Source organism: Diceros bicornis, chromosome 18 (assembly GCF_020826845.1).
Source record: "Diceros bicornis minor isolate mBicDic1 chromosome 18, mDicBic1.mat.cur, whole genome shotgun sequence".
In the NCBI taxonomy this organism is placed as follows: domain Eukaryota; kingdom Metazoa; phylum Chordata; class Mammalia; order Perissodactyla; family Rhinocerotidae; genus Diceros; species Diceros bicornis.
In genome coordinates this window covers 24,956,258-25,095,246 of record NC_080757.1, presented here as the reverse complement: position 1 = coordinate 25,095,246, position 138,989 = coordinate 24,956,258, and the positions used below count along the sequence as shown (strand labels likewise).

The 138,989-nt window shown below is 45.4% G+C and overlaps 1 protein-coding gene across 6 annotated transcripts; it reads right to left on the bottom strand.

The window, feature by feature from the left end:
- Nucleotides 1–27,470: 27,470 nt before the first annotated feature.
- On the bottom strand, nt 27,471–78,946 carry HNF1B (HNF1 homeobox B). Of its 6 annotated transcripts, none has more exons than XM_058560431.1 (9): nt 78,503–78,946; nt 73,693–73,892; nt 68,756–69,020; nt 67,057–67,292; nt 48,163–48,323; nt 42,952–43,087; nt 39,066–39,260; nt 36,532–36,650; nt 27,471–28,426 (listed from the first exon to the last, which is right to left on the bottom strand). In XM_058560431.1, the coding sequence occupies exons 1-9, from the start codon at nt 78,844–78,846 to the stop codon at nt 28,406–28,408; spliced, it is 1,677 nt and encodes a 558-aa protein (XP_058416414.1). In that variant the 5' UTR covers nt 78,847–78,946; the 3' UTR covers nt 27,471–28,405. The 6 variants fall into 6 exon arrangements, with proteins under 6 accessions (XP_058416414.1, XP_058416415.1, XP_058416416.1 ...); XM_058560432.1 differs by having other exon boundaries at nt 42,952–43,084; XM_058560433.1 differs by having other exon boundaries at nt 68,756–68,942.
- Between the last annotated feature and the right edge of the window lie 60,043 nt (nt 78,947–138,989).

The following is a 138,989-nucleotide window of genomic DNA, read 5'->3' as shown; positions in this document are numbered from 1 at the left end:
GTTGTCTGATATAGTGCAGGAAGATGAGAGGATGGCGCAAAGAGACCAGGCAGGGTTCCACTCTGCTGTACACAGGGCCACTAGGAGTCAGAATTAACTGCACTGGCACTAACAACAACAACATATATATACAGTCATGTGCCACATAACATTTTAGTCAACTGAATATACAATGGTGGTCTCATAAAATTAGTGCCACATAGCCTAGGTGTGTGGTAGGTGACACCGTCTATGTTTGTGTGAATACACCCTGTGTGTTCACACAAGGACGAAATTACCTAACTATGCATTTCTCAGAATTTATCCCTGTCCTTAGGCGACCCATGGCTATATATATATATATATATATATATATATTTTTTTTTTTTTTCTTAGCTCTGTCCACTGAGAGAGCCCAGAAGCAATGACACCCCAGGAGCCATGAGCACACCTAGCACCTAGAATTTGGTTTCTAAATTCTGTTTGCTACTAAAAGGAACCAGGGCTCCTTGAAGAATTGGGCGATTCCAGAGCTAGAGCTGGGAAAGAACAAGATGAACCTTGGACATCATATTAAGCTAGCAAATTAGGAAGTACTCAAAGAATGGTGGGACACGTCAAAATGACAAAGAGCCATACCGAAAGGACTCCTACTAGCCAAATCTAGGACAATTAAGCATAAAAACAAATAATGATAGGGGCCAGCCCTGTGACGTAGTGGTTAAGTCCGGCGTGCTCTGCTTCAACGGCCCAGCTTCATGGGTTCGCATCCCCGGCGCAGACCTACACCACTTGTCAGCCAGGCTGTGGTGGCAACCCACATACAAAATAGAGGCAGACTGGCACAGATGTTAGCTCAGGGCTAATCTTCATCAAGCAAAAAAGAAAAAAATGAGGAAGATTGGCAACAGATGTTAGCTCAGGGCAAATCTTCCTCAGCAAGAAGAATAAAAAAAAAATAAGTAAAAAATAAATTAAAATAAATAATGATAGTAATATATTATACCCCATTGAATAAAATAAGAATACATAGGCATATACATAAATAAAAGAGTAAATAAATGTTGGAGAAGGGAAAATGAGTCCTTACAGTAGAATGTCAACTAATAAATGTAGAAGGAATGGTGGAATTAGAGAATCACTACTATTTGGCAACCATCGTAGAAATAAGTGAGTCATTAATAGATGGTAACACTAGTGGGTGAAATTTGGATGAGAAACAGGATATTTACATAGTCACAAAATACGTTCTCACAAGATATTTATTAATTACAAGAGAAAAGTAGTAAATTTATAGTGGAGAAATCTGGCAGACACCACGTTAACAAAATGATCAAAATAAATGATAAAGCAAATGCGGTAAAATATCAATATTTAGGAAATCTTGGCAAGGGGTGTAAAGGCATTTTTGTACTATTTTTAAGACTTTTCTATAAGTCTGAAATTATATCAAAATAAAAAGTTAAAAAGAAAAGTTAATTAAAGCACTTCTGAGGAGTTTGCTGAGCTATAAGACAAAGGCTGTAATCAATGTATATCTAATTAATTCTACTTGCCACCTTAGCAGAACAGCTTATAGAAAGCCATTGTTGGGGAGTAGGGGGTGGCAGGAGGGCAAAACCTTATTAGATATTTCCTTGAACAAAATTAAAAAAAAAATTTGTTTTTGAAAAGATGTAAACCTGTTGGAAAAGAGTTTTTGATAGCAATTTTTTAAAACTTCCTATTATGTATCAGAGACAAGTCTTATGTTTCTAGTTGTGAAAAAAACAATTGGTTAATGTACACCTGAAATTTACACAATGTTATAAACCACTGTGACCTCAATAAAATAATTAAAAATTGTTGCCATAAAGCAAAAAACAAAAAACAATTGGGTGAAGATTTCAATCCCAGGAGACCTAAAAATCAAAGAAATGAAAAAATAAAGAAATGGAATAATTTCTGTTCTCTTCCTAGAGAAATAGAAATTTCTGATTATGATGGCAGTTATGAAGTTTTAATGTTACTGATGCATAGACATACTCCAAAACTATTTTTTTTCTATCACATAGAAATAAGTATAAGATTATTGAAAAGAATTGTTCTAGGTAATGAGGTGATAATACTACTACTGTGACAACTTGCCAAATACTATTCTAAAATATTGTTCATATATTAATCCTTTTAACCTCACTGCAACCCTGTGTAGTAGATACTATTAGTAGACTCAGTTTACAATTGAGAAAACCAAGGTTCTCAAACTGTCTTGATTAACTGGGCTCTTAGTGTCTCAGTAATTTTTTCACAGCAACTCAGGCCAAAAGGAATACCTAGTAATTCCATTTATTAAGTTATTAGATCCAGATAACTTAACATATATTTATTATTTCACAATTTAGTAGCCATTAAAAAATACATATAAACCGAGAGAGAAATGGTATTCTTATTTCATTTTTAGATAATCACAATTGCTTGCTAATGGGATGTAGGAGCCTGTTGGGTGTTGCAAAACTTCTCAAACCTTCTCAAAATCTCAGATTAGACACTGCCACGCTCATTTCCTGTTCCACACTGATGTTCATGCGATACTTCTTTTTCGTCCCAGCAACCGCAGAAAACCCAGCTTCACAAAGATGTGACATCATCAAAAGGATAACAGTCTAATGTTGAAACCGTGATCTACCTCATACTAGAAGTTCATATATGATTTCCAACAGATGTGGATCACTGTGTTGCCCTTGAAAATTTAAAATATTCTATGTTGCCCATGGGCTTGCTGCTCTGGCATCCTCTGGTGCCCCGGGGCACAGTTTAAGAACTGTGGATCTAACCCAGAATTATCATTCAGTTTGCGGGACAAAATTCTTGGGGAAAAATCAAAATTAGATTGTCATATTGGATGTCACTTAATAATTAGCGTGAATGTTAACAAATTGTATAAAGAGTTAATGTTTTTAAAATCTTGCTCTCCACATATCTTTTAAATGCGTGTCTTTTAATTTGTTTTGTCTAATTGCTTCGGGATAGACTTCTATTTTGCAGATAACAAAACAGAGACAGAATCATCTGGAATGAACAATAAAATGTTAACATCATATAGGTCAAAGGTAAATGCTTGCATTTAAGGAGTGGGAAGCAAGGACAGTACATGATAAATGTTTCAGGTGATAATATGTGCAATAAAAATATTTTATTCCACCAAGTGCGTAGGGTGAACTCAAGGAACTTTGTAAGTTTAATTGAACCTCTCTTTTAAGCAAATTTATTACTTGAAATTTAGAATGTTCTAAACCAGTATACAAGGGGGCTTAATTGTTTTACAAAATAATATTTGAGATTCCTTGGTGCATTTAAAGTATGATGAGTATGATGTGGTTCACTGAAATTAAGATGTATGCCTAACTTTTTTGAACACATTATCTTATAAAATATCTCTTTGTTGTTTACATTACATTTGAGTTTTCTGTCTTTTAGGAGGATAGGAAGCAAGACATTCATCTCCTAATTGTATCCAAAGGAAAAAGGAGGCACAGGGAGAAGCAGTGAGTTTATTTATTTAGCATTGCACAGTGAGAAGTTACAAGGCATCACCTACTCATCTGGGTTATAAAAAATCATGCATGGCATGTTAAGTATCCAACAGCCATAGTTCTTTTCACATAATAAAGTGATATATAACAATCGGTAAATAAAATTAAAAGTGCCCATTTGTTATGATATTGTATTAGAGTTAGTGTATGTGATTTTTGCCCAAGAATTTAAGTCTCAGTTCTATTGACTGTACTGACATAGTCAAGATAGTGCCAGCATATGGTATCCCATGAATGATGTGATTGAAATAGACTTACTGGCAGATGGAAGGAAATGCTTACTCATGTTTTACTCCTATAGCCATGATAAACGGTTTACTTTGATTAGTGTAACTTCAGCTTATATTAATAGCATGAGGAATCAAGAAGGTTTCCCTTGACTTTGACATCATCATTTTGATGGCAGATTGATCCAGCAAAGCTGGGGTTCCCAGAGCATTGAGTAAAACACCCCTGAGGCATCTTTGCAAAGTTATTCTGTAGCCCAGACTGAAATACTGTGATCATATCTTCCTTGGGGCCTCTGTTGTTTTAATTATGGAGAAATTACAGAGCATTGCCTTCCATAGCCAGTTAGCTGCACAATGCCCCCTTTCTTTTCACTGTTCAGGCTAACTGAGTACCTGGGATTCCTTAAGGTAGAAATAAAGGCATTTCCCTAGGTCCTTGGGAAAAGCAGAGAAATCTAAGATAATCCTGATGGAGAAGTGGTCTTTTTATAGATCTGAATACTAGATCTATTGATGTCGTTCAGGACGCCTTCAAGACTGTGAGGCATAGTTCACTATCCAAAGTTTCATTTAAATATCATGATGAATTGGCTGCAAAAAGAGGATGGGGAGGAATGTGAAAGGGTTCGTATAACAAAGAACCATAAATCATCTCTGGTACAGTGGGCCCCCTACCACTCAGCCTGTGGGCTTGTCAGAGGAGCTGCAGGGAGAAAGATGAGAGGGAATAGGGTCTTCCAGCTGTGGGGCTGCAGCATCCCCCAAACCAGGAAAGCCATTTACCCGCAACCAAATCCTTCCTGAGGTATCATTCACTTATTCATTTAGGAAATATCTATCAAGTGAGTGCCTCCTATGTGCAAGGCACTATTCTAGATCTCCTGGGGTGGGAAGGGGAAGGGAGGGGGGAAGTAGTACCAAGGTGAGTAAGATATACTACCCGCCTTACTATTTATTAGCGTGTTTATGACAAGGACTCTGCTCACTTCTTCAGCCTAAGCACAATTAGGGTGTACCTCACTTTATGAAAGAGATGTATTTCTGAGCCTTTCTGGCATTAAAGTGAATATCCCTCAAGTGAATCTTCTCTACGTTCTCCATGAAGCTGTCCCTCTTACTCGCGGTTGGAATTAGTTTCCTCCTTCCCTGCATTCCTGTCGCCCTCTCTTTGTGTATATACGTATCTTCCTCATAGGCCTGTCTGAGGCAACTGTCATAGAGTGGAATGTGGAAAGATCATGGACTCTGGGTCCAAACAGTCTCAAATTAGAATTCCAGCTCCACTACTTATTAACCATGTGTGATCTGGGTTTGTTTCTTAACCTCTCTAAGCCTCAGTTTCCTCCTCTGTAAAGTGGGGATAAAAATAGTTCCTATTTATTAGAAGATTAGATGAGATAAGGTAAGTCAGCGTTTAGAAAAATGCCTGGGATATAGTTAGCATTCAGGAATTGTTAATCATTACTATTAGGTGCTTTACAGATGGTTATTTTACAGGTGAGGAAACTGAAGCTCATAAAGATTAAATAGCTTAGGTACATTATAACTGGGAGGAAGTATGGCACTGCAGTTAAGAACTCTGCAGTCATGTATGCCTCATTCATGTTCCTTTTCCGTCACTTATTATTGTTATTATTATTATTTTTGCAGGGGAAGATTCACCCTAAGCTAACATCTGTTGCCAATCTTCCTCCTTTTTTCTTCTCCCCCCCCCGCCGCCAAAGCCCCAGTACATAGTTGTGTATAGTTGTAAGTTCTTCTGGTTCTTCTGTGTGAGCCGCCACCACAGCATGGCCATTGACAGATGAGTGGTGTGGTTCTGCGCCCAGGAACCGAACCCGGGCCAATGAAGTGGCGTGCACCGAACCTTAACTGTTAGGCCATCAGGGCTGGCTCTTTCATTTATTATTTATATAACCCGGAACAAATAATTTAATTTCTCTTATCCTGCATTTCTTTATTTGTAAAACGAAGATGATAATTGCTGATAATATCTACCTCACCTTATTATGAGGATTAGATGAGATGATGTGTGTAAAGTGCTTGGCACATAGAATGCACTCAGAAAACAGGAGCCAGTGTTATTACCCAAAGTCACCCAGTCGAAAAGTGGCAGGGCCTAGATTTAAATGCGATGAGTCTGACGCCCAATGAGTTTCTAATAAACTCACCACCAGTTCACTTGCTATCTGAGCTAGAATTCTAAAGAATTAGCAGGTGCAGTCTTGGAAGGCTTTTTTCAAGCACAATAAAATTAATTGGTTTATTTTCCTCTTTTGATGATTGCTTTATGTTTTTTCACAAATATGTACTCATACACCCATAATCTTGAACTAGCCTTTCCCCTCTCAACCAACAGAATATATATCTATTTCCCAACCTCGTAGAGGAAAAGCCAACATCTCTAAGGAACATACTGCTGCCTTCACCCACATTGCCTTTGAAAGAAATCATCTCAGAGGAAGCATTACAGGGACTTTCTTGTGATGGGGAGTAGGATTAAAACTCAAGTTTGTAGAATGAAACCCAAGTGAAAAGGAAAAGCAAGAGCTTGCCTTCGTCCTCCCAGCGAGCCCTGCCTGGGAATACTGCCCTTCCCCACTCCCAGGAGGGGAGAGAGCCCAGCCGTAGGGTCAAGGAGTGGTGACCAGGTTAGCAACAAGGGCAATGGAGGGAGGAGACAAAAGAACAGAAAGTGGAAGCGGCTGGCTGAATGCCTGAGCTTGTCTCTTTGCTGAAAGAGAATGGCGGGACAACGATTCAAACTGAGAGAGAGGAGGGTAGAGGGGGAAGAGGACAGCTAATGGATGGGGTGGCCCAGCAGGGGTCAGAGGTCATGAGGGCACTCAGTGAACTAATTGGCCACTCTGTGCATATTCACTTTCTGCTTCTAGCCTACAGCTGGGACTTGAGAGAAAGCCAGGGGATTGAAGCTGGCTTTATTTACTTATGCCCTGAGATTTGAGGCCAACTGGTGAAAAGCAACTGCAACTGAAAAGTGAGACAAGAATCCTTTTTCCTTTTCCAAGAACAGCTGACCAGGGACAGCCTTCTGCAAAGGAAAATGCTCAAGATTCTACTTCATTCATTCATGCATGCATTTCTTCTTCTTCTTCTTCTCCTTCTTCTCCTTCTTCTCCTTCTTCTCCTTCTTCTCCTTCTTCTCCTTCTCCTTCTCCTTCTCCTTCTCCTTCTCCTTCTCCTTCCCCTTCCCCTTCCCCTTCCCCTTCCCCTTCCCCTTCTTCTTCTTCTTCTTCTTATCATCATCATCATCATCCTCCTCTCCATATGTTAATTGGATGCCCCAGGAAATGTTAAGCTAGGCACACTGCAGATGGGAAAGGATTATAGACACCTTTAGCTTGGAACATAGATTATCAGAGTTAGGCCTGGGCTTTAGGGATCATCTAGTCCAGCTCTTTTGTTTCATACTTAAGGAACTGAGGAAAGCAATTTGGTCAAACTCACAGAGAAAATAGCAGAAGAGGGAGCAGAGCTCAGGTTTTCTCACTCCCAGTTCAGAGATTTTTCCATTACACTCTTCCCAGAACGTATTAACTTTGAAAACGTGTGCAGACTGGTGCGGTTAGCAGCTCAGTCTCCGGGTCAGACAGCGTGAGCTAGAATGCTGACTCCTAGCTCTGGGACCTTAAGATAGTTACTTAATCTTTCAAAGCGTCAATTTGTTTGTCTGTAGAAAAACAGAGTTGTTATGTGGATTAAATGAGGTAAATGCATGTAAAGTGAGCATATGCTTCAATAAATAGCTATTAGTATTACTATTGTATTACTTCAGAGCCCAGGATAGACTGTGCTTATGATGATAAACATGTAACACAATGAATACCTACTCTGTCTTCCCCTGTAATCTCCATGGGCAACCCATTCCAAGATGAAAATCTACATCCCCCTCTTAGTTAAGACACCTGTGAGGAAAGGAGGGAAATTTTGGAATTTCCTGTCTGAAATTCTGACTGAACTTTCGACACACAGAGCTGTCCAAATTTGGAATGAGCTGACTTGCAATGAGTCAACACGTGTAAAGGGCTTAGAACAGTGCTGGGCACATAGTTAGCACTCAGTAAAGGTTAGTTGTTGTTGTTGATATTCTTATTGTTATTATTACAGGGAAGGAGGGAGCTCTTTGTCACTGCAGAGGTTCAAGCAGAAGACCGGCTTACCCTTTGTCAGGAATGTTGTAAGGGAGCTTCATGGATCAGATGGAGGTTGACCAAGATGAGGTCTGCATTCTGAGACTTTTGTTTTTAACTTTTGTGTTGTTTAATAGAACCCTTTTGCCTAGCTCTTCCCGGAGGTCTGATGACCATCAACGGTATCTGGTACCATTGCACATGGACTCTGGAGCAGATAAAAAGGGGAAAATGCGAATGAGACATAGACCATCTATGAACATTGGCTGTCCAACCCCACAATGGGGCTTTACGTTATGGACACCATAGGGTCACAGAGTGGAGACTATGAACTTCTACCCAGAATTTAATTTTGAAGCTCCGTTTTGTCACGTGTTCCTCCCACCTCATTCATTCATTCATGTATTATCGAAGTATAATTTACAGACAACAGAATGACAGATTTTAAGCGTTCAGTTCAATGAGTTTTGATAATTGTATACTCACATAACCTCAACTCAAAATAAGGTATAGAATAGTTCCACACATCCGAAAGTTCCCTCTTGCTCCTTTTCCATTCAATCCCCAAATCCTCCTCTTCTCTCCCCCTAGGCAATTCTGACTTCTATCACCCTAGATTCATTTTGCCTGTAGTTGGATTCCACACATTTTTGTATCTGGCTCCTTTAGTTAAACATGTTTTTGAGATTCGTTCATGTTGTTCCTGTATCAGTAGTTCATTCCCTTTTGTTGAATACTACTCCATTGTATGCATATACCACAACTTATCTATTTTCCTGTGATGGAGATTTGATTTATTTCCAGTTTTTGGCTGTTATGAATAGGCTGTTATGATTATTCTTATATATTTTCCTGAGCCCCAGTGCATTTATATTTTAATTGTAAAATATATACAGAACAGTTCAGAGAATATTACAGATGCTTATGTACCCACGACCCATATTTAATAAAAGTTAACATTTTGCCATATTCAGTTTTTTTAAAAGAAAGTTTACAGATTTAATTGAAACCTATTCTGTATCCCTCCCCATCCCTATTCCCCTCTTGTAACTCAGAAGTAACCACTTTTCTGAAGTTGATTTGAATCCATTCTGAGTTTTCACATGGTTAATAATATGTATAGATGGATGGATCTGTTTTCATCTAATATGCTGGACACTTGGCAGGCCCTTTCCATATGGAAAGCCATGTCTTTTACTTCTCAGAAATTTTTCTTGGATTATTTATCTGAGGATTTCCTCTCTTCTGTTTTCTCTGCTCTCTCTTTCTGGAACTCCTGTGATTCAGATGTTGGACCTCCTGGATTAGTCCTCTCATTTTATTTTTTTCTGCTATGCTTTTTCTCTTTGTATTTTAATTCAACTTTCTTGGAATTTTCTCCCAAATCATTTGTTAAATTTTTCATAGATGTTATCACATATGTTTTTAATTTCTATTTTTTTGATTCTCTGAATGTTCCTTTTATAGTTTCCTGCTCTTGTTTTACGGAAGTAATATCTACTCTTACCTCTCTAGGGATAATAATTATAGTCTTTTTTATTTGTTTAGATTTTTTTGTTTGTGTATTTGTTTTCAGTTTCCTTTTCCTGCATAGCATCTGTTTTCTCCAGGTTACTTTTCCCTGTTTATTTGTTTTGGTCTCTCTCGTTCATGTTAGAGGTCTTCCTTAGGAGTCTGGTTATCCTTGGATGCTCACTAATATTTAAATATGGGGCACTGAAAAGCTGATTGAAAGCTCTGAGCTTGAGAGTAGACCTTGTCAATTTTGGGGCTTACTGTAGGGTTACCTGGCTGGGCCATTTCCTTGGGGGAACCCCTGATGTCAGAAGTGTTAAGCTTTTTCTCTTGGACTAATCAGAATCTCGAGAGAAGCATTTCCCAATCTCCTTCCTGGAGGGTATAGGCTTCCTTCACTTCATCAGCATTTGGTACATAAACATCCACCTAAGCCTCTTCTTCTCCATATAATAACCAGCTCTCAGCTTCATCTGTTGTTTTCTTTTCTAGAGATTCTTTATTTTATTCTCTTCAAAGTTCTGGCTGCATGAAGCAAGGAAGGGAATCTGGGAACCTATTGGCTTTTTAAAGATTTCCATCCAATCTTGATATTTTTCACTCCATGTTCATCTTTATTGCCTGAGATATCTGGTAGACCGACATGGGTTACTTCCCAGCTCTCTCCACTTCTAGATTGGGATTCAGCTTTCTTAGGTTTACTGAGTCAGTTCTCTCTCATTTGTTTGCACTCTAGCTTCCAAAATTTTGTTACTGTAGTCTCCTTTTGCATTCTCTTTATCCTTGTGAGTTTATGCCTTTTGTAAAAAACATCTTTACTGTCGTTTTAGTGTGGTTTTTGGAAGAAATGGCAGTATGCTCAATCTGCCTTCTTTACCTGGAAGTCTCTCTTATTATGATTTTAAGTTGCATTTCTCAAAATACTGGTGAGGCCAAGTACCTTTGCATCTATTTTTTGCTGATTGGGTTTCCTTTTCTGTAACTTGCTTGTTCATATTCTTTGCACATTTTCCCCTTAGGTTGTTGGTCATTTTATTATTGATTTGTTAGAATTCCTTATATAATCTGGAACTTACCCTTTGTTAGTAGTATTCATTGTAAAGATTGTCTCCTACTCTGTGGCTTGACTTTTACCTTCGTTTGTAGTGTTTTTTTTTTTCAATTTCAATATAATCAATATATTTAATAATTAATATATTAAATCTCCATTTTAACATATTCAAATTTATTCTTTATAGTATTGTGTTTTGGGGGTCTTACCTAAGAAATCCTGCCCTACTCCAAGGGCACAAAACTATTCTCCAATATTTTCTTCTAAGGGCTTTAAAAATTTGCTTTTTCACATCAAAGCCTTTAAGCTACTCTTTATATATAGTGTGAGGTAGGAATCTAATTTTATTTTATTTTTCCATACTGATAATCAGTTGTTCTAGCACCATTTATTGAATTGTCCACCCTTTTCCCACTGATCTGTGATGCCATTCCTGTAATATACCAAGTTCTCACATGCATAGGTCTATTTCTGAGCTCTTTATTCCATTCCATTGGAGCTATTAATCTCTCTCTGTGTCAAAATCACACCATTTAACTTACTATAACCTTATTAAAAGTTTTCACATGTAGTAAAGCAAATGCCTCCTCTTTATTCTTCCTCAAAATAGTCTTAACTATTCTTGGCTCTTTTCTATCATATTTTGAGATTAGCTTGTAAGTTTCCTATCTAGATACAGCTAAGTTGAGATTTTTATTGGAATTGCATTGAATTCATAGATTAATTTGGGATTTAAAAAATTATATTGGGTATTTCCATCCATTAACATGGTATATTGCTCTATTTATTTAGGCCTTCTCTCTGTCAATAAAGTTATAATTTTCTCCATTTGAATTAACACTTTTTTTATTAACTCTATTACTAATACTTTTTAGTTTTTGTGGATATGATGACAAGAATTCTTAAAGATTTCATTTTTGAATTAGTTTTTGCAGATGTATAGAAATGCTTTTGATTTTTTTGGTATGCTGATCTTGAATTCAGCAACTTTGCACAACTCTTTTAATAGTTCTGATAATTTGTCTACAAATTCTCTTGAATTCTCTATGTAGACAATCATGTTGTCAACAAATAGGAGCAATTTTATTTTTTCCTTTCCAATCCTTACACCTTTTATTTATTTTCTTGCCTTATTGCATTGGCTGGGATAACCAGTAAAATACTGAATGAAAGTGGTGAAAGCTGATAGCTGTTGGTTAAAGGAATATGCCACCTTAACTGATACGTCATCAGAGCTGTTGGCTCTAGAGCTATGCTATGCCTGCTAGATCTGCACCAGCAAAATGTATAAATGCTTTTGGTATTTGAGAATAGGTATTTTTATTCTCATTTAATAAATGAAGAAACAGAAACTCAAAGAAGTAAGTAACTTTCTTAAGACCACACGGTTCATAAGTGGGAGGTTCAAAGCAAAATCTTCAGCTTCACAGTCAAATGCCATTTCCATGATTCCAGACTTCCTTCCGGCTATCTATCTGTGCTAATGCGTTACCTTTCTCAGGTAACATATTGCATTTTAAAAGAGATATTCTAGAACAAACAATACCTTTACCCAATTAAATGACTCTGATAGTGGAGTTTTAGGCAGTACTCTGTTTTACCTAAACAGAAGGCCCTGCCTATTTATAATTTTCTTAAAGATTCAAAGATTCTTAGAGTTGAAGGGCTTCTTATCTTATCCAACCCCCTATTTAACGTAGTTATCCCTATACTACATCCCTCAGAGATCATCCTCCAGCCTTTACTAACTGCAAGGCGTGGGTTCACTTCTTGCCCAACAGTTGAATAATTCTTACATGGATCCACAATCTGCCCACTGGTCCAGAGAGCAGTGTGTTTTCTCTTCCACATAACACCTCTTCATGTATTTGTTCTCCTTAGGTCTTCCCTTTGAGACTACTCATCTCTAGGACATTTGCTATTGTCCAAATGAGACAGTTTCCAGACTTTTCACTATCCTGGTTATTCTCCTCTCAATGCTTTCTAGTTGGTCAATGTCCTTCTTGAAAAGTGATGTCCAGATTTTAAGGTGGGGTCTGATTGCAGACAAAGAGGGACTCTTATGTTGCGTGATGTGGACACAGTTACTTCCATTGATTCAGTCTAGATTTTTGTCTTTTTAGCAACTATGACACATTGCTGACTTATGTTAAGTTTAGGGTTAGCTAAACCCATATATTTTTCATTTAGACTACATTACTGAAAATGTATTATTTGTATGTTAAAAAAGAGAAGAAAAAAAGCCTTAAAGGCAGGAATTTATATGTATCCTCACTAAATTTAATCATTTATGTTCCTACTTCATAATTAGCCATCTATAAATGTGATAAAGCATGCCTTCTGCAGTGAGGTCTGGACTGGGGGAATGCAAGGAGAGGTTGTCTTGCATTGCCTAATCCTTCAGGCCAGAAACCATGGTGGCATATTTGGCCTTTTTTTCCCTTCCATCCCCCATACCCTTTCCTGCAGTACTCTGGAGCTCTGAAGGTCAGGGTGAGGTCTGTGGGGAGGCAACAGGACAGAAATCCACTCTGTTACGGAGACTAATGGGGTGGCATCTGCAGCCTGGAGGCTGCCTGCAGGTTACCAGCAAACCCCTGCTTGGTCAGGAGTAGGTGAAGTCATCTGGGGCTGCTGTCCCCGTCCCTGTCCACACATTTCAGAGCATTGGTACTTTGAGAGTTTTACCATAAAGTCAAAATTCAATTTCTTGCGTGAAACCAGAAATCTCATGCTTTCTTAAAACCTTTTTAAGAGATGATGGAAGAACCACAGGAAGGGAAGGGACAAAAGGAGTCAGCGTGCTCTGCTCAGCTTTATACCCCTGGTTTAGTGGGGTTACTATCCACCCTTGTATCTGACCAGCACATATCAACTTCAGGGCATGTCTTTGAGAGTGAAATTCTAGCTACCAAAATCTCCCTTGCCCCCGTCCTGCTCACCAATCCATACTTGCAAATCAATAAATCTCCCCCACCCCAGCACATCTTCCTCATCTTCACCAAATACTTGTAATTTTGCCTGGATAGTATTTACAAAGACAGCATTATGTGAATCTAGCATTGACAATGCAGTAACAAAAATTGCAAACATTAATATGGCACTTACTATGTGTCACCCATTTTCTAAGCACTTTATATATATTAACTCATTTTGTCTTAACAACAGTCCTTTGTGGTACTATCCTTGTTTTATAGATGAGGAAACTGAGGCACAGAGATTAATGCTTGCCCAAGGTCACACAGCTAAAAGTGGCAGGGTGGGATTGGACCCCAGGCAGTCCACCTCCAGTGTCTGGGCTCTGAACCACCATGGATGCTGCCTCTCTAAACTGCAAAGGGGGCTGCAGTGGATATCATAAGTATGGAATCTGCAGCCCCAGACCTGGGTTTCTGCCCAAGAGCTATGCTTCACCAAATGATTTCCTCTTATTATAATCACCAGGAACATTACTCTCTTAGGGCAGGATCTTCCAGTAGGGTTTAGCCCCTTTACAGATGAAGAAACATAGGGTCAGAGTGTTAGATATGTTCTCTAGGTCGTGTAGGGAGTAAGTGACAGAATTAGGAATGTGAACCCAGCTCTGGGGGACTTTAGTGTCCACACACCTCCCCCTACCCTACACTGCATCTATCGTGGGGCCACATCTTCAGAAAGAGACTGGATACTCTCAACACCCTCTTTGGCATGGGATGGAGGATGTGTGGGGGCTATTCTTCAGGAAAAAATCATCATCATCATAATTATTACCAAAAAAGTCTTGTTAAACTGAGTGCTGGATGCTACAATCTTGGATCACTTTTTAAGCCTCAAAGAGGGTCCCTAAAAGTATGAGTGTTTCATCCTTGACCTGGCATTAGTAAGCTGAAGGGTAAGTAAGGCCTAAGTAAGTAAGTTAGTCCTAAGACAGAGTCTCCATCTTGTGAGCTGACTGGTTGAATTAATTTACTGCTTCTCATACACTATTCTCTGCTCTTACTTTTAGATCAAGCATAAAAATTTGTTTTCAGAATATGAGTCAAGGGCATAGTTCCTAGAGAACCGTGTGGTGGCATCTGGGATCACTGGATCTTGTACATTCCTGTGCACACATGTGCAGGTGGGCACTCAGACACCCAGCACAGACAAACACACTCACCACACCAGCACATTCGTGATGAGCAGTCCTTGGAAACAAGGATAACCTTCGGGGAAGCAGCAAGTGCATGGGGTTGTGATCTCTATTTTCTAGTGCATTGACATGGCCAGTTATGCCCTGCTGGGGTAGGGTGGAGCCTGCCCTCTCTGAACTGAGTCCCGGCTGGGGCAGTCCTTCCAGAGACTGCTCCACACATCCCCTGGTCTTGGACTGGCAGGAATGCCCCCTCACAGCCCTGTGCAGGGTCCTGTGCTTTAGGTCGGCCCCCTGGCCAGCAGTCTTCCAGCAACGATGCTAGGGATGCTTTCTTAGGTCAAAAGGGAAAGCATTGTTGCTGCTCTGTGGCCAGGCAAACAAGCAGCTGGCTTTGAAGTCCCAGGGGGGGTTTGCTCAGGCTGGAGTTGGGAGTCTGAAGGAGAGGACTGCAAGGCTCCCCGAGCCTGGCGGTGTTTGTTAAGGCCTCCCGCCCGCCCAGGCCTGGTGTGTTTGATGTCTTGGGAGAAGCAGGAGGAGGGAGGCATGCTCCGAGGGACATCTTTCAACTCCTGCTGAGCCTGCAGTCCCGCCTAGGAGCAGAATGCAGACCAGGCCTGAGTCCAGAATAGCAGGTGACAGGCCTGTGATGGAAGGAAACACTAGTTCCCTTCCTTCAAGGTTGTCTACAGGGGTGTGGTCCAGGGCAAATTGCAGAGGGTGTTGCTTCCCTTGGGAGCTGTTTTTATTCAGGTGGCATCAGGTAAGAATGAACGTCAAGGGAAGACTTGAAAGGAGAAAGAGGTGTCCAAAGGCAGCCTTTAGGAGCCACTACGGCTTGAGGTTCCCCCTCGCAGAGTCTCCTCCTTCCCTCTCACCCTCCACCAATTGCCTCCCTGGCTCCCTGCACCACGCCCACCCCTTCTCTCCTCCACCACCACAGCAGCGCTCTGGGCAATCCGCCTTTCCCCAGGGACAGCTCTGCTGTGTTCCTGTTTTAGAATCTATAGGTATGAGCAGAGACACTGCCCACCCACCCCTCCCCCAAACAATAAAATGCACTGGGTAAGGAACCCTGGGGTAGGGGAGAAACTTCTAGAGAGCAGAAAGCTGGGTAAGACAATGCTCCCACTAGGCTGGCTCTCTGGGCTTGCCTCAGGATTTTGCTACCTTCCAAAGCATGTTTATGACCTTTTAGGCCTGGGCCATGAGACAAGAAATAAAGCATTAGTCTTAACTAGTTCAATGTCCCATACAATATTAGCCATGAACAGCTCCACTTCTCTCTCCCTCTCTCCCCCTCCTCAACTCCCCTATCTGCTACAACCAAATGTGCACATTTCTACTAGATTCTCACCTCCACCCCCAGCACTGCTCTCCAGTCTGCCCCTACCTGCCTACTCCCCCTACCCCTGACATATTGCGATTGAGAAAGAGCTTGTTTACGATAAGACCTTGAAATCTGGAGTTATAAATTCTGCCAGGCCGGCCACCCTATCTCCACGCTAATGCTTTTGGTGCCACCGAAAGGAGGCTCACCTGGTGGTGACCCATCCCCCCATCTCCCCGGAGTTCCCTGCTCCTCTTCTGCAAACACAGGACAATGAGCAAATGGGAGTTACCTGTCTCAACAGGTGTTAGCCTGGCCTCACTTTCCTGCAGGGTGATTGGGAGGTCACCCTCCGGCCCACCCACCCTCGGCATTCCTGTGATTGTGAAAGCCCACCTTCGAATGTGGCCCTCCCTTTGGTTCCCCATGACTTTAGCTGTGGGAGGCCGAGCCCACATCAATGGCTTTAGAAGTCCTTATTTTAGCTACTGGGTCCACGAGCTAGAGAGCAAGCAGCATCTGCATTGTCCAGGAGGGACTTGATGTTGCCTCTTGATTTTGTTCACGTGTCTGTAGTGGTACTTATACCACATTGCAATGGGCATTATCCATGTTAGCCTTCCCTACTAAGCCACGAGCCCCTTGAAGGAAGAGACTGCTTCTTATTCATCATTGAATCTCTATGCCCTGCACACTGCACAGAACATAAATATTTGGTAAATGACTTAGGTGAATGTTGTCATAGTCATCACCAGCAAATATTTATTAAGAGTGTCTTATGTGTAGTGACTCCGCTAAGCAGCAGGGGGTACAAAGATGAATTAGATGCCATTCCCACTTTTAGGGGCTTACGCTGAAGTCAGGAAGACACAGAGAAGCTTCACTTGCCAGGACGTCAGAGGAAGGAGCTAGAGGGACCCAGGGAATCTGCTTTGGCAACCAAAATTTGCCAGAAAGTAAACTTACTGCAGATGCCCCCGGACCCAGGACCCATTCCATGTCGATCTCCCTATATTCCAGCCTGGAGCTTTTAAGTCATCAACAATCTGCACATCTAATTTTTCCCTACATGATTTCAGTGTCCTTGTCTCAAAAATGTGAATAAAAGTTAAAAAGTAGTGTCTCGGGCCCGCCCCGTGGCTTAGCGGTTAAGTGCGTGCCCTCCGCTACTGGCGGCCCCGGTTCGGATCCCGGGTGTGCACCAACGCACCGCTTCTCCCGCCATGCTGAGGCCGCGTCCCACATACAGCAACTAGAAGGATGTGCAGCTATGACATACAACTATCTACTAGGGCTTTGGGGAAAAAAAGGAGGAGGATTGGCAATAGATGTTAGCTCAGAGCCGGTCTTCCCCAGCAAAAAGAGGAGGATTAGGATGGATGTTAGCTCAGGGCTGATCTTCCTCACAAAAAAAAAAAAAAAAAAAGTAGCGTCTCTACTTGGAAAGAATTTCTCAACCTTTTAGCCCTGGGAACAAAGGCAGTGAAACCTGCCCCCACTGGGTCCCTACTGGGGCTGCACTTGCTAGCTGTGCCCACGCTGTTTGGTTTGGGATCCCGAGGATTTGAGGCCAGAGCCGCCACCACCCTCAGGCAGAAGGAAGGAGGAGATGGAGGCGTCTGTCTGGAGTTCGGTTCGTCCCAACACACCTTAACTGAGAGCCTCATTTGTGCTGAGTGCTGTGCTGGTCGCTGGGAGTAGAGAAAATAATAAGGGGGTGTCACTCCTCCTCTCGGACAGGGGACTTGATCTCTGAGAGCCTGAGAGAAGAAGGACAGCAAATTGATCTCTTGGGGTCCAAGGGTCAGCCCAGATGATGTGAGGGGCCGCTGCTGTACCAATGCCCCTGTCTCATCGAGGGGACCATCACTGCATGGCAGATGTGTCGACAGTGGGAGCACTGTCCATGAGTGGCATTTTCTGTGTGGCTCTTTTAAGCCAGTGCTTCTGACCCTTTTCTACTGAAGTACCATTAGAGGCAGAGAAGAGTGAATTCATACTTCTCAAGGAGCCTGAGATTTTAGATCACTGCAAATAGGAGATTTCTTTGAAGCCCCATATTTTGTCTTAAAAATGTATGTAAATTTTGTATTTTCTACCGTGATCTATCAATTTGCTTTTATATAAAAATGCAGTTAAAATTACTTATCTATGAATAAAACTGATGCTCCAGGAAGATGAGCTATTTTTCTTGTGGCTTCTTGGACCCCCCGGCTCACTGCCCTATACCCCAGTTTGAGAAGCATGCATTTTAGGGCATCAGACCCGTACGCACACACCACATTCAGGGGTACCACCCCAAAGTGGGCCTCTAACACGCTTGCATGGCCCACGCCCTTGATCCCAAAACATTCCTCTAGGTCTGTCCTCTGCTGTGCTGGCCACACACTCCTCCAGTCTGACCCCATGGGATCATCCCTTCACCTCTGGGTTTATCTTGGTCCCTCTAGCAGGATTTGGAGATCAGGTGGCCAGTAACACTATTCCCCAAATGTCTAGGGCCAGTGGCTCTAAAACCTTTTTGCAGTCTCCTTCACAGGGGACGGACAGGGCAAGGGAGCAGTAAGCATGAGACCCTGAGGGGGGTTGAAAACAGCTACTAAAGTAGATACTTAATGAACTAATTATTTAAAGGGTCCTCAGCTAGGGATTGTCCTTGCAACTGCCTCGGTAGGCTTTAGCACCATACCCTACTTGCTTTCCCTGACATAACTGGTCCATCTGTACAAGGAAACCAGGAATCAGGGCTGCCTGCTTGTCTGATGAAGTAGCAGTTAGGTGTCTGAAGTCTAGCAGGTTTGTTATGGATTCACTATATCAGTGGTTCTCAAATTTTAAAAGAAATGCAACCCATTCATTTATTTATTCATGCATTTGCTTATTCATTCAACAAATGTTTATAGAGAACCAACCATGCACCAGGAAATGTATGAGGAACTGGAGACACAGTGGTGAGCAAGAGCGACATGGTCTGCGCCCCATTAGAACTTGCAGGTGGGAAACAGAATTAAACAAATGGTCTCCAGGGAAACAAATAGAATAAGCTCAGATGGGGCAAGCCCAAGTCTTCCTGCCACTGAGTGCTCCTGCCCTTGGATGTTTTGCCCAATAGCGCAAGCACACAGCTGGTAGGTCCTCAACTAAGTCTGAGGTAATGGTGAATTGCCTGCAACTCCTTATATGAAGGTAAAAAACATAAAATGAAATTCCCCTGCAAGTTCCCCTACCTGCCCAACTGCCCCAGAGACAACGCACCAGATCCTAAGTGTGCAAACACACTTGAGAGTGAGGAGACTCATGGTTTCACTTAGTCCTCACATTAGAGCTGTAACATTAAGTGGCATGGTTCTCCCTCACTACACAGGTACGTAAGCTGAGGCCATAGAGACGTGAAGCAGCCTGTTGAAGCTCCCCAGGCCAGGACGACCTGAGATGGGGTTTACAAAGGAGAGGGGGAGGATCAGGGCCCAGGGCGTGACTCTTGATTCTACTGAACAGTGCTGGGCTGGAGGCCTCCGGTAACTTGCCAGACAGACCCCCATGGTTCTGGAGACTCTGGCCACAGCCCCTTATCTGTCCTCCCCATGACATGTGCAGATCTGATGGCCCTAGTGCTAAAACCTCTGGACTCTAGAACTGAGGTAAGAGCTGGTGGGACAATGGAAATGTGGGCTTTGGAATGTATCCAAACAACCCACAGCCCTGTCCCCTCCTCCCCAAAGACTGGCCAATGACCCCTAAACCAGTGACCAGATTATTCCTAAGAAACCTAGCATGGCTTTGGCAACTGCCTGACAAAGGATTGTCACTCTTTTCCACCCTTCACTTGTGGAGTGTCTTCATTTAAGCCTGTACTGTCATTTAAAGGAAAATTCATCTGAATTTGAAGTGTTAGGTTGAAAAGCTAATCATATTCAGAGTCACCTTCCTATGACATTAAGGCCTCCAGGAGAGTCACTGAGAAGTCTGTGAGGTCTGCTAATTCCATTGCAAGTGAGGAATGTGTTTATTCTTCTAAGGGGCAAAGATCCCCCACTCAAAGTGACGCTGCCACCTTGTGTAACCAGGAACACGGGTTGTTGCTGATGTAAACAAAAGGCCAGGGCAGACCTGCCAGGAGCTCGGTCTCCTTTTCCCAGAGGTGTTTCTTATGAACGGTTGTGCCCAGTGAAGCAATTTCCTGCCTTGTAAACTTCTGCCCAGCAAACCACATCTCCTATCTATCGCTGCCTGGCTCTGGGTCATAAAACAATTCCCCAGAGACCAATCAGAGCCTGATCAGGAGTCCTTGAGTAACAGGAAAATTACCCTCCACCTGCAGACGTAATGACACTTTGCAAGCTAGTGGCTTGGCAGTTTCGGAACGTAAACATCACATGCCTTACCCCATGCCTTACCTCTGCTCATCTGAGATGTGGGGCCCACACATTTGATTCTCAGGCCCTGGGTCACTCCTTGGAGGCACTGGCTGGCTAGTGACCCATTACCTTGACCCGAGGACCCTGCAGCCTGGAGAACATATTTCACTATGTCAGATCATGATTTGCAGGGCCAGGGCAAGAGAAGTTCAGCCAGGGGTCTCAGGCATGCAGAAGACAGAAGAAGATTTGGGCTGAAACAACATGGGGGAACTCATTGAGTTGGACGTTCACTTTGCATTTTGTGGTCCTTCAACCTGGAATGTCTCCCCCACTCCCCCATCTGCGTGGTGAAATGTCATTCATTCTTTATGTCACAGTTTAAGTGTCTTCCAAGGAACCTTCTCTGATTTCCACCCAAACAGAATTTCCTCCATTGTCCTACCACTCACCTTTCTAACACCCACACACTGCTTTGCAATCACTCGCTAATTTGTCTGTCTCCCCAGCCAGGCTGGAAACTCCTGCAGGGCATCTTGGAATTTCCAGCAGTGAGTGCAGTGCCTGGCTCAAAGTCAGTGCGCAAAAGAGGTGTGTTGAATGAATGAGTGAAAGGACACCTGTTATATGTCTCTCCACCACACTTAGATGCTTTGATTTTGAAAATGTACAAAGAATATAGTCAAAGAATGAAGACCTGGGTTAGGCTGGTAAAGAGAGGCATAACCTAGGTTTCTGTCCTTGAGAAGTTTGTAGTCTGGTCATCTTTCTGTGGGTGGTAGGAATATTTGCAGATGGGGTATAGAGATTGGACACATGGGTAGATAGAAGTGGTTTGTTGTTGTTGTTGGTTTTCCTTTTTGAGTGACCGCTCAGAGCCAAAATGGGTTCCAAGCTGGTCTAACTAACCCTAGTACTACGCTAGCCATAAGGCATTATCTCGGACCTCCGTTTTTATCTCTTTCCTTTCTCCTTATCCCATTTGTAAAAGTGATAACAATAACTTGCTCCTTCTTTTGAAGCTTAAGGGGTCCTAGAGAGTAGTGGTGATAGAGGTGGTGGTGGATGTGCTTTTGGGCAATTTTCCAGACATAGAACTAGGAAACTCCATGACATACATACATACATTCATTCATTCATTCAAAAAATATGTACTGAGTGCCGACTATGTGCCGGGTACCAGATGCTGGGGAAGAACCATGAACAAAACTCGAAGTCCCTGCTCTCACAGAACTCACATTCCAGTTGGCGAAGACATTCAGTGATGGTGGCATGGGGCCCATCACATTGTCTCATGTTGTAGCCCCGGAGGGACTGATGCTAATAACTAACATTTAGTGACACTTTCTTATGTACCAGGCAAAGGGCATTATGCACCTTGTATCTCATTTAATCCCTAAGATAACCCCGTATTCAGATAAGGAAACAGAGAGGTTAAGTAGCCTTCCCAAGATCACACAGCCAGTAAGAGGTAGAGCCAGAATTTGAACCCAGATTTGCCTGACTCCCTCAGTCTGAGCTCTTAACCACAACTCTGCACCGCTGCAGTAAATATTTACTAGAAGAACAAAGGGGTAGATGAATGGTTAACCCTAACTACTGTGGCAGCCTGTTGTTTCGCTTCCATAATACAAACATGAGCAACATGTTTAAGTTTTTCATTTACTTATTGATTCAAGCTTCTCCAAAGTGTGGCTCTTGTCGAAAGCAGATTTCACAAAGATTAAGAAACAAGCATCTTTCTTGTTACCATCCATGTTTCCTGGGCAAGGCAACCTATTTTACAAAAATAATAATGAATTATAACTTAAAGTTGTACAAAAGAAACTTTCACCATAAGTTCTCTTTTCTGTGGTCAAGTCTCTGTATTAGGCTGTATAATCACCCCCAAAGGTATCTGATCATAGTCCCCAGAACCTGTAAATGTTCCCTTAAAAGGAAAAAGCATCTTTGCAGATGTGATTAAGGAAGATGATCCTACATAATCCAGATGGCCCTAAATGCAATCACATGTATCCTTCGGAGGAGGAAGAAGAGGGAGATTTGACACAGGAGAGAAGGCAATGCAATGACGGAGGCAGGGCCTGGAGTGATACGGCCACAAGCCAGGGAACCTGCAGCCACCAGAAGCTGGAAAAGCCAAAGAACAGATTCTCTCCTATCACCTCCGAGGGAGGGCAGCCCTGTTGACACCTCGGTTTTGGCCCAGTGATACTGATTTTGGACTTCCGGCCTCCAGAACTGTGAGAGAGTGTATTTCTGGCATTTTAAGCCGCCAAGTTTGTGGTAATTAGTTACAGCAGCCACAGGAAACTAATACAGTCTCCTAAGAGAAGGAGGCAGCAGGAGGAATAAGTCTTCACCACTGTAGGTGATTCAGAAGTCTACGCGTATGTATCTTTTTAGTCAGGATGCCCAAAAGAAATCCTGCCTTGGAAAGCAAGAATATAGTGACCCCCCCTACAATAATGAATCCACCTCCTTCCTTGCCCCCACACCCTTTCTCGGCTTCGTGTTTCTTTCTAGAACCTATCAATACCTGACATAGTGTATATTTATCTGGTTGTTGTTGGCTCTCTCCCAGTTGAACATAACCTCCATGGGAATTGACATTTTTAAACTGCTTTTCTCCCCCTGCCTAGAAGAGTATGTAGCACATAGTAAGCACTCAATAAACGTTTGTTGGATGAATGATTGAATGTCATGTTACTGCCACCTGGACAGCCCTGATATCACATCAGGGATATGATAATAGAAGACATTGCAGCATGACATACTACCAAGATGCTTCCTAAGTGTATTTAAATAATATCTGAGGGCCAGCCCCAGTGGTCTAGTGGTTAAGTTCAGCGTGCTCTGCTTCGGCGGCCTGGGTTCCATTCTGGGTGCAGACCTACATCGCTCTGTTAGTGGCCATGCTGTGCTGGCGGCCCACACACTAAAAAATAGAGGAAGATTGGCATGGATGTTAGCTCATGGCAAATCTTCCTCAACAACAACAACAACAACAAAAAAGTCTGAGCTAGAATCTTTGCTTAGGTAATACTCTTTTTCATTTTCTACATCAATTTCTATTTCCTACTTTGTTCAGGCCTCAAACCTTGGAATCATCTTTGATGCCTCTCTTTCTCACACTGCACATCTAGACCATCAGGAAATCCTGATGCCTTCAAATCCTCTACCTTTAAAACAACATCCACAATCGGCCTCTCATTACCTCCACCGCCGCCCCCTGGTCTCAGGCTTGGAAGATGGCAATGGCTTCCTGATGGTCTCTATGCTGTCACTCTTGTCCCCTTCCTACAACTCAGCAGCCAGAGGGATCCTTTTAAAATACGTCAGATCTTGTCCCTGCTCTGCTCAAAACTGATGGCTCCCAGCTCCCTCAGAATAAGAGCCGAAGCCCTTAGCACAGCTTACAGCCATCCTTACAAGTGGCAATGGGCCCTATGTCATTTGTCATCGTGTCCCAGCACTCTGCTCACCTCCCTGACCCACCACTCTCCGTCTCACTCAGCTCTAGTTACTCTCGCCTCCCTGCTTTTCTGTTCTGCCTCAGGGCCTTTGTACTGGCTGTTCCCTCAGCCTGGAATGCTCTCCTCCCCGATGTCCATGTGGCTCACTCTCTCAGCAACCTCAGGGCTTTTGGATGTCACTTTCTTAGTGAGCCTTCCTTGGCTACCCTATTTAAAATGACTACCCTACTCCCTTTACCCCCTTCCCTGCTATATTTTGCATAGGTATTTTTATCGTCTGACATATGTGCGCGCACACACACACACAGATGCACACCTTCACACATTTACTGCCTGTCTACCCCCAAGAATGTAAACTTCATAAGGGCAAGGATTTTTATCTATTTGGTTCACTGATGTGTCCTCACTGTCTAGCATAATGGTGCCTAGCACACAGTAGGTGTCAGTAAATATCTCTTGAATAAATAGATAAGAAACATTATATTGGACTAGATAATGTTTCCAAAAGCAAAGGGATACACAGAAGGTCTTATAATAGCTCAGGAAAACAGGCATGATTTCCTTATACTGGGATTTGTTTGTCTTTAAAGAATTTAGCTTTATCTTTTTATCCCTTTCATAATTGGGAATAATTTAATATAATTGGCCTATTAAGGATGTCTGGACAATAGGGCACAGGAAGGAAACCTGCCTTTTGGGAATGTAACAGTATGTGCCTGATGAGAAAATTAAATATGTGGAAACTACAGAGAAATATCTTGCATTTGTGCTGTGGGATCTGTTGGCATAATAACATAATAACATATACAGACTGCGTGAAACCTGCTTAGATGACTCTTGCTTTTGATGTTGTCCCCTTTTGTCTGCTCTGCTCATTCTCCCTGAGACAGTGTTTCCTCTCTACAAGAGCACATAGCACTTTACACACACCCAGGAAAAGAATGGTCATCCAGGTGTGTGTGAAGTCCTGCATACTCCAAATACTCATTTATAAAATACAGTCATGTTATAAATCTTGGGTGACAATCTAGTATTTCCCTAGCTGGAATGACCTCTGCACCAGAGAGAGAGACAGAGAGAGAGAGAGAGAGAGAGATAAGGAAGAGAGAGGAGGGAGAGAAGGAGGGGATTTATAGGCACTTGGTTGCTGATTGCAATTTTTCATAAATATTCAGCCTGTTTGATGTGATTGGGACATGTTTGAAGTATTAGAACATGGGTAGGTCATATGCCACCGCATGGTCCATCATTGGCAATCTCTTGTTTTCCAGAGCAGATTTCGAAGGCCTGTCTTTGAATTAATTCCCAATTCAGAGGGGACACATCAGCCCAGATTCTCCTTGGGAAGAAGTTGGCTCCTGCCTCTTCCTGACCCCCCTCCCTTCCCTGGTCCCTGCACTCCTCCTCCATGACCCCCTCCCACCCACCTTTAGGAGCAGTAAGCCAGTTTAGTCCCAGCCTCCTGGCTCTCTGTGGCCCTCGCACTCATCACAAGATCGCCACATTTTACCTCCTTTCCCTAAGGAGACAAGGACTCCCCAGTCAAGCCTTTCCTCTCTCCTCACACCTCCCCTTCCTGACTCATCCTTGGCTCACTGCTGGGTTTGCCATACATCACAGAAGTGAACAAAATTATTTTACCAATTACTGGCAGTTTTCTTTACCGAGCATCAAATTTGTGATGAGGTCATGTGGAAATATCTACCGAGTGCAGAAGACTAATGAGACGGCACCCTGCGAGGAGAGAGTACTAACACACAGCACTCACTATGTACTGGGCACACTTCTAAGTATTAACTCATTTGCTCCTCAAACAACTGTATACAGTAGGTATACCCTATTATCACCACCCCGTTTTATGTAGGAGGACAATGAGGATAGGGTTAGGTGGTGGAGTTGGAGATCCTAATCAAGGCATTCTGGCTCCAAAAAGAATATCAAAGACCTGCCTCCAACTGTGGACCAAGAGCTCAGATTCCCAGGCTGTCCGCATTGTGTTCTTATCCACCTGAATCCAGCAGCTAACACTCCAGTTATCTCTGCCCTGGGGGGAATAATCCACTGTTTGGCATGGAAAAGTTCAATATGTTTTAAGGCAGGTTTTCATTACTGATTTCATTTCTTATCCATGAAGGTTAAAATGAAATCTGCCTTCCCCAGAGCTCACCCTAGAAAATGATAGCAGATCGTGGTAAAAACAGAACCATCTGTCTGTTAGCTTGCGGTCAGGGTGTAAAGAGAGACCCAGGAAAATGTTGGTCAGTAAGGTGCTAGAGGAAGGGATGGGGGTTTTGAATTGCAAATGAATCTTCAGATTTGTTTCCCACCTGGATCCACACACAGTGGGCCTCCTTGCCCCTTGTAGAGCTAGTGGAGGGAGGTCCCTGTTTGATTTAGAAGGGAGGTACTAACCTTCTTGGGGGCTCTCAGTTGCCAGGGCCACCTTCTACTTGTCTTGGTTCACATAGGGTTTGGTTAGGAAAGGTCCCTAGAGACTTCCCCAAGCCACCCATCCTCCCTCCCCTCCACCTCCACCTCCACCTCTGCCAAGATGATCTCTTGGATGAATAAGACCTTCTGGATTCTCAGGGTTCTTGCAACAACGCAAGGTCTAAAATATATCAAATGCAGATACTTGCTGTTCCAGAAACAACACAAGGCCAGATATAGGGCTCCAATTGAGGCTGGGGCTTGAGGCCTATATTCCCTTCCTTTTCCTGGAACTCACAAGAGCCATCCAGTGGGACATCCCAACTAGTCCAAGGGGATCTTGGCCTTTCTCGATACATGGTGCTTGGCCTCGGCCCCAGCCCTTCTCAAGCCAACCATGAGTTTTCTCTTGACCACTTCAGTCCAAGTTACACTGTCTGGGGGAGCCAGGAGCCAAAGGAGGTCAGCATTTCCAAGTCTATCCATCCCTGCCTTGGGGACATAGTAGCTACTTGTGACTTTGCCCGGCTCACTGAGAATTACATCTTCCACTACACTGGGATTTTGGAAAACCTGTTGCTCGGGGACTGGTCAGCACAATTCCTTTGCTTACATGTTGCCTGGGAAATGCTCTGTCTAGAAATGAGAAACTACATATCAGTAGGTCTATGCTGTACAAAAGAGGAGATGGCAGAGGACAGGTCCATCCTCCCTCTTCCTGGTGCCAACACTGGATTATTTGTGGCCAAGTCCCTGCTGGTGGAGTGTCCAGGCCTTTGGCTTTTCACCTTTTGGACTATCTGTATTCATTAGCATCCCACCTGAGGGGGAAACCTGGGCATGGGGCGACACCCATAAGAGCCCATTCTTCTGGGGACTAACAGCCCTACAGAAGGGAGGAAAGGCTGGAATTCATGCTTAAAATGAGGTTGAAAAAGTTACCCACGGAGTTTCCATTCCTCCTGCTTTTATTCTGTTCCTATAACCACAGTCACCAAGAGTTGGCTCTGTCACTTTACTTCTGTGAGCTGCAGAAAAGACAAAGGTGTTGGCTCCTGCTCTGCCCAGATCCCCTCAGAGGGACTTGTGGAGTCCGACTGGGGGAATTGACTCTCCTTACCTTACCAGTAAAGCCGGCACGAAGACACTGGGACATGGCAGCAGCGAGCTCAGGGGAATAAGTGGAAAATTCTAGGGAGACCAGGGGCCAGGGGCTCTTGGTCGGACGGTGGCAGGGGTGTCAGAGACAGAAATATGAGACTCTGGGCAGTGATAAAATAAATTGTTTTAATGGGAGGCTTTCTGAAAGGGCAACTTTTTCTTGTGCTATCAAACAGCCAGTTTCCCTGCCTTAGGGTTTCTTGAGGGTACACTGGCTGAACCCCTAGCCCCACAGGAAGCTAGGATGTTACTCTGACACTATGTTCAGCCCCTCCAGGGATCCAGAAGTGTGTCTTAACATCAGGAGATTGGAGTTCGCTGGCAGTCAGTCCAAAATATGCAGTCCCTGTGTATGTCCAGGCCTGGGCGGGGGGCAAGGGGCTTCACTTCCGACTTACGGTATTTCTCCATGGGGAGAGAGAAAGGAGGCAAATCACTTTGAAAATTCAACTCTGACCTTTACAAAGAAAACTAATAGACACTTTAGTATTATATACAGGGCAGACGGGAGAGGAAGTGGAGGGAAAATTGCACTTAATTACAGTAGTTTATAGTTTACACCCATTGGACAAATTTACTTCTTTAAAAGAAATCTCAAGATCAGTGGGGATGGGGGTGGGGGAGGGAGTTTGCTGATATTTACAGTGTGTTTGGCTCAGTTCAACAGCACGGGTCCTCCTCTCCTCATTTCAGTAACAGATTCAAGTTTTCACATGTTTGTTCGATGAAGGAGCACAATGTAGACACTACAGCTTTCGCTCTCCTCTTCTGTGGTTTCTTGTCTTCCACCTGCAGGCCGGACGGGAGTACTCGGCATCTTGGGAGAGGCATCGAGACAATACTGCATAGAAGGGAAGCCGGGCTTCGGGCTGCGCCTCCCGAGAGTGGATTGTCCGAGGCGCCAGCAGGATGTCAGGTAAGCAGGAACCTCTGGCAGGTGCTTGTCAGGTCACCGGGCTTTTCCATGACAGCTGCCGGGAAGGTGATGGTGTGGAAAATAGGGTCCTTGTTTCTGTGCACAAAGTAAGTGACGTGTGGGCATCACCAGGCTTGGAGAGGACACTGTGGAGAGAGAGGAGAGAGAGCTCAGCTGTGCGCATTTGGCAGGGACATGGGCCATTAGTTTGGCTTCTCCAGGGGGGAGCTGAGACCCAACTCAGACCCCCCTCAGCAAAGAGCTGGGGGTGGAGGGCTGGGGACCTAGCGCTTGCTCAGTTCTGTGGTGTTGGTCCTGAAGCACACTCCCATTAGCAAAACCTGGGAGCTGGCTTTTCCGGCTGCTTCAGAAGAGAGAAGCAGTTTGCTGGAGACCTTGAAATGGTCATAACTCGCTGACCTTTATCCTGAAGTCGGGCTGCTCTTTCTGTGAGCGTGGTGTTTATAAAGTGCTCAGTGTGGCTGCAATGGCAGCCGATGGGGAGCTCCTGCCTCTTGCGGAAGTAAGGATCTCTTTCTAAGACCTCTAAGAGTTGGGGTCCCCTAGACCACTGCTTCCCAAACTTTAATGGACCTATGAGTACCAGAGATCCTGTTAAAACATAGATTCAGATTCAGTGGGCCTAAGAATCTGCATTTCTAATCAGCTCCCAGGTTGTGCTGAAGCTGCTGATCTACTTTGAGCCACAAGGCCGTAAAGCACATGAGAAATCGCCACTTACTCAAATTTTTGCTGCATCAGGGAAGGAGCTTGGGGAATTGCAAAATGCTTTCTACAGGGCTGTTACTGTCAGGACAAGACACTCTGAGGATGGGGGAGAGGATCCAAGGGATGAAGGCCTCTGATGCCAGACTTCTGGGTGGGCCAGGGGCAGGAGACCCCAGAATGGATGGAGAAACCCTGTGGGAGGAGCCCCACCACCCATTCCGGGGCAGCCTCCCTTCCAGAGCCCTGGGCCTCATTCATTTCAGCTGTCGTGGAACATCATTACCCTCCTTTTCTTTCCAGGAGTCCCTTGTCATTTCCCTCTGTCTCCTCCTTCCCTTTCACTTCTGCTGGCCTCTCAGAGGAAGGTTCTGCCTTTTGGCTTAGTGGCTTATTCTCTCCAGACTCCCCCTCAAACACACACACACACACACACACACACACACACAGACTCCTACGGCTAGAACTAAAAGCCTATTATCCTATTATTATCTCATTAATCAGTGCTCCCAACCATAATCCTATATGAGGTTCCCATTATGTCCATTTTATAGATTAGGAAAACAAGGCTCAAAGACAGTCAGTGACTTGTCCAAGGTTTCAGAACTAGGAGAATGTGGAGCCAGGGACTCAAACCAGCTCTGAGTGACCTCCCAGCACGTGTTCTTTCTGTTATGCTCTGGGGTTAAGAGTCTTCTACCAGCTTTGTGCTCTTGGTCAAGTTCTCTCCCTGTGCCTCAGTGTCTTCACTATAGAATGGAGGCTGTTGAGGGATTAGATGAGCCGATACATGTGAAGCACTCAGGATGGTGCCTGGCATAACTGTCCTCATGAACACTAGGGCACAGGTGCCCTGGTCCCCGCCACCCTCCTAAGCGCTCTTCAGAGTGGGACTGAGCTGTGCATTCGTGTGAGGAGACAGGCTTCTGACCCTTCTAAATTCGTGAGGCCCTAGTCAGGGTCCTCTAATACCCTTTGCCTCCTCTTCCTCCTGCCACCCACCCCCACTCTGGAGTCTCTTTACTTCCCACTATCAGCCTTTTTCCAATTTTCAGATTTCAGGTGGAGGAGAGAGAAAATGGCTTGTGACCTTGCAGGTTTCAATAGAAGAGCAAACAAGAAGGGCAGATAAGGAGACGCCAGCAAGATCCTATGACCTGTCATTAGGGATGGGCTTCCCAGCTATCAAATGTTTGCTCACATAATAAAATGGTGGCAGAGCCCTAAATGTTGTCAAAGGAACTAGAGTTATTTGCCCCCTTCAGAGTCTAAACACAAACATCTGATAAGGGGTGCACTGTGGTCCCTTAGAACCGAGGCCTAGTGCACCCAGCCCTGCGGGGCCCTTGCCCAGAGGATCTCTGCGTGACCACGGAGCCCTCCATCTGGAAGGTGGTAGCTGTGGTGATTGCTAAGGACATCCTCATTCAAAGATGATTTGTTACATAATGGTCACAGCTAACGCTTACCAAGGTCCTACTGTGTGCCAGGCCCCATGCTGACTAAGGGCTTTACATATATCATTGCACTGAATTCTTACATCAGCCCTTTGAGGAAGGTAATTATCACTCATTCATTTAACACATTTTTGAGCACCTTCTATATGCTTAGCACTTTTTTAGGCGCTGGGGATGCAGCTGTGAACAAGACCCTGTCCACATCCTAACAGAGTTTATATTTTAGTGAGGGTTTTGAACAACAAACAACTAAAAAAAAAATGCACATATATAGAAAATAAAATTTTAGGTGGAGACGAATACGCTAGAAAAATAAGCATGGTAAGAGGTTAGCATGACTTGAGGGAAAGGGGAATCATTTAGGGAGAGGGATCGAGAGGTGATTCCCCACTCTTTGAGGTGGTGATGACGTCGAAATTGAATGAAATGAGGGAGCAAGCACGTAAAGATGTGCATTAAGGAGTGTTCCAGGCAGAAGACCCACAAATGCAGAAGTCCTGAAGTGGGGTCACAGCAGCTGTGGTTCTGCTGAAGCCGAGTAAAAGAGGGAGGAGAGGAAGGAGGTGAGAACGGCGGGGCAGCAGTGGTCTGATCACACAGGGCCTTGGATGTCTCTATTTCAGTTTGGTTGCAAGGGGGAGTGATTGGAGAGTTTTGACAGAGGAGTGACATGCTTGATTTCCCTTTATAAGAGATCACTCTGGCTGCTGGGTGCTGAACAGATCATACCCACCATCGTGGGGCAAGAGTGGAAGTGGGGGTGGGAAGGTAGGGGCCACTGCAAGAGATCAGCGAGAGTTGAGGGGCTGGACTGATGGGGTGGTGAGAAGTGCTCAGATTGAGGGTGCATTTGGAAGGACCCCTAGCAGAACTTATTGATGGACTGGATGTGCGATGTGGGGTGTGTAATTATCAAGGGCCCTCTCAGGTATCTCACCTGAACAACTGGCACCATTTTTGGAAACGGAGAAGCCCAAGGAGGAAGCTTTTTGGGTAGGCAGACATGGGGGCAAAATGAAGAGTTCCTATTTTAGGCAGGTTTGATTTGAGAGGCTTATCAGAAATATTAGGCATGCGTATGTACATGCCAAAGATGCACTGGATTTGTGAATGGGCACTCAGGGGAGAGGTCTGTATGGAGATAGAATTATAGGATCCATCAGTGTGTACCCTTGATCCTAAGCCATGGGATTGGAGGCGATCACCCAGGAGTAGGCATAAAAGCGAACGAGCCCAGGGGCCTCCAACAAGTAAATGTCGGGAAGAAGAGTTGCCAGCTAAGGAAATGAGGAGTGCCAGTGTCATAGGAGGAGAGCCAGGAAAGGGTAATGTCCTAAAATCCAAGTGAAAAGGGAGGGCGTGATCAGCTGTGTCAGAGAGAGATATTGAAAAGTAACCATTGCATTTGTCAACATGGCGGTATGAGGGAGCTGGACAAGAGAGGTTTCAGCGAGTGTGAGGACAAAAACCAGCCTGGAGAGGTCTCAAGGGAGGATGGGGGTGAGGAAGTGAAGACAGTGAGTGTAGATAACTCACTTCTATTATTATTAACTTAAGCTAGATTAATTATAGTTATATTAATTAAAAGTAATGATTATAATTCCAGTTTTACAGATGAGGAAACTGAGGTTAGAGAGATCATAAGTAACTTGCCAGGGTCTCATAACAGAAAAGCTTGTGATCTTAAACACTATATAAAATCACTTCTGTCTTCTGAGTGGGGCAATGGGTAAATAAATAGCTTTTGCTACTTAATTTATACAAACTCAAGAGACACTCAGGGTTGCCATCAGGGAAGGCCAAGATTGACCTGGCTGCCATGGACTGGGTGTTTCAGGCCAAGCACTGAGTTGTTTTACAAGTCTTATTGCATTTAGTTCTTTCGATGATCCCACAACAGAGGAATCATTATCTTCATATTACAGGTGAGGAAACTGAAGTTCAGAGAGGCTAAGACTTTTCCCTGAGGTCACACAGGTAGAAAGTGATAGAATCTTGAGCCCAGGTCTGCCTAACTCCCAAGTCGGTGCTCTGAATCATCAGACCATACCGCCTCACCACCAGTGGAGAAGGTTGGGAGGGTGGCGGGCAGCTGCAGGGGATTTATGAAGAGGCGGCTCACCTGCTTGTCAGCACCTTTGACCAGTGACTGCTCTGGAGGCCCTCTCCTGAACTCTCCATCAACTAGCAAGCGGAGCAGTGGGTAGAGAAGGTGTGGAAACAGGAGTTGGCTCACAGCCTGCCCACACTTGTTCTAACTGAGGTTGGTGCTTGCTGTGGTCTTGTTTCCAGACTGGCGGGCATTGTTTTGCAGGAGCTCAGGCACAGACCTTGCCAGCACCCAAAGGTTGAGGAGGGGGAGGCATTAGTTCTGGAAGGTCAGACGGTAGTAGCTGCAGAAAGATTCCCAGTGAGAAAGTCCCAGCCTGAGGTCCCTGAAACATGATCCAGAAGCCCCTGGGGCATGTCTGTCCTGACAACAGGAAATATTGGGATTAGACAGATTCAAGTTTAAATCCTGGCTTTAGCCTTATACCTGCATAAGCTTGGGTCATTTTTATGAGTGCTTAAAAATAGATATTAGAAGGTGAGTATTGTTTAATGGATTTGGAGCGAGGAGATCAAAGTCTGGAAATCGGCTCCAGATTTATCATCCGTGTGAACTTGGCCAGATCCCTCCCATCTTTGAACCTCAGTTTTTTGCTGTAAATCAGGCATAAAAATATCTACCTTGCAGGATGGGTGGGAGGGTTAGCCAGGAAAGGTAAGATGTAAAAGCACCCTGGATGGAATGCTGCTTGGCAAATGGGAGGCACACAAAAAATGTCAGTTCTGAATTCATTCATTCATTCATTCATTCATTCATTCATATTTACTGACATCTACTATAGCCCAGGCATTTGGCTAAGCACAAAGAGCTTGGGCGCTTTGAAAGGCCCCTGAACTATTTGCTTTTTTCCTGGGAGGTGGGTGAGAGGGTGTCTGTGTGTCAGCAGGAGAAAGGGAAGCAGGGATCTGGAGCACTTGAGAGACGGTCCTAATCCTGAGAAATTTTATTGGCAGAACCTGCTGTGACCATGTGCAGACCAAGCAAGGAGTTACCTATTGAAGGAGTTGGTGGAAGGTGTCTCCTAAAGGATCACAGACAGAAAGGAGAAGGAACAGGGAAGGCATGACTACTTTCAGCACTTGACTGTGCACAGGCACTCTTTTAGGCACTTCAAATATTCTGTGTGATGGGGTTGGGATTCCCCCCGCCGACGCACCCCTTCCTGTTTACAGATGAAGAAACTGAGTCTTGGAGCAGTGAATTAATGGTCCAAGATCATGTCACAGGGGCGATGGAGCCGGATTAGCTCAGGTCTGTTAGCTTTTCCTAGCGCTCTAGGGTGCCTCTAAAGCAGCACTGCTCAGGATGTGTCCCTCTGACCCAAGCAGTGCACACTAATGGCCCTAATGCGCACACCAGCACATGAAAGATTCTGAGAAGACCTGCCTTGTGGTATTTTTGTTTAATCCAGCCGTTCTCCCAACATATTTGTTCGAGGAATCCTCCTCTCCTTATACCCAGGTGCCCCTGATTTCTAGCAATGGTCTTGAAACTCTTTTTGGAAAATAATACTTTAAAACAAAGAAAAAGCAGAATTGCTATCAGGTCTCTTTCGGAACTCACTTCTGACTCTCTGTCTTTAGAACAGAGTCTGTACAAATTTTCTTCCCCTTGGCCTCCTTCTGCTGTCAGGGGGCAGCATAGTTACCCTCATTTTACTTCATTCTGCCTCTCCCAATCCTTCTCCTTCAGTGTGTAGGAAGAAAGTTTCCTGATGGGAATACAGTGTGTGGCCTTGATTTTCACTCTTGTTCCTGACCATTGAAGAACTAGAGCAGCAATTACATGGATATCTTAAAGATGGGGATTGAAGGCAAGTATTGTTTAACTGGAAAGAGCTCGGGATTTAGAGTCGAAGACCAAAGTCTGGAGGTCCAGCTCTAGAATTTATCATCTGTGTGACCTTGGGCAGATCACTCTCCATCTCTGAGCCTCAATTCACTTTGTATTTCTTGGGAAGTTTAAATGAAAAGAAAATGATGAGATAATGTTCACAAGAAGTGCTACATGGATATTTTTATCCATACTAAGTGTAATCATCATTGTCATCATCCCAGACATGAATCTATCACCAGACTCCAGAAATGTCTGGGGACTTGAGACAACTTCACCGTAGTTCTAGAGGGCCGATCATCAGCTTCAAGGTCGGCTGGCCACCCTGTCCAGTGGAGGGCAGAAGCCATCTGGGGGCCAGTGCAGCGTCTCAGAGAGCATCTTGAACTATTTTGATTAAGAGATCATTTCCTGAATTCAGAGGACTTGTTTCAACAAGCAAGCATCAAAGTCAACTTGGGAAAGACAGGAATAATTAATCACAGTCTTGTCTAGGGCTGACCAAGCGGCAGATGGATTGATAAACTTTTCAAAGGGGAAGGTATTCCCAAGCAGGGCTGCTGCGCCTGGCTGCCCCCCTGATTGAGATTTGTGAGCACAGATAAATGTTTTCCCTGCTCACTACAAAGAGTGGGAAATCGCACGGGAGTCGAAGGGCAGGGCAACGGGGGATGTCTTTTCATCTTCCATTGGGTGAGAGAAGAGGAGCAAAGCAGGTCCCACACACCTCTCCCTCTCCCCCAACTCCAGAGCCAGGCTGCCTCGGCCATGTCTGTGTGTGTGTGTGTGTGTGTGTGTGTGTGTGAGCCCAAGATGTGCCAGGCACCTAATCTACATGACCTCATCAAATCCTCAGAACAAGTAGATGTTACTCTCATTTTTTGTGTGTGTGAGGAAGATCAGCCCTGAGCTAACATCTGCCAATCCTCCTCTTTTTGCTGAGGAAGACTGGCCCTGGGCTAACATCCATGCCCATCTTCCTCCACTTTATATGGGACGCCGCCACAGCATGGCTTGACAAGTGGTGCGTCGGTGCGCGCCCAGGATCTGAACCGGTGAACCCCGGGCCGCCGCAGCGGAGCGCGCGCACTTAACCGCTTGCACCACTGGGCTGGCCCTGATGTGACTCTCATTTTAAAGATGAAGAAATGAAAGCTCAGGGAAGTCAAGGTCACCAAGCAAGTGGCAAAACCAGAGAGAGAACCCACCTGCTCCACACACTGTAGGACCAGGAGAAGAAGGGAGCAAAGGGAAGAACAGAGAACCCCAAGCCCATGAAAGAAGTTGCTCAGAAGCACATGGCAGCGGATGAGGTGCGATTGCAGCGCTCAAATGGAAAAAGACCATTAACAAGACCAAATCCTGCTGAAAGCCTCTGACATGAAGTTCAAGGTTGTTGCCTACTTATCTCGTAATCAATAAAGGGCAAACAATTCCCACGCTGCACAGACCCCAGCTACTAAAAGGTCCTATTGTGTTACTCTGGAATTGTCATGCGTGTTCAGATATCTTGTCCTGTTTTCTAACTCTCAGTGTCCCATTATGGTCCAGCTGTCCAAGCTCAGCCATGAGTCTCGTTGTTGATCGTCTTTCCTACTCCATCACCTCTGTGTTGAGGTGGTAATTAGTCATCAGCTGAAACGGTGACTGAGCCTCTGGATTCCCCACCTTCAGTGCACCTGGAAGTTGATTCTAAGTTTCTCAATAAAACACCAAGTGAATGCAGGCCCCTGGAAAGGCAAGGTTGTCTACTGGGAAGTCCCCATGGGTTGGTAGATTTGGGTCATTCTCTAGAGTTTACAGCATTCTGGGTCTAGCATGGGTCCTGGACTGAGGGAATCAGCATGGGGACCCCTAACTCACTACTCGCTTTCTCCATTGATTAACTTGTGGAAAATCCTCAGGGATTCCTTTTGCAAGGCACGAAACTCTGGGCCGCTAGGGGAGCAATAAACCCCTTTAGCCTGTGACCCATCTTCTTTGCCCTGTGACCTCAGGGATTCCTTTAGTGAGGAACAGGGAGCCTCAGAAGGACCAGACTTATGGCTGAGTCCACACTTGCCACATTCTCTGCACATCAATAGCCTTAGTCATTATCCCCTCCCAGTAGGAGTACTGGCATTACCTGTTTACTGGAAGACATGTTGGTGAGCGTACTGATGCTGCTGGTATCTGTGACCACCATCGCAGATGGAAACCGGGAGGTGTGGGAATACTGGGGGGGTTCCTGCTTGTGTGCGTACACTAGAAAGACAGAATGAAGACAAAATCAAGGCACAGATCACACAGGCATATGCATAGCTACGAACCCCCCACCAACACCATAGCTCCTGTTTCCCTGGGCAGATAAAAGGGGATGGTGGTGGTGGTGGTGATGTTTGGGAAGGTCGTGTGATGTGGTAAAAAGAATGACCATGTGTTTAAATCCTGGCTCCTTAATCAAGTTTCTTAACCTCAGTTTCCTCACCTGTAAAATGGGAATGATATCTGTTGTAGGATTAGAAGAGATCATGTTTAAAGCATTTTGTGCCAAATAAATAAACAGCTCTCTGCAGTGGTGGACAGCACTTCTGTTCCCGTGACTTTCAATAAAGTGTTAGGTGCCTGGGCATCGACAAGTGACCCTTAGGCATATGTGGTCCTTCTGTGATTTTAAGTCAAAAAAAGTTCTAAGTAGCTGGCAAACATGAATGAGCTGGCCAGCACATGCTTACCATTTCTGCCATGACTCAAGCACCAGGTCTCATGCTAGCAATTGTAGATTGATTAATAATTGTAATTAGACACAGGTGTAATGAATTGGATAAATCTGGGCTGTTCTGGTTTGCACTAAAATGACATCATGGCCTTATGACATCACAGAAATATGAAGGACAATAGATAAAGGGAGACTAGATTCAAATAAAACCTCCAGGAGCATGTGACTTGTTTTCCAGGTTTTGTAGTACTTGTCCACTAAGTCTGGAACCTTTTGACTCATGCTAGTTATCCATAAGATTCATATAAATTCTGGGTCACATGACCAAGGAGTGAAAGCATGTGGATTCTTGGCCTTGAGGGAGGGACCAGCCCGTTCTACTGTACTCCAGCCTATACTTCAGCAGGGAACAGGGGTGAAGGTCATGGCCTGCTGCCTCAGCTTGCCCTTCCTGTGGAGGGAGGCTGGTTATTTCCTGGTCTGGGGCCCCATGGGCTATCTCTTCATAGCCAGCCAGGCCAGCTGGGCCTCAGCAGTCCACAGGTCGCTGGTGACCACTCTCTGACTGTCCCCCTCAGGCTTGGCCACGGAGGAAGCCTGCCCAGGTGAGCAGGTGGGGAGCATACTGTCAGGCCCTGGGAGGAAGGAAAGTGGAGCACATGTGGTCCCAGACTCTGCTACAGGCTGTGGCAGATTTTTTAGAAGCCGCGAAAATGTGATTGGAATGTGAGATGGTGCTTAGAAACCAGCTCCGCAGGCCTGGGGGTGGGGTGGGGGTGGGGGTGGGATAGAGCCCCGAGGACAGAAGAAAGCTGAACTTGACTGTTCTCCCCCAGATCCACAGCTCTGCCTGAGGCAGCCAGAAGAAACTAAAATCTTCTTCCGCATTCCTGCCTCCTTCTGTTAAGGAGTCTCTTAATAAGTAATGACTAGTGTTTCTATAACTCTTTATGCTTATCAAATACAGTTCATATCTATTTTTATTTCATCTCCATAACCACTCTACATGCATATTATTTCCATTTTATGGGTGAAGAAATTGAGGCTCAGAGTGGCTAAGGAACTTACCAATGGCTACATAGCCAGTAAGTCTCAGCCAGGATTTAAATCTAGGTCTGTCTGACTCCAAGACTATCATTCTATTCCAGAGACTCTCTGGTGTTCCTGTGGGACCGTGCCTGAAGTACAGAAGCCATCTCTCCATGATTTCTCCCCAAACTCATAGGCCAGGGGCTATAGCCTGACATGGCTGGAGGACCGGGGGCCTGGGGCTCAGGATGGGGCTCAGAGATATAGGGACTGCAGGTGGGTGGGAAATAATTGGTTGAAAGGTAGACTTAGGGTAGGTGTAGAAACTGGATATGGGAAACAGTCTCTGTGCATGGCGCAGAAATGCTAATATTCTTTGTCCAGGATGATGTGCAGATGGTATTTTCCACCTTGAAATGATCATGGCTTGATTAGAGATGTTTGGGGGGTATAAATCGGAGGGCATGAGGACTCTAGAAGATTCTTCAATTTCAGGGAAGGCAAATAGGATGCAAATTATATGCCAACTCTGATCATTTGGTAATGGCTGCTTGGAATTTTGGACTGAAAAGGCTAGGTTGAGGCGTACTGGGAAAAGGTGCTGTGGTTGACTGGTGGAAGGTGCCAGAGTGGGGAACTGTGGCATGTGTTCCATATATACGCTACCCCAGCTTTCTCTCCAAGCCTCCTTTCCATGTAGACCTGAACTGTCCTCTTCAAAACCTTTCCTGGGGTATCTTGGGGGCAGAACAGGGGCCTAGAAGAGGCACGGCACCACACGAGAGTTATGTGTGAGAAATTGTCTTGGTTGATCAGAGGTAGGGAAAAGTGTCCAAACCAATAAGCTTCCATGAAAGTTCTGACCCAGAGAGGAAAGAGGTTGGCTGCTGAGGGCCCTTCGTGCTCCCTCCCCACGATGCTCGCGTCCTTACTGTGTGAGTTCTGCAGCTGAGTCACCGCAGCCATGAAGGGCTGCTGTGCCATGTGGCTGCCCGGGCTCTGCTGCATGAGGGGCTGCTGGTGAGGGCTGTGCAGCTGCTGGGAGAACTGGACGGGCTGCAGGGCTGCCAGGCTGCCGGCCACACTGTTGATGACGGGGACACTCTGTGCTTGGGAGGTGTTGAGGCCTGTGGGAGCAAGAGGGAAAGATCAGAGATGGCTTCAGGGTTGAGGAGAGGTGAATGGATGGGAATGGTCATCGATTGAGCCCCTGCTGTGCACCAGGCACTGGGCTGAGCCTGTTATGGAAGAGACTGCATGGGAAGCGATTTTATAGACAAAGATACTGAGGCTTGGAGAGAAAAAGTGACTTGCTCAAATTCCATAGTGAGTTGTGGATGGAAATGGGCTGTAAATAGATCTGACTGAGGCCTGAGAGTCTCCCTAAGTCATCCTGTGACCTCCCAAACTTAGCTCCCTTGAAGTTGCACAGGGCCCTGGAAAGCCGACTCTACTTGGCCACTCCATCCATGCCTGACTCTGAGAGAGGCTTGTCCTGGTGCCTCAGGACAGAGTTAAAGGTATCCACTCTAAAGTGCAGATGATTGCCCAGATCTGTCTGCCAGCAGAGGGCAGGAGTGTGCAGGGACCCACATTTTGATAAAAAACAAAACACCCTCCACTGTTCTGGGAGTATAAAGCCAGAAGACCCTCATTTAGCAGACTGTGCAAAGACCCTGAGTGAGGTCAGGTGCTCATTCTCTTGACTGTAGCGGAGAGGGGAAAAAACACTGGCATTCAGCCAGTCTATGAAGTGGGCATATCTTATCTGGCAGCACAGGGCTTGTGACATCAAAAGGACTAGGTATTGGAAGGAGGAAGTAGTAAGTCAAAGGTTGGCAGTTATAGTGGGTCTTGCCTTCTTTCTGTTCTGGGGGTATATGGTTCTGTACTGTGTCTATATCGTGAGGCCTCTTTAGAACCGGGGCCAGCACTGCAAAGATTGGGTCCCTGATACCCGGCCTCCCTCTGTTCCCTGGGCAGGACTCTGGGGAAGGCGGCTGAGGCCGGGTGGCTGTGGGGACAAGATGATTAGGGGGAAGACACCCCAACCTCTTCCCTGGAGCCGCCAATGTTCGTTTGACTTTGTTGCTGGGAAGTGGGGGGAATAATGAGACAAAGAAAGAGATTCAGAAAAACGTCTCTTCTAGGCAAATGTAGAAAGGACACCTAGAGAGCCTTTCCTGAAATGGAGAGGGTTTCATAAGCAGGTCCATGGGAGGTCCTCGATGGAGATAGCACAAAGACCTCAACAATTGCCTACTCAGAGCTTTAGCTGATACCGTTTATCAGAAACCTAAAAGGCGAGACCCCAGGGCAGAAGTGAAGGGGGAATAAGCCCCCTCCTGGGTGGGGCTGGAGGGCGGGGTCCTCTGCTCACCCTCAGAATAACACTATTTCCAGTTCCCCAGGGGCTCACCTTCTCCCCAAGCCAGAGTCTCATCTGATACCCTGATATCCTGTTTCCCTTTCCTACCTCCTGCTTATGGTCTCAGTCTCCTGGGAAGCCCCATGGATTTGCTGTTTTCCCTGGAACCCATTGCTATTGCTCTTTTTGGGAAATCTTTGCCCAGAGAAGCAAATTATCCTGTCTAAAGTGGGTGACATTTGAGGACATAGTTCTAAACTTGCCTGTGCTTTAGAATCATCTAGGGGAGCTCTTTAAGAAATATACATTCCTAGGCCCCACCCAAGACTTAATGAGTCAGACCCTTTAGAGGTGAGGCCCAGGAATCTTATTTTCAACACAGTCTGTGACCCTGATGTGCCTCAATTCCAGGATCAAGAACCGCTGATGTCATCCTAGCTCCCATGGAGTGTGACTCTTGGCCTTTTCATCTGTTTTCTGGGCACTGGTTCCTGCTTAAGAAGCATGTTATCCAGTCCAGGAGATGAGTAGAGAATGAGGAATTGGCACAGCCAAATAATTTGTTATCACATTCTCCATGGGCATCTGCAGTCCTGAGACAGGACCCGTGGACTCAACAGGACATGAGTTGGCTAAATGAAGATGCCTGCCACTAACTCTTCTTCCTGACCCTCCAGAAGGTATGACCACTGTGTCTCAGCCAAGCTTTCTGGTGATCCTCACCATTCTTCGTGCTCCCCTTACTCCAAGTACCCACATGCACACACGCACAAACACACATACACACCCTTCTAAGGTCAATGTACACTCTGGTGTTGCCCATCTGCAGTAGATTAAGATTATTGTGAGAAGGTAGAGCAATATGGGTGGAGGAAATTAGGAGGAACAAAATTGAAAAATGTGGAATAGCCCCAGGGACAATTTTAGTTCAGATAGTGCTTAAGACAATATACAACTGTGTGTGTCAGCCAAAGCTTGATGTGAGAAGAAAGAAGGTAAGTGGGACAGTTTGTGTATCATTTTGGTTGTAGAAACAAAGAGGTGGGATAGCTTACAAATGGGCCTTTATCCAAATCTTCTAGAAGGCAAGCAAGCTGGTTTCAGGTGCCCTATCTCATTCTCAACCTCATTCTCAAACACTGGGATTAGCATGATTACCATATTCCTGGAGAGGGCCCAGTGAAAAGGCAGTACACTTAAAATAATTTTTAATTTTGTGAGTCCTCTCAAGGCTTCTCCATTCCCATTTCCCTCTGCAAAAATAAGTGTGGAGTGCATCAATTTCTGAGCAGCTAAGGAGAGAGTGAGAGCCACACATGTACATTCAGTAAATCTGTGTGCCTCCCATGGGCCTCGCCCTGTTTTGTCCTCAAAGAGTGCCTAAGTCCTTCTTCTCAGAAGTGATCTGAATTGCTACCCCAGCTAGAGATGATTTAGGGAGAAAGGAGGGGAGGAGAGGAAAAGGCAGGGACAAAACAAGGAGATGGTCAACGTGGGCACTCGACACAAGGGAGGCCACCTCTGAGACAATGGGCAATTTCAGGTTGAAAGAAGACGAGCAATGTGCCACCTGCGGATCTCTCGGGAGACTACTCAGGAGTACGTCCCAGGGCCACAGTGATGACTTGGCCTGAGCTGTCATGATGAAGCTGAAAATATGCTGAATACTCATCAACATTAAAACGTGGAGACAGGCATCTACAGACACAGCCCATGTCAGCCTTACCATGCTTGGAAATGGCCCATCTGTGATGGGGTACAGGCTCACTGTGGAATATGAGCCTCCTGGAGCTGGAAGGACCTGATCCAGCCCCCCGTCTTCAGGCATGGGCATAAACAACGTATTTCTCCTTAAAGTCATGAAGACTCAGAGATGCTATGATGGTTTCCCTCGGAGTTTCCTCTCAGTGTGTTTTCACCACTGGCCAAAGAGGTCTCGTATAACCACACAAAACTCCCCCTTTAGAAGGAAGCCCATCGTGTCTTGCTCCATCTTCACCAAAGAAACATCAGTACAACCTCCTGGGAAATCTACACATACTTAGGGATAGAAATGAACACTAGACGAAAGTATAAGCTACAATATTCTACATACTCATGCTTTATGGATTTACAAGCATGTCTATACACAGTCATGTGATCGCCTCAGCAACACATTTGACAGGGGAGGAAACTGAACCTCATAAAGGTTCAATGATTTGACCCAAGATGACCCAATCTTGGTAAGCTGTGACCAAGATTCAACTCCATTCCATAATATTCTCTTGTTTTAGGCTAACCAATCCAAATATTGTTGAGGAGAGAGATAAGGAACTAAATAAGTTGAATCAAATCTACAAGTGGTGGGTGAGTTTGAAGGGGGTCTTCTTTAGTCCTTTTTTTATCATGGTGACTCATTCCCACTCTTATTCTCCCTGCCCCCAAGTTTTCTGACCAAGAAGAGAGCTTACTTTGTGCAATGGCCATGACTCCAGAGAGGGGGGTCATGATGAGGTTTTGAGATTGCTGGGGATTATGGTGGGACAGGCTGTGGATATTCGTCAAGGTGCTGACGGGGGGCAAACCTCCTCCTGAGACTGAGATCTGCTGGAGAGAAAAGACAAGAGCGGCATGAGCAGAGTTGGGGCTGCCAAGAGCAGTGTCCAAAATGACATGACATAGCACAGCTAATTCACTGATTCATTCATTCATTCACTCACTCCTCACTCAATGACAATTATTAAGCACCTATGTGGGATAGGCACTGTTCTAGGTGCTGAGGATAGAGCAGTAAGTAAAATAAACAACCCCTTCCCTTATGGCGCTTCTATTTGCTGACTATCTGAGTTACTAGCCTGCCTTAGAGATTCTTCTGCCCGTGTGTATTATATGATTGTCACTTGCTTACTTTGGAAGTATCCTCTGTTCTGCTCTATGCCTTCTATATTATTAGTGCTAAAGACATGTGATTGCTAAAAATAATAACTGAAGAAATGCCCTGGGATTCCCCAGTGTAGCAGATTAGGGACTAGGCGGGAGCGCAGGAAGCTCTCACCGACTACAGGCTCTGCTGTACAGCACTGCTTATGCATTAACTCACAAACCTCAATGTGGTCCCATGAGGCAGATCCTTCTGCCATTCCCATTTCACTGATGAAACTACTGAGGCTCAGAGTGGATATGTATATTGCCTAATATCCCACAACTAATAAGTGGTACATCTGGTATTCAAACCCATATCTGTCTGACACTAGAACTCAAGTTCTTACCTTTTATAGAGCACTTCTTCCCACACCTACAATTATTACTGAGAGTTGGGGGATATCAGCCATTATTGGGCTTCTCTGCTTTTTCCAAATCCCCACATACATAATTTTTTTTTTTTGGTTAAGGAGCTGATATTGTAACGACAAAGCTACTAAATGAGCCTTGGGCTCCAGGTACCCGCATTCTGTTTCACCATTATATTTTAATGACAGATTAGTAAAAGAAGCTACTGATTTTTATGTGTTTACCTTGTACATGGCCACTTTGAATCCTTTTATTGAGGACTGAATCCTTTTATTTATTCCTAATCATATTTTTTCTTATTGATTTTCTTCATTTTTCCGAGTTTATAATGGCATCACAAGCATATCATGCTGATAGGGTCTTGTTCTTGCTAGTACTAATTTGTGTACATGTCATATTGCATGGGTTAGAACTTTCTGAATAGCATTAAACAATAACAGCTATAATAGGTGTGCTTGCTTTGATTCTGATGTTATCAGAAACACTTCCAATGCTTCCCCATTAATTATAAGAAGCTATCAGTTTTACATACACATACTTTTTTTCATGACAAAGTAGGTTACTATTTATAGTTTTAAAATAATTTTAAAAATTACTATTAAGAAAGGACGTCCCCCTCATTCTGAACTAACCCAGACATTCCTGATGGCATCAGGGATCCTGAGAGGTGCTTTAGGGTTAGGATACAGGCACCAGATGGCTGAGTAGTCCAGTTTCTCTTCTTCCGTTTCTCGTGACCCAGAGCTCCTCATATTATAGGTCTCACACCAGCACCCAGGTAAGACACTGTCTCCCGCCCTGCCCTTCTGGTCAACCCCATCGCTTCCAAGGTTAATTTGAAAAAAAAAGGAAAGAAAAAACCAAACAGGTTTGTTTGTGTTTTTAAAATGAGCATCAAGAAATGAGTTAGGGGTCACATGACCAAGAAGGAATTCTGACCACATCAAACAAGAGAGAACCAGCCTGTTTGCCAGACTTGTTTTTCAAAATGTCAGAGTCATTAAAAAAAAAAAAAAAAAAAATCAGTAACCTGCTTTCGACTTCTCTCGGGTTATGTCGTCCTTTGGAGAAAGTCAACGAAGTGACAGTAATCTCTGCCATTTCAACGTTTGGTTTTAATGGTGAAGGAGAAACGTGGATGCCAATGAAAAAGATACTGTAAATGTGTATGACTTTGGAAGGCCATAGCATTTGCAAAGTGCTTTCACTGATTGTCCTCAATAGGTAAGGGAAGGCATTATTAACACTGCCCCTATGTGACAGATTAAGAAACTGATCCTCAGAAGAGTTGAGAGACTAGCTCTATGCCACTTGACTAGTAAGTGAGGAAGACAGAATTCAAACCCAGTTTTGCCGGAGTTTAAATCTTATCCACTTACTATGTTTGGGTAACCTTGGTCAAGTTCCCTCTCACTCTAAAATACAACCGTTATTTTCTAATTGCCTCCAGGTCTGATGGAAGCCAGGTAGCTGCCAAGGATATCAGTCATGGTCCTTACATGATAATTCGGAAATCTTGAATTATATCGATGCTGCCATTTGCAGATCTTTCACTACACTAAGTGCTTTATGTGCCTAGAACCTATGAGGTTGGTATTATTATCCCTACTTTGCAGACAAGGAAACTGAAGTTTAGAGAAGTTAAGAAATGTGCCCAGGTGGTAGAGTTGGCATTGAAAGCAGGCTATCTGCCTCCAATGCCTGAGCTTTTCACCGTTAGACCATACTGCTTTGATACTGTGAAAGTATCCAGTACGTGCTTTTTTAAAAAACAAGCTTCAACACTCACAGTCTGCAACTCTGAACCTGACCAGCTCTTGGTCAATGCATGCCATTTGGGCACGGGGTGGGGGACAGATAGTGCAAAAGAAGGCTCAAATGGATTAGCATTATTTCTAAAACCAGTCCCTGGGGGAAGATTTCAAATGCATGTCCTACTGAAAGTCAGCGCATGGAGATTGTCATTCCTTACACGGGCCCCCCAAAGAACAGCTAAGCTACAAGCAATCCTCACATCAACTCCATGATGCAAGCATTGTTATGCCCTGCTTTACAGATGAAGAAGTTAAGCAATGTCCATCCTATTGCTGATAAATAACAGAGCCCAAGACTTGGACACCCTGGTTCCCTTGCCGGTGTTATTTTTAATCATATTCCACTCTTGCCTTGGTGGACCAAGATCTGTGATGGGCTTGTTATATATTAACAGAAAACAGACTCTTGAATTTGGGCATCCAGTGATAGTGACATAACGTGTGAGCCAGGGTGTTGGACACTCGTGAAAAGCTGGTTCCTGCAAACAAGCTTCCAGGTGTTTGCTAACGTTGAGGTGTGCTGTCTTGGTCAATCATCAACCCAATAATATACTGCGCGTTAGGGCACTGCCGAGCAGAACAGGAAGGAAAAAGCATGTCTGCAGGCTGCCTTTGGAGCAGCCCGGCCCGGGTGAGGCAGCTTGCGTCTGAGGAGGAAGGGCGGGAGGGCTCAAAGGGAAACCCCAAGGACCTTCAAGCAATAGGAGTGGAGAGTTGGAGGGTTCCATTCACTGAGAAGTCAAGACCTCTTCCACCAGGCTCCCTTCTCCAGGGAAGCCTGGGCAATCCTTAACTCCAACTTGTCTGGGTCTCAAAGTGCCTCTTGAGAACTCAAAGATTTGTCTGTGCCTCTCACAAGGTAGCTGACATAAACCACTCTTCACAAAGAAGAGGCTTAAGCGATGAAGGGAGGGCAAGGGGGCTGCAAAATGCCTCCCACAGAAGCGCCTTCCATTTCAGTTTGCAGAGACCACTACCAGGGAGATCAGCTCAGGTCCCCTGCAACTAGAGTCAGTGGGGCCAGCACTCCCCTCTGAAACTACACTTTGTTTTTCCTTCAGGGAGCTGGGGACTCAGTCACATGTGACTCACCATTCCTGTGTTGCCTACACAGCACACACGTCACACAGCACACAAGGTCTAAAATGGCATCTGCCCCTTGTCCCCCTCCCCCCGCTCGGGCCCCCACCTGCCGCTGGGTCAGACCTTGAGGGAATGTGTGCGGCTCCACCTTGAGTGTGGAAGCCAGGAACCTGAAGCTCCTCCTCCCCCACCCGGAAACACAGATCATGACCCAAAGAATCAAGTTTTCCATTTCCTACCCTTACTAGTGTCGTAAGGCTTGTGTGCTCTCCTAGGCCACTCTCCCCTGCACTTGTGTTGCTAGAGGATTAGAACCTTGAAAATTCACATTCAAATAGACTATTTCTCACTAAGTGTGCTAAACTTACATCTGGGTGTGGGCTGTGGCTATGGATACAGAAAACTTCATTTAAAGAGAATAACACTGGGGCCAGCCCGGTGGCATAGCGGTTAAGTGTTTGTGCTCTGCTTTGGTGGCCTGGGGTTCACAGGTTTGGATCCCAGGCACGCACTGATGCACCACTTGTCAAGCCATGCTGTGGCGGCACCCCATGTAGGGTAGAGGAGGATGGGCACGGATGTTAGCCCAGGGTCAGTCTTCCTCAGCGAAAGGAGGAGGATTGGCAACAGATGTTAGCTCAGGGCTGATCTTCCTCACACACACACAAAAACAAGAGTAACACTGACATTAATATAACAACCACACTGTCATTTATTGAACATTTACCCACCTGAACACTGTGCTGAGTATTTCATGTGTGATCAGATTTGTTCCCCCAACAACCCTATTGTTATTACTCCCATTTTATAGAGGAGAAAAAAAGAGACCCAGAGTAGTTCAGTAACCTGCCCAAGGCTACACAGCTATTAAGTTCTGGAGCTGGGATTTGAACCCCAGTCATTGTAACTTCAAAGTCAGTGTATCTCACTCATCCTGTAAGCATCACCCCACCCACCTGCCATTTTGTGCTGAGATCTGCACTGGCATGCCATCCAGTGTCCTTCAAAATCCCAGTTCAAGAATCCTCTCCCCACCTCTTGCCATCCACTAAATTCTGACTTAACTCCTTGCCAGCACCAGGGGGGCAGTGAAGAGAAAGAGGGGGCTTGTTTCAAAGTGAGGCGCTCTCTGGGTTAAAAAACTGGCTTTGGAGGCCTTGGGGGGGATGAATGAACATTTTATCAACACAAATGTCATTGGCAGCCCCAAAACAAACAGTGTCCCACCCGGCTTGCTCCTTTATGAGGCATTCAATCAATAAAATGAGAGCAGAGCTCTGTCAGATTTATTGGCTGGGTTCAAACCGAACACCTCTTCCACCCGCCAAAGGCTGGGTCACCAGTTCTACCTTTCCGTTCAGACTCTGGACAGCCCCCATTTTCCTCTGTGGGGCTACAATGGTTCATTGTTTGAGGCAGGCCTTGTGAGAAGTCGTGTTTGTTTTGCCTCTTATCTTATCAGCTCCAGAGCTACAATGGCCCAGGTGTACTCACCATTTTACCATCAGGTGAGAGGAGATTGTGGCCTGGGTCCAGGCTGGCTGGGGAGACTTGCTGTAAAACCGACTGGCTGGTCACCATGGCGCTGTTGCCATGGTGACTGATTGTTGAGGAGGAAGTGACCTCATTGTTTCCCTGCTGGCTGTAGCGCACTCCTGCAAAACAAGGCAGACCCGACAGCGAACATTAGTGCTACCAGGGCCCTGGAACACTGACTCAGCTCCCCTTGTTTTCAAGGGTGGATGACAAGAAAACAAAGTTGCCTTCTCTTCCCCTGTCTACGCAGGAGAAATATCAGCTATCTTTCTCTAGAATGAAGATGGCAGGGCCTCTCCTTGAATTCTGGAATGTAAGCTCCATGAGGGCAGGACATTTTTGTCTGTTTTGTTTTGTTCACTGCTGTATCCCCAGTGCCTGGGCACTTGGGAGCCACTCAATAAATATCTGTCAAATGCATGAATGAATGAATGAATGAATGAATAGATTCTGCTTGTTGCTTCAGCATAATTCTTTCAGGACTTAGGGGCTGAGATCGGCTTTCTCTTCCTGGTGAGAGTAATTCTTTTATTCTTCAAAAGCCTGCTAGAAATGTTTCCTTGGCATCTCTTGGCTATGTGGGGCTGCAAAGTATGAGTTGACACATTTTCCAAAGAGGCGCTCGCCCCAGCGACCCTTATAAGAGCCACAGCAAGATGCATCAGTCTCTGTGTACCACCATTTTGGCTGAGCCCAAGAAGCCAGCGAGGGCACAGGCAGAGCAGGAGAGGGATGGGGCTGCAGCTAGGAGTCTTTGGCTCTGGAACTCACATTCCTTTGATGGGGTCCCATTTGGCTGACTTCCAGGGCACAGGGGGAGGCGCGTCTGCCGGGAGGTGGGGCAGGCAGCACACACAGGCGGGATGTGGGTGTTTAGTAAACCACTGCATTTTGGTCTGCAAGGGAGGGGAGAACCAAGCATGTTTACAACCTCACTGCTCTGACCCTCCCTCTTGCTGGGGAACCAAATGGAGATCTGTCCTCAGGACAGGGAAAGTGCTGGGCAGAGGCCAGGTAACTGAAGGAAGCTGAACGGGGGCAAAGAACGTGGGTCCAGTTGGCACAGGCAAAGTCCTGCCTGATATGCCCAGGAAATAGCCAAGGACAAGGCTAGAGGTAGCTAGGGGCTCAAAGCTTAGAAAGACAGGCTTCTTGTTTTTTGCTTTGGATTTGACAAACAGGTTTGGGGGACCCTGTTCCTACCTGCACGGGAGGGAAACCAAAAGGTGTAGGCATGTAATCATTTGGAGATGTGGGCCAACTATTTGGCTGCACTTCTTTTACCCACTTTCCCAAGATGAGCCATCCCTGTATAAAGTACACTGATTCTGTTGCTCTGTTTCCCCCGCTGCTCTGCCTCCTGCCTCCCCAGTGGAGCCCCACCTTCCCGAGGAGGCTACAAAGTCCCCCCAGAGGTCAGGCAAGCTGCCATAACCAGCAGCCTCCAATTCACTAAGACAAAGCTTGCCAAGAGGAGACCCAAGCCAGTTTTTCTTGGATCCTCTGAAGGACGTTACCCAAGGCTGATATGACCTGGAGCTCAAGAGGCCTGGGGAGAAAACAAACAAACGCTAAAGCCAGGTTTGAACCTTCAAGAGCAACTTGTTTGACTATGAAGTGGCCTGATGCATGCTCTATGGGCTTCTCCAATTGGTTGTTTTCCTCACCCTTTGATTCAAGGGGTTGCTAGTGGGTGTGGTATTTGCAGTGGGACAGCACTGGAATTCAGTAGTTATTGGTCTGGGGCACTACATTTTTTGGGGGAAGAGGAGCCATGAAGTTAAAAGGAGGAAAGGCTTCCATATCTCCAAACCAATACTCCTGACCAGTCCTGTGCGTCTTCCTCTGCACCTTTCTGCAGCCTGCTAGGTCTCCTATTTACCACCCTCTACTCTATCCCATTGCGTTAAATTAGGTCCTTTTTCTCCACTCACACTTGCCACTGGGTTCCCAGCAGGATGCTTTCAACTGCGTTGTTACAGAGAAGAAGAAACAGATCTGAACCTGGTGAGCTCAGAAGGCAGAGCTAGGTACAGTGAAAAGAGGGGGGCAGATTTCAAATCAATGGAGAATTTAAAAGAAATTAAAAGGAAGAAGTTTCTAACAAGGAGGGACAGCGGGAAGACTGTGGGCTCTGGAGCTAGACAACCTCAGGTTCAAATCCTGACTTCCTCTTAACAGATGTGTGATCTTGGGAAAGCTACTTTTTCTCTCTGTGCCTCAGTTTCCTCTCGTAAAATGGAGAGAATGCTTCCTTAACAGGGCTATTTTTGGATTACAGATAACATCTATGAAGCTCCTAGCATAATACCAAATAAACAGCAACTATGGGTGGGGAGGCTGTGGGGAGGGAACTGGTGTAAAGGATGGACCCCAAGATATTCACCCTAAGACTCTAAAATTATAGACAACTTAGGGCAGATTCTCAGTGCTGAATGGAATTATCTTTCATGGAGAATACCTTCCAAAGAATCCTACTCTGGTGGAACCGTTGATGCTTTGCCCTGGAAGCAAGTTGGGAGGGAGGCCTGGCCCCTGCCCTCTTGTTCTTTCCTTTTGGAGGAACTGGACTTCACCCTGTTTTTCTCCTGCTTTCCCTGACTCCCTGACCAGCTATTTACCTCCCCAAGATGCTCTGCTCCTGAGAGAGTAGTGATAACGCTGGGAGTCAGGTGTGTTTTCACCTCCCAGCCTGTCCCCATCATCGATTCAGCCTCAAGTCAAACAGACTCTGGTTTTAGCCTATTTAATTTGGCTGAAGGAAGAGGGCCAGCCCTCTGATGATCAAATATTGGTCACGGGGAGGCTTCTCCCCTACCACAGGCTACAGAATTATTTATTTAAAAATAATTAACTAAGTATATCCACAGGAAACAAAAGCCTTCTTTACAAGGGAGCCTGGCAGGATAGAATCAAGAGTCATTTGTTAGAATCCAGGCAGCGTAACCCAAGGCTGCTGTGGTTTTCAAACCTTATTTTCTCCCCCAGCAGAACTTCGTTATATGAGAAATAAAACGGTGGAGCTGCTCTGTTTCAAGACAGATGGGCCTGGACCTCTGCACATTCCTTTAAAGACCTCTGGCTGAGGGATGGCGTTCTGGCTGGGAATTGGGGGATCCCTGTTTGATCTCAGCTCTGCCATCAATGCATTGGGTGAGCTCTAGCTTCCCCCTCTCCAAGCCAGGGGAGGGAGCTATTATCACTGCAGATTGTGGTGGGAGCTAGGCAGGAGGCCGCTCATCAGCTCCAGATGTAACTTTTCTCACTGATGCTCCTCTCAATAGGCATTGGGCAATCACTCTGGACCCTGAGAAGGTGGCTGTAATCAGCCAGCCACCTTAAACGGGGATGTGGAGGTGGATGGTGTATCACAAGGTATCTGCTGGCGATACATCAGAAATATGGTGTTCTTGTTAGAGGAAGGAGAGGCCAGGTCCTTGTGTATTTCACAAACTCAGAAGAGCGCTTGAAATAAGAATGAAAGTGGAGGAGGCTCTGGAGCCAGGCGACCTGGGTTTAAATCTCGGCTCTGCCACGTAATCGCTGTGTGACCTTGGGGAAGTTATTTCACCTCCCTGAGCTTCGGTTTCTTCACTGTTGACAATATCCACCCTTTAGGTCATTGGGAAGAAGACTGAATGAGTTAATGGGTGTGAAAGTACCCAGACCATGTTTGGCACATAACTGTTGCTCAAGACACATCAGTTCCTCCTATTTGGGGACTGTCTTTGTCTAAAAGACATTTTTAGGAAGGCTGAGTTCACAAAACTTTATTGAGCACTATCACGTGCCAGACACTGTGTTAGGAACCTGTGTTAAGAAGTGGAATGACATCTTCCCTTCTTCACCATTGCAAGCCCTGAAAATGAATATATGATGGGGGCTCTGGTTTAATATTGAGTGGCCAAAGATCCAAGTTAATAGCCACTGAGGTCCTATAGGAGAAATGACAATGCCAGAAGGTGGCCATGTACCTTCCACTTACTTTCTGGCTCAAGGCACTAACTGGCCATCGCTGGCCCTAGGAACCACAGCAAGCGTGTTCAGTAGCAAAAGGCATCCCAGCTGGAATCTAAGACATCCCTGAGGTCTGATGAGGAGGTGATCTACCTTCACTTGTTCCCACGCTTCAGCATCATGGACGTTGGGCTATTTCTGAATTCCTGACGGCTTGTGGGCAGAGACAAACCATTTGGTTTCTATCCAATATGACTGGTCAGCAGTGTTAAAACATGAAAGAAGCTTATGGTTCCAAGACGCCAGCATCTCCATGCCCTGCCTTCCTGTACCAGCATCCATCGCCAGGACACTCTTCACACTGCTGCAGCTTCTGGGATTTCTTTCTAAAACAAAATCGTGCCTTGTCACTGCCCTGTTTGGAAACCTATGATGGCTTTTCATTGACTTCTGGAAAAGCCTCAATACTTAAGATTGGCAGAATTGGGCCTCCCTGACTCCAGTCTGCCTTATTTGCATCATCTCTCGTGACATGCCATACAGCCATGTCAGGGCACGTGCCAATCCCCACACAGGCCCTGCCATGTTCTGCCTCTGTGCCTTTGCTTATGCTATTCCCTCTGCCTGGAAAGCTCTTCTCTTCTTCTCCATGTCACATTCTTTAAGAGGGCTAAATGTCACCTCCTCTGTGAAGCTCTCCCTGATTCATCCTGGTAGTTAGTTGCTCCATCCTTTGTATTTTACATGCAGTAGAGACTATTATAGCAGGAGTTGATCCCCCTGCACTACAATGATGGGACGATATGTTAAATTCTCTCTCCTTCTTAAAGGAAGAGATGGCTTTTTACTCATTGTGCGTCCTCAGAGCCTAGCAGAGTGGCTGGAACTGTGAATATTTATTGAATGAAGGAATGAGCCCTCAGCTGCTTCGAGTATCTGTGCCCCAGAACAAGGGCACATCCCTTCTGGCAGAAGGAGAAAATACAGTCAGTTCTGCGGTAATGTTTGTATTGCCAGTGCGGATCTGCTCCAATTCTATTGATACATTAGGGAATAATTTGAGTGTAACATGAATTTCATGTTTGAGGAATTAGGAAATCTGCACCCACCTGAGTAGAGCCACATAGAAAAACACTAAAACACACTTGTGCACACGCATGCATGCATGCACACACACACCTCAAACATCTACCAGCTACCACCTACCATCAATTCACTGCATGTGCAATAAACCACGTCTGTCCACATATGGAGTCACAACTTCCCTTCTGATTTCCGATAACCTCTGTCCACCACTTCACAATAACTCACAAGCTGCCACCCTTCCAACGCCCACTTCCATAGGCAAACTTAAAGACTTTTTCAAGGTAAAGCGCCACATTTATTGATGTACAGCATTTATGTATTTCCTAACCATTTAACAGGTGTAAAACTCTACTAATGTTTTTATTAGATTCTTATCTTTTTTAAAAGGTGTCACTGACGAAGTTTTTGAGTATCTATGCCCTTAACCCCATTTTTCCCATAAGCCCTGTGGGTTTTATTGTGTGACTCTGCAAAGCATGGTGGTTTTTATGATGCGTATGTCAGATTCTATAGAACTGACTGTGCACCTGTGTTCAAAGACACACACAACGGCCGTACAAGAGGACCCCAGAGAGGAGCTGTGTAATTAACCACAGAGATTTCCAGAAACCTGTGCTTCAGGGGCTTAGAACTCCAGCTCACAGCGCCCTGGGTATTTAACCCAGCTCTCTAAGTGCTTCAAAAACCAGCTGAGACCCCAATTCCCCAGGTCCAGAAATCAACAGGGCACCAGTATCTAGACACTTTAAACTAATACTCTCTCTCTGTCTCTGCCTTGACTTTCTGATGATTCCGGGCTAGTCAACTTTGGAGCCCTGGCATTTCCGTCCATAAAATGGGCGTACAGATTTCCCTTCCTCAGAAGCCAGAAGGATGAATGAATAAAATAAGGTTAGAGAAGCATTGAGTTTTCTTAGGAGAGAAAATGCTGGGTAAACAGAAGAGCAATGTTAGCCCAGAAGGCAGGACTAGAATTGCTCTTTGAGCAAGAAGAGAAGAGGAAGGTGGGGCCACCGGGGCCAAGTGAGGCTCAGCTTGCCCCCACATGGCCTTTGGCACTGAAGCCTGGAGGTCCCTTTCACCGGGGTCTCTGAGCTGCACCCAGAATCTGGTGGGATGCCTTTCACCCTTGATATTTCAAAACCAATCTCCCATCCCTGATAATGCAGGAATGTTCCTCTGGCTGGTGGACCTCTGCCAGCACGAGTGAGCGTCCCAGCCACCGACAGAGTAAACATTACTCAACTGGCCTGGGCTCTGTCACACACATTCTTCCCCTGTGTTCCTAACCTCATGCAGAGCACAGCCCAACCCTGTTGGGTCTGGAAACTGGGAATTTAAACTCAGGCAGGAGGGAGCATGCAAAAGAGAAAGCTCTTCCAAAAGGAAACAACCACGTCCATCAACTACGGGTCGACAGAGCTCATTCCTACGAAGCCAAGATAGGGTTGGGGAGGGGACTGGGAGGAATTAGGCCAGTCTTGATGGGCCCAGTATTGCATCCTTAGAAATCCACTTCCCCTTTTTCCCAAAGAGGAATCATTTTCTTGAGGAGAGAGGTAGAGACACAAATGATTCAGTCTGGTGAACTTCTGAGACACTCATTTGGGGTAAAAGAATGTGAACAATTCCCCAGCTTGAAACTGGGAACTCCAGAAATGAAAGCTGTCAAATGAGTGAGCATTGCTGCCTCTGTTTCCTCAACATAAGACGCTTGCCAGTTCTTATTAATATTTCCTCCGCTCCGGGGATAAAGATTAATGTTTGCAAAGAGTTTAGCAGATTAAAAATCCGAAAGCCTGGGAGGAAAAAGCTGATGCAAGATGAAAGCAATTTAAACACTGGGCTGGTTTCAATTCCAGATCCCTTTCTACCTGAGATGTCTTAGGAGCCCAATTCATAAGAGGAGAAACACAGACAGGCCTGCGGGGACGGTAAACATTCTTGAACTCAAGGAGTAAAAATTGAGTGATACTTAAGAGAAGCCCACAAACTGGTTTTCTTATAAAAATCAAAGCAAATGTAACCAAGAAAAGAAAAAAAAAAAGTCTTCCATCAAAAGCGTCTTGGCTGAGAACAGAAGGTAATGTGCACAGTGCACCTGAGAAAATCGCACATGTGGGGAGGTAGAAGGGCAACACAAACTCCTCCCGGCCTCTCCAGGAGGTCCACCTTGGCCTGGTCCTCACCAGAGAGCCGGTTTCTGCAGGCAAATAGAGATGGTTTGCAATGAACACTTCAGCCTGGAGACCACCGTGCAGGTGAAAGAAACCAGGCGGGCACTCGAGAACTTGAGAAGTCCTCCCATAGGTGAGTGTTTTACACAGTCTGCTTCTCAATGTGTCACAGCTGCTCATTTGACAGAGTGGAAAGCTGAGGTTCGAAGAGGAAGAGATCATTTTTACTACCTCTTGCTAAGGGCCTCCCAGCAAGTCAGTGGTATTCCAAAGCTGACCCTTCTCCCTCTTCCCCATAAGCCCCAAATCAACTCCAGATACGTTGAGCCTCCCATCATGACACACGAATAGCTTGAAATGGTTGTGTTTGTTTGTTTACCTGTTTCTTGCCTGCGTCCCTCACTGGGATGTAAGCCCAATGAGGGCAGGGCCTTGTCTGCCTTCTCCATTGTCTCCTCAGCACCTTGCACAGAGCCTAGCCCGTGCTAGGCACTCAATAAGTGTTTGTTGAATGAGTAACTGATGAATGAGTGACCTACACTTAACTCTGACCGAGGGCTCCACACTCTGCCTTTAGTCTGTTGAGTTGAGTGGTGGAGAAGTGACAGTGGTATAGTTTTATTCTCCAGATCTCCCAGTTTTTCTGAGGTTAGGGAGAGGCATACATTTTTAAGGAGGAAGGAGGGAGTAAGAGAGAAAGAGAGGAGGAAAAAGAGAGATTAAAATATAATCAAAATGAAGAAAGTATTGACACATTTGGGCAATTTCATGTTTGAAGGCACAAGATGGATGCACTGAAGAGTAAGTACGATGTAGCAGGACTTCCTTTTCACACCCGAATCATGGACAGTGCTTTATTTAGAGTAAAAAGGGCCAAGGGGCTGCCTGCAGGGAGCCCACCCATCCCCTGCTTCCTGGGGCCTAAGCATAACACCCATTACCTAGGGTGCTGTAGGGGGATGGGAATGGGTGCTGCCATTAGCACAGGCTGACCACTTATTTCTATAGGTTTTGGGCTGCATGTAGGAACCCCAAACTTAGACTCACCATGTTAGAATCCAGTTTTGGGCCCATTGGGTTGATTCTGGGGTAAGGAGGATCAATTACGGGGATTTAATATGGCAACATAAGTAACTTAAATGCCTTTTTCTCCAAAGGAATCTAGGGTAAAGCCAAGAAGGGTTAATGGTGGACATCGTGAGGCCTAACGGCTGTGGGGACAGACAGAGCCCTGCTGCAGTCTGGCTCCTGGGGTCTCTTTTCTGAGAGGCAGCCTTTGCGGGAAGGGGTAATGTGGCTGCAACAAAGGCCCCTAGGCTTGGCTGACGAGGAGAATGATGATGCTCCCAGTGGGTCTGGGCAACGGGGAAGGCTATAAAGCCATCAACAGACTGAGCCACTGGGTGTCCGCACAAAAGTAAGGTCCTATAAACAGACATCTGTATTGTGACTGAAGGGCTAATAAAATTGCCTTAGAAAAGAGAGGTTTTCCACTGCGACCTATTCATAAACAGGACCCTAGAGAGAAGTGATAGCCAGGGAGAAGATCCTTTGAGGCCTGGCAAGTGTTAGAGCTGCCTCGTTATGAGAGTTTGCCTGGCAAGACCCCAGCCTCTTCATCACTGAGGGCAGCTCTATCAGCATCATCAGCAGCATCATCATCATCATCCTCATCACCATCATCATGACAGATAGCCACTGATCACCTGGCAGGCTCATGGAGGCTGGTCACAGGGAGCACCAGGTGTTGGGCACTGAGACCTTGGAAGGTGGATGATTACTGGTTTCCACTGGACAGGAGCACCAGCGAAGTGCTCAGGGAGCACTCCCAGAGAACTGGTGGCTGTCTAGAGCTGGGCAGTTTCCTTTCTGTCTCTCCAGATGACTCTGATTTGCAATAAGTCCAATCCCTTTTCTAGACCTCAGTTTGCTCAACAGAAACTCAGGAAGAGCAGTTCTTGCTCTTTCCTTGCCCAAAGGATGCTGGTAAGAGATTACAAAAGGCACTAATTAGGGGCCGGCCCCGTGGCTTAGCGGTTAAGTGCGCATGCTCCGCTGCTGGCGGCCGGGTTGGGATCCCGGGCGCACGCTGATGCACTGCTTCTCCGGCCATGCTGAGGCCGCGTCCCACATACAGCAACTAGAAGGATGTGCAGCTATGACATATAACTATCTGCTGGGGCTTTGGGGGGAAAAAAAGTAAATAAAATTATAAAAAAAAATAAATAAAAGGCACTAATCTAGTAGGACATTAAACTAATTAGTAGAACTAAACTAAACTAGTGGACTAAACTAATAAACTAAACTAAACTAATACGCTTAACTAGTAGAAGCTAAGCTAGTGGAACATTAGGGAGAAAGAACAATAATGTTCTTTGAAAACTTCCTAGTGTATTCAATGTTGAGTTTTTTGGTGAATTGTATATTTTATTAAGCAGTATTAATGTAGGTGGAGCTGGATGACATTGTTCTAGAAAGGGGAAAATATGCTTTAAATCATAATATGTACATATGTTATATAAAATGAAATTGATTCCATGCTCAGTTTAACTCTAAAACTGAATAACAGATGCATAAAACAGGGAATTGATGCATTAAGCTTTTAGACAGGAAACCTTCTATAGATATCTTCATGCTACAAATACATGTAATGTCTACCACATGCCAGGCACAGGGCTATGGACTGGAGACACAGTGGTGAAGAAAGCCAACTCGGGCTTAGATGTCGGTACAGCCCACCATTCTACCACTTGGAATATGTACATAGGGAGCTAGATTTTTAGAGACTTCAAGGACTACCTTCTTCACAGTGAGAATAAGACTTACTTGGTTTGTTTCTTTTTCTCTGACAGGTAGGGATGCAAACCCTATACTTCACCTGTCAGTAGGATTCTCAAGAAGAGGGAGGAGGACTTGTTTCTGTTTCCATTCATAAAACATCTTGAGATAAATTAAGCACCTATTTTGTGCCCACCAAAGTGATGTTATACAAATGGGCGATGTTCAGACTTTTTCCACCCTTGCTGAGCAAGAACTCCTCGGGATTCCTTACCAACCCAACAGGTGCTGAGCAGGAAGAGGCACCCTGCAGTGGGCAGGGCCAGAAGGCATGGGCATGCAGGCTGCCACTCAAAGGCCTTAAAAGTGTTAACCTCCAGCAGTTATAGGTGTCTCAGTTTATACCCATTATAAATCTGTTTATTGTGACTGGCCCCACCCAATCTGCTGGGGTTGTAAAGCTCTAATGGTCCCTAATAAAGGTGGAAGGCTTCTAACAGCACACAGTTCCTGAAATGGGGAAGGAGCGAGGGAGAGAAGGAGGGCAAGAGACAGATGATGAGCTTAACAATAAAATATCACAATGGCAAACCTCCCTCTGCTACTTCAAGCAGCAGAGTCCTCGGCCTCAAGACTTGACACTAGGCACAATCTCCAAATAATAACCTGTCAGAGCTGAAAGGTCCAACACCCTCATTTGCCAGAATCCCCAAGAACACATTTGACCAAGGTCACCTCTGCTTGTTAATGACTCAGGTGAATCCTAGTCCAGGGCCCCTCACCTGAGCTGCCTCATCTTCCCTAGTCCAGCAAGGGGCCATCAGATGATCGTCAACCCCTGCAGAGCCCTCCTGCTCCATCCAGCCTAGTGATGTCCACCCTGACTATACATCCGGATCTCTTAGGGAGTTTGTTGAAACTTCTCATGACTGACCCCTCACCCCAAATTCTGATTCTTAAAAGGTGTAAGTGGGGGAGCCATGGGTATTTTTAGTGAACCTCCCAGATGCCTTTAGGTGGCCTGGGAAGGAGATTTGAGAAGCACAGATCTCGCCGGTACTTGGGTTTCATTGTTTCTCATATCTCAAATGACAGGCAGGGCTCATGAAAAGGAAAACTCTTCCAGGATGAAACTGCAAACCACACCCTTGTCAAGAACCCAGGGAGGTCCAAATCTCTTCCTCTCTGTCAGTGCACTGAGGGTTCCCAAGACAACCCAATAGCACCTTCCTTGTCAGGCAGTGGGCCTGGTGCGGGGCACGTTTTATCATATCGAAGCCTCGCAACAGTCTTGAGGAGACAGGTATCATAATCCCTATTATGTAAATGAAGAAACTGAGGCTAAGTAACTAATTTGAAGCCACATCGCCAGATAGTGACAGAATCACAATTCAAGCCCAAGCCTGTTTTGGGTGCTACATCTGGCTACCGAGACACACCTGTCTGAGTGCGGTCCTGACGAGGGACGGACGGCCTCTAACCAGCTCTCCTCAGGGGGGATGTAGACTTCCCTTGGGAAAGTCATTAAATGCTGAAGATCAACTGCTGCATGGTGTTCCTCCAACTTAGGAAGGACACGTGCAGTACCTGTCCTGAGAAACTTGGCTCTTGACTTCCTCAAAGCGCTGGAGAGACTGGGCCTCACTGGTGGATGCCTCAGTGGCTGAACTCACACAGATGTGTTTTTGTCAGGTGGCTGAAGCCAGAGCAGAGGGCAATGGGAAGGCACCTTAAGCAGACACACGCTCACAGGTTGAGGGAAGTGGCTTCCAGAAAATCAGCCCCCTGGAGCTTCTGAGAGTCCCCATGCTCACTGCAAGGGTTGCGTCCACTCTCCCCTTCTTACCCCTCTTTTGCCTGAAGTTTGGGGGAGCCTCCCTCCTAAGAACAAAGGCCATCAGGCTTCTCAGATTTGCCCCCCACCAGGAAAGAACCACACCTCCTCTAATTGGCAGGTTCCCAGGGCTAATTACTAACAAGTGGGGTACTCGCGCCTCCTTTAATTAAAGGAGAAAATGCCCTATTAGGCACAGAAAATTCAGGGTCATCTTCTGAACCTGACCTCCTGCTACACGGTCAGGAGCCCCCACTCCCCACCACAATCCTTGGTGCTCCCCAGCTTCCTCTCGCTGCTTAGTGTATTTACACTAAATGCCCGTGGCACTGGATACAGCGCTGGAAATGCCTGATGGATGTCACAGAGCAGTTCTTCCTGGAAGAATGAGAAACTGCCTCATACTCAATGTGCTTCAAGAAGCCAGCCTGAGTCTGCTGCAAACACCAAGATGAGTATCTAGTTGGAAATACTCAAATTCTCTAAAAATCAGGATTGAAAGAAACCTCCAAGGGGGACAGAGGGAAAGAGGGGAAAAAACCCCCAAAACAAGGCTCTGCAAGGAATGGTAATAGCTAGCATATTTATATGAGAGCCTGCTATGTCCAAGGTACTTTTCATATATTATCTCATTTAATCCTTCCAGCATCTGCATGAGTGGGTGTCCCCAATTTTACACGTTGAGAAACTGAGGCTCAGAGATCCTAGAGACTTGCCCAGAGTCACACAGCTAATAAGTGGCCACGTTGAGGTTGGAATTCAGGTCTGCCTCCATTGCCCATGATTTTGTTGCTACACCCACTAGATTTACAAAGCATTTCCTTGAAGAATATCTTCAGTGTATATTAAATGTCAGGGTTGTTGATGGTCGGGCATCTCTGGCGCAGCCTGGCATTGGACTCTTACAAGCCCTGCAGTTGATTCTAAAGTGTGGCAGGGTTTGGGAACCACTGTCCTAGAGTGGGGGTCAGCAAACTGTGGCCCACAGGGCAAAGCAGCCTGTTTTTGTATGACCCATAAGCTCAGAATGGTTTTTACATTTTTAAATGGCCGGAAAAAAATCAAAAGAAGAATATTTTTTGATATGTGGAAATTATAGGAAATTCAAATTTCAGTCCCCATAAATAGTTTTATTGGAAGACAGCCATGTTCATTCGTTTACATATGGTCCCTGGCTGCTTTAACTTACCAAGGCAGAGTCGAGTAGTTGTGAAAAGAGATAGTATGGCCTGAAAAGCCTAAAATATTTACTATCTGGCTCTTTACAGAAAGAGTTTGCCAATCCCTATACATGAGTTCTTATGAACATCTAGGATGATAACCATGATTGAATGTTTCCTTTGACTTTATTTTTGGGCTATGTTTCATGTGTGTATATATATATATGTTTTTTTTCTTCCTTATTTGTGCTTGTACTTCTTGAAAAGTGAGTAGAGGCATCAGGCCAGATCGCGTGCTTGCCCATCAAGCAGTTAGCTTCAAAGACCCTTGTGCAGATTTCTGCCTCTCTCTGCATCTTTGGTGCTTACTTCTCTCCAAGTTCCTGTCAGTTCCCATCCAACCTTTAACAAACAGATTCCAAGGGCACTTCTCTCATAACGTGGCTATGTGCTTGCAGGCAGCTTCCTTCCTCCTCAGAGCTGTCTGGAGGCAACAAGGAGTCCTTGAATCCTCTAAGGGTCCTTCAGGGGGATTAGGCTTGGCCAATAGGGCTGCCTACAGTGATAGGACGGAGGTATCTCCTGGCCCCTTTGTGCAGAGGCCTGGAGCCCCACCAGCCCAGCAGCCGGGTTCCTTTGTATGCAGGCCAGGGTTGGTCTGCTATCAGGGGGAGGTTGCCAGCAGAATGCTCTGAAGGCTGGCCTTCACAATCTCATCAATATCCTGATTGTCTTCCGCAATCTAGTGGCAACCATGGGGTGGTACCGCAAGATAAAATGACCTTCAGATTTAACAGATAAAAGAGCAGTCAGATAAAGTCCCTACGAGAGAGAACATTGGAGCTATGTCCACCACTAAACTCTAAGTCAGCATATGTGTTTCCTACAATAGACGTTTCAAGGCAGGATTTGTTTCTCTTCTGAACTGAAATAATCTGCTACTTAGGAGAATGGGGCTTATTTACTATGGGACCTTAGCTGCGGAGATGAATATTTTTACAACTGCCCTCATAAACCGCCCCCCCTCGTCTGCTGCCCAGGGAGGGGGCGGGGCTCCAGAGGTGAGCTGAGGTGCCTGCCTTGTCTCAGAAGCCCCATTAAGTTGTTAAGGCATTTAGTGCCCCAGACAGTGCTGACTGCAAGGGCAGTTCAAATCCCCACCCAGATGGGGATAGGGTCATGAAAGAGGGGGCTTTGATTTCTTCCCTGGGCAGGGCGCAGAATCCACCTTGGTCAGGGGCAACAGTTGAAGGAAGAAGCGGTAAACTGCCCAGACCGGGAGACTCTCACCCTTACCTCACCTCCTTGGCCATGCTCTCCCAAAGCCTCCTTGTCATTCAGAGGGGAGCAGTAAGAACGTGGGGGAAGAAGGGACTGTGAGGGGATTGTGTGTGTGTGTGTGTGTGTGTGTTGGTTTTCATGCCTGAAAAGTTCTTAGCATCTGTATAAAGTAAAGAGAGATGGACAATGTGTAACAACAGCTCCAAACCTGTCTCTGCCTCTTACTAACTATATGAACTTGGGCAAATTACTTACATTCTAAACATCTCCCTCTCCTTATCTGTAGCATGGGGATGAGGATAGAGATGGTTACTACCCACCAAGTTTGTTGCGAGGATTAAATAAGATGATGCTTGTCGGTGCTCAGCCCAGGGCCTGGTACCCAGGAAGCACTCAATCAACACTAGCTGTTATGATTGTTCACAGTTAGTTACAACCCTGCCACTGGGCACTTTCGAGATTTCCTTGGGTGCTGCAGATTTCACCATCAGGGAAAAAAACAGCAACCACATAGATATCCTGGCCCAGAATTTGGTTTGTCTAAGACCCAGGGTTAGTTAGGTTGCTGTGGCAACTTGGGAAGAGATATGAAAGGGGATGAGCAGGAGGCAGGAGGCAGGAGTCTGGTTTTCAAGCTCTGATCTGACAATCAGGGCAATCAAATCCACTGGGCTTGGAGAGAGAGAAACAGAGCCGGAAGGGAGGGAGGAGTAAGCGGCCACAGAAATAACTGTCTCCTCTTAGGTAACGAGGCTGTGGTTCAGGGGATCTGGCGGGTACCCTGGAAGGGCTTCTCGCCTCTGTGCCTCACTTTCTTTCCAGGAGAATGAGCCCCGTACTCCTTCTCCAAAGGTGATACAAGAGGGAGGAGATTATGTATGGGGCGAATGTTGCAAGACAGCCAGGTGAGTTAGCTGGAGGTGGCCAGGTGAGTTTGCTACAGACTGGAGCAAAGGGTACAGTGAGCAAGGCCACCACAGATCATGCAGCCAGATCCCATGGCTTGGGCCAATGCTAGGCCAGCTTCCATCCCACGCCAACTTCCTCCTCCTCCTCCTCGAGCCGATCAATACGAGCACCAGTCTCCAACCAGCCCTTTTCCTTGCCACTGCCCTGCTCTCTGACCTTTCGGGGGCCTTTCTCTTGATTCCGCTCCAGAATGGAGGTAGGGGCCATCACTCCGGGCCTGCTCAATGGCCTCAGAATGGGCTGTCACGGGGCCTATAACCAGGGACAGCTCCTGCTGGCGAGAGCTGGAATGGGGGGGTGCAGATAAAGGCCTTCCAGGCTGAAGATAAATGGCTGCCTGCAGCCTGCTACAGTAACTTCAGGCCCCCAAGAAGAGCAAACAAAGGGTGTCCCTGTGACACTCACTGGAAAGATGAAGACCCATCAGCGGCAGCCAGGCTGGTTCAAAGCCCCAACTTAATTGTCAATTAAGCATGCATAAGGGAGACAAAGCCATGACAACCCTGGGCTGCATGCTGGCCTGCGATTGTAAAGCCAGGAGGGGCAACGCTGAGAACAGCTGATTCTGCTGACGGTGTGTTTGCAGGGCACCTTGTAACCAATCAGCCGCTGACAGAGGCAAAGGGCTCCTCCTGCCACTCCTATTGTGCCGGACATTCCAGGACCAGGGTCACCCTGTGGTCATCGTGGGCAAGTGGACCACAAGGCGCTAAGCGTGGCTGGGAGGGCAGGGGCTCAGAGAAGGGATGCTCTCCTCTCCAGGAAGAGGGTTCAAGGGAAGCATTTGTCTCTGAGGTGCCTCTGGTCCTCCTGGCTCAGATGCTGGTGGTGGGGAGGGAAGGATGGGGGTACCGGGTGGGGAGATTGGGGCCTTGTCTCCCCAGCTCAGCCTTAGGGGTTGCTAGTGCTGACTCTGGAGGTTGGTTTCTCCTCGGCTACCACAGAGCTCTTTTTGTATTCTGCATCCATTACATTTTGGGCTTGGTCAGAGACCATACCTTGGTTGCAGGGACCAGAATGAGGCTCTGCAAACAAACGCCTTCCCTGAGTGCTAGTCTCCAGCCTGCTGTCTGTCTAGCCCCTGATGCATCCCCCGGGAGCCTCGTCACAGCTCAGATGCTGCCCGCCCTAGCAGCCTGAGGGGCGGACACAGGCACCGATCCCGTGTCCTGCACCCCAGGCACCGGCTGAGCAGCCGCCTCCACTCCAGTCCCAGGGCCAGGACACATCTCACTGCCTCTTAGGAACAATGCCCCAGTGTGAAATTTAAAAGGAAATAGATTTCTGCTGCCTGTCATTCTTTCCACTGCCGCTTGTTTAGTCCTCTGTAATAATAAGAGTAATGATGATAGTAGTTACGGTTTATTGGGAAAGATGGTGTTTACATATTCTCTCATTTAATCCTCACATGGACCCTATGAGGTCAGTATTATTCTCCATCTTATAGACAGAAAATTCAGACTCAGAGAAGTTACGTGAATTGGCCATGCTGCAGTTAAGGGAATTAACCTGGCTGGTTAGAACCAGGATTCAAAACTAAGTCTAGAGAATCCAGTCACTGGGTGTGGACAAAGATGGTCTTGATGAACCCTGAGTGAAAATTAAGGTGGAGGGGAAGGCAGCCACTGAAAATATAGAGTGTCCCCTAATTATTGCTCCACAAACAGCAGTCTCTCCTTAGAAAGACGCACGAAGCCCCCAAAGATAACCTTGATCCCCAGTTGGTTCTGGGGACTTCACACCCCCCAGCATGATGTCTCCCCAACTAGATAATAAGCCCCAGAGGTCAGGGACATGTCTTACTCATCACCAGCACGGTGCTGGGACTTAGTTCATATTCAACGCACCTCTGTGCTGAGGGAAAGTACGGAGTGGGAATCAGCAGGCCTGAGGTCTAGTCCTTGTTCTGCTACGATCACTCTGTGTAACTCTGGGCCTCAGTTTCCTTCTTTGAAGTCCCTCCTAGTTCTAACATTACATGATTTTTTTATAGGTCAAAATTTCTGGGGACCCCAGAGAATCCACTTCCAGGGGGACATGCCTTCTCAGAGTGATCAGAGAGGTCTCCGGGCTCCCTTTCCTGCCCTCCCTGCCCAATCTGCAGTACCTGCTCCCGTCCCTCCAGCCCCAGCTCTCTGGGTCTCCTGTCAGTATACCGAATGCCTAAGCGAACGACCCCGTGGTGACCTCACCACAACCCCAGCTTGTCAGAAAGCTGCTGGGCCTTTGTTTGGCGTGCAGGCTCCCTGACTTTGGTGTGGAGATCACAGGTCCCAGCACAATAGCCATTGTCTTCTCAATAATGCCCCTTGCCCCAACCACGCCCCCCACAGCTCCCAGACCCAGCTCTGTGGATCACTGCGGGCGCAAGTGCTCCAGTCCTGCTCAGTGCCGGCCACATGCCACTGCCCTCTGAACCCTGCTTCCAATTTCCAACTTTCCATAAAGGGGCTGAGTTACTCTGCAATCAGGCCACTGTTCCTCTGAGGGCTTCTCTGTCTTTCAAGAGCAACACAAATTTTCTCCCCACGTGGCCGAGCCCTTCCCTTCTGTGGGAGCAGGATCCAGAGAAGCCCCCAGCCCTGGCCCAGGCTTCATGCTGGACAGTTTCAGGCTTCCAGAGACCACTGAAGAGGTCATGCTATGGGAGGGCACGGTGTGGAAAAAATGCTTGGATATCATCCAGCTGGTAGCTCTGAGCCTGTCCCCCTAACACTTAGGTCAGCTCCAGGTCTCAGGCCTCTCCCAGCAGAAGGGCAACCAGCAAGCGAGGTGAAGAACAGATTTCAGAATCACCTCAAGTTAGAAATGGTGCTTGGCTCTGCTTTTGCAAGCTCTCCCCCAGAGCAGGCAGGAGACCACGCCACACTGTCTACATGGGCACCAACCGACCTCCCCCATTCTGGGAAGCCAGCTTTCCCGGGAAAACTAAGCCCTGGGGGAGAAGTGCTCACCCCAGCCTATTCCTGATGCAGAGCTCAGCATATGGAGTCCATTCCCACAGTGAAGATGTAGGATTCCATCCCGATAAGCTCATACCCCTCAGCAGAGGGCCTGGCACCCAATAGCACACAGTAGGTACAACTGGTTTTGGGTAACTCATCACTGCAAAGATTTCAGGTGACTGACTCCCCCCAAACTCTGGCAGGAAACAGAAGCCAACAAGCAGAGGCTGCCCATAGAGTGACCGTCCCGAGGCCCCTGGGCTCCTCCTGCTGCAGCTGGACAGAGCGCTGGGGTGGGATACAGACGAGGATGGAGGAGGCGACCCCTCTGCTTGCAGTTTGGACCTGGCAGACCAATAAGGCAACCTTCCGGGCTAATCTGATGGTGGCACTAACCTGCTTGCTAAGTCAGCAGCCACCCAAGGAGAAGAAAGAGGCCTAGAGAAGAAGGGGGCGAAGGGCTCCCTGAGGCCAAGCAAGGACTCAGAGGAAAGCTGACCACAGCCACACACTATTTTCACGAGAATATTCTGGCAACGGGAGGAGGCCAGCCCTAGGACTAGCCCAAAACATTTCCTCCTCTGAAAAATCTTGACCCAGATGAGACCCGTGGGGAGAAGCAGGACGGTCCGGCTGCCGAGGCCGTGGGGGCCGGCCCTGCTTACCTGGCAGTTTGTTTGGAGGAGACGTGCTGGGCTGGTGGTGAGGGGAGCTGTGGGAGAGCAGGGGGTTCAGGCTGTGTGTCTGGTTGGAGCTGTAGGCGTCCATGGCCAGCTTTTGCCGGAACGCCTCCTCCTTCCTGCGGTTTGCAAACCAGTTGTAGACACGGACCTCAGTGACCAGGTTGGAGCCCAGGCCATGGGCCTTGGAGGGGGAGACGCCTCGCTGCAAGCATTCTGCCCTGAGAAGAGACAGAGAGGAGATGGTGAGTGAGGGCGGCCAGGGGGAGGCTTGCTGGTGCTTGGCCCCAAACACACATCACAGTGGTCTTGTTAGGAGTGTGGAGATGCTGAGGACAGAGTGGGAGCCTAGGAAAGAGGCTGTCCTGAGAAAATTCCAGCCCATCGAGTTCTCTGATGATGATGGCTGGAGTGGGGCCGAACACAGGTACAGAGCAAGCTGTGCTGCCCCAGGCCTCCGGTGTGGCTCCCAAGGAGAAGTCAGCCAGCCAAGGGCAGGCAACTCCAGGGGGAAGGTCCAGACTGGGCCTCCTGACACCTCCTCATCTTGCTATTCTGCCCACCCTACGAAAGGCAAAGTCCTTTGCTGGCTCTGTCTGAGTCCCTTCAAAGCACTCCGAAAAGACTTCTAGTATTCTAGGGTTTGGACACCCCGAAAGGGTACCAGGGAAGCCAGATCCTCTATTCGCTTGGCAGGAATCCCCTCCAAAGGGCAAGCTGGGTAAGGGAAAAGGGGGACACATGGAGATGGCTGGTCTGTAGTTTGATCATTGCTGATGAAACCCCAATTCCAGGTGTGAGAGAGATTCTTAGACACTGCTGGATGCCGGGGAGCTTCTCGTTAGCACGGGGACAGAGCACAGACTGGGGACTCTGTGACATGTATAGGCTGATCATTTTGCCTCCACCCTTCCTGGCCTGACCTCCCTGGCTGTGTCCTTCCACTGCCAGAGCCATCCCAGCCCAGAGACAAAGAGAGAGCCCACAGGTCTTGGCCAGAGTAAGGAGCAGATTTTTTTAGAAAGTCAATGTTGGAGTCAGGGAGGATGGGGCAGGAATGAAGCAAAAAGAGATCTCAAGGATTTCTAATAGTTTTCTGCAGAATTACACAGAGTGTTAAGATACAAAAAGAACTCTAATCAGTGTGGGCAGAGTGGACTGAACAGACCCGACCAATTTTTGCTCTCCTGCCAAGTTTCCTTTTGGACCAACGGGTGTACAACTGGTTGAGGCCACAGCCAGTGTGTGGCGAAGGGATAGTTTTATACGGAGGTCAAACACACGGTTCTCACTCCACTGGCATCATATTTTAGGCCAGAACTCTCCAGAGTGTCTTCCATGGAATAATAGTTCATGGGAGTGTTATTAAGTATTCCCCAGAAAAACGACTCCATGGTTAACAAACAATTCAAAAAGCTAAGTGAGGTTCTTGACTGTAGGACTTCTCAGAGCCTTTCATATATTAATGTTTGTCATGACTCCCTAAGAGGAAGTATGCATAGGATCTTTCTCAAACTTATTTATTAGTGACTTGAAATTTGGGTTCTGTGGAACACATATTGGGAAACCCTGATTTAGCCACACTTATCTGGATAACCAGTGTCTCAATCTCCCAGGACCGAGGGGATGGATCCTGGGTCCATGTGCTTGCCCTCCTGCTCGAGTGAGCTTCTGGTGGTGTTACCTGTTGCACTCCTCCACTAAGGCCTCCCTCTCTTCCTTGCTGGGGTTCTTTTGCCGGTCGTAGGCCTGGTACAAGATTTGCTGGGACGCGGGCCCCCATTTGAACCGGTTGCGACGCATCTTCTTGTTGGTGGGCTCAGAGCAGGCATCATCGGACTGCCCAGGCCCCTGGCTCTGTTGACTGAACTCTGGAAAGAGAAATAGCAGCTGATCCTGACTGCTTTTGTCTGTCATATTTCCAGAACTCTGGACTGTCTGGTTGAATTCTGAAAAGAGAAAGGAGTAGATTTGATAGGGTCTGTAGCCTTCACTCGGCAGACAGACAGACAGATAGACAGACAAAAATACCTTTATTCCTCTCCCCTAAGCTTTGTGATCTGCCATTACTGCATGTGGAAGTGCGAAGGGAGGCCTTTCCTTTTTTTGAAGGAGCTTAAACGTAGCCAACCATTGTTTTAAGGGCAATTTATTATTTTTTTTCATTAGCTCACTGGCCCTCAGACATGAAGCAACACTCTGACTCCTGAACTCTTGTATTTTGATGTCCAGGGGATGAGCTCAACTCAGTCTCAGGTCCAGGGGGAAAATGCTTGAAGGTACAGTTTGTACTCAGACGAAATATTCAGAGAATGAAAATAGCTCTCCCCACCCATATATGTAGATCCATCCTAGGTATCCACATTATAATCTTATGCTCTTAGAAAAACCCCCAACGCACACCCTTCTGATTACTGCTTTGAAGTAGATATAACTGGAGCTTTGTATTGGAAAGAGAAGAAGCTCTTTAGATCTCAGGTAATTTCAAAGACAGTGGGGGTGTGAGTGTGTGTCCAGGGGTCCATTTATGAGGGAAATAGCCCAACAGGGAAAGGTCTTACAAAACTGCCCGCACATTTGAAAGATAGCAAATGCAGAGGACGGCAAATACCGGCCCTTTCTAGGAAGGGCATTTTAGCCGTTGGAGAAAGATAACTGTAGATGGACTGATGCCCCCGTCTGTCCAATTCCCAGGGCCCAGGCACAACGTGATCCTTAATACACTTTCGTTGAATGCATGACAGAAAGATGGCAGCTCGCCCAGTGGTGATGCCCGAGCCTATATGTTTAAATGAGATTTGATGTTTACTTGTGGAAGAGAGCTTTGTTGTTCTCCTTCTCACATCTGCATGAAGCAGGGTTCATGAGGGTGATTAGTTCCATTTTACAGATGAATAAGCATAGAGGCCAAGCACCCTGCTGAGCAAGGACACACAACAGATTCATTTCCCAGCTCCTGGTCCCCATGCCCTGGACCTTGATGTTTTTCTTTCTTGGTTCCTGGAATCACTCCTGCAGGTCTCAGAGACAACTGAATCCCAAGGTTCAAAGTCAGGCCACTATTTAATGTCTGAATCCCCTCTACAACACCCTACCACGAGGTCTTCCAGTCTATACACCTCCAGCAATGGGGAATTTACTTCTGGTCTAGCTGTCCATTTCCATTTTGGTCCCTCACAAGGAGCAGTGGGCCCCTGACCAGCCTGGACTTAGGACCTCAGCTGCAGGCGGTGTTGGGCTTTGTCTAACCAGTTGCTGATTGGCCAAGTCAACGAGCAGTCTCCCCAGTGCATGGCTTGAATGGGTCACCGGGGCCTTTGATTTGGGACCCATTCACTTTGGATGATTCTCCGGCCACGAGGGCTCTGTTTTCACTGGTTCTCAACAATTCCTTTAGATACCTGAGAGAGTCTCTGCCCAATTTACTGGCAGGAAGGCACAGACTCAATGGGATAATGTAGGGTCCCAGTCAAGTTACTTAATTCCCTGATCTCTCAGCTTTCCCACCTGTGGAATGGGACTGGGTGAAAACCCAAGGGGCACTAACTAGTCTTTTAGAACATCTACCCCTAGTCAGGATGATGATGATGATGATGACCCAAATTCCTATGTCTTTCATGCCTCCTATATTATTTGTTCTTCACAGGAGCAATCTAAGTGAGTTATTTTCGGGATATTCAGAGGGGGAGAAAGAAGTTCCCTGTTCAATGGGGGTCTGTCTCAGTGTCTTCTCTCCTCCCTGTGGTCATGTGAGTCATAATAAATAATAGCCAAAGCCAGTGTGGATAATCCCAAGGACCCAGGATCTATTTGAGGGTCTTCATTTGTTGTGAACAGATGTAATAACAGTTAACGTGTATTAAAACATTTCTACGGTGAGGTATTGTACAAAGTCCTCTAAATGTATCCCTCCATCTAATTCTCACAACCTGTCCATGTGAGAAATATTGTTATCCCCATTTCATAGATGAAGAAACTGAGGTTCAGACTGGTTAAGTGACTTGCCCAAGGTTGCATGGACTTGGGGCAGGAGCCAGAATGTGAATCCAGCCTGTAGATGCTAAGGCGCCTAAGCAGCAGCCTATGCGTCACCTCCTGCTAGAAACAAAACTCCACCCGATATGTCCACAAAACGTTCAACTCGAACTTAGGTGGAGGTAACAAAACGGGCTCCCAAAGTTTTGTGTGTGGTGGTTGTGAGGCACACTCACAGCCGCCCATAGTTTGGGGGGCTACCTCTGTCTGTTGGCTGCCCGGTGTCCAGAACCTGCACACGCCAGTATCAGCCAGGCTGACTTGCCTGCTCGTGTTCAGAAACATCCACTTCAGGGCCTTGGCCTTAGCCTCTCTCAATTTTTGAAGAATTAGGCTCTCACATGTCCTCCAGCCACCACCAACTCTCCTCCACTTCCTTCCAGCTTAATGGGGGGGGGTGGGAGACAGAAAATGTTCATTGCTCATAAAAATTGACTTGGAGAAGTTGGCTTCAGTAGCCTCTTTATAGGCTCAGGAGCCAGCTTGGACAAGGAGATTTTATGCGTGTAGATGGGGCCATGAATATTACCATCTATTATTTTTAGTTTTTCAAGAAAATGTGTAATCATGTGATATCTTTTTAAAATTCTCCCCCCTTTCTCCTTTCACCCACTCCACTCACTTGCAGCCTTCTATTTATCTCACTTCCTTATTTTTATCCCATGATTTTGTATCTTGTATTCATCCTTCAAGACTTGATTCAAATGTCACCTCCTCTAGGAAGCCCTCTGTGATGCCTCCAGGCAATTTAGCAATTGCTCTGCTGCCCCTTGTGTATACCTTTATAATAGCCCTTAGAAAGCAGCTGTCATTATTTATTCAAACATCTTATCTTTGTCATTAAATTGTAAGTCCCTGGAGAAAAGGACCCGTGTATCCCTCAGCCCAGCACAGTGCTTGACTCCTATTAGGTGCTTATGTAGTGTTTACAGAATGAAGGAATGTTTCTTAAGCTTTGTCTCATGTGACTTTCAAACAATAATATCAATAACAGCAACAATAAAAAATCCTTTGCAGAAACTGTCATAAGTTTTTGTAAAATGTCCCTTCTCAAGCATCGTGAGAAACTTTCTAGGACTTCTGTCTCTTTAGAAGCTTCCAGTTGGCTTTTCCTGCCTCCTTCTCCTTTCTGAGGGAACTCCCATTGAACACAGAGAGGCAGCTCAAGCTGGAGATGCCACATGACGCTTGGCTTGGAGTGCGGGCAGATCCTAACGGTTCTCTGGCCTTTGGGGACTGTGGCTCCTGGGAATTTTCCCGGACTTTCCAGGAATGACAGAGAGTTGCTTCACGTCAGAAACACAAATTCTTATAGACCTAGTCACCATGGATGATGGATCAACCTAGAGTTTATAAAGGGCTTCCACCCCTGCACAGCCAAGGGCTCTCACTTGCTGCTTCTAATCTATCCTTTAAAGCTTCCAACAAAAGACCAGACAACCACAACATGAGATGAATGCTTGAAACCTTTCCTTCCGCCATGAAGGCCTTTCCAGCCCATGGACATTGAGACAATAAATACTGAAACATTTGGAGCAGTGTATGACAGAAAACAAGAGTGATTTTAAAAAGTGGCCATCCAGTGAGAGGGAAAAAACTCAACCCAGAAAGTGGTGGAAACTAATATCTTGACGAGGACAGAGAAGCCCATGGCACAGAGGACAGTGTGTGGGGAGAGTGAAAACTCATGTAAAATTTTCCTAGGAAAAGGGCTAGACTGAAATAATTAAAGTATAATGTAAAAGTACACTTTCCTAAAATCAAAACAGTATGTTATTCATACTCTTTTCAGTCAAATGCAGTTCAAACTTCCCTAGACTTCAAAACAAAAATCTCTCAGTATTATTGAGTGGAAGAAATCTTGGGACAGAAAGGAAATTTGGGGATGGGAATGGGAGTGAGGAGAACTGACTGGTCAGAGTTCCACAGGCAGACACTTTCCCTGTGTCCTGCCTTAGCCAGAAGCAGCTTCTTCATTAGACAGGCTCACCAGCTGAGGTCCCCAAACTCGACCAATTTTCATAAATGTAAGGAAGCATCTTTAATTGCTTCAGAATTCAGTTCTACTTCCCATCTTCCCAAATAACAGGGTCAGATTCGGACTATATCTATATATACAAACACCTTCAATTTTTTATATGCTTTTCAGAGGGGAGGAAAATAACAGTAAAGTGATCAATATTATTGACTGCTATGAAATGTCTTTCTTGGAAACTCTGATCTGTGGTCATGTATCAAGGGGAGCAGCTTGGCTTACTTTGGGGACGATATTCTACTGTTACCTACTTGGTTTCAAAGAGAAAGATGTTGGGAGCAGGGATCAAAAAAATTCAAGATACATTGCACACACTGAAGGACTTGTCAAAGCAACTGGCTGGGTAGTAAGGGACTGTGGGAGAAGAAAATGACATAAGCCAATCCATTGTACAGCAACTATGAAGGCCAAATCCACCTGCCAGCTTCCTTATATTCACCAAGTGCTACACAGGCCTTCTTGATGAAGGGGAAACTGAGGCATCCCACAGGGGTCAGAGTTAGGGCAAAGGTCACTCCAGGTTGAGGCAGAGGCGGGATTAAAGTACTTACGTCGGAGGATCTCCCGTTGCTTTCGGACGTACCAGGTGTACAGGGCTGCGCGCTTCTGGGTCTTCATAGGTGTGCCCTTGTTGAGATGCTGGGAGAGGTGTGACTGGTTCAGACCCGTGACATCGACCACCTCCCTCTGGGGGATGTTGTGTTGCTGCATGTAGCCCTTGATCATTTTGGCAGCCCTCCAAGGGTCCTCACTAGACAGATAAGCAGATGGTTAGGAAGCTGATGGAAGATGTCTGGGGAGAAATACTCTCTTTCTAGGGGTTTTACCTAAACTCTCTGCAGAACTCTGATCTTCACCTATATCGCCACTTGTCCAAGCTACATCCTTGGAGAGATGTGAGAACCATTATAGAAGCTAGACAAAAGGAAAAATGAAAGCTCCTATATAGTACCTCCATCCCTGTCTTTTGAGATTAGGAGGGCAAAGATGAAGATGACTTCCCGTCTTCAGGAATGAGAAAGCACTACCAGCTCTCTCTCTTCTTAAGCAGAAAGAAAAGTTCTTGTTTTATTTTGCTTTCCTTTATTTTCTCGGAATGTTAAAAGGCAGGAGGCCCACTGGAAAGTGGAGATGCCTTTCACTTGGGGCTGGGCTGGCTGATCCTACAATGATAGGAGGTGGCAGGTAGTTTCATTCACCTAGACCTCTCCCACATTATTTTCCTTCTGAATGGGTGTCTCAGTTTTTTGTCTTATAAGATAGGGGTAAAACTTTTGTGTCTACCTCCTGAGAAGAAAGGAGGACTTCTTAGCCAAATGTTAAATAGTTTTCAGAGTTTTAGAAAAGTTTCAAGAAATACAATGAAACGAGTTTTTAAAAATGCAAGGAAAGTTCCTCCCTGGGACTGAAGAATCAGTCCGCTGAGGTGAGACACCTAAAGTTAAAAAAAAAAAAAAAAATTCTCCACAGCCCCGCCTCCCAAATAAACCTGATGGGGATGAGTAATTTCAATTTCTGGATAAGATAGTAAAGATCCCAGATGCCTTGTTTTGCTGTATTCTTACATTTCTCCTCTGATAGGGTAAGAGTATCTGGAAGGCAATGTTTCTCATAAATTTCAAGTTTGAAGTAAGAATATGGTTATACTTTTCATTTCTCCTAAACACAGGTGTGCAAAAAGTTTCTTTAGAACAATGTACTACTGCCTTTGAATTTTATTCATTGAAAATGTTTTCAACTTTGTCAATATCTTTTCTTGCTTGTTGAATTGGTGACTTAAAAATGGAAGATATCGTTTAAAACAAGAAATTAAAAAAATAATGCACAGTACAGAATAAAAGTATTAAAGAAACAATACATCCCCATATACTATTTATTTAATGTAGCTACATATTTAACTTTAAAAAAAGCATCCTTTTACTGTATGCTGTTGTATATATTAGTCTGAGAGAACATGAAAAAAACGAAGGGAAAAATTAGTTTCAGATGAAACAATAAAAAACTGTGTAAAGCTGTGGCAAAAACAGATACAGTGTTGCAAATGAAATAACCAATTTATTTCCAAATGGTGTCTCTAATATGCCAAATAAAATTAATTTTGTTTAATGAATTAAAAAATCTAGTAATTAAACTGAGATATTTTGTAAGCATTTAAATAATTGTTAAATATTTTAGCAAGTCTTTGACATTAAATTCGTGAGAACACAGGCTTTGATAGAGATGTTTTTGAGAAATGTAACCTTTTAAGATTAATTATATATGTTAACGAATTTCTCAGGTCTTTATAAAGGTAATACAACATATTGAAGTAACAACAAAAAATGAGAAAATGCGTTACAGTTTCAAATATGGAGAATTCATCTTGAGTAAGAGAAAAATAATGTAACATTTTGGATACACCCGTGTAAATATCAGAGATCATTTAAACACTTATTACTGGCGAATATTTCCACAGACACTTTTAGGGTGGAAAAACTTTCGACACATACGAACAATCACTTCTAAAGTTAGAAAAAGTATTTGGATTTTAAAGGTTAATATTGCTTTAACAGATTCTTTGACTGTTTTTCTTTTAAATTTCTTTACCTGTGTTCATTTTGTGTGTCTAAGAAACCTAGCGAAATAGTGTAATGTTCTTAGCGCGAATGGTTCCGTGGAAAGAGTGAATTAGCTTAACAATTGGGAAGGTTTAAAAAAAAAAAAAAAGCCCAAGAAAACCCTATAATTATAGCAAACCTTTAAGCCCGCATTAAAGGACTAGAGTTAGGGGTAAGATGGCGTAGTTATACCTTTATAGCTCTCCGACCACAGAATTCACGTGTATTCGCCGGGAAGAGCCCGGAGAGCTGGTTATGGTTTTTTATTGAAAATACAGCTCATGCTTGGGGGTTCCCAACCCGAAAAACACACCGATCCAGAGAAGCGCGCCCGGCCATTGTGCTCGGAGCGCAGGTGTCAAACGCCCGGCCGCGGCGCCCGCATCTTTCGCCCAGCACGCTCCTTTTCGAACAATGACTTCGCTGCCCACGAGCAGAAAAGCCCTGGACCCCAGCACAGGTCGCCACGCGTTCGTTAAGAAGCCGCCACTCCGGCTTCTACGAAGCAGCCAACTTTCCAGAGGCCACCGGCGCGCCAGCCTAGAGGCCGCCGGGCGAGGCGGCTCTCACCCGGGGCCGGAGCCCGGGGAGAGAGCGCAAAGGCCCCGATCTTCCTCTCTGGCCTTCCTCTTCTAGGAGGTATAAAGCGCGTCCAGGCGCTCCCCAAAGTGCCTCTTCTTGTTCTTTTCTTTCCGCTTTCGGGGGGAACAGGGTGGGCAAAAAAGGCGGTGGGAGTGTCTGGCGCTCAGGAGCCGACTGTGCAGTGACCTGGGAACCGCTAGCAATTTCTTGAAAAATTACTTTAATAAAGTCCGACTGCTCCCGAAGGTGGGAGAGGGAAGGCAGCACCCGCTTGGGCAAGGGAGAAAAACCTCTGGGTCTGTCCTGCGTGCCCAACCCAACGGGGGTCTCGGGCCCCCGAGCCTCCCTCCCCGCCCCGCTGGAGCCGGGGCTTTGCAGAGGGAAGAGGGCTGAGGTCCGGGACCCTGGGCCGCGCCTGGCTCTGCGCCGGCCGGGCCTGCAGGTGTCGGCGGCTCGGGCGCTCTGGCAGCCCGGGTCGGGCGCCAGGGCTCGGGGCGGCGCGGGGGGCTTAGCTGGGAGCGCCCCGCAGCGCAGTGCGAGTGCGCAGGGAGCGGCGGACAGTCCCGCGTCCGCGTTTTGATTTCCTTCCCCCTCTAAGCCGCGTTTACAACTTCACCAATGAATAACCCGCCTCTCTTTTCAACCTAATCACGACTCTTTGTGTATCTTTCTGTTGATGATTTATAGAAATAAATTAATAACACCCTAACTCCACGTGCTGCAGTTTATGTTACATCTCTGCTGCGTCCAGCTCCGCGCGGGGCTGGGTGCGGAGGGGCGCCCTAGGTCGCCTCGGGCTTCTCAGATCCTCCCGGAGCCCCGCTAGAAAGCGGGCGCCTGCAGCCAAGAGGATGGGCCTAGGCCTCGCGGGCTCCCAGTGGCCGGCGGCGGGAGCTCGGTTAGTCTGCCAGGCCCTGGTCAAACTCCGGGCCTCCCTGCGCCCCAGCCTCTCCTCTTCCGACCCCTCACCTTCCTTGCCCTAACCCCGGAGGGGGAGAAACCGCCGCCACGCGGGGAAACCGCCGGGGAAGAACCCCAAACCTACGTATTGTAGCAAAAATACTTTGGGGGGGAAAAATCTAGAAGTCCCCGATTGTCTTTGCTAGAGAGAAAACCACCGGGTCCCCAAATAGCAAATTCAAATACAAGGTCATATCCCATCCCAAACTGCCGCTGCGGGCGTGCGACCGAGACTGCCCGAGTCCCGGGCGCGACTTCGGCCCTGGCCCTGCCTTGAAACCGCGGTGCTCAAGTGTCCGAGGCCACGCGAGGGACTCGGTCCTAAAGCGGAGTGGCAGGGACCGACGTGCGGTCTAAGGGAACCGCTGGGCTCCTTGGATAATTAGTAACCAGCTGTCAAAGCCCTAGGCCGGTCGGAGAGGCCCAGCAAACGATCCCGGACCGATAGATAGACAGCCGGCCAGCCTGCCTGAATTCCCCGGGGACGCCGGGGTGTCGGCGGCTAGATTGCGACCAAATCCGCCGCGAACTGGGGTCGTTTGCCCCTGACTTGCTTAGATATGTGGTTTCTTTTGCCCCTTGCGGGTCCGCCCTGACCTTACAACATGCAAATATTTCCTTTTGCAAATCTCAGCTGGCTTTGGGGATTCCGGATAACCCTGGGGCCTTGCATGGGCGCTGCGGATGGGAGTGCCCACCAGAGAACTCGCCCCCTGGATTCCGGCCCCAGGGGCCGCCTGTCCCTCTGCAAAGAACGGCAGGACGCTGGTGCCCGAGGCTGGCCTGCGGCTTCCCCGACTAGAGAGAGACGGTGCCCGGGAGAAATGCGTGGCCTGCGGCTTGTGCGGGCCTGAGCCTCTGCTCCTGGGAAATCACCGCTGTTTCACAGCACCCACGCGCACCTTCAGTCGCGTGGGCAAACCTCGCGGCAAAGGGCTCCGCCGCTCGGGTTCTCCCAGGCCGAGCCCCAGCCCGGCCGACAGGGCCCTTCGGGTTTCAGGCTCTGGCCTGGGCAGGGGGAGATGAAGCCTCAGGGCTCCGGGCCGTCCGGTTGAGGGATTGGGAGGGGTCCAGGTGTTGGGAGAGAAGCGGAGCGCCCCCCGGGGGACTTCTCTGGTGGGAAACAGGCTTGGCGAGAGTCGTCTGGCGCAGTGTCGCTCAGGCACAAGGCCAGGGGCTCAAGGGGCTCGGGTGTGTACTCCCCACCTCGATGGGCGCCTACCTGAGCATTCGGTCCACCTCCGCCCGCTGCTCCGCCGCCTCCTCGGTATTGAGCGCCTGCAGCTCCTTGAGGATGGGAGGGGTGTCATAGTCGTCCCCGTCCTCGGAGCCCTCGTCTCCGGACAAGCGGCCCTTGGAGTGGCCGTTGGTGAGAGTATGGAAGACCGGCTTGGTGTCTGGCTCGGCCCCGCTCCCAGGGGACAGGGGCAGCGTCTCCAGTTTCACCCCGAAACTCGGGGATGGCAGCAACTCCTCCAAGGCCTGGACCAGCACCTCCTTGGTGACCCCAGAGCTCAGCAGGGCGCTCAGGAGTTCTTGCTGGAGCGACGTGAGCTTGGACACCATTTTCCAAGGACAGAAAAAGAAGGGGGTGAGGGGGTGGGTGGGTGTGAGAGAGGAGGGTGGAGGGGAGTTTCACAAGCGAACCCTAAGTCCAGGAACCCCCCCACCCTTCAGCCTCCAGACACCTGTTACTCTCCGGGGTCCCGGAGTCTCCTCCGAGAGGAGTCAGAAAACTTCTAACTTGCCATGATCGCCACCATTAGGCCATATAAGATATGCAAATTAGCGGGGAGGGCCCGGCTTTCGGCAAGATGCAAATGATGATGGGGAGGGGGAAAACCGAGAGAGAGGGAGAGCAAGAGGGGCAGACGAGGAGAGCTGGAGACCCGGGCCGGGAGCGGGGCTTGCCAGGGTCCATTGTACTCACGCTGGGGGGCTGAGGCCCTTCTTGTACTGGTTCTGTTTATCAGCCAAACTTTAGCTGACCTTTGGACTTGTTAAGCAAGTAAGCTTGCAGCCTTGCGTGGAAGGTGCAGGGGCTTTTCCACAGGCTGCGGGTCCGGCTTTAGTCTGCCGAGAAGAAGAAACTGCGCTTCGGGGGTTCAGGTGAGAGCTAGAGGAAGTCGGGGTGCTCTTGGGAGAAGGAGGTGGAGGAGGATGCGGGGAGTAGAGACCCTCCGAGGCATCTTAACCGACGCAGGTGGTGGGCCGGGAGCCAGCCCCGCGGAGGAGAAACTGACCACTTGGGAATGGACGCAGAGACCTGGGAGAAATGGGAGGTGTTCGGCGGGGTGAACGCGGATTGCAGGGACCCCATTTAGTTCTACCTGGGGTACCGCTCTGCGCTCACCAACTCGGTCTGGCGATTTGGGTTTGCAGAACTGCCGGCCTGGAGAGCGTAGGCGAGCGGGAAGGAGGCCCAGAGAACCCTTGGAAGGAGGCACCGATTAATTTATGGCCAGAGGGAGTAGCCAAAGTTAGCTCCCCCAGCAGCGAGCTGCACCAGCACCCAGCCTGGCCAAGCCGCGGGAGAGCTGGACGCCTGGGCCACGCTCGCGTTTAAACCCGGAATATCAAAGCGCCTCCGCTTTCGGGGCAAAACTAGGATTGCGGGGCCCCCTTTCTAGCGGTGAAAGCAAAGCTTGGCCTGCGGCTGGATGGACAGTTGGAGCCGCTTGTCCTCCCGGCCCACTGATCTCTGGTTTATTCCCAGCTCCAGGACACAGCAGTTCCCAGGGCCAGGGAGGGCGCTCTGCAGACGCGAGGTCACGGCGGCAGTGGCGGGAGAAAGCGCAAGTCGAGAAGGCGCCGACAAAGCCGCGGAGGGAAAGAAGTCGGGAACAATCTTGCAGCACGATCGGAGTTTCACCTGCATCTCCCGGGGCGCCGAGGGGAAAGGAAGGAGGCATGAGGCGCACCTAGACCTACAGGCTGGACCTGACGTGCAGACCAGGGGAAGGGGCTTCTCAGGATCCACCGCTCACAGACCCACAGCTCCTGGGGCAGAGGGCATCCCTTTCCCCTCTCTAGGCCTCAGCTTCCTCATCTGTAAAATACTGATACCTACAGTGCAGGGGACATGGAATGAGACCACCTGTGAAATTCTCAGAATCAGGCAGATCCAGTGCTAGGGTTGGAGGGACTTGGAGATTAGGGACAAAAATTTAGAATCAGCAGGGAACTTGCAAAGGAGTTTCTAAGCAATTCTCCTACCTTTTCCACCTTTAAAAGATAATTAGGAGGAAGTTGGCGTTAGTTTCGGGAAGAGAGGAATTTCAGGGGAAGAGAAGAATTTCAGCGTGGGGAGGAAGTGTCAGCCGCTCCCATCTGCTTGGTTTGAGATCAAATCCTTGGGTGTCTGAGGGCTGAAACTCCAGATGTGACTGATCCAAGTCAGGCTGCTAAGGAGCTAGGCTGCCTCTTTAAATACAGGGTCTGCTACAGATGCCTGGGCCACCTGTGCTGGGAGCAGAAAGAAGGGGGGTGGGTGTGTGCAGGGAGCCCTGGGGGAGGTTTATGCTCTCTCACTCTCTCTTTCCCTGAGAAAGGGGTAATAAGTTCATGGAAATGAAGGCCCTTCATTTCACCTTATTGTCTTCTAGTTTGTTGTGACATATGGCAGGTCTTTGCCCCTCACAATTTGGCCCAGTGGGAGAACCTTCTCTGCCTACCCAGCTCCCCTCAACCAGGATAATGAAGTGTTCAGAGTAAATGTCCCTGGAGAACAATCTCTTCTTCTCTGTCTCTCACTTGCTATCACGGTAGAAGCAGTCAAGTGTATGAAGATCATTTTCTGTGTTTAGCTGGGAAAACCCATTAAAAAACCAGCAATCACTTCCCTTTTAACAACAAAGCTTTGATTTGTAGTTCTAACTACTGTGTGCCCAGTCTGACTCTCAAGCTTCCTTATCTCTCAAAATTCAGGTGTCAGCAAACCCATTCTTCCCCCTACCCTAAGCCAACTATATGAACAAACAGGAAGTTTCACAGAGTACGAGGAAACTTCCTATGAGTGTCCAGGTATGTCTTCCAGGCAATCTGGTTATGCAGATCCAGCAACTTCCTGAAATCCTCCTGCCCAGACCTACCTTGTCTAAGCCACCTGGTGTAGTATGGGTGCTCATCAAGTAACTGCAACTATAGATCTGTGAACAGATTCAACGCCTACCCCGTCACATGGAAATTTAAAAAGAAAAGTGTAAGTATCTCAGTAGATAGTCCTTCAGGATGTGGGTCATAAATGCTAACTAAATGAGTGATTTGATAAAACCCTTTGGTTAAACTTCCCCCAAACAGAAGAAGCAAGAATACAGTTGAAATACTCTGTTTATGCTTCACATAGGATAAAGTGGTGATGGACTGATAGAGTAGCCCCATTTTAAAAATGAGAAAATAAGATATAGGACTTTTTAAGGAGATGGCTTGGAGCTGCTGGAGTAAATTAATGGAAGGATTGAGATTGGGGCTCTGGACTTTTGAGCAAGACTTTAGGATGAAAGAGGAAGGTCTCTAGTTTACTGCTTTGGGAGATGGAAAGTTGAAAGGGGGGATTCTATGAGGGAGAAGTGGAGGATCCACAGCAGAGAATAGAGGACAGACGCTGGAGTCAAACAGACCTAAATTTGGGTTTCAGATCTGCTTAACCAGTTGTGCAACTTGGGCACATTGTATAATCTTTCTGATCCTAGTTTCCTTATGCAGAAAATGATAATAATACTCTACTGTGTTTTTGTGAAGATTAAATGAGTTAGTAACTGCAGGGTCCTGGAATATGACAGGCTCTCACATGTTTAGAAAGAAGCAGCACATCATGAAAGCATACAAAGAAGTGATGCAGTTGATCTCTTTGGATGCTTTTATTCCCAGTTTGTTTTTTCAAGAGTTACTGAATTTGAAGACACCATATTAGGTTCTTCTACTCAAATGATGAATCCACAGTTCAAATACCAAGATTTTCTATGGGAAATGTAGTCCCTGGTGTAAGATAATTTAAAATCCAGTTGGCTCGTCACTCTATGAAGGTTTTCTGAGCACCATCTTGGAAATTTCACAGAATGGCAAATGTGGTTCCTGTGGAGTCAACCTCTCCTATAACTTGGCAACATAGGTGATATTACTTTTCTGCTCTTGTGCTTACAGTCTTCCCCCTACTTTCCATGGTTACCCTGCTTTGCTTACAGCAGGGAGAGCCTGGTCCTCTCCATCCTCTGCTGCTCCACTCTCCAAGCTTTCCCATTGATTCAAGAGAGGCTCTAGAAGGCCTCAAAATGAATCATCTCTAGAGTAAAACATAAATACTGCCCTATCTTGGTCTGAAGGAGGTTAGGGGCCTTATTGTTGGAAAGTAGCATTGTAACCTGGGGAACATTCTAGACTGCAGGGTTAGGAGCCTGAGGTTCTAGCTCTGGATACAACACTCCTTTCTGGATGACTCTTCACCTTCCCAAAGGCTTTGGTGAGCATCTTCTCTAGGCCTCTGATTCCACTTTTGAAAAATGACCGGGTAGTCTAGAAGACCACTTAAGTTCCCTAACTTTTCTATGACATGAAATTCCTAAATGGTCCTAAATTACTGGGGTGTCCATTTCCAGGCCTTTGGGCAGATGGTCCAAGAACCCAGGCCAGACTTCTGTGTAGTGCTGATCACAGGACTTTTGACTAGCCCATGAAAAAATATACCACGGACAGTAAGTCCCACAAGGGTGAGGACCATCTCCTGTCTTACTCTTCAGTACCTGGAGAGGTGCCCGGTACATAGCAGGTGCTCAATGAAATACTTGTTATGTAAATGAACAGGTGATCATCTCTGGATGATGCCGTTAAGGATGATTTTTTGTTTCCTTATTTGTACTTCTCAATTTTCCAAGTTGTCAGCAATGAAGTTGTAGTTTAAAAATAAATATCTTTCCCAGAAACAAAAGGGTATGTACTGTGTGATTCCATTTATATGAAGTTAAAAAGTAGGAAAAACTAATCTATGGTGATAGAGGTTAAAACTGAGGTTACTTTTGGGGATGTGTTCACAGGGATGGGTAATGAGGGAGCTTTCTGGGGTGCTAGAAAGGTTCTGTAATTTGATTGGGATGGTGGATACGTCATCAGGCTACACATTTAGGATTTGTGCATATTGCTGTAAGTTATAACTTAGTAAAAAGTAAATTAAATGAACAATTTCAAAGTGTAAAGTGTAAACAGTGCAAGTCCCCTGTTTACAGTTGATGTGTGGCCCTCCACATTCTTCTCTATTCACCATGTATAGTTTATCACCATTAAAACCTATAGATTGATATATTCCAGGGATTGGCAAACTTTTTCTATCAAGTGCCGAATAGTAAATATTTTAGGTTTTTGGGGCCATACAGTCTCCTGTGACTACTCATGTCTGCTGTCATAGACAATACATAAATGAATATGTGTGGCTGTGTTCCAATAAAACTCTGTTTATAAAAACAATTGGTTGGCTGAATTTGGCCCATGGGTCACAGTCTGTCAGCTCCTGGATAAAGTATGTATGCAGGTAGAAATCCATAGATCTGAAAAAGACCTGAGAGGCATCTTGCTTCGCTTCTTGGTCTTCAGGACCGGGAAGCAGATTCAGGGAGGAGAAAGGACTCTTCCAGGAGATGTAGCACAGGGCACTAGGGAAATCTGGCTTTGGAGTCAAATAGACCAGCTGCTTTCTGGGGCATGGGTGTGGGTGTGGCTTTGGGCAAGTTAATTTCTTTGAGTTTTTATATTGTCACCGTATGTAAATGGTGACAATAATGGAATTTATACCTCATAGGGTTATTGGAAGAATTAAATTAGGTAACACAGAAAAACCCCTTGTCTGGGGGCTGGCACAAACAGGGCTTAGTTTCAAATCAAGTGCTTTCTTAGTCAGAGCACATGGCTCAGGGTCTCCCTCCCTCCCTCCCTTCTAAATGCACAGCTTCTGGTGTAAGTTCACTGACAAATACGACTAAGTGTCTATTATGTGTGAAGCCCTTGGAAAGAGCTGTGAGCTAATAACAAATGGATACAGGAAGATCTGCATCCTACCAACCCCAGCCCTCAGCCTCCTGTCTAGAAATCCCTTCCAGCTCTGTGCTTTTATTTCACAAACATGCTGCTATCAGATCATCTTTGCCAGGAAAACTCCTAAGGGTAGAGGAGATTTCTCTCATTTTGACTCAACAACCCACATCCTTCTGCTGGGTCATTTTTAGAAATAGAGTGTTCCCAGTAGCTTGTAAAAGATTACATTAAAAACTAGTGACCTAGTATGATATTAAACTAATAAATACTACACCTAGCATAGAGAGCCTTCACTCCAGAGCAATCATCTATTCCTTCTACTACTACACCCATGGAAAATGAGATTGGCAGTGGGCCCAGCACCCAGCAGGTGCTCCATAGATGTCTGTGGAATAAACGATATGGGCTAGGCTGTGGTGTTTAGAAAAAAAAGAAAAGCAATAATCTTTACTAAAATTTTGTGAAATCTTTTTTCAGATTAATACTCAAATAAGGGTTAGTGAGGTGGCCTTGCTACATCTTCCCCTTCGTTCCTGCTCACAAACCTGTGAGGTAGGCAGTAGCATCCCCACTTTAATGAAGAGGAAATGGAGGCTCTGAGAGGGTGAGGATTGGCTCAAGGACCCACAAATGGTTAAGGAGTAGAAGCTTGGACTTGAAATGCAGACCTCCCAATCCCACTTTAAGTGCTTCTCTCCTGGATGTTTTGCATTTTCCGAGCCCTCTACCCATGCAAAGGAGGAGGCCACAGAGAAGCACCCTGAACAGTCTCAGCACAGAGAGAAATCTTGTGATTGTGTGTGTGTGTGCGCGCATGTATGTGTGTGAGAGAGAGAGAGATCAAAGTCTTTCCAGTCCAAGGAGATCCCTGCCACATACAGAACTATAGTATTTGCTTAGTGTTTTATCATGTGCACAGAGCTTTTGCCTGTCATTTGATCCTCAAAATAGTCCTGCAAAGAAGGCAAGAAAGGCATTACCAGTCACATTTCACAGATGGGGAAACTGAGCTCAGAGAGGAAAAATGACCCCTGAAGGTGCCAGAACCACTGAACCACTATCTATTGACCCAAGCCTTCTGAATCTAGACTCTACTGTTTTCTCCACAACATTGTGTTTGTAGAATGACAAGATTAGCAAGATTAGCTGCACCAAGGTGCAGCCCAGGAACAGATACAAGAACCAGGAATAAGACACGATAAGAGACCCCCATTTCCACTCCTGATGCCACACTCGAGGGATGGAAAAGCTGAGAGAGTGTGGGGAGAGGCATTGGGGCCAGTCTATGACCCAGGAACTGCTACCTACTTGGTGTTACCCTGTGCCTCCCCCACTATGTCTCCTCTCCTCCTATCCTTGAGTTATTAGTTGTGGAGCAGGACCAGGGTGGACCCTTCCTGTTCTGCATTTCACCCCCAGGCCTGGGAGCAGGGTCTGTGAGAGACACCCTCATCTCCCAACACACTTTCCCTGCCAAGCCATTCTCCCTATTGGACCCTATAGCATCTTGCTAATTTCCACTTCTGCACCTTCTCACCTGCCCGCCAAACCAGATTATGCAACTTCCCCAGAAACTTGGTTTAAAATTCATGAGCTGCAGGAAGCTTTCCTGGTTAGTTCTGTCCCTTCTAATAATTCCCTGCCCCCAACCCCACACCACTGCCCTGTGAACTTCTGGGATCAGCTAAGGACTCAATGTCTTAAGGAAGCCCTACCTAACTCCAGGTTGAGGTTCTCAACTGAGACTGGTTTTGGCCCCTGGGGACCCCGTGGCATTTCAGGGCAGGGCATGATGGTGGCCCTCCCTGACCCAAGCTGGCAGTGCCATGGAGCATTAGGCAGGTGACTATGCAAGATTTTCACCCACCCTATCCTTAGGTGGAGGCTGCAATACCCTTGGGGGTTGCCTATCTGCCCTGGGTTAGAGCAGCGGCCATGGGAAGGGGAGATGCCTGGCTTGACTTCCATGCCCTCAGCTGGGGCCCAAAGCACTGGTCCAGTGGCTGGTCGGGGGGGAAGCTGGCAAGGGGTGGGCTGCGTGCACACGTGCGCAGTGAGTCACAGAGTGGGGTTCGTGGACACCTACGAGGGTTTGCACTAACCCTGCTAGCATCGCCATTCCCCAGGAAATGCGACACTAAGTAGCAAATAAAAAATGGAGGGAGGAGAGAGAGAGAGAATAGACTGCAGAAGAAATGAAAAATCTTTATATTTTAGTGTCTTGACTGACACTTTTTCCTGCTTTTTGAACAAGAGGCCCCACATTTTCATTTTACCCCGGGCATCACAAGTTATGTAGTTGGTCCTAACGTCTGGAGACATTTTTTATTGTCATGGCTAGAGGTTGTCACGGCATCTAGTGGGCAGAGGCCAGGGATGCTGCTCAACATCCTACAGTGCACACGACAGCCCCCTACAGCAAAGAATTATCCAAAATGTCCATAGTGCTGAGGTTGAGAAACCCTGGGTTATTTGTTCCTCCTTTCTGCTTCTAGTATCTTCTGAGCTTATGTCTGTCCTAGCTCTTTGCCCATGTTGTTGAAATGACCTCACCACCTGTCTAGACCAAAAGCTTCTCAAAGGCAGGGCTGCATTTTTATTAAGCTTTGTGTCGCCAGGACCTAAGGCAGTGATGACACAGGTTAGGTTCTCTATACTCATTGACTGGACTGACCACAGGGCCCACGAACTTGCCTTATCACCTTCTAACTCATTATTTTGTGTTTGTTGGAAGCACAAAACCACTTATAGCTATTCTAAGGCATTACATGATTGTACAGTTTATCTCCCCTAAATGGATTGTAAATCCCTAAAGCACAGGAAATAAACTTTCTAAATCCCCTGTGTTGCTGGGTGGTGCTTAGAACAGTGCACTGTACGCAGCAGGCCCTCTGTCAGCACTTGCTCACTATCTTCTTTTGCTCTGTGCTGATTCCACTTTTCTGCATGCCCGAGGCCCAGCATACATTCACTTATTCATTCAACAAACACTTATTAAGCATTTACTATATGTGAAATGCTGGGGATTTAAAGATGTTAAAGATACAATTCCTACCCTCAAGGAGTTCAGTCGGCCAGAGAGTTAGGGATTTTTTTTAACTCAGCCCAATTAAGCATCAGAGTTACTGTGAAATTAGCCTTCAGATGACTAATGATAAAGTAGAGAAGAGAGAAGAACAGTGACCCCATTTCTAATGGAATCCCCTCGAGCCGTGTTAGGTCTGACTTAGTCATTTGCAGCACTTGGTCTCTTTGGTTATCAAGTAGCTGCCTGTGTCGGGCACTATTCTTGATGCTGGAGATGAAGCAGTGAATGAAACAAAGGCCCCGTCCTCACGGGGCTTGGACTCCAGCGAGGGCGGGAGACAGACACAAAACAAGTGAATGGGTAAATAGCACGCCAGACGACGGCGTGCTGTGGAGAGAAATCAGAGAGCCAGGAAAGCGAAAGGGAGTGGGGGAGACACTAGAGTAAGTGAGGAGTCCCCCGTGGGGAGACTTTCCAAATGAGTGACGTGGAGCTGAACCTTGAGGTCGGGGCAGCTTCTCAGAGTGACGGCACTTCTCCGGGTGTGAGGGGCAGCCCTCCGCACAGCTCGGGCCCTGCGCGTGCCCACAGATCCCCCTGAGTGCAGGCAAAGGCATGGACTGAACCAGGAATGAGTTGAATAGAGTGTAGTTAAATTTTTAAGGGGCTTTTCTTTAAAGAAGTAATCTGTAAATATTTTTCCCAATCACTCCTCTCAGTTAAAAAAAGTTTGAGCATCTCAATCCCATTATTTGTATTAATTAATTAATTAGTTCACCGAGTACCTGTGCTACAGTACCAATATTTTATGCTCAATGTAAAGCAAACACAAAAATAAAAAGGCCCAGGAGTTAACACAAATATAAAAATAAGACCCAATACTTTCATCCTGTACCCACAATGCGTCATTTTGTGTACCTCGCTTTGGGACTCCCATTCTAACGTATGAAAGTACTAAATTTTATTTTTGGACAAGCAGACACCTGGCTAGAGGTCATCAGATATCTGCCTCACAGGAATTTTTTTAAGATTTGGAAAAAGGGGAAATAGATTGGAGGTATGGGATGGGAGAAGGGAAAAAAGGAAGGAAAGAAAAGGGAGAGAATGAGAAAGAGGTTAAGATAATATTTTAAAAGGAAAGGAAGAAAGCTAAATGAAGGGAAAGAAGGAAGGAAAAAAAAGAAATGAAAAAAGAAAAGAAAGGTAGGAAGGGCGAGAAAGAGAGACAGACAGACAGAGACAGAGAGAGAGAAGACAGAGACAGAGACAGAGAGAGAAGGGGGCAGAGAGAGAGACAAAGAGAGAAGGAGACAGAGAGAGAGAGACAGAGAGACAGAAAGAGATAGGGAGAGAGAGAGTCAGAGAGCAAGAGAGACAGACAGAGAGACAGAGAGAGAGATGGAGAGAGAAACAGAGACAGAGACAGAGAGAGACAGAGACAGAGATGGAGAGACAGAGGCAGAGAGACAGAGAGAGACAGAGAAAGAGAGAGACAGAGACACAGAGAGAGAGATTGAAAGGCAGGCAGGCAACGAGGAAAGAGAAAATGGCCCCAAGATGCCACTGGAAAGAAGCAACGCGAATGCTTTCTGCCGACCTTTGCCCAGTCCTCACAGCGTTGTAAGAATGTTCCGGCACAGTCTGTAGGCTGGACCTTGGCCTCTCTCCACACATTTGGAATCGCCAACTAATGAAGTGGATATTGTTTTCTGGTCCACCTCTCTCCCCCTATGGCTAGTTCCCCTCCATGGCCCTGACTTAGCAGTGGTGTCAGGAGTGATGTAGAGGCCGACTCTTTCCCATCACTGTCTGGCACACCTCATTAACTTCTCCTTGCAGCTGGAGATGACCATCATGGATCAGAAAAGCCGACAGGTTCTTCAGAGAGCGGAGGAATGCACAGTTTCCCAGAAGTTCCTGTTCTGTCTCTCCTGCAGGACATGGGAGACAGTCTTCCGGTTATAGAGCCGTCAGAAGAAAGTCATGTTGGAAGCTCTCAGAGAACTATGAACACTTTTTTTTCTTTTCAGAGACTTGCTTTAAAAACAAAGGAATGAGACAAGATGCTGCAATGTAGAACTAATCAAAGAAGACAAAATAAAAGAATACAAAAATACTATACAAAATGAAAACTCAAGCAATGTTTATTGAATGAAACATTCTTATTTCAGATTTGATCTACCCCTGGGTGGGGAAGCATGTAACATTTGTTGAGCGAAGGAATAAACGAATGGTGAGTTTTCACAATAATCCTGTGAAGATACAGGTGCGTAGTGTCTTCACGTAACTGGGGAGACTAAGGCCCAAGAAGTCACGTGCCCAGGGCCATGCAGTGAGGAAGCAGGTGGCAAGGTCCTGTCCTCCACTGTCACCGGAGCACTGTTTCTATGAGTCCTTTTGTTAGCTTCAGGAAAATTTGTCACTTGCCTAGATGCTCTGGTGAGGTCATTCCTTTAGTTTGTGTACATTGAGCACCTACAAAAAGACAGGTGTAGTGCTGGGCACGGGATGGAGTGGAGGATAAAGCCGTAAAGCTGGCCATGCCCTCAGGAATCACACGGCCCGACAGGCGCTCCCGGAGCCCAGGCCAACCTTGCTGACCCTTAGGCCAGTCGTTTTCACTATTGTCTTCCATGTCTCATTATTAAATATTTTTCTAATCTATGTGAGCATTCACTTTAAAGTTTTTGTTTGTTTATTTATTATTATTATTTCTTTTGTTGAGGAAGATCAGCCCTGAGTTAACATCTGTGCCAACCTTCCTCCATTTTGTATGTGAGCTGCCGCCACAGCACGGCTGCTGACGAGTGGCGTAGGTGCGTGCCTGGGAACCGAACCTGGGCTGCCGACGCGGAGTGCCCCAAACCCAACCACTAGGCCATGGGGCTGGGCCCAAAAAAGCATTTTATTTTTTAAATTTCAAAACTAATAAACATCACTGTATGATCCAGCAATTCCACTTCTGGGTATATACCCAAAAGAATTGAAAGCAGGATCTTGAAGAGATATTGGCACACCCGTGTTCACAGCAGCATTATTCACCACAACCCAGAGGTGGACGCCACCCAAGTGTCCATCATGGATGAATGGATAAGCAAAATGTGATATATACGTACAATGGGATATTATTCAGCCATAATGAGGAAGGAAATTCTGACACATGCTGCAACATGGATGAACCTTGAGGACATTCTGCTAAGTGAAATGATCCAGTCACAAAAAGACCAACGTGTATGATTCCACTTATATGAGATACCAAGAACAGTCAAATCCATAGAGACAGAAAGTTGAATGATGGCGACCAGGGGCGAGGGGGTGGGGGGACTGGCGAGTTATTAAGGGATGTACAGTTTTAGTTTTACAAGATGAAAAAGTTCTGGAGAAAGATGGTGGTGATGGTTGCACAACAATGTGAATGTCTTTAATACCACTGAACTGTACGTTTAAAAATGGTTAAGATGGTAAATTTTATGTTTGATTTACCACAATTAAAAAAACCCTAATAGACATTACAAAAACTTCAAACACTCAGCACTGTATAAAGTAAAAAGAGAGCCTGCTTTCTCAGCTATTTACTACTTGCTTCCTAATCCGCTACTGCCTCTCTTTCTCTAAGCAATTGCTGTTGTTTATCTGCTTCCTTCATGTGTGCTTACGCAGGTGTGTGTGTGTGTGTTTGTGTGTGTGTGTGACTTTTAAAAACCAAAGCAGGATCCCTGATTCCTTCTCTTCTGTTGTACTCTCCCAAGGGCAGCCAAGAGGAGCATTGAAGCGCATGGGTGGTGGGGACAGACTGGGGGGTATGAATTTTCATTCCATCCCTGCTGGCTGTGACCATGGGCTGATGACCTAACCTCTCTAAATCTCAGTTTCCTCATCTGAAAATAGGCACACTATTATTGTTGGGACTTAATGAAAAGAAGAGTGACAGACGCTTGGCACATAGGAAACATACAGTAAGGGATGACTATGGTTGTTCTTCTCTGGAAGTTTCTCCCATGACCTGGGCTCTGTGAGCAGTCAGGTCTCACAGAAGTCTGCAGTGAAGGAGGGGAAGGAGGACATTCTAGGAGGTGCTATAGTCGTACTGGCAATGTGTGTATCACCTTTCCACAGAGGGTCTAGCTAAGAATAAGTTATTAAGAAGGTGTTATCTTTATCTGTCCAGCAACCAAGAGCAGCTGTTCCAACATAGACATCTTTTTCAAAACAGTAGATCCCCAGAGTGAAAACTCATAATGTAAACTTTTAGGAAGAGGTGACAGAGCAGAATCCAGAAAATATTTAGGGCTCAGAGCATATGGATAGGTAATGATAGGCAGATACTAAGGTAGTGAAATAGGCACAGCACTTGGAGTCAAGAGACCTGAGTTCGAGTTCTCCCTTATGGATATGTTATAACCTTGAGTCGTGCATACTATAAACACTTTGAGCCTCAGTTTCCTTGCCCAGAAAGTGGGCATCCTATTACATATCATATAGGATTGTTGTGAGGATTAAAGTGAAGGGTATGTAGAAGCATTGGAAGCTCTAAGCAGGTGCAAATGATTGTTACTGACTTGTTGTATCAATGGATTTGTGTCAGTGTCCTGCCACACAGGCCTAGGCAGCACTGGAATTTTTTTTTTATATTTTAAGAATGAAAGTAACTTTCTTTCCTTTTTCATTCTTGGTAAGATATAATCATCGTGAAAAATTAAAGCAAAAGGAGAATGTGCAAGTTTCCTTAATCTCAAGTACTGTTGACACGTTTTAATTCTTATTTCCTTATTTAAAGATATCTCAACATATTAAGTGAGAAAAGGTTTTAAACATTTTTATAGTCTGATCCCATTTATGGATTATGAATTACTGCCAAGCAAGTATTAGTCATGAGAATAAACATGCAAGACACTACATTAAGATCATATGATCTGGAGACGGCCCCACGGCGTAGCGGTTAAGAGTGCGCGCTCTGCTGCTGGTGGCCCGGGTTCGGATCCCGGGCGCGCACCGATACACTGCTTGTCAGGCCATGCTGTGGCGGCGTCCCACATAAAGTAGAGGAAGATGGGCATGGATGTTAGCTCAGGGCCAGTTTTCCTCAGCAAAAAGAGGAGGATTGGCATGGATGTTAGCTCAGAGCTGATCTTCCTCACAAAAAAAAAAAAAAAAGATCATATGATCTTTTGGGGCTTTTGTAACCCTGAAATTCTATCAATTATTTCCAAAGAGAGTTCATGTATTTAAACTAGAATAGTGTACTAGTTAGGACCTAAGTTCCACGTAGGTAAAAATGGAGATAATATAGTGTAAGTTCATAGTTTTAGTGAAGATTAAATTAGATAATGCGCAGTGACGTCACAGAGCGAGATTTCAATAAATGTTAGCTGCTATTATGTCAATAATAATACATTAAAGTTATTTTGTTCCCTGCATCTGTCAAAGGCCTTGCTTACTGATTACCACTGAGTAGTTGCTCTGATTAACTGGTGATTACCTGAGATAAATAAAGCAGATGGTTTTAGGAACTAGGATTCTGAATTTGCAGGGTTTGAAGGTAGAGCAGAAGTAAGGAGGATTCTATAAAGACTCTTTGAAGGTTGGGAGTGGTGGATGGTGCTGGGTCGGTAGTCAGCTGGGCGATGGTCCTGGGGTTTCTAACCTGTGGTTATCTACTGTGGCTTCTTTGGTCTAAACTTTAACTACTATTATTGAGATTTCCTGTGACTTTCTCCCCATCTCCCTGTCCCAAACTTCTTTAGTGCTACTGCCAGATTTGCTCATATGTGAGGAAAGAGTACTTTTTTTCCCCTCTGCCAATGACAGGAAACATTACATGAAACATCTTATAATCCCAGAGCAAAAATTTTTTTTCCATTTAATCTAATTCTAAAGTCCTTCGCCTACCCCTATCTAGATAAAGGAGTTATGAAAATGTTGTACATGCAACATTTGGGACAGAACAAGAGGCGTATGGTTTTCTCACATTTAAAAGTTACTTTTTAAAACAGCATTTGCTACCACAGAGAATTTCTTCTGTATCATGGAAAAGCTGTTAAAACACATGCACGCACACTCACACACACACCTCCCGGCTTTCAGTGAATGGTATAAATAACAATTGTGACTTTAACCACAACAAAAATGCATCACCTTTTAGGTGATGTTTGAGGTTTTCCTTCTAAAAACTATCTCGTGGAGCCAAGTTTTGGTTTTGGGGTTTTCTCTGATCACTGCTAACTGACTCAGGACTCAGGCTGTTTACTCAGAGAGCCTTAGATATGCTTATTTGTGTGGCATTGTATCAAGGCCTTCAAATATTTGCTGGGAGGTTTGGTGGAAAATGTCTAGACCAGTGCAAACACTGCAGGCCCCAGAGAAATCCAAGAGGCTCAAAGAACCATTCAAGAACCTCTGCTCTGTCCTATGGTCACTACAAGGAAGCCCTCTGAACCTTTGACAGACTGGAGGAGCCTGTTAAAGAGATTTACGTGGGTCCAAGTCAATGAAAGGATCCTGAGTTTACCACCACTGGTTTCATTCATTCTACCTTTATGAGAGGCACAGCAGAAAGCCATTGACCTAAGAATCAGAAATGCTGAAGACCAGCCCTAGATCTGCTACTCACTTGCTGGGCCACTTTGGCAAGTCACTGGCCCTCTCTGTGCTCTGGTTTTCTCAGTTTTAAAAGGAGGCAGTAGAGCAAATGATTTCTAAGATCCTTTTCTTTGATCCTATCTGTCTATTAAGTACCTCTTGGATGTAGTCATTGGACCAGGACGGCAGTGGAAGATACAAAGAAAAATAAGATAAGGTCCCTCATCTCAAGAAAGTTTGACTGGATGTTTAACTTCTTTTATTACTTCTCAGCTCCTAACAGTCTCTTGGAAGCTCATAATCTCACAAACTATACACAGGGTGGCCACAGGCAAATACGTAATAAATCATTTATTGAAATTACCTTACAATGCCTGATGAAATAATATTGTCTATGTTTCCAGACTTTGTGGCCACTCTGAATTTTTTTACAGGTGATCACACCCTCAGAATGCTAACATACAAATAAATACAACTATAATAACAGTTACTTTTATGTGTAATAATAGCCATAAAATATTGAGCACCTACTGTGTACCAAGCTCTCTTCTAGATGCTTTAAAAACTTGACCTCAGGAATCCTCGTGACAATCTTGTAAGGTAGGCAGTGTTATCTCCATTTGACACACAAGGGAACCAAGACTTTAAGAGGTTAGGAAACTTGCCCAACCTCATATTTATAGTAAGAGGCTCCAAATCCAGCTCTTTTTGGGTCCAGAGTCTGGTCCCTCTGCCTCCGGGTGTGATGTTTCGCATTTTACAAAGCACGTGTATACATCTGGAATTTGAGAGGAGTAGACTGAAGCACAAAGAGCCGAAATGATGTGCCCCAAATCTCTTGGCTAAAGAGTGGTAAATGTGGGACTCGAAACCAGAAGTTCTGACTCACAAAACCAGGGCTCTCTCCACCTCACAACATTGCTTGTGCAGCATGCTCTGGCTGAGTTGGTTTTGTAATATTTTTTGAATCCCCCTCCCCTCGGTGGGGCAAGCAGGCCACCTGTACCCCACTACTTCCTATTGTTTACCCACAGCTTCCTAGTTCCTTCCTCAAACCCGCTTTTCCTGCAACCTCTCCCAGTTCCATATATGGCAGTGCCATCTTTCTACCTGCTCATGCCCTAAAACAAGAACTCACCCTTTTCTCGTATACCTCTATCTAATCCTTCAGCAAATCCTGTTGGATCTTCCTTCAAAATAAACCCAGAAGCTGACCACTTCTTGGCACCTCCATCAACAGCCTCTCAGTCACACCAGTCATCTTTTCTGTGGTCTAATCTGGTCGCTCTGCTGCTACCCTTCCTCCCTAGAGTCTATTCCCCACACAGCACTCAGAAGGATTTTGTTAAATCAAAAGTCAGATCATGTTCTTCTCTGCTGAGAAATACGCCAATGGTGTCGCATCTCATTCAGAGCAAAAGCCCTACGTGAGGCCCTTGACTCCAGCCGCAGGGCCACCTTGCTGTTGCTGGAACACACCAGACACATTCCTGCCTCAGGGCCTTTGCACTTGCTGTGGCCCTGCCCTGAAGACAGTCTTCCCCAGATCTCTACACAGCCCACTTTCCATCTTCCTCAAGTGTTTACTAATTTGTCATCTCCTCCCTGAGGCTTTTCCTGTCCACCTTGATTAAAATTATAGCCCATCCCCTACTTGATATCCTCTAGCCCCAAGCCCTTGCTTTTTGCCTCTTCTTCAGAGCATTTATCATCACCTGATAAGCTGTGTGTTGAACCAATTCATTCTGTTTATTGTCTGTTTCCTCAACTGCATGTAAGCCCCATGAAGGCAGGGATTCTTTTTTTTGAGGGGAGGGGGGTAGGCCTGGTTCATTCACTGCTATAACCCCAGCATCTAGAACAATACCTGGCACTTAGTAGGTCTCAATAAATGCTTTTGAATGAATGAAACTTCCCTGGCTCCCGGTAGGTGTTTGAATGTCAGTCCTGCTAGGCCTCATCTTTTCACGATCTGCAGAGCAGATCATCTGTGTCTCAGTCACATGGCCGTACTTCCGAGGTCTGGTTCATTTAGCATTGCCTCTTCATCTGAGCCCAGCTCCTGCCCGAGAAGCTCTCCAAAGAGGCCTGGGTGATGTGCTGCAGTCGTGGTAGCTTCTGACTTAATCTCACGTTCTGTGAATGTGAAGAGGGACGTTTACTCAGGCGTCGTTCTGACTCCTCCATAAGACACTGCCTTCACGTACCACACTCTCATTTTTAGGAGTCACCAGCTGCTAAAGGTCAACCCCTCCACTTACTGAATGTTTAAGTATTCAAATGTGCCAGGTTGTATGGGAAATGTTCAGCCAGCAACGAAATGAGGGTGAATCAGGGCAAGGGAGAAAGCCCATATTAATGCCCTTCCTTTTCCCCCTCTCTTAAGGGGTAAATGCCCTCTAAAGAGTCTCTGTGTTTGTGGGCGGAGAAGGCAGGAGCACAGGAGGAGAGGCAAGGCTATTCATTTTGTAACTTGCCAAAAAGGAGTCATTTATCAAAGTTTCTTCTTGAGATATCTAATGATAGAATTGGCATTCAAAATTTCTCTAGGGGTAACGTTGCTGATTAAAAATGGAGCGTGCTTTCTCATTTTGTGAACGAGGAAACTGCTACGTGGAGGGGTCATGGTTTTCCAAGGACAACAGCAAGTGGATCAATTCTACCCCTCATTTCAGGGGACAGTCATGTTGGCCTCCATTTACCTGAAGCATCCCAGACCGACTCTGAAGGGGTACGTCATCATGAAAGTTCCCCACCACTGAGAGAAAGAAAAAGAAGTGAAACTCACCTCTTACTAAAGCCTCCAGCAGTGTTGAATCAGGGGTGAGAGCAGAGCAGGCAGAGCTGGGAAGAACCTTAGAAGAGGCATAGGTGGGCTGGCTGGAACTGTCCTTAGAGGTCATCTAGAGCAACCTTAGAAGTCATTGCACACGGGGAAGCTGAGGTGCAGAGAGGATAATGACTTGGCCCTGGCCACACGGGGAGCTAGTGACTGGAGAGAAGCCAGAATTCTCCCATGTTGAGTCTCCATGTGGAGTTATGTCCGAGGTCCTCAAATAACCTTGGTGACCCGCTGGTCTCATAGTCTCATTTTCCAGATGAGGAAACAGAGACCAGTAAGGCAGAAAGAGCAATGAGGACAAAGAAGATATTTCAAATGGACCTTCACCCCGTCGGGTTCTCTTGGGTTTATTTAAGCAGGACTTTCAATTCTTTCTGTCTTCCTTTCCCTCAGTGTCGGAGTAACTTATACATCAATTTCGTCTAGTCCCTGAGGAAACGGCCTTGCGCACTTGAAAAACAAATGCCTAAATTCACTGAACCAGGTTAGTTTCTTGTACTGTCCCTTCTGTTCCATGCCAGCGTTTCTGTCGAGAAGTGGGGTCAGTTTGGTCAGAGTGGTGGGAAGAGGCACAATGGACGCCCCCAGAATCATAGCTTAGCAATGAGAAAAGAGGGACATCTAGGAGAGTCTCCCCAAAGTAGACTAGCTCAGCGTCCTTCGTATACAGCCGGTGCTTAACAAGTGATTGTTGGATTGCCTTGTTAGGTGCCATGCTGGAAAACTTGTAAGTTATTAATTTCACAGTCGACCAGTGGATGAGTTTATTGATCACCCAACTACTCTATGTCCAGAATTATACCTGCAATTGTGCAATAGTCGAGACATACATGTGTTTTTAGTCTTACCTTTGGGGGCCCTTCACTGGGAAGTCAGTTCAATCACATGTGACACAGATTGAGCAAAATACAAGATAGTTCCCATATAAGACCACATAACACTGATAGGGTTGCAGGAGTGGATTTCAAAGCAATCTCTGTTTGTCATCATGCCAACATCACAGGAATGATGGTAACAATTATAGCTGCCTTTCTTTGAGCAGCTACCGTAGTTACTACTGGGCACATGCTAAGCACTTTACAGATATTGTCCCATTTAACCTGCACAACAACCCTGCCAGGTTGGTACTAACATTATCCCCAGGCCCAAGGTCACATAGCTATAGTGCAGAGCCAGAATTTGAACCCAGGACCATCTTGCTCCAAAGCCATGTTCTTAGTGACACCTACAGCCCCTGCTCAGCCTTCTGCCCCACTCTAGGCCTCCGTGTGTCTGTGGTTTCTTTAAATATGACCCAGAGATTTTTTAAATTCTCTCTCCTCATCCTCTGGCCACCATGTCTGATCCAGACCAGTGGTTCTCAAACTCACATAATAGGGTCCAGATGAGTGAGAAAGAAAGGGGAACTGCTAATAACCTGCAGCCCATTTGCTTCCACCCCAGCTGGGAGTGAGGGGCACAAGTGAACCTTGTCCCAACATTATCAGTCAGGTGGAACAAGCTGAGAACAACTGTTCCCACTTCGCCCATGCCCTTCCTGATTTCCTGAAGTCTATCTCAAATGCTAGGGATAAAATCACCTCTACAGCCCGGGGGCCAACTCACCTTGATTTACCAGGTGTCTCTTGGGTTCCACAGCACCCCACAGGTCCTGACTGGGGTGTGGGATCCAGACATTGCTGGTACCGAATCACTGCTCCCCCTGGTGGTTATGCTGAGGAATTGCAGCTCTCCGGTTCTGTTGTCCAGGGCATAAGGACAACTGGGGAGTGCTGGGTTTCAGTTCTTCTCCTCTCCTGCTCCTGTACCCAGTCTCCCAGTTTACTGTGGAAGAACATCAAGTTGACAGCCCATTTGACCTCCTCAAATTACTACCAGGGGTTCTGGGTACTTTGAAATTAAAATCACCCTGATGGAACTACTCCTGCTACCACCACTGTCAACACCGCCACGACCACCACAACTACTACTGTTGCTGCTGCTGCTGCTTCTACGGAAGACTTGCTGTGTGCTCAGCTCATGGCATTTGACTCATATTATCTCATTTAACTCTCACAACAACCCTTGAAGTAGGAAATATTATCATCCCTATTTTGCAGGTAAGATAACTAAGCCTTGGAGAGTCCCAGGAGTTGTGAGAATTCCCGCTGCTGGTAAGAGGTGAGTCGGGATGTCAATCCAAATTGTCTGACATCAGAGCCCATGCACTTAACTACTCTGCTACACAGTCGTCCAGCGTAAGGAGATGACATTGTCCTTGGAGTCAGGGAGACCTGGGTTAGACCCCCAACGTAGCCGGGTAACTGGGCAAGTTAGTCTTATCTGTAAAATGGGGTTTCCACTTGCATGTATAGGGTTCTTTTGAGGATCAAGTGAGAGGATGTATATAAAACATGGAATTGTTAGTCTCCCAGGGAGCCTAACCGACCTTCTATCCTGTGACTCTCCTTCCACAGCCAATAAGAGGTCCTCTGCAAACGTTTGTAGGATGGCTCACTCTCCACTCAGGCCATACAAACTACTTGTTAATCGTTCGTTCATTTACTCAGTTATCACACAATTATTGAGCACCTACTATATGCCAGCATAGTGCTCGGGCCCTGGGGGATAAGAAGGTGAGGAAAGTAGATATGGTCCCTGCCCTCACAGAGCATACCCTAGTGGAATTTTCTGTGTGCAGACTCCAGGGTATGCAAAGAACAGTGTGGACAGGCAGGGCACATAGCATCTAGTGAGTTTGGAAAGAGATAAAACAAGGACATCAATGACCAGACACAATGAAGAGTCAGATATACGTCTTAAGACACTGGGGAATGGAGAGCCGAAAGGGAAAACTCTCATCAAAGGAAAGAGGAATTCCATCAGTGGATGGGTGGAATTTCCATCCATGGATGGATAGAACAAGATGTAAATCTTGTTTGCACGTAAGTGAAGGGAAAGGAAATAGCCAAAGGTAGCAGCCTGGAGGTGCATCCCAGGTAATCAGTGCCTTATCACTGAGGGCGCTGACCCACTCTTCCTCCACAGCACTTCAGTGAGGAGGGGGAGACCCAGACATTAGGGGTTCCTCTAGAATCAGTAAGGCACAGATTATTAATCAAGTGAAAATACTCCCACTCTATGTCAGGCACTGTGCTGGACTCCGGTCCTCGCCACCTGCGAGTGGGCCCCCCTTTCACAGACGAGAACATTGAGGCTCACAGACATTCAGTGACTTACTCAAGTTACTGGATGCGGAAGTCAGAATGCAAACCTGGATCCATTTCACCCCAAAGGCCACCCTCTCTCCACCACAGGACACACTGCCTCTTCCTTTAACTGAAAAGGCAGGAAGCCCAGTGAACTTCCACTCAGATCTGATCACCCAGGGGAGGGGTCTCTGATGCAACGTTTCCTGTGACCTAAAGGAAAAGCAGTGTCCTCAATATAAAGGAGGCAGCACTTGGTGCTACACAGGGTCATTGATAGGAATAGATCAAGAGCCTTTGGGCAGTGTGACATAGTGAGAGTCAGAGTACAGCGGTCAGTGCCAGGCAGACCTCTTCAGCTGGGCAAATTTTTTTTAACCTCTTTAAGCCTCAGTTTCCTCTTCTGTAAAATGGAAGATAAACCAATAACATCTACCATAGGATTAAATCAGTTAATACAAGAGGAACTCCACCAAATGCATGTACATGGTAAGCACTCAGTGTATATTAGTTATCCGCTTTCTTTTAGTGGAAGGGCCAGGACAGTGCTGAGGACACATTAGGTACTCAGGATACAGCTATTGTGCTTCCTTTTATCCAGGGCCCAACAAAATCCCAGCCACCATACCCCTAACCTATAAGTTAAGCGGGTGTCTCATGAGCTTATGAATTTTTATAAGGTTCTATTTTTGCAATTTCATGTAATGCCCCAGTGCCACTGGACACGTCAGCTCCTGACCTTTCAGTCGGCGAGGCACTTCCCATAAACAGAGCCATAAAAGCGCACTGGTTTTCTCCTTGGCTGTGAGTTTGTTTGGTGCTCTCCCTCTCTCCTCCACCATTTGAATAGTGATGTCATATCCAATATTCTCTCACCTCTACTGAAAAAGACCTACCCATGACTCCCTCCTGGGTGCTCAGCCATCCCCGGGGGGAAGTTGTGGTTTCAGCAAGGTGCAGGCATCATGAAACCGAGAGAGAACTGGCAGGGTCTAGAAGTTACTCAAAGGTAGGAGAGAGAGAAAAACACCCACGTGTGTTTATTAAGCTCAAGTCAGGGTTTTTTGTTTTTCTTTTTCTTTTTTTTTTTTTAAGTCTTGCTGTTAAGACATTGTTATAACATTTAAGGAAATGTAAATAGAATAGAATATAAATAGAATAAAGCACTCACCCATTTTCCCCCCCAATGCTAGCCCAGCTATTTTCCTCTGTGACTGCTTTCGGTTTTTACGCATATTTTTATGAAAATTATAATCATGTCGGTTTAATTTGGAGTCCTTCTCTTTTCCTTTAATGTTATTTCTGGAAGGCGTTTTCTACACTGCAGCATCATGTTCATGCTTATCATGGAAACTATTGCATCATGGCTCATTCCTGAGACTGACTGCTCCAGTGTCTTGGTCCCCAGCAATCCCAGGGATGAGTGGAACAGTCGTAAAGCCTTTGGTTCAAGCCTTGGTTCTGCCATTTACTAGCCATGTGACCTTGATTCAGTTACTGCCTTGTACTCTGAGCCTCAGTTCTCGCATCTGTGACAGAGTTGCTGTGAGGCTTAGAAGCATGTCAAGACCTGTCAGAGAACTTTTTCAACAAATGGCAGCTGTTAATAGAGACGTGCTATTGATTTCCTTATTGTTGGATAGTTCTAAATAACCCCACAATAGTTCTAAATAACACCACCACATGTTTTACAAATTTTCTTCTCCTTCTGACTTCTCCCTTGGGGAAGTGTCCCAGGAGAGGGATTATTTAGCACAAGGGTATAGATATTTTTGTGGCTTTTGATATGCAATGCCAATTTGCCTTCTTGAAAGCTGATACCAATTCACATAGTTGTTGGCAGCGTAACACGTTTTTCATCCAAAGCTAGCAGCAAAGGAAGGTGTGGGGACTGGTAATGTTAGTAATACAATTCAGCAATAAGCAGGTTCTTTAAGAACCAAGATGCAGCACTTAGTGGAATTTTGATGTCGGAAGGCAGGAATTTGTAAGACAGTGTGGAGGTAATGGAAATTAGGCTGGGCATAGTTACAAACCAACTAAAGGCACATATTCACTCTCTGGGTGTTTTTTAAAGCATGCACTCCAGTAGGGCTCAAGTATTTGATTTTAAAACATAACTCTTGCCAAATTTGTTTCTGGTTTAAAGCCTAAAACAGAATTTCTGCCTAAGTCTCATATTTGTGGCTAACTGTCTTCCTCTGATCACTGCGTCTCTAGTTCTTTTCTTGGGCAGTTTATTAAACTGTCAAAAACAAGTTGCTCTACTCGTCTATTCTTGATTTTTATAATACATTGAAGCTACTGCTTTGCTTGTTTTTATATTTCACTTAGACAAACAGTAAATCTCAGTTCAAAAGTACTGTTTTCCCACTTAAAGGGTGTGAAGTTCAGTGCTAGGATATTTTCGTTTATACTTTATGGTTTATACCACACCCATTCAGTGGCATGGAGAGAGCATTGAGCTGAGGATTGCTTGATCTGGGTTCAGGGCCTGGTTCTCTCATTACTTCACAGTGTAATTTGGGGCAAATCACTTCCCCTTCCCCAAATTCTGATGCCCCTCTTCCATGGAGACTTCCTGCTGCGGTGGCCATGTGACTGGTGACCGATGGGAATATAGCCCTTGGGCCAGAGTCTCTTTAAATTATTTTTCATTTCTAAGTGTTAAGATTATCTGATTTCCCAAGTTCAAGGGCATTGTTTCCTTGGCTCTGTCCTGTCCATCATCCACCTACACCGTTCTATGGCCCCAGTGGGAACTCCTGCAGGAGTCCACACCTTTGAGTTGAAGATATTGAACTAGATAATATTGAAGGTTTCCATCTAGCTCTTACTTCCAGAAAAGATTTAGTGAATATTGGAATTGATCCAGGAAAAACACTTGGGCATTGAAAAGTATTTAAACACTTGGGCATTGAAAAGTACAACATTTCTTAACAAGTGTTGGAGAGGATGTAGAGAAAAGGGAAGACCCTCATACACTGCTGGTGGGAATGTAAACTGGTGGAGCCACTATGGAAAACAGTATGGAGATTCATCAAAAAATTAAAAATAGAAATACCAGGGGCTAGCCCTGTGGCGTAGTGGTTAAGTGCACACGCTCTGTTGCTGGTGGCCCAGGGTACAGATCCTGGGCGCGCACTGATGCACCACTTGTCAAGCCATGCTGTGGTGGCGTCCCATATAAAGTGGAGGAAGAGCCAGTCTTCCTCAGCAAAAGAGGAGGATTGGCATGGATGTTAGCTCAGGGCTGATCATCCTCACAAAAAAAAAAAAAAAAAGAAAAAAATAGAAATACCATATGATCTAGCTTTTCTACTTCTGAGTATTTACCCAAAGAACATGAAAACACTAATTTTAAAAGATATATGCATGCCTATGTTCACTGCAGCATTATTCACGGTAGCCAAGACTTGGAAGCAACCTAAGTGCCCATCCATGGATGAATGGATAAAGAAAATGTGGTATATGTATACAATGGAATACTACTTAGCCATAAAAATGATGAAATCTTGCCATTTACAACATGGATGGACCTTGAGGTTACTATGCTAAGTGAAATAAGTCAGATGGAGAAAGTCAAATACCATATGCTTTCACCCATAAGTGGAAGATAAAAACAACAACGACAAACTAGCACATAGATACAGAGATTAGATTGGTGGTTACCAGAGGGGAAGGGGAGGAGGGGGAGGGTAAAAAGGGTAAAAGGGCACATTTATATGCTGACAGATAGAAACTAGACTTTTGGTGGTGAACCAGATGTAGTCTATACAGAAGTTGAAATAAAACGAGGTACACCTGAAATTTATATAATGTTATTAACCAACGTTACCTCAATAAAAAATAAATTTAAAAAAGCTCAAAAAATTTTATAATTTCAAGTTAACCAGAAAAAAGAAAGAAAAGTACAATATTTCTTTTCTTAAGTTTGATGATGATAACAGGAAACAAACCAAGTGTCCATCAGTAGAGGATAGCTAAGTAAATTGTAGCACATTGACATCATGAAATGTTTTTGTGGCCATTAAAAATGTGACAGTTTGAAATAACATGGAAAAAGACAATGTTCAGTGATAAAATCAAGTATGATTTCAACTAAGTAATGAAAACATGGCTGTGTATAGAAAAACAACTCTAAGGAAATACCCAAATTACCTATAATGCTTTTCTCTGGGTATTCAGATTTTGGATAATTTTATTTTTTCAACTTTTTGATATTTTACCAAATTTTATATAATTTATTTCTATTTTTTATAATCAGAAAAAAAATTTTACTCAGCCTTTATAAAATTTTTGAAGCTGCTTTAATCTAAACAGTAGTCAAATTACCCAAAAGTTTAAAACTTTCTACTATTAGAAATTAAGGTAATACCAGTCAATTAGGACAGTAAAATAAATATGTGAATGAGAAAAATGGGCAAAATTTCCCCCTTTTGACAAAAATAAAACTACTCAGCATGATATATGAAAGAGTTCTGAATTTGAGTCAGAGAACATGGGTTCAAATCCCAGTAGAATTCTGGCTGAATGGCCTTGGGCATAATTAATTAATATTTCTAACCCTCAGTTTCTTCATTTATAAAATGCTCCTCTTGAGATTGTTGTAAGATCAAATGAGATGACGTCTGTAGAACTCTTCTGTAAAACGTTAAGTGTCATGTAAGGTTAATAACTGGGGGAGAAAAGAGAAGGAGCCCTTCTCTGCTTTCCTTTGTAAAGAAAAAGAAGCATTTTTCAAACTGCGGGTCCTGACCCATTAACGGGGTCAATTCATTGGTTCATGAACAGAAAATTTTTTTTAAAGAATATAATTGAAAAAGCCAGAGTGTTTTGCAGAGTAATGTCACTGTTTTGTGACATATACATACCAGGTTATGATGTAAACCATATTTCTTACTGACCTGAAGACATAAGATAATTGGATATGGCTAGAGAGTCTGTCTTTTGCTTTGAGGTAAATACCCATGGGGAGACCAGTGCATGAAACTCAACAGAATTGGTGTCTGCGGCTTGTGAGTCAGTTTCAGGAGGAGAGGGGAAGTTAAAGAGGGAGATGGTTTATTCTACTGTATGATATTATAATATATACATTTGTATCATGCTCTGCCACTTGTAAATATTTTAGTGTGCAGGATCCATCCTTTCTTCTTTCCAAAAAAAATTTATTAGGCACCCAGTGTTATGGACTGAATCATGTCCCCCGCAATGCGTATGTTGAAGCCCTAACCCCCAATATGACTGTATTTGGAGATAGGGCCTTTAAAGAGGTAATTAAGGTTAAATGAGGTCATAAGAGTGGGGCCCTAATCCAATATGGCTGGCGTCCTCATAAGAAGAGGAAAAGACACCAGGGATACAGGTACACAGAGAAAAGGCCATATGAAGACACAGGGAGAAAGCGGCTGTCTAATAAGCCAAGGAGAGCCTCAGGAGAAAGTAAACCTGCTGACACCTTGATCTTGGACTTCCAGCCTCCAGAACAGTGAGAAAATAAGTTTCTGCTGCTTAAGCCATTCAGTCTGTGATATTTTGTTACAGAAGCCCTAGCAAACTAATATACCTCCTATGTGCCAGGGGTGGTCCTAGGTCCTGGGGGATCCAGAGATGAAAAGATCAGGTCCCTGTCTTCCTGGAGACAGATATACAAATAATCACTTACAATGCAATATGTTAATTGCAAATATAATGCTAAGTGCAGCTCGAGGTCCAAAGGGGCTCAGAGGTACCTATCTCTAAGTCTTCCCAAAGAAGTCAGGGGCAGCATCCTGGAGGAGGAAATTCTAGAGGCTGTAAGGATAAACCTCATTCCTCCTGTTTTCTGACACTGTTAGTAACAGGTCTTAGATCAAAGCACAAGTCCCTGATCTGGATACCTTCATTTCTGATCTCTGATTCCTAATACATAACCTGTAATAGACGAAGGGTCTCTGTAGGCATATCTGTGACACTACACAGGAGCTGCAATGGTTTTAAAGGGACATGTGGAGGAGACCACCAAGAGGCTCTAATGGAGGGACATTCAGGGCCAACATAGCTTGCTGACTAGCTTGTTGAACGTGCGGAAGGCACAGAAGTGGGAGAGACAGAGCTTATGTGGATCTGACTCTCTGCACAAGGAATTAATTCTTGCCCTCTCCATGCACAGTCCTCTGTAAACCATCAGAGATTTTTCTTCATGAGTGATATGTCTCCCCTTGGAAGTTTTCAGCTTTAGATGGCAAAGCCTGGGATCTCTTCCAAACTTCTACTCCAAATCTTTATTTTCAGCGTGAAAGGTCTGCAAGCTTTTTCTGTAAAGAGCAAGATGGTAAATAGTTTTGGCTTTGAGCACCATACAGTCTGTCCAACTACTGGACTCTGCCATTGTGCTGCAAGAGCAGCCATAGTTCATATGTAAACAAATAAATGAGGCTGTATACCAACAAAATTTTATTTATGGACACTGAAATTTGAATTACATATAATTTTCACGTCATGAAATGTTTGCCTTTGTGTTTTTTTAGCCATTCAAAAATGTACAAACCATTCTCAACTTGTGGGATATACAAAACAGCAGGCTGTAGTTTGCCCACCCCTGACTTGCACGGCTATGTACATTTTTCATGAATTTGGTGCTTTTCTCCCCAGTGAATCCAGGAAATCCTAATGGCACCAAAGAGAAAGTTAAGGATAGTTGAGTTTGCTTTACAGCTTTTGAGCTTTCATAAATAATTTCTGAAGTTCTCTATGACAATATGCCAAGGAGATTTTAATAAAAGAATTCAACCCTGTATTTTAAATTTTATTTATTTATTTATTTTTCCCCCAAAGCCCCAGTAGATAGTTGTATGTCACAGTTGCACATCCTTCTAGTTGCTGTATGTGGGACGTGGCCTCAGCATGGCCGGAGAAGCGGCGCGTCGGTGCGCGCCCGGGATCTGAACCCGGGCCGCCAGCAGCGGAGCACACACACTTAACCGCTAAGCCACGGGGCCGGCCCTCAACCCTGTATTTTAATAAATTCATTTAAAATATCCTAGGGGTGCTTGCATGGTGACTTGGAGCAACTCTTGCCCTCGCTGGGCCTTGGTTTCCCCATTTGTAAATGAGGAGGTTGATTTAGGCCACGGCTCATGTCCCTCCCTCTCTGAAATGCCACGTGTCTCTGCGAGTGCCCCCCACCCCCATGCTAATGTTGAGGGTTGCTACAGCACCTCTGTGCTCTGCCTCTGACTGTGCACTGGGGCCTGTGGACTTTGTGGCACTCTGCTCAGTTTCTCTGCTTTTGCCTTGTTAATCTTGAAGAAAGAAAGGATTAAATATACAGAATTGGAGAGCTGGGCCCTTTGCATCTTTCTTGACAACAAAGTTTGGGTGGCCCCTTCAAGGATATCCCTTCCTCGTGTTTGTTCTCTTTCCCAGCCTATTTCAAAGAGCCATTTGGAGAACTTGCTGTCAAATTTGGTGTGCCCATCCCCGTGGGGAGCAGTGCAGGCTCTGAGTACCCACGCAGCTCTGGGCTGGCTCAGGGAACCCCATCTCAGTTTCTCTTGTAGGAAGTGACTATGGCCCAAGGGCTCTAGACACTGTTTATAGGCTACGTTTGTTGCCGGTGAAAGAAAAATGCCCAGGGCATTGTAATTAAATGTAGATGAGATTATTACTGGAACGAGTTTTTTTTTTTCCTTCTTTAAGAAAAAACCCAACAGGCTCAGCGAGTCAGAGTAGCATAGTGAAGGGGCTCTACTCTAGAACAACACCAGCTGTGGCTGTGAAAATTAATAGGCAGATGGCTAGCCCTTATCATCACAATTTCCCCATCTTCCCACCACTATACTAAGAATTCAGGCATTCACAGCCTTTCTAGGATAGTTTCTTAAAGCAGGTGGGCTCAGAGAAACCAGAGAGGCTGAAGTCTCTGCCAACATAATCTGTTTAAGTGACCTGGTCTACCTACGGCCCCAGTGCTGCAGCAGCATTTGGGGGGCACGAGAGGATGGGGTTTCTGGGCGCATGAGTGGGCATGACTGAAGGAGGCTGCCTTGGTACAGTTTTGTTTGAAGATTTAGAAAAAAATATTGTTGGCATTAGTCACTAGAGAGGGATGTGACTGCCCTGCAAGAAAATACATTAAAGCTTGTTTTCTGTGGTTAACCCAGGGAAATAATTGGTTCTTCCCATGCACCTCGAATTCTATAGACAGATCTTCACTGTGACTACACCGTATTTCCTGTCTGTATTTTCCCGTAGCCTCTGAGCTCTGAGATTTGAGTCCGGGTCTTTCTTTCTTAACCTTTGTTGCTCTTTTCCAACTCATCCCCTCCAACCTCCATCGCCTGTGTACATAGCACAGTATCTGCCTTGTGTTAGGCCTTTGCTAGTCAAAGTGTAGTCCGTGGACCAGCAGTGGCCACATCACCTGAGAACTTGTTAGAAATGCAGAACCTCAGGCCCCACCCCAGACCTCCTCACGTAGGCTCTGCATTTTAAAAAGCTCCCTGGGTGATTTGTGGTACATTAAAGTCCTGAATTAGAGAACAGGTGTTTGCTGAGAGTATGGTGACAGAGAGAATCAAGCGACACAGGACCTAGTGTTGCTGTCGCTATCTTTGCCACTCTCATAGTGTGCAATTTTTAGCAAGCAATTAACAGATTTGGGCCTCAACTGCCTTTGGACTGGATCAAATCATACAAAAATAATTTTTAAGCAGATCTTTGTAGGGACTGTAAAAGATGAAACCAGGCGTAAACCCCGCCCTCAAGGGATTTAGATTTCAGTGATGGAGATAAGACAAATGCAGGGTGAAAAGTGGCAGGTGCCCCAGGAGAAGTGCAGAGAAGGGGCTCTGGGGCTTCAGAGAATGAGGAGGCTCCTGCCAGCTTACTCTAAAATTCTGCCCTTCTAACTGCTCCAAAGGAAAAATGAATGTCACGTGGAGGGGCTGGTTGAGACACTCCTACACTCTACAATGGTTGCTACCATGAATGGTACAATGGTAGCGACAATGGTAGCTACCTACCACTCTACATGGTAGCTCTACAAGCTACCATGCAGTAAGGTCCCCAAAAGCTGCAGTGCTGCTACCGTTCAGGAGGAAGGGAAATTGTTTAGGAGGAATGTCATAGATTCTAAGTAGGTGAATAAATGAAAAGAAAATGAAAATAAATGAAAAAATCACAGAAAAGTTCCTATTTCCCATCCATGTTCGATATCATCCAGACTGTTAGTGTTAGGAGGGCAGAGCCTCATCTTGTTCATCTCCGTGTCCCCAGGGTGTGGCAGAGTGCAGGGTCCACAGCAAGAACTCAATAAACATTTGTAGTACTGAACCAAATTGCAATGATTTTGTGGGTAAGACAAACATATCTGAGGATGGAGGAACATAGCCTTCTCTTGGGCAGTTTCAAGGCAGTATGAACAAAAATCTTACAATGTAGCAAATTATTTTCCTGTCTTCATTCTAGAAAGGCAGATTCTAGAAAGTATTTTCTTCAGTTTCTCAGGTATGAGTGGGAATTTTCTGAGGACCATGTTCCAGCCTCCCTCCACTTGATTTGGGCATTTCTAGTGCCTGTCAGCATTGTTGGGAATAAACTATGATGCACAGAACTTTTATTTGTAAAGCCCTTTAAAACAGTCCTTTAGGTCTTCTAATACTCTGCAAGTTGGGTCAATAGAATTGCTTCCGTTTCGAAGAAGAAAAAAGCTAGGCATATTTTATGTCCATTGTCACCAAAGGTAACTGGGAGAAAACCTTGGTTTATGTGCTCAACGTATGTTCACTGAAGTCACTGAACTCTGTGTCTATTTCCACAGAAAGAAAGATATGGAAAGATGAACAGGGTTCTTGGATTTCTATTCCTGATGTTAAGCTTCTCCTTTGAGTACATTTAAAATTATAGACTTTAAAGCCTGAAGGAAACTTGGATAACATTCTTTCATTCATTACAAAGAAATTTCTAGACGTGTCTGTTTAATGAGACAGATTGACTGGCAAGGGCTTGTTTCTACCACGAATACATAAAAAATTTGGATTAAGTAGAACAATAATTTTTTTTTTCAAATACATTGCTGAGCTTGTAAAAAGGAAAGAAAGAAAGAAAGGGACTCAATGCCAAAGTAGTAAGTAAGCGCTGAGGCCATGATGGCTGGTGGGTCTCAAATTCAGAGATAGGCTTTAGGTGCTGGAGGCTAAGTTTTCAATACTCAATAAAGGCACAGAAGAGAAACTGAGGGCAGGGAGAGGTGAGGAAGTAGGCAGATTCTAAGGATGACCCTGCACACGAATGGGAGCTGGAAAACTGCTCACCAGCCTGGGGAATTTACAAGGAGCCTTAATCCCACCTGCAACTCTGGGTGGAAGAATAGACAACCATGAGAAATTGTAAACCCAAACCTGTGTCATATGTTGGTGTGGAGTTTGAATTTATAATATCTAGGTGGGGCAGTATAAGAACCAGTTCAAACCAGTAAAATCACTAGGGCCCTAGAAGAGGCATATGTGAAACTACACACAAGATAATCCCTGCTGAAGATGAGCCCACGATAGAAAGTTACAAACTATACTAAGAAACGAAGTACCATGAGGGAGAGTCAACAGAGACAGTAAGCATTAGTATCCACAAAACTGCAGATAATAGAACATTCTGAAAGAGATTATAAAATACGTGTTTAAAATATTTAAAGAGGTAAAAGGTAAAGAATAGGATATTTTAAAAAAATCTGAAAAAGTGAAATTTTTAAAAATGAAAAATAGAGTCATTGAAACCTAAAACTTAATGGATTGGCTGGAAGCTAGTATAACTACAAATGAAGAGAGAATTAGTGATATGAAATATGTATCTAGGGAAGTCCCCCCAAATGAAACATGGGTAAGTAAAGAGATATATGTCGTGGAAGGAGGTTAGGAGACATGCAAGATAGAATGGGAAGGTCAAACATACTTTTAATAGAGATTCTAAAGTAGAGTCTAGAGAAAACGTAGAAATGGCATTATTTAAAGAGATCCTGGCTTCCAAAATTTAAAAAAGATACGAGTCCTCAGGTTAAAGGTATACATGGAGTCCTACGCAGGATAAATAAAAACAACTATACACTTAGACATATCAGCATAATGAAGCTGCAGAAATAATATAGACCAAAACAAAACACAAAAAAACAAAAACGTTAAAAGCTACCAGAGATAATTACAAACACATTTCCTATACAGGAAAGTCAGTTAGACGGAAATGAGACCACTCATCAGCAACCAAATGTGCCAGAACACAGCAGAAATAGTCTTCAAAGTACAAAGGAAGAATAACCATCAATGTAGAAATTTATACCCAGCTAAAGTATTATTCAAGAAAGATGGCAAGAACAATGATATTTTCAGGCAAAGACAGAGAGTTTATCTGTCACAAACCCTCACTGAAAGGACCACTAAAAGATGCACTTCAAGAAGCAGAAACGTGAGCCCAGATGGAAGAAGTGGTATCATGAAAAGCAATGTGAGCAAAAGTAAAATAAAATGTTTAAAAAAGTGTACGTGGAAGCATACTGCTATATCTAAATAATCATTGGCTATCAAATTTTTAAAAAGAGTAATTTTGGTGGGTTAAAAATAAAGCAAAACTAAAGTACTAGGACACAATAGGGATTTGAAAAGAACAAGTTAAAGTGTTCTAAAGTTTTTATATTTTAGGGGAAGAGGTTAGAGGTATTAACTTTATAGTCATTAAGACAAGAATTTATGTTAAAATTTTAAGGGTTCTCATTAAGAGAATGGAAATGAAAAGTAAAACTTCAAAACCAAACAAAGAAAAATAAAGAAAACACAGTCAATTTGGTAGAATGCAAAAAAAAAAAAAAAAAAGATAAAAAGAAAACACAAACAAAATGGTAGAAATAAATTTACAAATATCAGTAGTCATGATGTCTCTAATTGGATGAAACTTAAAATTTCTGAACACACACTTGATGCCAGGCACTGGGGATACAAAAGTAGATAAACTACAGCTTTCGTCTTCAAGAAGCTCACAGTCTAGTGGCGGGGCAGAGGGATGGGGACAAACAAAGCGATAGTAACAACAGGCTAAGTGTTATGATAATGGGGAACACAGAGTGCCATGGGGCTAAAAGGAGGGGCACCTAACAGCCTGTGGGGAGAGGGCTGCAGAAGGCTTTCTGAAGATAGTGACCCTTCAGCTTCATCCTGAAAGATGAGTAAGAAGGCAAAGAGTAAGAAGGAAGGGTGTACCAGGCAAAGGGAACAGCATGTGCAAAGGCATGCAAGTGTGAAAGAACGTGGCACATTCTGATCCAATCTTCTTTTGTCATGAATGAGGAACTTGAAGCCCAGAAAAGGTACGGTACTGTCCCAAGATGACCCAGCTGATTAGTAGCAGAAGCAGGATTTGTACCCAAGACTCCCGTCTCCTTTTACACCCCCCTTCCTACTGTACCACAATGCCTTAGGTTGGTAGCAGGAGGTTTGGTGACTGCATGCTGTTGAGACTCTAGCCGATTTTGAAAATGAGCTGCATCTGGGTGTTGGGGCTAGCTCTGTCTCTGGCTTATCCTGGACTGGAGCAGAGCCAGGAACTTGGCAGTTTCCAGGGCTGAGCAGCCCAGCTCACTCCAAGGAAGCCATGGCACCGATGCCCCATTTAATCATTAACTCCAAGTTCACAGGACTGGAGCTGGAATGCACAGGACCTGGGGAGCAGCCTGGGTCTCCAGGGAGCTAAGAGAAAGATGGCTCTTGAGATGGGAAGGGACCCAAGTTTAGAATGAGGGCTTCTGTCCCTGAATGGATCTACACTCTGGGCTCAGGATTAAGGGCTCTTGCTGCTCCTCTCAATTTTGATGGAGTTTACCCATTGTCTTTTTAGCTTGATTTCAGGATCCCCTTTCAGTGTTCATAGTATATTGTACTTCTCTTTGCCACAGTCCTTACCCTGCATGGTAAGTCTTTACTCATCCATCTAACCCATTCAACTGAGACCTCCTGGAGGGCAGGACTCAGTCTATCTCAGCATCCTCGGTGTCGGTCACAGCCTGGCACATGGTAGGTGCTCCTTCAATGTGTGCTGAATGGTTGAATACATGAGACCTTCTCTCTGCCTAAAGGTGTTCCAAAGCACATTTTTTTTTTATTATTAAAAGAAATGGAGAGTGATTTTGTGAAAAAAGTTCAACGGAGGTTCACAAACATCTCTTAAGATATTCTGTGGTATCTTAAAATATCACAGAGCCAAGGTGAGTTCCACTGGTCTAAAAGAGAGGGAATGTTCTTAAGGAGTTGAGTCTTCTCCCCTTTATGCCTTGGTGTTTCGATGACTGCAGTGCATATTTAAGGTTGCTTTGGCATTCTTGGGGGACGGGTGCTATTCAAGCAGGAGGCGACGTTTTATTGAGGAAACGAAAGCCCTGTGGAGGGCAAATTCCACCAGCATAATAAAGATAACTGCTCCTCATAATTTCTGAATGCTGCAGCCTGCAGTGGGAAAGACTGCGTTAGCAGAAGCATTTCCAAGCCCTGAGAATGCAACTTTAACGGGACTTCTGGATTCCACAGAAGAAAACTTCCACTGGAAGGTGAGGTGCGGGTGGTAGCAAAATTTCCGTGTCTTTCTGGTGAACCTGATTTTCCTGACCTGTAGAGACAGTCATCTCTTCTTCACAAGGCACTTGTCAAGATTAAATGGAATGATGGCATAAAGTCCTTGGCACCTAGAAGATGCTCAATCACGGTGCAAGTATCTTCTCTCTCTCTCGGAAGTAAGAATCCTGAACGTATATAGAACCAGAGATGTGGAAATAAATTCTGCTCTTAGAGGCCATGTGAGTGGTGTCCAGCAATTCAGCAGCCCAAGCCGGAAGGGAAAGAATCACTCTGCTGACTATTGGCTTAGAGTGTAAACATTTGCCTATAGTGTTGCTCTAGCCAGCATTGGAAGATGCTGGGAGAAGAAACTTCCTTTGCAATAACAGTTGCTCTCCTGGAAAAGCCAGCTTGCCTGGTTGGAGTTGAGCTAGAATGGCTGACTCTCACCCTAGCAAATTCTCTATCACTCCAAGGTCCTGGATACTCTGGGAAAAATGGCCAACATCAGGGAGCCTCCTTCTGTACCAGCCTCTGGATTCTTGTTCATTTGCTGGTTGGTGGCATATAATACAACCAGTTTGCATTTATCTTTTTCCACCACCTGTAAGTTCCCAGAGTTCTGTAAGTTCTATAAAATTCTAGCTCTCAGTGATTGTTATGTCAGGAGATAAGTTACTTCAGGAAAGACTCCAGGCTTCGATTCCTCCAGCTTCCCACCTGCCCTTGGTCCCAGCACCAATCTAGAGCAAACTGCCTTTGCAGGGACTTGGAAGACACTTAATTGCTAGAGTCACCCAATTTCTTTCCCCTTTGTCTTTTCATTTCTCTCCCCTGCCCCAGAGAACTGAGATGAAATGAGAAATAAATTGCCAAGGGAGATCCTCTCCTGGAGCAAATTTCCTGTCTTTGCTTATGGCACGGAGACCCTGAGTGGGGAGGCCAGTTGCAGGGCACTCTCCCAGAACCAGCCCTGGGTGACAGGTGCAGGCAGCATCCACTCTTTCATGGGGGCAGGGGGGAGGAGAGGGAGGGATTTAAAAAGAGGAGGAGGAGGAAGAAAGACTATAGGAGACCCCAAGGGCTGCCCCTATTCCTCCACCCCACCCCAACCCGAAACTGTCAGTCTCCACTAAGCCTCAGAGAGAGAGAGAGAGATTGAGAGTGTGAGAGAGAGAAGTGGGGGTGGGGAGAAAGAGACGGAGGGGGGAAATCAAAGAAAATTGCAAAAGTCAATGGCCTGGAACTAGAGGCAGCCTCAGCAACTGCAGTGTGACTTTGATTCCCCTATCATAACCCTGAATTAAAAATTCAGGCAATTATCTGCATGGCTTCCTTCTGATTAGAATGAGCCGGAGCCTCATTAATGCATCAGCACAGAGGAAAGCCATTAGGTTCTGTGAAATGGAATGTTTCTCTGAGAACAGGTTCCGCTTGATGTAGAATACCCACCAAAAAGAAATTTCACACATTTTTGAGCTCAGAGTCACAGGACGGCACCCTGCTCCAGGGCTGCAGACCCCGCCACAGTCGTCCCCTCTCAGCTGGCTCTGGGTGAAAGCCACCTTTGTTTCCCAGCCTCTCTCTGGCACCTCCATCCTTGGAGTTGTGCGGAGGGAGGGTGGGAGAGTTGAAGGGCCAGAAGGGACTTACTGGCTGATCCCTTTGCTTGGCCCTAAGACATTGACTCGGCCTGGATGCCTGGTCTCAAAGTCCTTGAGCCATGAGGAACACCGGAACTTTCTGGGAATTCACTGCCCTCCTTTGCTAGAAGAACTAGAAGCAAGCTTGTCAGGACAGTGAAGGTCTGAAGTTCCAGAAAAATCAAAGTATCTGCATGTCCCCAAGAGTCTTGGTACTTTCTTGACCCATGTGGTGACTTGGGCATCCCGAGGCAGCCCAAGCAGGATCTGGTGAAGCTGATCCAGCCTTGGGGGCTTGTTGCTTAGGAGAGGGTGAAGGGTTGGAGGTAAGGAGGGCACCCTTTGTTCATCCCTTATTCTGTAAGCTCAGAGCTTGTAGAAATGCAGATCTCCTGCCCATTCCCTAAGTAGTAGAACATCCCTACAATACCTGGCATTTGGAAGCTCTCATGCCACCCCGCTTTGGGATTTCCAGGTGCAGCTTTCTTCTTCAAATGACTGTGTATTGCTTCCGGGCGAACTCAGGAGCAGTTTTCCAAACAATTACCCTGCAGCCCTCATAAGTTCATCTCTTGGGAGAATTGGGCTTGACCCAGAAGTATCGTGCAGATTTTCTTCAAGCCAGTGGGTGGGACTTGGGTTCCCCCGTTTCCGACAACTCGATATTCTTCTAACACAGGGATTCTCAGGACACCAAACATTGATCCTTAGGATATATCACATAAATAACCTCTTTAGGAGAAAAGCCAATCTTACATGACGAGAACTGAAAAAGATGAAAATATTTTTGTAAAAAGAGAACTAGTCACAGTCAGTAGGATGCCAACCAGGAAAATGTTATCCTTCCAACTGTTTGAGTAAGCCACGTTCTCCTCCTGGCACACCCATTAACTATTCAGTGTTAAGAACCAGGGCCAAGTGTCTGTGCAAAGCTGTAAACACGGCCAGACGGTAATCAGGATAATGGAGTCAATGTATAACTGATATAGTTTGTACCAACGGCGCCCCCTACTGTACACCAGCAAAACTGGGCAACCAGTGGAAATTCAGGTTTTCAAAATGTTTTCAAGTCACATCCCACGTTAGAAGGGTACATTCCTGGTCACCAGGGAGTTTTTATGAAGCATGTTTTCAATACTGCAGACAGTTTTATGGGTGAAAGGCTCCTAGAGTTTACCTCACCCTCCAACACAAACAAGATGCTTGGTGATTCAACCATGTTCTTTGTGGGCTCTGAGTGTCTGGTCTTGCTAACACTTTGCTCTCACTGGACCAACGCTTGACAAACTCAAACGCAGTTGAGAATTACTTGTGACTACAGACGACCCCGTGTAAAGGGCTGACCTAAAGGCACCCGAAGTCTTGGGTGGGTGGAGGTTATCTCTCCAGGCTCACCAGCTGGTATGACAGTGAAAGGAGCTGGCCAAAGGTCAGGAATGTGGGCCTTCTAGCGAGGGAAGCCACTCCGCCAGCTCCACAGCAGAGGCCTCTTTCTGCCATTGGAAATGATCAAATTTCACCCTTAGCACCTAAGTACCATCCGCTGTAGTTCTCAATATTTTAAACAGAGACTCTCTTCCCAGTCAGATCGTTCCTTTCTTCCCAAGATAACTCAGTTCCTACTTTTGTAACTTGTCACCCCTTATTCATTCACCAGTGTTTTTTTTTAACAATTATTATGTGCTAGACATTTTTCTAGGAGCAGGAGCTATAGAACTGAACATGAAACATAAAGTCTCTGCTCTCATGGGTAGCACACATTCTAGTTGGAGATACAGACGATTAGAGAAAGACAAATGAGTGTGTCGGTGGTGTAAGCGCTGTGAATAAACAAAGCTGGTAAGGGGTGCTGGAGAGGGAGGGAGGGCTGCTTCATACAGGTGGTCTCTCTGAAAAGCACACTGGAAAACCTTTTGTGCTCCACTCTGGCAATGTGTCTTCTTTCTCTCTTTCAAAACTGGGATTTCCTCTTCCATAGAACCTCCCCAATTAGCACCCCCACCTCGATGTTCTCTTCAGCTCATCTCTGCTCAAGCTTCTTCATTCTTGGAAAGATATGTGGTTATATCTTCTACTATAGTTCCCTAGAGAACAAGGGTCCTGTCTTCTATTTGCTACCAGAGCAGCAGGGCAGGGGAGGCGTGGAGGAAACAAGCATTTCTACTCTGTGCTAGAAACATTAACACATTAGTTCACCTAATCCTCACAAAACTGCTGCAGGCTCTGTACATTGTCCCCATTTTATAAACAGTGAAAGTGAGGCTTAATTTACCCAAGGGCACACACTGCCGTGTGGTGGAACTGGGATTTGAACCCTGATCTCTTCAGCATCATAGCCTGTACTCTTCCCACTCCAGAGCATAGAGTGAGTATTCATGAAGCGTTGTCGGTGAGTAAGGGGTGAGCTTTATTTCTCATGCAAAAGAAGTGATTCAACTCCCCCAGTCTGCTGGGTTATAAACCCTTCCTTGGCTATTAACTGGGCTACCACTTCTCCTTCCTGAGCTCATACTCCTTCTCTGTAAGCTGAGGTTGGACCAGATGATCTCTCAGGTCTTTTCTGGCTCTGACATTCTGAGGAATATAATCTTCTGTAAGGGATGGGGTGGGGGAGGTGGAGGGCAGGGGAAAGTCAGCTGACTTCACTGCATCAAATCTGATTTTTTTATTAAGAGACAGAGAACAGAACACAACAGTTTGTTCATTCAATTAAAATTCAACATATACTGAATACCTGCTATGTGCCAGACCCTGGCATGTGCTGAGGATACAGAAATAAACTTTTAAAACATTGTCCTTATTCTGTAATATGTAAAGGAAAAGACAAATATGACGAGAAATTGTTACAATGATAATAACGGTTCACATTTTACATGGCACTCACTCTTGGCCGGAAATTGTCCTGATGAACTCATTTTAATTTTCCCAACAACCTATGAGGTAAGTACTATTATTATTCCCACTGTACATGTCAGTAAACCGAGACACAAAGAGGTGTGTATGTCAAAGAGGTATTGTGAACATTAATAATGCATGAAGTGTTTATTTATGGGGCCTGAGATGTAGGAATAGTGGGACAGATGTTGGAAGTGAAGTAATATCGCACAATGTTATCTGGTGGTTTCATTCCCCTCATATTTCTGTTATTCCTTGCCTGACCCTTTTGCCATTTAAGATTAGCCACACATATCCAGTTGGAGGGAAGGGATTTTCTGTAGAGAGCAGAGAGGCTTTAGGGTTTTGAAACTCAAAATCCGTGCCTGTGAAATAACTCAGGACATACAACAAACCAGGTGAGTTGGAGCCAGTTTTCCTGCCCCCAGGGAAGGGGAGAGGGAGAGGGAGAAAGAGGCATGCATTCCCCTCCCTACCCACCTTGAGAAATGGAGCACTAGACCCTGCTCCCCATTTGGGCTAGATGTCCGGGGAGTTCTGGGGATCAGACCCCAGAGCAGGAACAGCTGGTGTGCACGTTAGATGTGCCTGACATGGCCCTGCTGATCAATTCCGTGGGCACTGACATGGAAAGAGAGCAAAGTGCCCTGCGTTTGAGAGCAGTTGCAAGTAGAAGACGTCTTAGCCCTGCCAAGTTTTCCCCCTGACCAGCATGGTGCACATAGCAGAATGAATGTCCATCTTCCTAGGAGAAGTGTGGAAATAAAAAGAAGGTCACTGGGCCTGAAGAGTCTTCTAGAATGGGAACAAGGAAAAATGCTGCCTGGGGGAAATGACGCTCAGGACCAGAATGGGCAGTCAATGTCTCATGGCTGCCTCAAAGAGGCGGTGGGGCGTAGAGGCTGGATGGGAGCTCTTGAGAGCAGAGGTGGGGGTCTGCTTTGTCCAATGCTCTATCCTGTGGGCCTGGGTCAGGTAAGAGGTGATCCATCAATATTTGTTAAATGAATGACCTTAGATGGGCTGCCTCTAGAATCAGGCTGTTCCTTGGGTTTCAAACCTTAGCTCTGCCTCTTATTTGCTACGTAATACTTGGGTGAGTCTCTTCTCTTCTCTGTGCCTCATGTGTGAAATGGGGGCAAAAATAGTGCAGATCAGTACTGATCTGAGATAAAAAGCAAGAATGGGTATAAAGCTCTTAGAGTCTGGCACAGCTCAAGTGCTCAATAAGTATTTATCTTAGTATTAGTAATGCAACTGTCCCCATCCTTGCCTTGCACCTTAGCACTACATTGAGTCCCCCCCGCCCTGAACTTTGACACAACCCTGAAGAAAAGACAAGGACTCCAGAACTGGCTAGATCAAGTTCTCCCCACCACGATGCAATGGAGACTCCTAATAGAAATCAAGCTAAGTGCTCAAAAAAAAAAGTTATTTTTCTCTCCCAATGGATTTTGTAGGCTGATATTCATACTCTAGAAGAGTGCAAACCTGTTGAAAATTAGGTGTCCCCTGGAGACACTTGCTAGCATTTTAAACGAAACAGGCTTCTCCCTTGTAGGTGTGTGTGCTGACAGACAATTTATCTCTCATCTTACTGCCTTTCCAGAAAAGCACAGTCCTCCAGGTGAGTTATCATTTGCCAGTGCTGCTGATAGAACTCAACTTTAAGGCAAAGAGGAGAAGTCTTGAAAACAGAATTCTGTCCTTCCCTCTTCCGTCTGCTTCCTCCTCCCCAAAGAGCTCTGGGTTTTCCTGAAGAAATTCAGTACAAAGGGTTTATTTCTTGTTAACATATACTTTCCTGGGGCCGGCCTGGTGGCCTAGCAGTTAAGTTCGTGTGCTCCACTTTAGCAGCCGGGGGTTCGCCGGTTCGGATCCTGGGCACGGACCTACTCACCGCTCATCAAGCCATGTTGAGGTGGCGTCCCACATAGAACAACTAGAAGGATGCACAACTATGACATACAACTATCTTCTGGGGCTTTGGGGAGAAAAAAGGAAAAAAGGAGGAAGACTGGCAACAGATGTTAGCTCAGGGCCAATCTTCCTTAAAAAAAAAAAAAGATATGCTCTCCTGAAGGTGAGTGATAAATATTATCATTAATTTTTTATTAAAAAAACCCCATGGATTTACCTGGCTTTCTACTTATCTAAATGCCAATAGGTGACCAACTCTTATTTGCCCAGGATTGTCCCTATTTTATCACTGAAAGCCCCATATCCCAGGAAAACCCTCAGTCCCAGACAAACAAAAAGGCCCTAAATGTCCTGGGCAAACCCCAAATAAAGTGGATTTGTCAGCCCAAGGGAGTGTTTGGAGATTTTCTTTTTTTTGATGGGCAAGGAAATGTACTCGTTTGAAATCAGAAGCGCTCACCTCCTGGGGGGAAAAGCAACACTGATTCTCCTGGGGGCACTTTCCATTCTGCTCGGTGCTGGCAAGCCTGGCCCTGAAGACCTTGCAGATGGAGAGGCACCTCGCCTGGAAACACCTGATCTGACACTGAGGAAATGGGAGGACGGAGAGAAGACTGTTTCCAATAGCGCCACCTGACAAGCCTGCAAACGCTTGTCTTGGCATCCTTCCCATAATCCCTCACTTTTGGTCAGGCTCTGGACCCCTCAACAAATCCCAGCCACTGCACAGGGCAGTTCCCTTGTCTCCGAGTCACCCTCGAGTCTGTCCACCTGTGCAGAACCTTGCGGTCTGTCCCCAGACAAAGGAGCAGCCCAGTCATGGAGGTTCCCCTCAGGACGCAGGGAGTGGCCACCCGAAGCCTCTGTGTGCGTCCCTTTCCCTCAGACCAGGTGTCTTTCACTGTGTTTATGGTGTCCTCAGACCCCACAGAATTGGCCCACTGCGTGCAGATCGAGTTTCTGGTGACAGAGAATGTGGCACAGCCTGTTTCTGCACCTTGTGGGTGAATGTGAGGGCCCATCTGGACGGTGGACATTTGGCTTTGAGGTTGGATTCTTGAGGCTGCAGTGCTCCCTCCACGGGTCAGGGTCTCTCACAAGACTGCAGTCAAGATGTTGGCTGGGCTGCAGCCTTCTGAAGGCTTGATTGGGGCTGGAGGGTCTGCTTTCAAGATGGCTCATCACATGGCTGTTGGCAGGAGGCCTCAGTTCCTCACCATGAGGACCTTTCCACCGGGCTGCTTCACTGTCTTCATGACATGATAGCTTCCCTGAAATAAGTGATCCAAGAGAGAGAGAGAGCAAGAGGGAAGCCACAGTGCCTTTTAAGACCCAATCACCCACCACTGTTTCCTCCATATTCCATTTGTTAGAAGAAAGTCACTAAGTCCAGCCTGCACTACAGGGGAGGGGAGAGTATCAGGGGATTTGTGGACGTGTTTTAAAACCACAGTTTCCCAAAACATTAAATGGCTGGACTATGGACGGATTTCCACAAAAGTTGGTTCTGGTAGGAACATACTAGGAAAAGTGTGGGCTTCGAGTCAAATCTAAGTTTGAAACCAGGTTTGCTCCTTTTCATTTTGTGGAATCTAAGGGAAAATGATCATCTCTAAACTTTTGTTTCTTCATCTGTAAAATGAAGATAACATTGGTAATTCTTTCACAGAGTTATTACAGTGATTAAATGAGATAACCCCCACCGAGACAGATCTGAATTGTATGGGGCCTGATGCTTTTAAAAATTGAAAAGGCTCTCTTTAAGAAAAAATAATGCAAAATTAAAATTTTAAGTTAGGTACAAAATGAACATTTATTTAGAATTAAAAATGACAAAAATAACACATTTTAAAAGGACAAATACCACAAATATCACAAAATCCAGAAAAATGACATTAAAAAATTAACTCCCTAAACATACCTCTTTGAAATATCTTCTTTCCTATATTTTGATGGCATACTTTTCGATCACTCCTCAACAAGACAAAGATTTTGTAATATTTTCCACAGTCAGAAGAGAAAAATAATTCAGTCTTTCCTTAGCATGGTTGATTAAAATTTGGTTTTTATTATTAAGAGCTTATTATTCACCTTGACAACTCGTTATTCATAATGTCAGGCACTTTTTTAGGGTTGTTGTCAAATTTGGAAAACCTTTATCAGATTTCTTTTATACATGAGCTCAGGGCACTTCAAGTGCTCCCGTGTAGTAAATTGATGGCACCCATTACCCAGGGCTGCTGGAGGGGTCTGCATAAGGCAGGGGCTCGAAGCTTCGGCGTCCTTGCAAATCTTCCCCTGGAAGCAGGTACGTGTGTAGCATGGAGCCTGGCACGTACCGGGCGCTCAGGAACTGGGAGAAGCATGGAGACCTTCTCATCCTCCTGCTCCATTGTCCCAGGCACAGTCAGGGAATTCTCATCCTTATTTCATCATCCTCCTTCTCCAGTAGCCCTTCCAGGGCCCCTCAGAAGGCAGGGACAAAGACACACCTCTTGTTATGATGGAGGGGAAAGAACGCTGGACTCAGGATGAAAAGACTTGGGTTTAAGTCCTGGCTTTGTCACTTATCATCTGTGCGACTTTGGCAAATTACCCCACTCTCTCTGTCTCAGTTTCCTCACCTCTGAGACGGGCATGGCTATGCCAGCCTCATGGGTTGTTGTAGAGATTAACAGCAGGATGTAAGTAAAAGGGATTTGTAAATCGTAAAGCAATTTTACTAACGTAGAGTGTTTTTATTTTGGTGCCTAGGAGTTACTGAGAAACAAGATAGGATACTCTCCAATGCCTATGAGCATCATAAGTTCTTTGTTCTCTGTGGCCTGAAGGAATTGGAAATTCAAAGTGAACTTTAATCAAATTTGGCATAAAGACCAGGACAGCAAAATTGTCCACTCTCCTCAAAAAGGTATTGAGTTCCAGCTATCCCCACAATTTGTGCTAGAGATGGGGATTCAAAGATAGACAAGACAAAATCCTGGCCCTTCAGGTATGTAAGGCAGGTAGATGGAACCCCAGACCAACATCTGGAGGGTGGGTTTAGCTCCCACGCCTGCTAAGTTTACAACCTTGGCCTCCCTGTGCCTCAGTGTCTCCTTCTGCCAAGGGGCATGGCCAGCTGCCGGAGAGGGGTGTGTCTAAGAAGGAGTGAAAGCCTGCAGATCTTGGAGGATACTTGGACAAGTGTCTGACAGAGCCATCAGAGTGTTGCACGGAGCCCTGCTGAGACTGGCTGTTCTCCTTGGGGAATTTTCAGGAAGCTTTGAAGTTCCGCCAGGACAAGGGAGGCTGCCCCATCCTGGAGGTGCATTCACTTGTAATTTACTCCTCCACGTGGGCTCTGGAGCTCCAGTCTCATAAATACATCACCCACTCAGCCCCACCCTGTGTAAAGGAAGACTGACAGAGGAAGGGGGCCGGAGGGGAGGAATCACTAAATTAAGAAGGTCCCTGGGAGTGATTGACCTACAGACACGACTGAGTCCCCCGAGTTTCTCTCCTTAAAGCATAAATATTTCCAACTAAGATCACAGACTCCCTCATCATAAAATCAATGAAACCACAAGGGAAAATGACCTCCTGCTTGACTGCACCAGAGATATCTCGGACGGAGTCATTTCCCCTCTCGCAGAAGCACCGGTGCTGGGGCTCAGGACTTGGAATCCAGGCACCGCTGTGGAGAATCTGAGGCTAAGAGGAAATCAGGTGGGTTGGGTGCGTGTGTATCTCGTTTTACCTGCTAAATTTTGTGATGGCTTCTGGGCAGCCCCTGCTACAGCATGAGCCTTTATCCTGGAGTCAGACCTGGATTCAAGCTCCAGCTCCTCTAACTACTGGCTGAGTGTCTTTGGGCAAAGTAGAACTTCTCCATCTCAGTTTCCTCATCTAGTAAAAGGAGGATGATAAAGCAAGGTGTGCCTGCCCTACAGGGGAGGTGACAAGATCAAGAGATCTGTCTCTCCAAATGCTTTGTAAACCATAAAGCTCTTGATAAATAAGTTTTATTACTAAAAGATAAAAGCACCAATCCTGCTAATGTACCTGTTAGAACTCCTTACACTGTAAATGACAGAGAACCTAACTCAAACTGGTTTACACAACACGAAGATGTTTTGACTTATCTGATTGAAAAGGGCTGAGATGGGACTGATTCAGGGGAGGACTAGATTCAAACAATCTCACCAAGGGCCAGTTCCTCCCCATTTCACACAGTGACTACAACTCTCACATCTTAACAAGATGCCATCCAGAGTAATGGAGGTCCTCTTTCCATAACTTCTGTTGAAGAGATGGAGAGAGGAGTAAGGAACCCCTCTTTTTCCAGACTTAACACATGTATCAAATTTCATTGACTCTCTTTTATAGCTAGGGGATAAGACACACTGATTGGCTGAAGAGAATCAAGGTCCTTCCCTAGATCTGGGGGCAGGATCAAGATGCCAATCAAACCACATTTGGAGGAGTTATTTTATCAGAAGAAAAGTGAGTTGCTGAGTTGCAAAAACAGCATCTATCCAGTACAGTCCCCCCTCTTAACCACCTAATATTCACGCGCACCTATATCCCCATAAGTATACCTTCAAAAATACCCACTCTCTACATAAACACAGTCAACCTCTTTTCCCAAAAGAGACAAGCCACAATTTCACCCAGTCTGGTTCTCTGGGTGGTGTGCAGTCCTCATATATGGACCTCTTATGGTCCTGTGTGGTCCAGTAAGACTAAATGGTACATTTAGTCATCACAGATGCAGTCAGTAAAAAGAAAAGGAGAGAGAACAGGTCATTGCAGTAAAAACCCTCACTTAGAAAATGAAAGAAGAGGAAACAACTCTCAGTGGTCACTGATCCACAGCCCATGTCATATTCTACCAGAAACCACGTGAAAGTCCTGCCTTGGCAGCCAGTGTATGTCTTCCCCAGTGCTGCCCTCTGGAAGGCTCCCCTTTGCCCTCTGTGGCCCCTGCTTGTCTCTTTGGGAAAATCCAGTGGATTGTCCTTCCTGGGCCATGTGACACGTACATCGAGGAGGATGCCCCTTCTGGGGGATACACTGTTTTAGCAGCTCTCTTCCTGCTGATGTGAGTTTGAGGGCCTTGAAATCGCTACTACGGACCATCGTGGGCCAGGTTTGAGGTTTCTTTGGCAAAATGATTCCTTTAAAAAGTTAACAGGGGCCGGCCTCGTGGCTTAGTGGTTAAGTGCACACACTCCGCTACTGGCGGCCTGGGTTCAGATCCCGGGCGCGCACCGACGCACCGCTTCTCCGGCCATGCTGAGGCCGCGTCCCACATACAGCAACTAGAAGGATGTGCAACTATGACATACAACTATCTCCTGGGGCGTTGGGGGAAAAAAAAAGGAGGAGGATTCGCAATAGATGTTAGCTCAGAGCCGGTCTTCCTCAGCAAAAAGAGGAGGATTAGCACGATGTTAGCTCAGGGCTGATCTTCCTCACATTAAAAAAAAAAAAAAACAGTTAACGAGATTCTGGTTTATTTGCTTCTGGCTAATACCATGGGTATTAAAGAGGGTCAGAGATCTCACCATGTCATAGTCTTTCGAACTAGAACCTGCCTGGGACTAGCTATTGTCTAGCAATAGGCCCAGTGCTCTGGCCATCCCTTCAGCCCTCAGTTAATGCTTCTCCCTTGGCCTCTACTTGAGAATAATCTAAAACAACAGGCTAGGTGGGGATGACTTACAAAACTACCCCTTCCTCACAACAAAATTATTAGGAATAACATTTATAGATTGCTTACTATAGGGCAGGCACTGTTCTAAAGGCTTTATGTGTATTAACTCACTTAATCCTCACAGCAACCCTATAAGACAGAAACTGTTATCCTCTCTCTTTTCCAAAAACTAGTCATGGGGCAGCAAAGAACTTGCTCTTAAGTGGCAGAGCAGGGTTCAAACCCAGGCAGCGTGGCTCCAGGGTCCTGGTGGAGCCCTAACCACTGTCCTATGCTGCGTCAAGGAGTGTGTTGATTCCTTTGTTCAAGGCATAACAAGAGGGGCTTGGGAGAGGTCTCTCCTTGGCCTTAATCTTATTTCCTGTTTGGTTCCCATATTCGCACCTTTCTTCTACTAACTTTGGTTTGAGGGTAGAGAATTGAGCTTTTCCTGAACTCCCAGACAGCTGTAACCGCAGGCCATTGGCAAAAAGACAACTCTTAGCCAATCTGTATTTTCTTTCCTCACTTACTTTTGGGTGGATCAGATTCAGTTTAATCTTTTTTTTTTTTTAAAGATTTTATTTATTTTTATTTTTTCCCCCAAAGCCCCAGTAGATAGTTGTATGTCATAGCTGCACATCCTCCTAGTTGCTGTATGTGGGACGCGTCCTCAGCATGGCCGGAGAAGCGGCGTGTCGGTGCGCGCCCGTGATCCGAACCCGGGCCGCCAGCAGCGGAGCACGCGCACTTAACGCTAAGCCACCGGCCAGCCCTAGGTTCAGTTTAATCTTATCTCTTTCTTGGAGGACCTTGCTGAAGAACTTATCAGCACCCTCGAAAACTGGAAATTTTCTTACAATATCCTTTAATGTTAAAGCCACAGGAAGTGCACAGTCTGGATCTCAAGGCTTAATGGCAACAGGTTAACCAGCTGTTTACTATAACATAAAAGAGAACTATTAAGTTCTCATATCAATTCTTTCTCTTCACCTAAATGTCTCTGTTTAGCCCTGCAACATCCCACTTCTGGTGTTCGATTCTGTATCAGTTAGGAATCCTTTGGTTGCAACTCAAACTATCTCAAGCAGAAAAGAAATTTGTTGGAAGGCTACCAAGGGCTCAGAGAATTGATGGGAGACTGGGGATCATGGTTGGTAAACCTCAACAGCGGTCCCCTTGGAGGAATTGCCTGGTCAGTGATGGCCAGGGAGGGATGGTGCTGCAGCCCATCCCTGCTTATTTGCTCTCTGCTTAAGATTCCAGTCTCAGGGAAGGAACATCAGGTTGGTCAAGCTTGGGTCACCTGCCCACCTCATGGCTAGGAGTAGATAGGACTCACCAGTCTATGCGTGGTGCAGAGATAATTTCAATAAAGGAAACCAGGGTGCTGCTAGGGAGGAGAAGTGAATGCAGAGAAGTCCAAATCCAACAACTCCCCTTACACCAAACAATGTTGGTCATAAGGCTCTGTAGTTGTTGTTCCAATTCAGTCACGGCAGTTGACAAAACGAGAACAAACTGGATAGAGGTGTAAGGAGATCGAATAGCAGAGGAATGTCAGAGACCATGAGTGTTCCCAACCAACACTTGTTCTTTGATGTCATCTTCAGGGACAAAATTCTACATTGGATCTGATTTACTGTGGTAACACTTAAGCTCTTAGGGGTTAAAACGTAACAAAACAAAACTTTGCTTTAATTGATGTTAGTTTTGTTTGTTAATTTCAGGTGTTTGTATCCAAGGGGCAAATACAAATGCATTTAGCTGTCAGCATATGATTATGTTCTCAGAAGCTAGTGATTCACTCCTTTACTCATTCACTCACTAACAAATCACTAATGAATATTTATTGAGCAGTTTCTTAGTCCTGGGCACTGTCGAGGAGCTAGGGAGATACTAACACGGGTGATGTAATTGCTCTGCTTAGAGGCTTCATATCCATGTGGTGACAGTAGTAGAAATACTTCAGTCCACTTGGAAGGAATGGTTCAATGTGAAGGCTCTGAAGTTAGACATAGAAAAGTGCAGCATTGGGTTTAAATCCTGACCATGTGACCTTGGGCAAGTTATTTAAGCTCTCCAAACCTCAGTTTTCTCACCTTTGTAATGGAGATAATAATAGTTCCTAATTCAAAGGGTTGTTATTCTTCTCAAATTGATTAATAGATTCGGCATAATCCCAATCAAAATCCCAGCATGTTTTTTTTTAATGGAAGTTGACAAGCAGAGTGAGTCCAAAATATATACGGAAATATAAAAGGCCAAGACAATCTCGAAGAAGAACAGAGCAGGAAGGATCACATTACCATATAACATGCCTTATTGTAAAGCTACGGTAACTAAGATATGTGTAATTTTGGCCCAAAGATAGACAAATAGACTGATAGAATAGTCTAGAAACAGACCGACACATATAGGTCACTTATTTATTAATTTATGACAAAGTTAATACTGCAGAGCAGTGGGGAAAGGATTTTTTTTTTGGTAACAATATTTTTTTTTGGTGTCTTGCTTATTTCACTTAGCCAATGTCTTCATCCATGTTGTAGCACATGTCAGAATTTCATTTATTCTTAAGGCTGAATAATATTCCATTGTACAGATATGCCACATATTATTTACCCATTCATCAGTTGATGGACATGTCGGCTGTTTCCACCTTTTGGCTACTGTGAATAATGCTGCTTTAAATTTTGTTGAACAAATATCAGTTCAAGTTCCTGCTTTCAATTCTTTTGAGTACATACTCAGAAGTGGAATTGCTGGATCATATGCTAATTCCACGTTTAATTTCTCGAGGAACTGCCCTCCATTTTCCACAGTGGCTGCAACATTTTACATTCCCATCAGCACTGCACAAAGTTTCCAATTTCTCCAGATTCTTGCCAACACCTATTTTCTATTTTGTTTGTTTTTTGTTTTCGATAATAGGCATCTTAATGGGTGTGACCCAGTTTTTTAAATTTCCTTTTTGTACTGCTAAATGAGTGTCTCACTTTGGCTCGTCATGGTCACTGGTCACTATTTATACTATGAAATTTAACAATTAACATTTAGTGGGTGCTTGTCATGTAATATGCACTGAACTGAGTTCTTTAATTTATTATATTATTTAATCCCCCAACAATAATTTTTTGGCAAACTCTTAATTGAAATAATAACATACATACAGGAAAGTGAACAGATTGCTTAATTTTCACAAAGTTAGTACAGCTATGTACCAGCACCTAGATCAAAAATTAAAACATTACCAGCACCCCAGAAAGTCCCTTGCTGCCCTCTCCCAGTGCTGCCCAGTGCCCCAGGACCCATCCACCTGTAATAGAAAGCAATGATAACCAATATCTTGGCTTTAAGCCTGTAGATTAGTTTTGCCTGTTTTTGAATTTTGTATCAATGGAATCATAGGATATAAAATCTTTTGTGTTTTTCTTCTTTACTAAGTATATGTTTATGAGATTCATTCATGTTTTCACATGTACAATAGTTCATTTATTCTCATTGCTAAATAGTATTCCGTTTTATGACTATACCACAATTTATCCATTCTACTGTTGAGCGATATTTCGGTAGTTTCCCGTTTTAGGCCATTACTAGTAGTTCTGCTGTGAGCATTCTTTTGGTAAATATCTTTTGATGAACATATGTACACAGGTCTATTGGGTGTTTACCCAGGAGTGGAACTGCTAAGTCACAGGATATGCAAATGTTTAGCTTTAATGGCTACTTCCAAAGGGGTTGATAAACATACACACTCAGCACACACTGTGAGAGTCCTAGAAGCTCCAAGTACTTGCCCATGTTTGCTATTGTTTCTCTGTCACTTTAGCCATTTTGGTGAATGCTATGGTCTGAATGTTTGTGTCCCCCCAAATTCATATGTTGAAACAAAATCCCCAATATGATGGTATTTAGAGGTAGGGCTTTTAGAAGGTGATTAAGTCATGAGGACAGACCCTTCATGAATGGGATGAGGGCCCTTATAAAAGAGGTTCCAGAAAGATCCTTTGCGCCTTCCACCATGTAAGGTTACAGCTAGAAAGCACAGTCTATGAACCAGAAAGTGGGCGCTCACCAGACACCAAATCTGTACCTAGATTGTGGGACTTCCAGCATCCAGACTGAGAAGTAAATTTCTGTTGTTTCTAAGCCACCCAGTCTATGGTACTTTGTTACAGCAGCTGGAAAGGAACAAAACGGTGAATGTGTAGTGTATTGCATTGTGCTTTTAATTTGCATTTATTTGATGAATAGTGAAATTGAGCACTATTTTCATATGCTTAGTAGCCACTTGGATATCTTCATTTGTTCAAGTCTTTTGCCTATTTTTCTATTGAGTTATCTTCCTTTTTTCTTATTAAATGTGAAAGTTATTTATATATTCTAAAAATGAGTCCTTTGTGTATTGCAAATATCTTTTCTCACTTGCCTTTTCATTCTCTCAATGGTATCTTTTGATGAACAGAAGTTTTAAGTTTTAATCTAGTTCAGTTTACTGTTTTATTTCAATGGTTAATACTTTTTGTCTCCTGTTTAAGAATCTGCCATCCTCCAAGGTCATGAAGACATTTTAAGTTTTATTCTAGAATGTTTATTATTTTCCTTTTACATTTAGATTTATAAGCCATCTGAATAAACTTTTATGTACTGTATGAGGTACGGATTTGAGATTCATTTTTTTTCCGTATGGATAGCCAGTTGAAAATGAATAAGATTGGCCTAGTCCAAACATTAACTCCTTCCTGAAATATTCCCACAGAATCCTAGTTAGAATTAACTAATTAATTATTTTTAGTTAATTCGACATATTTTTTTTGCACATTGAGTATTTGCTAGTTTAGCTTGGTTGGGTGAGGGAAGGCCTCTCTGAGAGCTGACATTTGAGTTCAGACCTGATTAATGAAATGCTGCCAGCCATAAGCAGAGTTGGGGCAGAAAATTCCAGGAAGAGGAAACAAGTAGCTAGATGAAAACTTGATATATTCAAGGAACAACAAGAAGGCCAGTACAGCTGAAGTATGACTCTCAAGAGGATGTGAAGCACACGACAACTTTTTCGAATGTGAGATCAAAGGAAAGAGAACCAGACGGGTGTCCCCACAAGACAATGGAGCAAGGCCTACAAAGTTCTGAGGAAGATGTTTTTCAACCCAGAATTCTATCAAGAGTGAGGGCAGAATAAAGACATTTCACACTTAGAAGAACTCAGAAATTTTACCTATAAAGCAACTTTTCTTAGGAGTTTTACATGGCAACCTCCTCCTACAAGGTGAGGACAGGAAGAAGCAGACAGGAGCCCACCCAGGAAGACAGTGACGCCCCACGGTGACAGCAGCGAGTCTTCGCTAGAGGACAGTGGCTTCGGACTGCAGTAGGTTTGGAAGATGTTTCTGAGTACTTTTAGCTTCTGCTTGCACTCCGTCCAATCCATTCTCCACAATGTTGCTGGAGTAAACTTGGTAAAGTTTTAGATAACCTTCCCCCCTCAGTTTAAAATCCTTCAAGGCTCCCCATAAGTTTCAGAATAAAATCCGACTTTCAGTGTGATGTAAGAGACCCTTCGTTATTGACCCCTGCCCAGCCCTCACTCCTCTGGACGGCCACTTACACCCTCCGCTCCAATCACTGATCTTTTTACAGACTTCTTAAAGCTGTTGGCCACCTCGGAGCCTTTGTATCTGCTGCTCTTTCTCTGAAGGAAGCCCTTCTTCCCCTCCTTTCCCTGCTATATTCTTCCTTGTCTTTCAAACCACATTATCTCAGGGAAACTTTCCTTGACCACCTTGTGCTCCCCTCCTGCCCACCGCTTGTGTAAGTCCCCATGGCCTTACACCATGATTTCTCTGTTGCTCACCCCAAGTACCCATCTGTATCCATGTAATCTTTAATTTATCTATCTGTTTTCCTCACTAGGATGTAATCTCCTTGAGAGGAAGGACTGCATTCTCATCACTGTAGAAGTTTCTATAATGGCTTCTCCGTGGTCAGACTCTTAGGTTAAAATCTCGCTGCATCATTTGCTATGTTAACTTGGGAACTCTGAGTCTCAGTTTTCTCCCCTGTAAAATGATGTGGTATTTTCATCTGCAGCACCTGGCATACAGAAGGTGCTCACTAAGGTGTGTGGCATGAATCCATGCCAATGGGCAGATTCCCCGGGTGGGAATCTCTCAGCAGGGGAGTAAAGATGAGTCACTTCAATCAATCTTGATTCCTCCCCTCCCCTCCTGAGGAGGAGTGCTCAGCTTTCCCTCTAGGACTGTTATGGCTTAAGGGTTGTGAGGAAAATCTGAAAAATGCAGGCTCTTTTCCTTTTCATGTTTATCCATGTGTTGACCTAAAGAATTCAGGGTATCTCAGAGAGAAAAATTTCCAAAACATGTCATTGTCTGACAATTCTTATGAGGCTGTCTAAACACGGTGTTACTTTAGGATCCAAGTTTTCCTAGATGTGGATGTGTTAGTTAGGAACTGCTGAGAGGAAGCAAAGGAGTCATGTACGCATTCTGCAGATGGAAAACCTTATGATCTTCTCTAAACTCCTCAGAGGCCAAGCCCTCACATACCTTGTCAGGAACCCAACAAGAAGAGGTCCCTGGGCCCCAAGTGTCCCCTCTCTACCAGCTGAATGAATATTCTATTTTTGTTCTTATAGTGGAGGCGGCAGCATCTCCATGGGGCTGCTCTACTTTGAATGAGTTTCTAGAAGCAAGAAAGAGTGTTGACCCTTTTCAATTTGTTCACAAGATTCAGAGCAGAGTCAAGAATGGATTGTGAACTGGTACAAGAAAGTTCACAGCTGCATTATGCATAATAGCCAAAAAGTGGAAACAACCCCAATGTCCATCAACTGATGAATGGATAAATAAAAAGTGGTATATCCATACAATGGAATATCATTCAGCAGAAAAAGGGACAAAGTACTGACACGAGCCACAACATGGATGAACCTTGAGGACATTATGCCAAGTGAAAGAAGCCAGACAAAAGACCACATGTTATACGATTCTATTTATATGAAATGTCCAGAGTAGGCCAATTTATAGAGACAGAAAGTAGATTAATGACTGCTTAGGGCTGGGGGGTTTGGCAGCAATGGGGAGTGGCTGCTAACGGGTAGGGGTCTTTTTTGGGGGGGATGATGAAATGGTCCTAAAATTGATTGGGGTGATGGTTGCACAATTCTGTGAATATACTAAAAACCATTGAATTGAACATTTTAAATGTGTGAATTGTATCTCAATAAAGCTGTTAAAAACAAATAGGTCTAAGGAAGAGTTGGGAGGAGGGAGAAAAAAATAAGAATGTATTGTGCCACCTGTGTGTTCTCCCATATATCTACTCCTGCAAGCAATCATTTTGCAGGAGAAAGAAACAAGATCCTAAGTGGGTGTAAGACAGATTTCTGACCATTAGGCCTTCCTCTCCCCTCCAGTAGAGAATGGTCAGATATCAGAGTGGGCTCTAACTGGACAACCTTTAAGGTTAACTTTTGCAAATTCTGAGCTTCTTTGTCAAGAAAGAGCCAGAATACAGGTGAAGTTCCTCTTTGTTTTTCTTCTCCATGTGGTATTAAGCTTGAGGCCTGCCAAGGGATGTGAGCTATGGGCAGGAGGCATAGCACTAACGTTTACATATATGCCACCAAATTTTTTTCGACATATAAAACTTGTTTTTCTTACAAATGACTATCTATGCCATTCTCTGTCATATTGAACATTGAGATTGTATGCCTCAAAGTAGTGTAAGTCCAATTTACTTTAAGAGCTAGGAGGCATAGGGTAAGGCCACATTCAAACCATTGCCAAAGAGAGCAAGAGAGCTTGCTGGAGTATTCCAGAACTTTGCCTTGGTTACATACGAGAGGTGATCAGGGCAGGAAGAGCTGGACTCACAATGACATGGGCAAACCAGGGAAGAGAGGGTTAACTGTTAGGGCTTTTGGACCCTGGAGACATTATCACACTATAGTTTTTGTGATTGTGCTATAATAATTGCTGCCTTGTTTCATGTTGCTTCGAGTCTTTTGATCCCTTCAAGCATGCCACAAGAAATTCTAGTATTTGAAAAAGCTGGGAGCCACTGGATTATCCGCTTGTTCACTAAAGTCTCCTCTGATTAAGATTGCCAGGTAAAATACAGGACACCCAGTAAAATTTGAATTTCAGATAAACAAGTAAGTATATTTTTTGGTATAAGTGTGTCCCATGCAATGTTTGTTTATCTGAAAGTCAAGTTTAACTGGGTGTCTTCTATTTTTATTTGCTACATCTGGCAACACTACCTCTGGTTCCCTTCTAGACATTGCCAAGTGAGAAATGCAGCCCCACTTCAGGGCTAATGTTTTGTAATGTGCACCATCTAGTGGTTACACGAACAAGGAGGAAACCAAGAAACGTCTCTGAGAAACAACTTGGAAACAGCAACGTGACAAAGCTGAAAAGAAACAACTATGCTTTAGTTTTAAAAATTTTTGACTTACTTCTTTGGATGTGGTGTCTGTAATCAGATCAACAGCTTAGAGTGTCCAGTGTATATCTGAAATCGCCTCTAAGTCACCCCGTGTTTAAACAGCCACACTCGCCTGGCTTAGTCCCTGGGCTCCTCCATTAACACAGAAATGCGAGTACACAGCCTTGTCCTCGATCTATTGTTGTTCCTAGCGATTGTTTTACGATAAGCACGTGCCATCCAGCACTATCCATCAAGTACAATAAATGTCAGGCTGGTGCAATTTTATTAAACCAAACTGGGCCTGTAGGGAGACACAAGGAAGCAAGTATTTCCTGTTTACTATTTCACCAAGGGGGTATAGGGTTAAGTACCTAAGGGAATTGGCACCATCCATTGGGCCGCTGGCTGCACTGGGGTATTTCTAAAAACTACCAAGCCTGTACCCTCCCCATCCTCCTCCCCTCAACCTCATCCTCCCTCCCCCCATCTTCCCTCTCTTCTTCTGTTAAATCATGTGAGTTTATAAATCTACATGGTGTAACTTTCAAGGAGTGCATTATGCAATGCTGAAGACTTAATAAGAGATGGGCACTGAAATCAGGTTTCACTTTAAAGCTTGAGACATTTTAGGGACAAAATATCTCAAGCATAGCCACTGAGGCCCACAGGCTCTTTGTTCTATTTTTTATTTTTTTGTCTTACAGACAAGGCTGAAAGGCAGAGGAGCTTCCCTGTCTCCAATTCAGTTTCTGTAGTTCTGTGATTTCATCACAAATACTCATTATGAAATGGTATAGAGACTCCATTTGCAATCTAGCCCAGGATAAAAACCTAAAGCTCAATTTGTTTTTTGAATAGGTTTTAGAATAAACCGGAGGGTGAGAGGGAGTCTCAGGAGGGAAATTTATTTTCAAATACCCTCTGAATTGACAAAGTGTCTCTATTAGAGTAACTGTAATAATAATGAAAAATAATACCTGCAATTTAGTGAAGGCCTCATTTGCCAGACACTGGTCAGTTTGCTTCACACACATTACCTTTTTTAACTCTCAAAGAAACCCAGCCAGCTGGGGACTACATCTCCCTGTTACACGCGAGGAAACTGAGGCTCAGAATTTGTATTTCCTCAGTGACTCAGCTGGTAAGCGGCAGGGCTGTTTTCCACACCCAGCTTTGTCTGACAGCAAATCCTTTGCTCTTCCTACTCTGACATTCTGCCAAGACTGCAATGCATAGTTCTGCAGATTTCTTTCCCCTCTAAGCTCACGCCTGTGATGGAGAGCTCTCTGCCAAGTCGTTCGCATGTCAATGACACTCAATTTCCAGCCACAGCCACCCAGCGTTTTGAGGTACTTGAAACCAGATTAAAAAAATATTCACTTCCTTCTCACTGGCTCAAGAGGTCAAAAAAGCAGTTTTCATTTTTTATGGCACTTGCTTTTGAGTAGCTGAGTCACCTTGGGGGTCTTATTGGGGCTTTGGTGATGATATTAAAGGCTATCTCAGGATCTATGGAGCTCTCCTTGGAAGGAGGAACAAGAAAACAAACAACCATTTAAGAAAGGAATAGTAGAGACATACCAACCCAGAAACTGTATTTCAAAATCAATCCATTCCTTGTGCTTCAAGGACCCTCATGCTGAAATGATGTCACCCCCTCTGGGAAACCTTCTGTGACCTGCCTCTGCCCCCGGTCCGTGGACTGCTCCCTCCAGGCTCCCACTCCCTTTTGCTCCTGCCTCTGTTCTTGTTCTCAGCACACGGTATCAGAAGCGGTGGGCTGTGGGGGGTATGTGCGTACACCTCCCTTTCTCTAGACTGTGAGCTTGCTGGCAGAGCAGAGCTGGTCTACACTGGCTCAAGCTTCCTCAGTGAGTTTGTGGATATCTAAGAGGAAGGGGTCCCAGGGCACATGGAGTGGGGCAGTGGGCTGGAAGGAGGCACTTTTGCAGGGCTTTGCTTGGGGACTCAGGATTGCATGGATTAGTCACTAGGGAGGGCTTGGAAAGTCTTTATGGTGGGGCCAGCCCCGTGGTATAGTGGTTAAGTTCAGTGTGTTCTGCTTTGGCAGCCTGGGCTTGCAGGTTCGGATCCTGGGCGCAGATCTATACCACTTGTCAGCCAAGTGTGCTGTGGCGGTGACCCACTTATAAAGTAGAGAAAGACTGGCACAGATGCTAGTTCAGGGCTAGTCTTCCTCAGCAAAAAAAAAAAAAAAAAGATCTTTATGGTGTCGTGGTACAGGAAATCTTGTCCACGTCGCAGCTTGTAGTTTTTCTGAGCCCTCGATTTTTCTGAACACCTTTTCCTGTCCTCTGTGACCTCGTAGCTGTCATAGGACTTAACACACTCATTCTTTCATTCAACAAGTACTTCTTGAGAGCCTATCAGGGACTAGGCACTGTGCTGGGTGCTGAGGATACAATGGTGAACAAAGCTATCATGGCTCCTGCCCCCACAGAGCTTACAGACAAGGGGAAAGGCTCACAATCACCCAGACTGAAATTGTCTTCCCCAGTACACGGTGAGCTCCTTGAAAGTACAGATTAGGTTGTACTTACTTTTTAACATTTTCATTACCCTTTTAAAATGGACAATTCAGTGGCTTTAGTATATTCACAAGGTTGTGCAACCATCACCACTATCTAATAGCAGAACATTTTCTTTGCCCCCCAAAAAAGCCCCGTACCCATTAGCAATCACGCACCATTCCCTGCTGCCCCCCGTCCCTGGCAACCACTAATCTACTTTCTATTCCGTGGGTTTGTCTTTTACAGACATTTCACGTAAATGGAATCATGCAATGTGTGGTCTTTTGTGTCTGGCTTCTTTCACTTAGCATAATATTCCCAAGGTTCATCCACACTGTAGCACGTATCAGTGCTTCATTCCTTTTTACGGCCAATAATATTCCATTCTATGAGTATACCACGTTTTGTTCACACAGTCCTCAGTTGCTGGATGCTTGTACTTACTTTCGTATTTGGTATCTCAGCGTCTTCCTCGCTCCCTCTGACTCTCTCTTCTCCAATCCCTCTTCCCTCCCTCTCTCCTGCTTTCCTTTCTCAGATGCTTATTACTCCACACTTACCGCGTTATGGGCGCTGTAATTAAACATCTGATAAAGGTTCCAGTCTGAGGCTAATTGAAAGGCACCATTTAGAATTATTTTAAATAAATGCTTTATTTTAAAATGGTTTTAGATTCATGGAAAAGTTGCAAAGATAGTACAGAATTCCTGTATACCCATCACCCAGCTTCCCCTATTGTTAACATCTTATACACTGTGGTACATTTGTTCTGACTAAGGAACCAGCATTGTTACATTACCATTGACTCAACTCTATACTTGATTCAGATTTCACTAGTTTTCCCCTAATGGCCTTTTCCCATTCCAGGATCCCATCCAGGACACCACACTGCATTTAATCATATTTCCTTGGGCTCCTCTGATCTGTGATGGTTTCTCAGGCTTCCCTTGTTTCTGATGACCTTGACAGTTTCGAGGAGTATTGGTCAGGTTCTTGGTAGAATGTCCTTCAGTTGAGATTTGCCTGATGTTTTTCTCATGGTTAGACTGGGGTTATGCGTTTTCGGGGGATGGCCACTAGAGGTGAATAAAGGCATCATTTTAATTTTTTTTATAATTTTATTTATTTATTTATTTATTTATTTATTTATTTATTTATTTATTTATTTATTTTCCCCAAAGCCCCAGTAGATAGTTGTATGTCATAGCTGCACATCCCTCCAGTTGCTGTATGTGGGACGCGGCCTCAGCATGGCCGGAGAAGCGGTGCGTCGGTGCGCGCCCGGGATCTGAACCCGGACCGCCCGCAGCAGAGCGCGCGCACTTAACCGCTAAGCCACGGGGCCAGCCCAAGGCATCATTTTAAAATTGCTGTGAGGAGCCCTGGAACTAAGAAGTGAGGCCAAACCTGCCAGGATTATTCAGAAAAATCAGAGAAACTTTACTTTTGAGACCTTCAAATGGTAGAAGTGGTGTATGGAAGGATTCCCTGGTCTTTTTTCCAAAGACAGTTGTATGTTGCCTGTCTTCACCTTGGTGAAGAAATGAGTCTTTATCTGACATATAAACACAACTTGACATTTGTTCTTTCTCTCCCCATTGGCTCTATGCTGTGACCTTGAGTGAGCCAAGCCCTGTTTCTTGGTGTCTATAGAATTAGGAAATTGGAACTGATGATCTCTAAGGCCTCTTCCCACTGTGACAGCTTATGCTCTAAGAGACGATCCCTAAGTCCCCTTAACATCTAGCAAATTCCAAAGTTTGGCTCCCCTTTCTTCCATATCAGTCCCAGGCTGTTGTATTCAGGTGACATATGCCCCCAGAGAACATACCCACCCCAATCCCATTTTTAAAACCTTCCTGCAGACAAACACACTAAAAAACAAACCCTAGACCTTTGCCATGTGGATCTCCACTTTGAGGAACCCCGTGAGCATTCCAGAGCAGCAGTGCCCAGAGAGGACCCCTGTCTTGGCCGTCCCTGCTCCCCTGCTGACACAGCACAAGGGCCAGAGTGATGAGGGTCACAGGCAGATCCACACACTGCACGATGCTGGAGACTCTTTCACCCCGTGGGGCTGTTTTGGTTCAGCAGCTCCTGTGGCTCCAATAAGTTAATCACTGATGACAAGAGATTAATTTATAACTGGGCAGCAGACAAGATAGTTCTGGCTTTGGTGGGGTGGCACTGAACTGTGGCATGGGGCAGTGCTCAGAAGACGCCTGGTCTGCAGCTTCGTGTAGAGGCTGAGAGCTTCAGATCCACAGTGGTTTCTAGAGGCCTCCTGGTCCAAAGAGAGGGAAAATGCGCCGAGGACTCTCCCTTCCAGCATATTCGCTGGTCTTAGAAATCCTGTCC

Coding starts and splice junctions, on each gene's coding strand:
- HNF1B (XM_058560431.1), bottom strand. CDS start 78,846: ATGGTGTCCAAGCTCACGTCGCTCCAGCAAGAACTCCTGAGCGCCCTG. Junction 69,021..73,692: donor GCAACGGGAGATCCTCCGAC/GTAAGTACTTTA, acceptor TTCTCTTTTCAG/AATTCAACCAGACAGTCCAG. Junction 39,261..42,951: donor AGTCATGGCCATTGCACAAA/GTAAGCTCTCTT, acceptor TTGCTCCCACAG/GCCTCAACACCTCCCAAGCA.